This window comes from Megascapheus bottae, chromosome 7 (assembly GCF_031878675.1).
Source record: "Megascapheus bottae isolate mThoBot1 chromosome 7, mThoBot2.hap1, whole genome shotgun sequence".
NCBI classification, from domain to species: domain Eukaryota; kingdom Metazoa; phylum Chordata; class Mammalia; order Rodentia; family Geomyidae; genus Megascapheus; species Megascapheus bottae.
In genome coordinates, this window is record NC_143515.1 from 6,448,475 (window position 1) to 6,592,653 (window position 144,179).

General features: G+C 42.8%; 2 protein-coding genes and 1 pseudogene across 2 annotated transcripts; all 3 read left to right on the forward strand.

Annotated features, from left to right (window-relative positions):
* The first annotated feature begins 7,452 nt into the window (after positions 1–7,452).
* Rfx8 (regulatory factor X8) lies at positions 7,453–90,291 on the forward strand. The gene is made up of 15 exons (XM_090336087.1): positions 7,453–7,613; positions 16,448–16,571; positions 29,600–29,661; positions 32,964–33,050; positions 59,644–59,707; positions 64,858–64,968; positions 66,424–66,501; positions 68,162–68,275; positions 69,502–69,652; positions 71,037–71,095; positions 72,500–72,656; positions 74,954–75,048; positions 82,956–83,070; positions 85,664–85,992; positions 90,003–90,291. Exons 1-15 carry the CDS (start codon positions 7,531–7,533, stop codon positions 90,195–90,197), a joined length of 1,824 nt encoding a protein of 607 aa, XP_090192213.1. The 5' UTR covers positions 7,453–7,530; the 3' UTR covers positions 90,198–90,291.
* Positions 38,114–40,905, forward strand: LOC150060212 (cytochrome c oxidase subunit FA4 pseudogene; annotated as a pseudogene).
* A 13,771-nt stretch (positions 90,292–104,062) lies between the features above and the next one.
* Positions 104,063–131,830, forward strand: Creg2 (cellular repressor of E1A stimulated genes 2). Its single transcript, XM_090336348.1, has 4 exons — positions 104,063–104,470; positions 107,252–107,421; positions 128,050–128,163; positions 130,282–131,830. Exons 1-4 carry the CDS (start codon positions 104,063–104,065, stop codon positions 130,427–130,429), a joined length of 840 nt encoding a protein of 279 aa, XP_090192474.1. The 3' UTR covers positions 130,430–131,830.
* The last annotated feature ends 12,349 nt before the right edge of the window (positions 131,831–144,179 follow it).

Below are 144,179 nucleotides of genomic sequence, written 5' to 3' on the forward strand. Positions count from 1 at the left end.
TTCTGAGGCAGTACAGAAGGGAAAGAGCTGAGGCTAGAGAAGTAGCTATTGAGACCTCAACTGTTCCCATGTGAATACTTGAAATTATAAGCCCACAGCGGAAAGAAATGGTCATGTCGATTTTCATTTCTGGTAAACGAAGCATTTGAGGAGACAGATATGTGGGAAAGCTGGAAATTGAGATGGGTGGTCACATATTTAGTTACAATATAAATTGCAATTACATAATCTTCAGAGAAGTGCTAAAATTCTGTGTGTGTGTGTGTGTGTGTGTGTGTGTGTGTGTGTGTGTGTGTGTGTCTGTAGGGTTTGAATTCTGGGTCTGGGCTAGCATTCTATCACTTGAGACACAGCACCACTTCTAGTTTTCCAGCGGTTAATTGGAGATGAGTCTCATGAACCTTCATGCCCAGCTGGATTTGAACCAGGATCTTCAGATCTCAGTCTCCTGAGTAGTTAGGATTACAGATGTGAGCCACTAGTGCCCAGCCATGCTGAAATTCTCAAGGATTCTGTTTATAAAACAATATATTTCAAGGGCTGGGAGCATGGCCTAGTGGTACAGTGCTTGCCTAGCATGCATGAAGCCCTGGGCTCAATTCCTCGGTACCACATACACAGAAAAGGCTAGAAGTGGTGCTGTAGCTAAAGTGCCAGAGCACTAGCCTTGAGGACACCCAAGGACAATGCTCAGGTTCAGAGTTTTAGCCCCAGGAGTGGCAAAAATATAGATGATATAGATATTTCAAGTGAAGCATGGTAGATCTCAGGTTCCTGAGTAGCTCAGATTATAGGCATGAGCCACCAGAGCCCGGCTCATCCCAAAGTTGAAGAAATTCCTCCCAATCTCTGAATGATGAATAATGGAAAGCGATGGTTAGACAAGCAGAGAAAAATGAAAGTGAGAGAATGGAGGATTCCAGAATCTCAGAGTCCTTGGAGACCACTGGCACAGGAAAGCCAGCCTGAGAAGTGAAGAAGAAGACGCAGGGGGAGGGCCGGGGCTTTTGCTGAGCTTTGCAAGGGTCAAGAGGCAGGGGTGGCAGATTGTGCAATGGTGGGTGAATAAGTAAAAGCCTGAGTCTGGGAGCCAACATTTTATGACTCAGTATATTTCCTGAGTGGTTATACTCATCTTTATTGCAAGGTTGGGCTCATGCTTTTGATTCTTTGTGTGTGTTTTTAAATAAAATTTGCAGAGCAAGGAAATCCTGCAGAGCTAAGCATGTACCAACTTCCCCATGTTTTTCAGTGCCCTGACCATCTAAGGGAAATCATCATGTCAGCAGTCCCAATGTGCAAAACCATGGCTGAATAATGCATTTTAACTGGATATGTGATCCCTCCCTGGAGGCTACCAATCTGTATCTGACAATTGTGGAAAAGGAGGTTGGGTAAGTTACAAACAACATTTGTTTCTTGAAGTTCTGAGGCTGGTAAATCCAACATCAGGTTATTAGTTAGCAGACTTGGTGTCTGGAGAGGGTTTGATCTCTGCTTCTAATATAGCACCTTGAAGGTATCGTGCTAAAAGCTTCTTTGACTTTCTTTTTGCCCTCAGAGCTAGGAACAGAAGTTGGAAGAGCAAAGGGGTCTCTAGTTTCTCCAGTTCTTTATATGACACCAACTTTCATTTAGGTGATTTTCCAACTTCCCCACAGGCCCCACCTCTTAATACCAACACAATGGGGGTACATTTTGGGGAGAATATATTTAAGCCATATCAGACACAACGTGTCCTTTTGATCCTACATGCCCAGGACAGCCCCCTAAATCTGATTTCTCCTGTGATATAGCTCACAACATGGTTTCTAAAACTAGGATCCATGGAAGCCCAGTGCACTTCAGCATTCTAAAAAGTGATCAAGAGTGCTATGCCAAAACACATGGTGGGAAATTTAGAGACAAACTTGGAGACACTAAGCAAAATAAACAGACTTCTGAGAGCTTGTAAGGTAGTTAGGCATTGTGAATCATCCAGCCAGAGATCAAATATTTGGAAGTTTCTGAAAAGGAAAAAAATGAGGGTGTGTAGAAGGCAAACCATATAATTGCCATAGTGCTAAAAGTGTTATGGTAACAAAACACTCGTCCTAATCACAGTGTGTGTTACATGCTGTTTGGGGTAGTCTACGTGTTAAAGAGGGAGATCTCAGGCAGATCCGAGACTACAGTAAGCGAGCCTAGGGAGCACAGAGGTGTACTCCTTTTCTTATTAGCCCTATGACTTCCACAACACCTCTTCAAGTGTCTTCCATTCTCCTGAAGTCTCCTTTTCCTCTCTGTAAATGAGTCTCCTTCAGTGAATTCACACATTCGCGTGAGATATGTAGGAGGTGTTGGTGTGTTGTGTGAGTTCACCTGTGCTGTGTTTTGGGGTGGGGGCAGGTAAAAGGAGTTTAATTTTATTTTGATCTCCTTGTTAGCCCAATGCCATGATTCGCTCAGTCCTCTGGAATATGCTCAGCGAGCATGGTGAGCAGACTTTAGTTGTTCACCCTGGGCTAGATGCCCCCCTGTGTGCATGGGGGAGTACAGTGGCTTCCCATGTGGGAGGGTGATGCCAGGAACCCTGTAGATGCCGCAGACGCCCACAGCCTTTGGCATCAGCCCCCCCCCCCATGTCCCAGACAATCCCCCAACCTTGTACGACTTCCTTCTCAGGTCTTATCCTCTCTTCTTACCAAAGTCTCAGAAGCCACCTCCTTGTTCCTGTGGGTGCTGCCTGCATGAATGGCAAGGTATGATTGGACCCCAGTCCTCCTCAGAACCACTGCAGGACTTATTTCTGCTTATTCCTGTGGCTTCAGGGACCCCTGGGATCTAGCCATAGACTCTCATCTGGTTCTCTGTCATGTGACCTCTTTAACCGCTAGCGATTAATGAATGTGTGTCTGTTCTTCGGGAGCTTTGGAGATAGAACTATTTTCATTCCTGTGTCTTTATGAAAGACAGTGGTTACCATGGATACAAGGAGAGGGACCCAGCAGCATGTCTGTACTGAGGACCCCCTAGCACACAGGCTGCAAACTCCCTAAATTGAGGTGAGGGACTGCTCCCCTCTGCACTGCTTAACTACGGAGCATCAAGTGTCCTTCAAAAGGGTCAGCTGCAAGTAGGCCTAGAAGCAGCTTCCTTCTCCCAGAATCCCCATGGAGAAGAGAAACCACACTTACTGGAACTGTATACATCTGTGATAAGCAAAGTTCAAACTGCCCAGATTTCTTTTGGGGGTGGGCGGAGGAGGAGAAAGAAAGGAAGTAGTTTGTCAGTAGGAGATCCGCCCCCCCTCCAATCCCCTCAGGAAAAACAGCAGAGTCACATTGAGCTCTCAGGAACCCATCCTTCTCCGTGTGTGAATTCATTTATGTATTTGAAACCAAAGTGACTGTTTAGACTTACTCCTAGCCCCAAGATATAATGTCTATTAAAATGTTCCCAAATCTCAAGCATGGTTCTAAGCTTAAGTTAATGGATGTTTAACCTGTGTTTGCATCTCTGACTGGCTTTGTTGGGGCTTCCTGTTAGTGGGGCTTAAAGCAAGCTTTTCTGTAATAATCTTTAGATATTGGGTTGTGTTTATTTAGGTGTTGGATTGCATTTATGCTTAATCTCCAGCAAAATTCACAGGCAGTAGCTCTATGTACAGCTTCCTTTTTGCTTGTCTCCGCTGGGGAATTCCAACCTGCAATTAACAATTGACTCACTTGACTGATGAAACCATAGAAAGGTGGTCTATTGTCCTTTAGACACTGGTGGCTCACCCCTGTAATCCTAGCTACTCAGGAGGCTGAGATCTGAGGATCTCAGTTTGAAGCCAGCCTGGGCAGGAAAGTCCCTGAGATGCTTACCTCCAATTATCCACTAAAACACACACACACACGCACACACACGTACTCTCACACCAGGAGAGTGACTCAAGTGGTAGAGCACTAGCCTTGAGCAAATAAGCTCAGAGAGAGTGCTCAGGTCGTGAGTTCCAGCACCAGTCCTGGTACAAAAAAACTAACAACAACAACAAAAAAAAAAACCCTGTACTTTACTGAAACTCATTGCATGGTGGGTATGCTATCAGGAAGTAATTCCATGCAGAATGGTAGGTAATAGCAGCTGCTTGACAATGATTTTAGCCGAAGAATATTATAAACCGTAGAGAATGAGGAAGATGTGTCATACCCGAACGGCAGCTAATGCTACCATTTCAAAACTGCTTTAAAAATTCCTTCCCGCATGTAAAAACCTTTCAAATAACATTTCACAAATCCAAAGTTGTTGCTTTAGTGTGCCTTTTTCTATTCTTTTGAAAAATCGTTTAATGGAGTTGAGTAAGATGTGTGATTTTGCATGGAATTATGACTTGGAAAAATGCCCAATGGTCTGCCTCCCTAGCACAACTGCTGTACTAAGACAACCCATTAAGTTGCTACTAACCCAGTGTAGAAAAGGACACCATTTCAATTTGATTTTGCTTAGTTTTCTATCTGACTTCCAGAAAAATCTCACTATTAACAATCAGGTCCAAGTGTCTGTCTCCACATCGTAATTTGTAGCCAGGGAAGGCTGTTCTTCCATTCCACATATTCTCCCAGTACCATGTCTCTGTGCTACCCAAATCATAGATGTCAAATCTAGAAGTCTGAGTGGCAGGATCACTTCAGGCCAGAAGTTCAAGACCAGCCTAGGCAACCTGGCAAGCCTCAGAGTCCAAAAAGAAAAGAAGAAGCAGGAAGAGGAGGAGGAGGAGGTGGTGGTGGTAGAAGAGAGGGAAGGAAAAGGGGAGGGGAGGGGAGGGGAGGAGAAGGGGAAGGAGGGGAAGGGAGGGGATGGGAGGGGGGAAGGGAAGAAGAGAGGAAGGAAGGAAGGGAGGGAGGGAAGGAGGGAGGGAAAAAGAAAATAAATGGCAGAGAGATGTTCTATATGCAGTTAGGATTTCCCACCTTCCCATAAATGCAGTGTTCCTATTGCTTTCAACTAGGGCATAACTGAGATACTCTAGGTTGAATGCAAACCAAGGCAAACTACAACAGAGAGCAGTGATTTGCAATCTCTCCACTGAGATTGTTTTGCTCAAAAATAATCTGAAAGTTTCCAGGCTTGCTGGTGTAGAGCTGAAGTCTTCCTGGCTCAGGTGGATGGCACAGTTAATTGCTCTTTGCCCAGCCCTGTCTGGGCACCTGCCAGCTATGCTGTGCATTTCTGACCCAATGCATTGCATATGCTCATTAGCTTTATTTAAAAATACATTGATCGCCTGAAGACACCTGGGTCCATCCTCAGATTGTGAATAACTGCAAGAATTGAGGGAAATCAAGCTGCCCAGCTCATCAGCAGTGGATTTGTGCACTGATAAGGCACAGCTGGAGCCCTCTTAGAAGGTGAATTGAGACTAATTGGATAATCTAGGAACCAATTAGATGGAGGAAGGCAAAAGACAGTCACTGTTTAGCTAAAAGAGAATATTTTTCAGCTGAAAGAGAAAAGGCTTGTGTGCATGCATAAGACATAAAACAGGATGCTGGAATTCTATTAGATAGAAACTTTAAGCTTTATGTATTCTTTTTGCAATGATATTCAATATTAGAGTAAGGATTCCAAATCTGGAATTCAGTGAAACTGGTCTTTTTCAGGTACCCATACACATAGGTCAGACTGTTTAATACTTCAAAGCTTGGTTGTGAGTTGGAATTAAACATATTTTGTAATAAAAATGGATTGTATACTTAATTCCACTTATGATCTGTGTGCCTCTATGCTCACCTCAAATGAAAGCTATAATCATGTAGCCAGTAAAAGAGTCACGTGCAGAGAGAGGTAAATGCCCTTTGTACAGTTAGCAAATTAGGAAGGCAGAAATTGCAAATAAATCTGCTATGAGTGTCATTGTATTAGCACTCAAGAGTCTGAACTGATAATATAGGAGGTTACACTAGGACACCGGTGGCACCTACAGTAGATGGAATTAACAAGCACTTTGGTGAAAGATGTGAAATCCACACATGCCTCATTTTTAGAGCCCTTTAACCAGCAGGCCTCAAAAGCCCAGGGCCAAAATAAAGTGATGTTTGTTTCTCAGTACAAACTAGCAAAGAGATAGCTACTAATCCAAAAGAGGGTCATGTGATTTGTATTTCCCAGTTCTGTCCCAGGACAAATGAGGCTTAGCAAACACCCAGAAGAAGAGCCTGGAACTGAAAATGGTTAGAATGGCAACACATTTTGAGAGATTTCCAGCCTCTGGAGACATGAGTGAGAGTGTTGGGGTATTTTCTGGGGGGAAGGGAACTGAGCAAATTGAAATGGGGAGAAGCCATGCCTGCTGGCTCCCACAGATCACTGAGCAGGGCTCTGCTACCCACTTCAGGAGACCCAGAACTTAGCACTCTGGGCAAAAGCACACCAATTGCTTCTGGCAGATACAACCAGGGAAGAAGAGGGCTTGGTGAGGCCTTCGAGGCACTGGTCTCCTTTTCCTCTTTCTTCCCTGCAGCTGTCGTTCACCAGACTCCAAGCCAGCAAACTCCAGGCTCTGCTTGAGACCAGCTCCTCAGCCTGCTGTTTACCCACACCCTTGGCCTGCTGTCCTACAGGGAGTCAGGAAAGACTCTCCTGAAGGCCCAGCCAGGGCCTCTGTCAGCTCCCGGTCTCTGAGGGGAGGATGCCAAGTCACTTAATTCCCACCCTATGGCTTGTTTAATGCAGACACACCTGAACACTCAGCTGAGAAGATAAGAAAGGGCAGCAGAGCCCCCATTCCTAGCTATGGGTCACCCCCCACCCCCCCAGCTAGCCTTGACCCTGGAAATTCTCCCAACCTCAGGCCTAGGCTCACCCCCAGCACCACTCCCCAAGCAATAGCCACTGCTACTCTGGGTCGGCTCGGCTCCCATGGCCGGGCAAACCCCTGACAATAGCTTCCTCTCTGTTCTGGATCCTGTGAGCTCTGCTCTGGAACTATCTGCGGAGCCCCAACCATGACAGGGTGCCCCCCCACGAGAGCCTGCCTGGGCCCCAACACATGAACACATGGCTTGCCCCCCCTCTCTCTTTCGTTTTGTGTATTAGGACTTGAACCCTCAAAGCCTCTTGAACCACAGCTCCAGTTCCGGATGTGGGGTGATCAACTGAAGAGTCTCGTGGATTTGGTTGTGCAGGGCTGGTTTCGAACCAACGACCCTCAGCTCTCAGCCTCTTGAGTAGCTGGGATGACCGCGTGCGCCATCAGCGCCGGCTTCTGTCAGTCTTTAGTGCAGGGGTACACTCGACCCCGCGCCCGGGGTGCGGGGTGCAGCCCCGCCCCGCCCCGTGGGCCCCTGCCTCCCCTGCCCGGTCCCGTCCCCGCGCCCGTCCCCGCGCCCTTCCCCGCGCCCGTCCCCGCGCCCGTCCCCGCGCCCTTCCCCGCGCCCCGCGCCCGTCCCCGCGCGCCCACTCCGCGAGTCCCGCTCTAAAGTAAACACGGAGGAGCGGCTGCGGGAGGACGGGTGCGGCCCCGCCCGCTGTCCGCTGCCAGGTGCTGCGGGCCGGGTCCCAGCCATGGCCGAGGAGGGGGTGCCCGCCTCCGCCTCCCTGTTGGGCAGCGGTGACGGCCGGGCTGTGCACAGCGACATCATCCAGTGGTGAGCGTCTGGAGGAGGGGCCCGTGGGGCAGGGGCCAGAGGGGAGGGGGCTCCTGCAGCTGCTGCCCCTGGGGGTCGTCAGGGCTTCCAGCCAAGGGCCAGGGACGGCCAACGGGTCTCCACGGAGACAGGTGGAAAAGGAAACAGCTACCCAAGACCAGGGCCTTTCACTGCTGGCCTGACCCGCTGGGATGGAGACACACACACACACACACACACACACACACACACACACACACACACACACACACACACACACACTGTTGGGGGTCACACTTCCCATCAGGGCTTGGAGAGGTGGCTGTGTCTTTCTCCACATCTGAACTAACTCCCTTGGGCAGCCACCAGGCAAATGTTTTCTTTTACTATGAGATACAGAATGAGATGTTTAACTGAAAGCCAAGTGGTTTTCAGCTTCCACAATGCAGCTCCAAATTGTTTGTGAAATTCACGGCTATTTAGAGAGGGCAGGGGGAAGGGGAGAGGGGAGGGAGGGAGGGAGGGAGGAGGAAGGGAGGGAGGGAGGGAGAGAGAGAGAAAGAGAGAGAGGGGGGGAAGAGAGAGAGAGAGAGAGAGAGAGAGAGAGAGAGAGAGAGAGAGAGAGAGAGAGAGAGAGAGAGAGAGAGAGAGAGAGGAAAAGAAAACTATTCCTAGGAGGTGAGCTAGGGAGCTTATACACTTGTAATTCTTCATAAAGAATATAATCTAATCCAATCCTAGGACCTAGATTTTATAAGGAAAATAAGTATGATATACCACATGATATCTGTCTTTCTTTCTTTCCTTCTTTCTTTCTTTCGCTGTTTCTGTCTTTCTTTCTTTTTGGTTGGTTGTGGGACTTGAACTCTGGGCCTGGGCATTGTCCCTGAGTTCTTCAGCTCAAGGCAACTGTCCTACCCCTTAAGCCACAGTGCCACTTCCAGATTTCTGGTGGTTAATTAGAGGTAAGAGTCTTACGAATTTTAATACCTGGGCTGGCTTTGAACTATAATCCTCAGATCTCAGTCTCCTGAGTGAGTAGCTAGGATTACAGGCAAGTGTCGCTGTGCCGGCTCACATGATGTTTTAATTTGTAAGTTTCCAGGCATATTTCTCAGGGAAGAGTTTCTGAAAAACTCACCCAAGGGAATCAAAAGAAAAAAAAGTGGGGTGTGTTTGTGGGTTGTGATTGTGGTCCAGAAAGACCTAATGGCAACCACTTTCTAAAGGGAAACTTTTGCTGTGTTTAATCTCACACAAAAGAAACACAACGGAAGTGGTATGGAAACTGCAGGGTTTTCAGTGTTAAGCAGCATCCAGGGCTTGTTGCACTCACCAAGCCAGACCTTGCTCATGGTCCTTAGGAGAAAGGACAGGACTATGCATTCATCATCTATTTCAAGTCATTAGTTGGTAAATTCAAATTTCTGAGGTTAGAATTATACTCTAGAGATTGGGAGGGAAGATGAGAGAGAGAGAGAGAGAGAGAGAGAGAGAGAGAGAGAGAGAGAGAGAGAGAGAGAGAGAGAGAGAGAGAGAGAGAGAGAGAGAAAGAGAGAACTCAACCAGCTGGGTACCAGTGGCCCATGTCTGTAATCCTAGCTAGTCAGGAGGCTGAGACCTGAAGGAGGTTCAAAGTCAGCCTGAGCAGAAAAGTCTGAGAGATAACTATTCTAATGTAACCAGTAAGAAGTAAGACTGGTGTCGTGGCTCAAGGGGTAGAGTGCCAGCTGAGCAAGGATTGAGATGAGCAGTTTAAATTTTAGTACCAGTAACAGAAAACACGGCTGGGGGCTAAGGGGGAGAGCTGGGGGGAGAACTATGGAAAGGGGAGAATTGAAACAGGACGGAGAGGGGAAAAATAAAATAAAATTGGCCATCCTCCTTAGGTGGCTTGTGAACTATTAAGACAGTTGCCCTAATTTCCTGGGGGTGAGTTTGAATGTGGGTCGTGTTAGCAATGAGCTAACATGGTTTCATGACATGAATTCCTAACCCAACAGGCCTGTGAGCTGCAGCTTCCTGGAGGCTGGTTAGAGGGTGATGGGACTTCCTTCGTGGAGGCTGCTCTGGGCTCTGGCTGTGAGATAGGTATTTCACAGAACACTAGCACTGGTAGTGTTAACACTGGCATTCCAAATACAGTTTCTTTGCTTCGTAACCCAGAGCACTGGAATCCTGAGGGATATTATAGATAAAGACCCTGAGGGAGGAAGAACAATGGGCCAGGGCTGGCGAGAACTCAGGATCGTGAGAGACAGCTTAGGAGTATATGAGGGCCCTCTTCAGTTGCCATGTAGCTGTGGAAAGAACACCTGTTCATTAGTGTTACTTCATTGTTTTGTCTTGTCAGTCATCTGTTAGGTCCCCACCTGTCTAGACACATCAGTGCCATTGTCGTGCATGCACATGATAGATCCTCCCTGGAGAGGATCCTGGGGAGCTGGCCAGGGTAGGGACGGAATTGATAGAAGGCTCTGTCTCACAGGCCGGAAATTCTGCAGAGCTGGGAGGGAAGTAGCCAGATCTCAGGAAACAGTGGTAGAAAACAATAATCTGAGGGAAGTCTCCTCATTGGGGGAGGCCTGGCTTCTGACCTCGGGTGAAATCCTAATGGTATTTTGGTGGTACGATCTAAAAGCCTTAACCATTATCAAACTGCAGTCACTCTCCCAGCACATCCCCCACTCCACCTTTCTAACCCCAGGAAGGGGAGATCAAATGCAAACTCACCTACAGTGCATGCTCAAAGAGGTCACCCTGCCAACATCTACAACGTTCTGGCTTTGGTCATGCATGTTGATGGGAGACATAAAACCTAGAGTAATAGTAAGAGCTTCAATGTGCCAGCTAGGGGATTAGTTGGGCATGTTCCCTACCTGTGTTCTCAAGGGAATCACGGAGGCAGAGTATCAACCTTTGTCAGGACTTATTTTTCCAGGTTATGGACAGACACTAATGGCAGAAGTACTGTTTGGGCTAAAGTCAAAGCAGGACCCCTAGTGGGACCCTGTTACAGGAAAATCTTGGACTCCTGTTTGTTCAGGTGATATATGTTGGCTGTTGACCACAAGCCAGTCTTTCAGATTTGACTGAGAACTTTAGGGGAATTGGCCCAAAGGGGATAGGAAGAATTAGGGATAACTTAAAACAGCCAGGGTCAAAGCAGCAACATAGGATTTGGGAAAACAACAACAACAACAACAACAACAACAACACACACACACACACACACACACACACACTAAAGTCTGTGATTGTCTTTTCCTATGCACTCACATAAAGAACAGTGACTTTTTTTCTTCTCTCATGTAAGAGAGGATCCATTTTTCTTTCTGTGTGTAGAGGGAGGGTGGGGGTTGCATAGAAAAGACAGTGTCTCATTCCGGTAATCCTAGCTACTCAGAAGACTGAGATGGGAGGCCCATGGTGCAAAGACAGCCTGGGTAGCCAAGCCTGTAAGACTCTTAACTCCAGTTAACCACCAGAAAACTAGAAGTGGAGGTATGGCTCAAAGTGATAGAATGCTAGCACTGAGCACAAAAGCTCAGGCCCTGAGTTCAAGCCCCACAACCAACAACAAAAAAAGAAGAAGAGAGAAAAAGAAAAGGCACTTGGCCACAGACCTTTGTTGTTGTTTTCTTTTGAGGTACTGGAAATGAAAGCCAGGGTAGGCCTGTATTCTACCATATAACCCTGGCCTGTTTTAGGTTCTTATAGGTTCCTATAGCCAGATTTCTGTGAGTCAGAAATCCTTAGGACCTGTGGGAAGTGGGGCATGGCTCAAGGGTAGGGTGGTAACCATGAGCTGAAGAGCTCAGGGACAACCCCCAGGCCCAGGGGTAGGGCAGTTGCCTTGAGCTAAAGAGCTCAGGGACGGCACCCAGGCCCAGAGTCCAAGCCCCATGACCGAAAAAACAAAAACAAACAAAACAGAGAAATCCTTAGGATCAGGAATGCTTTACAATTTGGATTATTAAAAAGGTTGTATCAAAAGGCTGAGTATGACAAACCTACAGCCTTAATGGTGAAAATTTAATGGTGAAAAGTTAAAACTACTTCCTCTAAAATCAAGAATAAGACAAGAATGTCCAACCTGTCTACTGCCTTTCAGTATAGTATTGGAATTCCTAGCCAAAACAATAAGGGAAGAGACAAGCATAAAGGGGATTCAAATAGGGAAAGATGAAGTAAAACTCTTCCTCTTTGCAGATGACGTGATCGTGTATTTAAAGAACCCTACAGACTCTCCTCCAAGTTACTTGACCTTGGCAAAATAGCAAGGTATAAAATTAAGCCACAAAAATCAATGGCTTTTCTGTATGCCAACAATGAGAAGAGTGAAACTCAAATTAGGAAAGCAACTTCTTTTCTAATGGGCCCATAAAAAGACAAAATACCTAGGAATTAACCAGCAAAGTGAAGGACCTCTGTGATGAAACTTTGGTTTTGTTGTTGCTAGTCCTGGGGCTTGAACTCAGAGCCTGGGCACTGTCCTTGGGCTTTCTCAAGGCTAGAGCTCTACCACTTGAGCCAAAGCACCATTTCTTTCTGGCTTTATGTATGTGATACTAAGAAATAGAATTCGGGTCTTTGTGCATGCTAGGCAAGCACTCTACCACTAAGCCAAACTCATGACCAAAATTTGGAAAAGGGGAATTAAAGCAGACTAAAGGAAGTAGAAAAACCTCCTATATGGAATGGGAGAATTGACATCATGAAAATAGCAATACCCATCAAAATCTCAACATTCTTTAATGAAATAGAAGAAGCAATCCAAAATTCATATGGAATAATAGAAGACCCCAAATAGTAAAAGCAGTCCTTAGCAGGAAGAACAGTGTTGAAGGAATATCAATACCAAATGTCAAACTCTATTATAAAGCTGTAGCTATAAAAATAGCTTGGGACTGGCACATGAACAGGCCTGACGACCAGTGGAACAGAACTGAGGAACCAGAAATGAACTCACAGACCTATGGCCACCCAGCCTTTGGTAACAGAGCTAAAAGCCCAGGATGGAAGAAAGACAGCCTTTTAAATGGTGCTGGCAGAACTGGCTATACACATGTAGAAAACTGAGGTTAGATCCTTGTATATCATTCCATAACTGAATCAATTCCAAATGGATCGGAGACCTCAGTGTAAGATGAGATACCCTGAAAATGTTACGGGAAGGGATAGGGGAATCACAAGGGCTGCTTGGCACGGGTCGAAAGTTCCCAAAGGTCTAGAAACACAACAAGTCAAAGAAAGGCCGGACAAATGGGATTGTGTTAGGCTGCAGAGTTTCTGCATGGCAAAGAACATACCTAGACCTTATATCTAAAATATACCAAAAATCCTCCCAAATCATCAAAGAAACAGCAACCCCATTAATAAGTGGGCTAATGACTTAGAGACTTCTCTGAAGAAACCACATTGAGATTCCACCTCATCTCAGTTAGAAAGGCCATTATCAAGAAATCTAATAACAGGTGCTGGCAGGGATGTGGTATACTGTTGGTGAGGGTGTGTACTTCTTTAACCCCTTTGGAAAGCAGTATGGAGGTTGCTCAAAAGACTAAACATGGAGCTCCACTATGCCCCAGCAGTCCTTTTCCTGAGCATTTACCCAAATGACCACAAGCAAGGCCATGCTAAAGCTGCCAGCATAACTATGCTCATTGCAACATTATTTACCATAGCTAAGATATGGAATCAAATTCAGACGCCCTTAGTAGATGAATGAATCAAGAAAGTGTGGCATAATGGAATTCTATGTTTCCATTAGAATGAATGCTATTGCCCCATTCATAAGGAAATGGAAAGACTTGGGAAAAAATATATTTAGCAAAGCAGGGTAGACCCAAAGAAACATAGGCTTCATATTTCACTCATTTGTAATAACTAGAATTTGTCTAGGATATTCTTAGCAAAGTATCATAATAGCTCAACAGCTATGTGCATATGACCATATAAAAGGATGCTAATCAAAATGAACTCTTTTTTTTTAAATTTTTTTATTGTAATTAGTAAAAGGGTTACATGATATTTGCCAGATAGAAGGTGCATTAATTCACATACATTGATACCCTTTCACATGTCTTGGTACCCATTTCCCTCCCCCCCCACCCCCCCCCACCCGTCTTGGTTTCCCCCCTTCCCTATCAAATTTCAAATATCCAAATACAAATCAATTCAATATATCAGATAACAAAGTGAGATACTATACCAATATGAGATAAGAACTCTTAAGAAATGGAACTGAGTTTTTTTAGTGTGCTGTTTTCAGTTATTTTTTTTCTTTTTATTTCCCTTTGGTTTGTCCCTGCTGTCACTGTTTTACTTATTTTTGTACCCTTGGTCATGTATAAATTTATCTGATTTGAGGAAGGGAAGGGGAATCACAGAAGTGATGAGACAAAGTATGAACCAACATAACAGGGATAATCACTAGACACTATGTTGCAAATGAACTTCACAACTTGGGGGGAAGGGGAGTCAAGGAGAGGGAAAGTGGGAGAAAATGAGGGAGGAGGTAACACTGTTAAAAAAGAAATGTACTCATTACCTCTTGTAACTGTAACCCCTCTATACATCACCTTTATAATAATTTTTTTAAGAAAATATTAAGCACATAGTAGTCTCTTAGTAAATACCTGTGATCCCTTTGTGCATATGTACTTTTAAATCAGATAAATAAAAGTCCTATACATAAAGTTTTCGTAACCCAGGAGCTGCTGGCGCATGCCTATAATCCTAACTACTGAGAGATCTGAGGATTATGGTTGGAAGCCAGCCCAGGCAACAAAGTCTGTGAGACTCTTATCGCTAATTAACCACCAGGAAAGAAGAAGTGGCATTGTGTGTGGCTCAACATGGTAGAGTGCTGGCCTCAACCAAAAGTGCTCAGGAATAGCACCTAGGCCCTGAGTCCAAGCCCTATGACCAACAACAAAAAACAAGTTTGTATATGTAATGAGATGTCTTGGGGATGAGACCCAAGTCTAAAGCAAAGTTCATGTATGTTAAACTGTGGTTCATGCCTGTAATTCTAGAGGAAGCGGAGATCTTTGGATTGAGGCTTAAAGCCAGTATAAGCAGAAAGGTCTGTGAGACTCTTTTTTCCAATTCAAGATCCAGAAATGGAGCTGTGGCTCAAATGGTAGAACACCAGCCATGAGCTAAAAATTGAAGGGATAAAACCCAGGCCCTGAGTTCCCCAAGCCCCAGTGCTGGCACAAAAAGAAACAAAAAGAAAAATAACAAAACAGAAAAGACGCAAAGACACAGACATACAAGATCAGGGAACATATGGAGAGGGAATGGTGTACCTTCAAACCAGGGAACGTGGTGAAGCCACGCTCTCTCAGAGCCTGAGTAGATGGAAGGAGCCATCTACTGACAGATTTCAGACATCTAGTGTCCAGACTACTGGAGAGGATAAACTGCTCTTGTAAGCCACCCAGCCTGTGGCAATTTGTTACCCTGGGCCAGAGATCCTTCATGTTTTTATGTTTATTTTTCTTGGAAGCCAGTGAGGTGACAAGTGGGACTGTGCCTTTTAGTTCTTTAGGAAAGTAAATGTGCCTTGTCCCAGAAACTAAGCTGTATATCATTAAAGAGAATGCAGATGATGTATTGTCCCTAAGTTCCTTGCTTAGATATTCCTCTTGGCTTAAAGAAGAGAAATACACTGGACTATTTTGTTTAGTGGGATCCCTGAGTGTCCTCGGAGGATTGATTTTCTTCTTTTATCTAATGCTACAAAAATCCACAGTGTCCAAGTCTCTGCTATAAAAGGATATTGCGTTTGCAGATCACTTACACACATCCTGCTGAGGACTTTACGATATCCCCAGATGATTTATACCCACCCACTGAGTGTAGTGTGGGATCAGTTCACTTGGTAATGCGCTTGTCCAATATGTGCAAGGCCTTGGGGTAGATCTCTAATATACAAACACAAATAATTCTCTAAAGTTATATAGATCTTCACTATGCTAGAGTTTACTGAATCCAGTCACTTCCATTTCTATTATATACCCCAACCCCAAATAAGCAAAACCCAAATCCTACCAAACGGATAACTAAAAGCCAAGAATAAATATTCTTAGGAGTAAGAATCATTTTTTGCTCAAAGCTAGCACTACTACTTAAGCCATACTCCACGTCTGTAGTGTGTGTGTGTGTGTGTGTGTGTGTGTGTACACATGTATGTGCCAGTCCTGGGCCTTGAACTCAGGGCCTGGGTAACGTCCCTGAACTTTTTTGCTCCAGGCTACTGCTCTACTGCTAGAATCACAGCTCTACTTCTGTTTTTGTTTGTTTGTAATGTATAGAGGGGTTACAGTTACATTCATCAGGTAGTAGGTGCATTACTTCTCATACATTGATACCCCTTCTCATGTTTTTGTCCCCATTTCCCTCCCCCCACACCTCCCAATCATCTTGTTTTCCCCTTCCCTTTCCTATTGTTTTTTTTTAAATAATTGATTGGAGATAAACGTTTTATGGATTTTCCTGCTTGGTTGGCTTTGACACATGATCCTCAGCTCTCAGCCTCCTGACTTACTAGAATTACAGTCATGAGCCTTCATGACTGGCTACTTCCAGGTTTTTTTTTCCAGTCCTGGGCTTGAGCTCAGGGCCTGAACACTGTCTTTGGGATTTCTCAAGGCTAGAGCTCTACCACTTGAGCCTCAGCACCACTTCTGGCTTTTTTTCTATGTATGTGGTCCCGAGGTACAGAACCCAGGTCTTTGTGCATGCTAGGCAAGCACTCTACCACTAGGCCAACTCCCGGCCCCCAGATGTCCTACTTTAGGAAAATGTATGCCAACTGCCTCTTCTGGTCCTCTCTCTCTCTGAAGGTTGATGGACAATTTCTGTACTTGTGAAGGGTCCAGTGTGCCTCGCTGTCTCATGTATGAGATTTACATGGAGACCTGTGGGCAGAAGGCGCAGGACCAGGTGAATCCAGCAACCTTTGGGAAGGTACGTTAACACTTTTAGCACTATTAAAACTCTTCCATGCATTGAGCAAGGAAAGCTAGTTGCTCTGCTGTGCCAAGTAGTGATGGAGATACAATCTTGTTAGGCAATTTCGTTATCTTTGAACATCTTACAGTACACATACACAGACTAAGGATCTAGTCTTCTAGGACTGAATGTGCAATCCATTGTTGACTGACAGAAGCATTATCACGTGGTGCCTGACTGATCGGGAATTGTTCGAAATGTCCTTGAGTCTAGTGGGATATCAGTGAGTACAGTAACTTCACTATGGGAAGCCAACTGGCTGGTCCGCAGCCTTCATCTCCACTGAAAAGCCACTTTTCCTTTAGCCCTACTTCATGGCAGGGGCCAGGAAGCATGAAGAACTATACCGGAGGAACTGTTTTCATGGCAACAAAAAACAGTCCCTAAAGAGCCAGGTCGGCTGGGCCGCCACCCCTGCATTGAAGCTCCAAACTCAGTGTCAAGCTCTGAGCCACTCTAGTGTACCCAAGAACAGATGCTTCCCATAATTCCACTGAATTTAAAGAATTCACTGGCTCTTAAAGATTTCTTTTGGAGGGAAATCATTGAGATTACCCAAAGAAATTATATGTTTTGGGAGCTAGTTGTGGGACCTACATTGTAGAATTTCACTTAAGACCACAGCAAGCATTAGCACAGGGATAACAAGACACTCTGCATTCAACAGGTGCATCTCAGTGGCAGGCATGGCTTTAGATGCTGAAAAAATGATCAAGAGAGATCCGAATTCCAGGCCTTATTGAACTTACAGTCTAGCTGTTCCCCAGACACAGGGTTCAGACACAGGTTGCTGTTTCCTGGTCAGCAAAACCAACCTAGGCCTTCCCAGCTAGTCATAGCACAGGGATGGCTCATCTGCCACTAGAATCAAGGTCCCAGCCCCACACCAGTAAGTGTTCAATGCATGAAGACAGTGCCGCTCACCAGGTCCCAGAGCATGCCTAACAGAAGGTGCTGCCAACATACATACTGCAAACTTGTTATGAAAATTAGATCCCTGCCTCTCCAGGCTGCAAAGGCCCAAAGTCGAGTGAAGAGCAGCATGTTTATAGAAAGGGGAGGGTGGTTTGTCCTCCTGGCAAATAGTACTTATCAGAATTCCTAGCTTGTCAGGAAGGGCATAGGCTTATGAAATTCTGTTCATCTGTCAGAGGCCTTGGTTACATTTACAACCTGCACATCTGTACCACTTTGGTGGCCATCCAGCACGGGCTAAAATCATTTGGGTTGTAAAGAATTTGTTCACAGGGTCACAAAGCTGCCTATTTGATTTCCTCCCTTCTTCCCTCCCTTTCTTCCTGCATCTTTTATTTTCTCCTTTCTTCCTTCTCTCATTTTTAGGCATCTTCAATGGACAAAGTTGAGTTGGTTCACAGCACATATACTTTAATCAAAGATGCATAGGCTCACAACTATAATACTAGCTACTGGAGAAGCCAAGGTCTGGAGGATTCAGGTTCAAGACAGTTCAATAGACTCTATCTTTCATTACCACAGGGAGCCCCCATGTATACCTGGATTCAGGTATGCATGTGGTGTCTTTCTCTTGGGTGGCTACATCAGTCAGTTAACAGAATCAGAGGGTATGTGGCTGGCTATGCCAAGATCAAACCCTTCCCAAGATGGTTGCTTCAAGTTACCTCCCACCAGCAATCGTGTGGGCTCCAAATTTAATTTCAAAACACTGAAAGTGTAGAGGCATTCTTCCAATCTATATTCTCATTCCACAAATTTCAAATCATGCACAGAAGCTCTGTGCTTGCGATCAACTCACGTCTCCCTGCCTTCCCCATGAGCACTCTTGGCTCTGGAACTTCATCTGCCTGCTGGTCTACTTCCTTAACACTTCAGTTTTCCCCTTGAACTTCAAGGAGCAGCCCAAATGCTTCAGGTATGCTCGGAAGATAGGGGTTACTTTTTTCTTTTCCTTCCTTCCTTCCTTCCTTCCTTCCTTCCTTCCTTCCTTCCTTTCTTCCTTCCTTCCTCCCTTTCTTTCTCCCTCCCTTTCTTTCTCCCTCCCTCCCTCCCTCCTTCTCTCCCTACATCCCTTCCCCCTCTCATCTGCCCTTTGTGTTTCCTTTGTGTTCACCTCTTTGGATCTGACCTGTAGCTGTACTTGGCAGCATCTTTTGAAATCCCAGGTAGGTCACCTGGTCTTGGCCTGATGATCTCACAGCTGTATAAACAGATGTCGTTATCTCTTCATCTTGCAATGTGACTCCCAGTAAGGTTTTCCAGCCAGCAGGTAATTCCCCAGCCTCACTCTTCACTATGCCATCTTGCCCACATGTGGCTATTTCATCATTCTGGAATCTTAGGAAACTTCATCAAAGGTTTCTCTGAGCTCTGAGTAGCAGAGACAACAGTCTGTTCTTATCCACCCACCTGCCAGCCTTATGGGGGAAGTGGATGATTTCAGTGGGACTTGTTTGGACTCCAAGATGATCTTTAACTTCCTTTTCTAAACCTGCAAAAGGATTTCCTTCCATATCTTTTCAAGATCTTATTATAAAGTGATTTAGTTCCTGGAGCCCATATCTGAGGGCTGGGGGATCCAGTTCAATGATAGAATATGTACGAAAGCACATGGAATCCATGTGTTTAATACCTGCACTAAAAGAAAATCCTGTCGTGAAGTTGTTTCAAGCTGTAGAGTATTCCAAAGGGGGGAAAAATCAGGGAGATACTCTGGTGTGAAACACCAACACTTATTTCATAGTTCATCTAAATTCTTCCCTTGGAATGCACTCCCTAAATGTAGAGGTCCTAACTCTAAGCTGTGGCTGGAAGTCTGCCTAGAGAATGGGCCAGTTGGTGGAACTGATCCTGGGAAGGTGTCCTGGGATGCTAGATTTGTGACTGGAGTGGAGAAGGGAAGGGGAAACAGACAGGATCCCAAAGCATGTTTACAAGAGAAACAACAAAATACCCAATTCACACTTCCTCCCTCCTCCCCTGGGAATGGCACTGACTGGCTGGGAATTCCTGTGCAGATGTGGTTGTGCAACCAGAGGAGCTCTTTGTGACAGCACTGGGCATGTGGGAGTGACCCTCAGCCCTTACCACAGATGATAAACTGCAGGGATAGGGAGTTTCCCAAAGAGGATTTCCTCTATTAAAATGACATTTACTAATGTTTTTCCCACTAGAAAAAAGAGTACAACCTTGTGCTGGGAAGAGGAATGTTAAGGAGAGAATAAATACTGGTGACAGCCTCCCTGTAGAAGATAGAGCTGTATGGTTCATTTACACGCACATGTGCACACTCAAACATGCACATGAGCCGGGCACATGCCTGTGATCATGCCTGTGATCCTAGCTACTCGGGAGGCTGAGATCTGAGGATCTAGCCAGCTTGGGCACAAAAGTCCATGAGACTCTTATCTTCAATTAAGCACCAGAAAACAGGAAGTGGCACTGTGGCTCAATAAGTAGGGAAGTAGCCTTGAGCTGAAGAGCTCAGGGAGAGTGTCCAGACCCAGAGTTCAAATCTCGTGATGGACAAAATAATAAAAACAAACAAATAAAAAAATACATACACGTGGGAGCTCGGGGAGCCAAAGAGGAAGCAGAGATTTCACCTTCATTTCCCATGTTGCTTTAGACCTTCTGGTTGTTAGAAGGATTCCCTGTCCCCCATCTCCTTCCCAAAGTCTAATTAGATGATGTCACTCTAATTGATCCAGTCCCAGATAATATCAAAACCTTGACCATGATTTACAGTGGAGTCATTTTCAGGTGAAGCATTTCCCTGAAGGCCCATGCCTGTAATTCTACCTGAGGGAGGCAGAAGTAGGAGGAGCGAGGTTCTATATTGGCTCTGAGCAAATATACAACAGGCTAGCTGGAAAGTAAGTAAGACTAAAAGGACTGAGGGTGGGTTCAAGAGGTAGAAAATCTGGAAGTATGAGGCCTGAGTTCAAACCCCAGTACTGCCAAATACACAAACAACAAAGGTAGAAATCGTTTCCGCATCTCTTCTAGCTTGGTGGCCACAGAGAACTTGTTATGGTTTGAGTATGAAATGTTCCCCACAGGCTCATGTGGGGTTGGATGCCGAGTCTTCATGTAGTGACACTATTAGGGTGAGGTTCTGGAAAGTTCAGGAAATGGAGACTGGTGTGGACGTCATTGAGGGTGTGCCTTTGAAGGTCATAACCAGTTCCTAGTCCCCTCCTTGTTCTCTGCTTCCTGTCCGCCATGCTGCTTTCCTCCATACTCGGCCACCATAACGTAATGTAGGCCATGTGTTGGTTGGATGGTCTCTAGTCCCACGGGGAAGATGAGAGAGGCTGCACAGGTTTTACTCATGTTCCTTTTTGTTTTTTTCCATTATTTTTTTTTTTTTGCCAGGACTAGGATTTGAACTTAGGGCTTGAGCACTGTCTTCTCAGCCACTGAAGTCACTGGCCAGTATCCACAGGAGTCTCAGCCCATCCCTAGACTTTTCTTTCCAGTCTGCCCTTGAACCATGGACTACTGGGTCTCAACCTCCCATGTAACTTTGATTTACAAGCATGAGCCTCCAGCTCCTGTAGAAGGATTTTTTTTAGTAAAAAGCTATCATGTGCCTGCTCTTAAGATGAACTCGAAGAGAAGCTAGGAACCTGAGTTGATGCAGGCAGCCAGGAGCTTCTCCTTTCAGAAGAGCAGATCACTCCCCAGGCTTCACTTGAGCCTGCTGCCTGATTTCTAAACATCTCTGGAGGTTCTCACCATTTGTATGTTGATTTCATTTTGCAAACAGGAACATAGGAATCTGCCTCTTTTGCACCTGGGTTTGTATTGGCCTCCTTAAGGAGGAAGCCAGGACATTTCCTGTTTCATAGTTGTCAAATCCTGCTGTTAGGGGCTTCTAGGAAAATAAGGATGGAACTTGAAATCAAGGCGAAGCAGGGCTGGGTGATAATGCAGAAAATGTAAAATCAACCTGGTGCTAGGGGCTCACACCTATAATCCTACCTGCTCAGGAGGCTCACATCTGAGAATTGTCATTTAGACCCAGCCTGGGGAGACAAATTCAACAGATTCTTGTCTGTAATTAACCAGCAAAACATTGAAAGTGGAGAGGTGGCTTAAAGGGTAGAGAGCTAGCCTTAAGTGAAAAAGTCAAGCAAGAACACAAGCCCCTGGGCTTGATCCCAAGTACCCACACAAAAGGAATGAAAAAGAATAGAGGGAAGGAAGAAAGGAAGGAAGGAAGGAAGGAAGGGAGGGAGGGAGGGAGGGAGGGAGAGAAATGTAAGGTCATTTCTTGACATTGCTAACATGATGGCTTTCCTACTATGTATTTTCTTTTTTCATATTTTAAAGAATTTCTTTAAGCAGATGTACAAAGGAAATACCATATGAAAAAGCAGTTATGAATACAATGCACCTTGATCAGTGTCACCAATCCTATCCACCCTTCTTCAACCCACGCCCCCTTTTGTCTTCTTTTTGTGGTATATATGATGAATTCTTGAGTACATTTCCCCCCTTTCTCCCCTTCACACTTCTACCTCTTCCTCCTTGTCCTCAGCCCCCTCTTGGAAGTATCCATTTTCTGTGGTTGATTTTGTTGGACTTTGACCTAGTCTTCCTAAAAAAATATATTATTTGAGCTCTCTGTAGAGTCTATTATACTTCATCTTAATCCATCTATAACCACTTGCATATCACCCAGTGTGTTTACTTATAGATTTATCAGAACCTTCTATCTACCACAAATGAAGGAAACCATATAATCTTTGTTTCTCTGGGTCTGGCTTGATTTTATTTAATATAATTTTCCCAAGTCTTTCCATTTCCTAATGAATGGTATAATATTCTTTCTAATGGGTGAGTAAAATTCCATTGTGTGTATATATCACATTTTATTGATCCATAATCCATCTGGAGGCATCTAGGCAGACACTATAGTTTGGCCATGGTGAATAGTACGATAGTGAACCTGGATGGGCTGGTTGTTTTACTCTAACCTTGTTTGTGTTCTATTAGATAAATACCCGGGGTTGGGATTGCTAGGTCATAGGAAAACTCTATGTTTAGATTTTTTATATTACAGAATTTATTAACATTGATTTTTACATCATATTTCAAATGACGTATTGAACTAACAAGTATACAAGAAGGGAATCTCTATATACAATCACTGGCACTTAGATTTCTAGAATATAATTAAAATTAGGCTGAGGGTTTGTATGTTATAGATACATATTAATCTATGTAATAAAACATTATGTCTATAGAGTCATAAATTTTTATGCCTATGTAGTTGTGTTTATATTTCCAATACCATGTCCATAGCATTGGGTACACAAATATGAAGTCCTCACTCTTGTACTGTGTGGATCTAATAGCCACATACTAAGGATACCGTGTGCCTTTTGTTCCTTGTCTTGACTTGTTTCACTCAACATGATTCTCTCTAGATTCATCCACTTCCCTGCGAATGCCATTATTTTATCTTGGCTATTGGCTATGTAGAATTCCATTGTATGTATATACCACACTTTTTGTATCCATTCATCTGCAATCGGGCATCTGGGTTGTTTCCATCACCTGGCTATTGTGAATAGTGCAGAGATGGACAAAGCTGAGCAGGTCTCCTTATCACATCCTGGGTCATGATGTTCAGGATAGATGCCCAGAAGTGGTATGGCAGGATCATAGGGAAGGTCTATTTTCAGTTCTTTAAGAAACCTCCACACTGCTTTCCAGAGTGGCTGAACTAGCTTATAATCCCACCAGCAGTGCAGTAGGGTTCCTTTTTCTCCACAACCCTGCCAGCATCTGTCACTGAGTTCAAAATCTTGGCCATTCTTATTGGAGTGAGGTGTATCTTAGGGTTGTTTTTATTTGCATTTCCTTTATGACCATGGATGATGAGCATTTTCTCATATGCTTTTCTGTCATTTTAACCTCTTCTTTTGATAAGACTCTCTTTGGTTCCCTTGCCCATTTAGTGATTGGCTTGTTGGGTTTGGGGGGGGGATTAATTTATTGAGTTTCCTGTAGATACTGGATATTAAGCATTTGTCTGATGTTTTTTGGTAAATATCTTTTCCCAGTTGGTTGGCTGTCATTCTACTTTAGTAGCTATACTTTTATCTGTGCAGAAACTTTTATTTTTAGGTAGCCCCATTTATCGAGTCTCTCTCCAATCTATTGTGACCCTGGGATTCTGTTCAGGAAGCTTTTGCCTGTGCCTATGAGTTCCAGTATCTCTCCAATTCTATCGTATAGCAGTTTCAAGGGTTCCAGTCTTTGATCCATTTTGAGTTAAGGCTTGAGCATGGCGACAGGCTGGGATCAATTTTTAACTTTCTGCATGTGGCTGCCCAGTTTTGCCAGCACCAATAATTGAATAGACTGTGTTTGTTCCACTGTATATCTTTGTCTCCTTTGTCAAATACAAGTTGACTATAGGTATGTGGTTCTGTTTCTGGATTTTCTATTTTGTTCCATTGATCTTCTGGTCTATTTTTGTGCCAATACTATGCTGTTTTTGTTATCATGGCTCTATAGTAGACTTTGAAGTCTGGTATTGTAATACCACCTGCATTGCTCTTTTTGCCTAGAATTGTTTTGGCTATTCTAGGTCTTTTTTTGTTCCATATGAACCTTTGGATTATATCTTTTATTTTAGTAAAGAATGTCTTTGGGATTTTGATGGGGATTGCATTAAATTTGTGTATCAGTTTTGGCAGTAAAGCCATTTTCACTGTATTGGTTCTCCCTACCCATGAGCATGGGATGTCTTTCCATTTTCTGGTATCCTCTTTAATTTCTTTTGTTAGGCTTTTATAGTTTTCATTAAATAATTTCTTTACATCTTTGGTTAAGTTAATTCCAAAATCATTTTCTTGATTTTGCCTTCTGTTTGCATATTGTTGGTATACAAGAAGGCCACTTATTTTTTCAGGTTAATTTTGTGTCCTGCCACTTTGCTAAAGTGGTTTATTAATTCTAGGAGTTTGAGAGTGGAGCTTATTGGGTCACTCAGGTAGAGGATCATGTCATCGGCAAATAGGGATAGTTTAATTTCTTCTCTCCCTATATGGATCCCTTTGTTTTCCTTCTCTTGCCTTATTGCTCTGGCTAAGGGTCCAAACACTATATTGAAGAGAAATGGAGAGAGTGGGCAGCCCTGTCTAGTTCCTGATTTTAAGGTAAATGGTTCCAGTCTTTCACCATTTAGTATATTGCTGGTTGTAGGTTTTTCATATATGGCTTTAATTATTTTAAGGAATGTACCTCTTATTCCTATTTTTTCTAGTGCTTTCAACATGTTGTATTTTGTCAAATGCCTTCTCCATGTCCAGAGAAATTATCATATGATTCTTATCCTTAGCTCTATTGATGTGATGTATTGCATTAATTGATTTGTGAATGTTAAACCAGCCTTGCATCTGTGGGATGAAGCCTACTTGATTGTAGTGTATAATTTTTAAAATTTGTTTCTGGATTCTGTTGGCTAGTGTTTTATTGAGGAGTTTTGCATCTGTGTTCATTAGAGAGATAGGTCTGTAGTTCTCTTTTTTTGTTGGGTCTTGCCCTGGTTTCGGGATGAGTGTAATATTAGCTTCATAAAATGAGTTAAATATTGCTCCTTCTGCTTCTATTTCTCAGAAGAGTTTCAAGCATATAGGTACTACTTCATCTTTAAAAGTCTTGTAGAATTCTGCAGTGAAACTGTCTGGACCTGAACTCTTTTTGGTTGGCATTTCCCTGATTGCTTCTGATATTTCATTGTATGACGTTGGTTTGTTCAATTTGTTTACCTCTTCACGTTTCAATGTGGGTAGTCTAGATTTATTTAAGAAATCATCCATTTCTACTAGATTTTCCTGTTTCTTTGAATATAGGCCCTGGTAGTACTTATTCATAATGGACTGAATTTCTTGGGTATCGGTCATGATTGATCCTATAGGGTCTCTAATCTTGTTTATTTGAGTTTCCCCTCTCCTTTTTTGATTAATCTTGCCATGGGTCTGTCAATTCTGTTGACTCTTTCAAAGAACCAACTTTTTGATTTATTAATTTTATGTATAGTAGATCTTAGTTCAATCTCTAATATTTCCGATTTTATTTTTGTTGTTTCTGTCCTTCTAGTTGTTTTAGAATTAACTTTTTCCTGTTCCTCTAGGTGCTTCAATTTCTTCTTTAGGTTATTTACATGCTCTTCTTCTGTCTTTTTAATTTGGGCTCCTAGTGTGATAAATTTGCCCCTTAGATCTGCCTTTGCTGTGTCCCATAAGTTCCTTTGTGATGTATCTTGATTGTCATTACCTTCAAGAAAGTTTTGAATTTCTTCTTTGATTTGTTCTGTAACCCAGGAGTTATTCAGAAGCGTGTTGTTCAGCTTCCAAGTGTTTGAATGATTTTTACCTTTTATTGTATTGTTCAGAAGTAGTCAGATTCCACTGTGATCAGATAGAATGCATGGGATTATATCAGTCCTCTTCTATCTGCTTAAGTTTTCTGTATGAACTATTATATGATCTATTTTGGAGTATGTTCCATATGCTGCTGAGAAACATGTATGAAGTTTTGCTGTTGGATGGAAGATTCTGTGTATATCTGTTAAGCCCAGTTGGGCTATGGTGTCATTTAAGTCGTGGTGTCTTTGCTTATCTTTTGTTGAGTTGACCTATCATTTGGTGAGAGTGGCGTATTGAAGTCTCTCACTATGACTGTGTTTGAGTCTATCTTGTTCTATAATTCTAAGAGAGTTTGCTTGATGAATTTAGGTGCTCCCGTGTTGGGGGAGTAAATATTTATAACTGTAATATTCTAGTTATGAATTGTACCCTTTACTAATATGTAGTAGCCATCTTTATCTTTATGTACTGATTTTACTGAGAAGTTAATTTTATCAGAGATTAAGATTGCTATTCCAGCTTTTTTGCACGGTACTTTGGAGTGGAAAATTCTTTTCTATTCTTTCACTTGGAGTTTGTTTCTGCCTTTGGTAGTGAGGTGGGTCTCTTGGAGGCTACATATGGATGGGTCTTCTTTCTTAATTCTGTCTGACATTCTGTGTCTTTTGATTGGATTGTTCAGCCCATTCACATTTAGGGAAATTATGGAGAAGTGGTTAGTGCCCATTGTCATTATTTTTACTTCTAAGTTTCTTTCTCTCTCTTTTTTCCCCCTTTGTGTTTAGTGATTTATAGGTGATAGCTTCTTGATGGGAGTTCTTGCTGTTCTTCAATTTGTTCTTGATTATTTAATACTTTTTGTAATGCTGGTACATGTGTTCATATAGCTTCTCTTTGGAATGAAATATTCTTGTTTCTTCCTCAAATGTAAATGGATTGGATATATCAGTCTAGGTTGGCAGTTGTTGGTCTTCAGGGCATGAATGATATTTTTTCAAGCTTTTCTTGCATTTAGGGTTTGCAGTTATTCTAATTTTTTTCCGTATAGCTTTTTCTTTGTTTTTGTGGCATTTAAGATCAGCTCCTTAGTATTCGGGTCTAATGTTTTCACTATGATGTGTCTAGATGAGTTCCTTCTAGGATCTTGCCTGCTTGGAGTTCTGAAGCCTTCAATAATGTGAGTATTTTCCCTTTTGAGGTTGGGGAAGTTCTCTGCTATGATCTTGGTGAATAAGGGTTGCATTCTCTTATTTTGAAATTCCTCCCCTTCTTGGATTCCTATTATATGAATATTAGATTTCCTGGCGGCATCTGCCTGGTCCTGGAGTTCTCTTTGGTGAATTCTGACTGATTTCTCCAGACTGATGATCCTCTGTTCCAGGTTTTTTTGTTTTATCTTCCGTTCCTGATGTCCTATTCTCCATCTCAGTCAATCTGTTGCTTAATGCTTCCATTTTTGTTTGCATTGTGGACACTGAGCTGATCATGTCTGCTCTGAGGGTATTAATCTTTTCTTCTAGGGAAGTATAAATTTTTTCTATTTTTCTTTTGAGATCGAGGAGCTCCTTGGTGATTTCCTGCTATGTTCCTGGAATTGTTTTTAGAAATCTGCTTTGATCTCTTTAGTCATGTCCGCAATCATCTCCTTGAACAGAGTCATGTTTTGTGTGTCTTCAGGTGTCATTTCTTTGGATGGTGACATCTCTCTTATCCCTTCACTCTTGTTTCCTCTTGGGCTTTGTGTGGGACTTTGATTATTTATATATTTCGTGATTTGCTGTTGCGATTTCCTCTGCGTAGGAGTTGGGACTGTTGTTGTAGGTTCGCCTCGTTGGGGTTTGACGTGAGCTGCTCCATGGTGTTGGAGGTAGTTCGCCTCCCCTTTGGTCTCCGCCGCTGTCTGGGCTGCCTGTGCCCAGTCTGTGTGGGATTCCTGAGACTGGATTCCACACTTTGCTGGAGTTCTGGGCTTCTTTTGTGGCTTGGAGCCCACAGGAAGGGATTGGGGAGCGGTCCTTGCATTTCAGATTCTTTGAGAGCGTTAGATATAAGCTTTATCTGTGTTTCTTTTCCAATTTGTATACTTCTCCACTTCTTCTTGAATTTACAGTTGTGGATTTCTTAAGATAGTTGGCTCATGGGATTCCCTGATTCTCTCTTTTTGTGAGAGAGAGCTAGGCTGGCTCCCTATTGTTTCGGCGCCATTTTGCTCCCTATGTTTAGAATTTTGAGGAACCTCCAGAATTCTTTCAAAGTAGCTGAACAAGTTTCCATTCTCACCAACAGTGTATGAATTTCTTTTGGCCACATCTTCACCAACATTTGTTGTTTGTTTTCTTGATGATGGCCAGTCTAACTGGGGTGAGGTGAAATCTCAGGCTATAATGCTTGAGATGAAATATTCTATGTATTTTCAAATTGTAATTTCATTTCAATCCAGGATTTTCACATTCAACAGGTGTGGGGTTGTACCCCATGTCTGCCATTTAATCTCATCTGATAAGTGAACTGGCATAGCATCAGTGCCTCAGGCACTTCAATAAAGTGCCTCAGTTCCCTTCAATAAAAGGCATGTCAAACGAACTGGGAGCTGAGGTGTTAAATCAGAAGGGGTTATGCACTGAAGCACTATAATAGCATTTACTTAGAATTAACTAAATAAATAAATGATGAAAATAACAATGATTATCACTTCAGGGGCAAAAAGAAGAAAACAATAGAACTGCAGCAGCTGATGGGATGGATTTGTGATGCAAATATTAACCTGTTTCTAGGGAGTTCTTAATGACAGAGGGAACCAGCTATGGTATATTGCAGAGCGGCAGGCATGCCAATTATATAGTATGTACTCGTATTGAGATATTAAAAACTACTAGAAGAAATGGCATTGAGGTAATTGTATTGCCATTGGGGCTCATTTGACTTGCTTTCTAGGTTGATGCTCTACCACTTGAGCCATATCTTCCCTCCAGTTATTTTCTGGTTAGTTGAAAATAGAATCTTGAAGATTTCCTGCCAGGATTGACTTCAGAATTTGATCCTCTAGATCTCGACCTCCTGAATAGTGAAGATTATAGGCATGAGCCATGAACACCAGACAATTTTATTTTTGTTGGTCAGGGGGCTTGAACTCTGGGCCTGGTTGTTGTCCCTGAGCTCTTCAACTCAAGGCTACCACCCTCCCCCCTTAAGCCACTGCTTCACTTCCGGTGTTCTAAAGGTTAATTGGAGATAAGAATCTCACAGACTTCAGTGCCCAGGCTGGCTTTGAACCGCGATCCTCAGATATCAGCTTTCTGAGTAGCTAGGATTACAAGTGCGAACTACTGTGCCCAGCTACCAGACATTTTAAAATTTTATTTTTATTCTTAGTGATCACACCCACTTAGCTCGTTCTGATGTTAAGATTTAAATGCAGTTTTCTCTGAGCAGCATCTTTCATTTTGTAAAATGGTCTGATTCTTGTTTTTTGTTTTTTCTTTTCACAAATTTTGCTTATATTTATTTTTCTTTACCATCAGCAAAGAGGAAATGCAATTTACAAATGGTAAGCTAAGAAATTTAACATTTATTTCTTACTTTTCCCATTACATCTTCAAATCTGGCTTCTTCTTTCAGCTGGTACACTTGGTCTTTCCTGATCTTGGCACCCGGAGGCTGGGCACCAGGGGAAGTACCAGGTGAGCTCATTACTTTTAGTTCAGGGGTTGAAAAATGAGAGTCTAGGTCCTGCAGCATGGCCTAGTGGTGGAGTGCTAACCTAGCCCTGGGTTCTGTTCCTCAGCACCACATACACAGAAAAAAATGGAAGTGCTTCTATGGCTCAAGTGGCAGAGTGCCATCCTTGAGAAAAAAGTGTCTGAGGACAGTGCCCAGGCCCTGATCAAGCCCCAGGACTGAATTTAAAAAAAAAAAAAGTGAGGGTCTGTGGTTGCGAGTGTGGCCTAGTGATAGAGTGCTTATAAGAAGACCCAGGTTTGTCATTTGTCATAATTAGTATAAACCTTGGACTCTCCTAGCAGAGGTTTACAATAGGGCAAAACCTAGGTATATAAGGCCATATAGGATGAGGCTAAATGAAAGGACCTCCAGGATATAAAAGCAAGAGCCACACAATGTGTGATTGTTGTTCTTAACATTCTATGTTATTTCTCATCTCTTTTGTTGTTCCTTGGTTATTTCATATTGTTATAGTATCTTATCTTGTTATCTGATGTATATATGTTTATTTGAAATAGGATAGGGAAGGTGGAAAACAAGATGAGGGGAGGGATTAGGGGAGGGAAATGGGGACAAAAACATGAGAAGGGGTAGCAATGTTTGTGAAGTAATGCACCTTCTATCTGGCTAATATAATGTAACCCTTCTATTCATTACAATAAAAATATATTTAAAAAAAAGAAGCCGGGCGTGGTGGCTCAGCCTGTAATCCTAGCTACTCAGGGGGCTGAGATCAGAGGATCAAGGTTCAAAGCCAGCTCTGGCATAAAAGGACCTGAGACTCTTATCTATCTCCAATTAACGTCTAGAAAATGGGAAGTGTGGCTTGGCTCAAGGGTAGGACTCTAGCCTTTAGCTGAAGAGCTCAGGGACACCGCCCAGGCCCAGGGGTAGGGTGGTTCTTGAGCTGAAGAGCTCTGGGACAGCACCCAGGCCAAGTTCAAACCACATGACCCACAAAAAAAAACAAAAAAGAACAGGGAATGGGGGAAAACAAGATGAGGGGCAGGGTGGGGTGAGGGAAATAGGGATCAAGACATGAGAAAGGGTATCAATGTTTGTAAAATAATGCACCTTTTATCTGGTGAATATAATGTAACCCTTCTATTAATTACAATAAAAATATATGAAAATAAAGACAACCCGGGTTCGATTCCTCGGTACCACATACATAAAAAAAAAAAATCCAGAAGTGGTACTGTGGCGCAAGTGGCTCTAGTCCTGAAAAAGCCCAAGGACAGTGCTCAGGCTCTGAGTTCAAGCCCCAGGACAGGAAAAAAAAAGAGGGTCTGGGAAGTCAGAAAATAAATGACAAATTATGCAGCACAAGGCAAGCTACAAATAGCTTTCTAAACATGTCTTTGAATTCAAGTTAAATCTTCATGCTGAAAACTCTTCAGGCAACACTAGATTCAAACATTGGTCACTGATTTCTTACAAATTTATATAATATGTATATACTCCATATATATAATTTATACATGTATCTTTGGGTATTAGCTTTAAATATTTGGACATGTGGCTATATATTATGGATATACTTAAGTAAGTACATAGAATAACAGATTCCTTGAGTGAAAACTTGTAAGGATCCATTTAGCAAATAGAGTTTTCACAAGAATTATCAGGCATTATCAGGCACCTAGTGAGCATAGTTGTTACTCAGTTATTATTATCACTGGTTGGTTGTTTTAAATCAAGATGACAAATCGGGGAAAATCAGAGAAAGGGTCAGCCACCTCAGAAGGTAACTAAGAAGACGTGGTAAACTTTGTGAGTTTACCAATATAACCCCAAGCAGTCATGAGCCTAGATAGGTTCCCGTAGTCTTCTGGTATGTGCAGAGACCGGGCAGCTGGAAAGACTGGTCACAGATTCAAGTGGTAGTAGCACTGCCAAGGTGACTGTGGAGACTGAGAAGGCAGAGGGAGAACCCACAGCTCATTCTGCCAGCGATGCAGGAAGTCCTTTGACTGGGTTATAGCCTGAGAAACTCACATCAAATGGAAAATGTGCTGGACACAAAGCCAATGCTTGTTTCCATCATAGGCTTCCTGGGAGCTCCAGCCCATGTCTGCTCCTCAGCATGGTACAAGTGCTGTACCCCACATTGCTAATTTGGTAATAGACTCCAATTTACAATCCACAGTTAAGACACTTGCACAGCCTCATTCACTGCTGCACCATAGACAAGTTATAGAAACAGCTCAGATGCACTTCAGTGGAAAAATGGATCAAGAAAATGTCGCACACACACACACACACACACACACACTCACATATAATGGTATTTTACTCATTCATTAGGTAGAAAAAAATACATTAAGTGTGTTAAGTCAGGTTCAGAGAAACAAAGGCCACTTGTTTTCTCTGATTCATAAATATATGTGTGCAAACATTTACAGGGCCATATGCATATAGAGACATGTATTAATAAAGTATGATAGACGTATGGAGAATTCCAATAGTGTAACTTCTTTGAACAACTTATTTACAATCTAACAAGATGAAATACCAGGAGGTTGGAACTTGAAGTGGGGGAAGAACAAATGGAGATCAAAGGAAAGAGGGATGAACACATGGAGAGGAGAAGAGAATGGAGCCCTTATATTTAATGTGTATATGTGAAAATTAAAGTAGGAAGATTGAGGGGAGGGTGTGATGGGAGCGAATGAAGGAGAGGGAGACACTGATCAAAACGCATTCTATTCATAAGCACATGTTGGCTTAAACTTTTCTGCATATCTGCTCAAAGATAATAAAGTAACAGGGAGCTGGTGGCTCACACCTGTAATCCTAGCTCCTCGGGAGGCTGAGAGCTGAGGATAATGGCAGGAAATCCATGAGATTCATCTCCAATTAACCACTAGAAAACCAGAAGTGGCTCGATTTGAGCAAAATTACTCGGAGACAATGCCCCAGGCCCTGACTTCACAAATAAATAATAAATAATAAAACCAGATAAATAAATAATTCACAGCATCGTTTGCTCTGAGTACAGATCACTTTTACAGCTTCATGAAGTAGAAACATGGTAACTCAAGCCATTACAAAGAGCAGAAATTCTAAGTTGAGCTATCACTGCAAGCTGTGGGCAGGCTGGACCAGGAAACTCTCTGTTCACCTAACTCAGCATGGTCGGGCTTTCTTAATAAATGGGGTCAATGATAAGAGCTGGGTCTTCATCTATTGGCTTCTCTATACCTTCCACACAGCATGTAAGTAGTTGAACAGAATTTCAAAGTTTACTTTCCATCTTCAGGTATCATTATGATGGACTCTACATCAAGAAAAGTTCTTTCTTCTACACTCAGTACTGTTATCTACTGGGTAAAAAAGGCTGTCACAGGTGAGTGTCTGTTACTTAGGTACAAATGTATTTACTATGAGAGTCATCCGTACTTTATTTTTCTATCAGGCTTCAGGTTTCTTTTATGATTTTAATTAATTAACTATTTTATTTATTTACTTATTTATTGATGCTGGTACTGGGACTGGAACTCAGGGCCTGAGTGCTGTCCCTTATCTTTTTTACTCAAAGCGGATACTCTACCATTTGACTCACACCTTTACTTCTGACCTTTTGGGGGTTAATTGGAGATAAGAGTTTCACAGACTTTTCTGCCTGGGCTTGATTTGAACTGTGATCCTCAGATCTCATCCTCCGGAGTAGCTAGGATTACAGGCATGAGTCCCTGGTGCCCTACTTTAAGCCTTTCTTCCTTTCTTTTTTTTCTACTCCTGGGGCTTGAACCCTGAGCCTGAGCACTATCCTTGGGCTTTTTCCTCAAGGCTAGCTCTCTGTCACTTGAGCCACAGCACCACTTCAGCTTTTCTACGTATGTGGTACCAAGGAATCGAACCCAGGTCTTTGTACATGCTAGGCAAGCACTCTACCACTAGTCCAAATCCTGGCCCCAAGCCTTTCTTAAGGATGAAAAAACATGCATCACATTAACCCATTCTGTCAATCTCTGGCCATGTTATTGGCCAGAAAAGTCAACTTTCAGTCCATTTCTTTGGATACTTTTTTTGTTTTTAATTTTAGATGTTATTTCGGGGTCATGTCATTGCAAGGTAAAATGCACATTACCACTTGAGCCACAACTCCAAACCTGATTTTTTGTTTTCTGCTTATTTTTGACAAGGAATCATGTCTTTCACCCATGAACGTGCCTGACCTATATTTCACCTACTTTTAGGTCATCTTTACTGGGATGCCATTATGCAACATGACATCCCCTCTGGCTTCCCAGCTTCCTTTCTCATTAAGAGCAGACACTTCCCAAAGTCTGCTCTTGGTAATTCCTGTTACTGCCCACCTCTTGGCTTCAACACACCTCCTGCCTTATCACCATTGCCTCCCTCACGCATCCTCTCCCCTCCCACTCCCAACTCTTCACAGGACATTCCATTTAGATGACCCACTGAATCTCACACTAAGTTTGGGGAAATCTCAACTTAGAATTATAACCTCGCCCCAAAATGCCTCTGTCTCTTCACTTACTTTAGCTTAGAATACTGTCAGGCAGACTCTGTATGAAGAGAGCCACTGGCACCAGTGGCTCCTGCCTGGAATCTTAGCATGCCAGGAAGCTGAGATCTTAGGATTCCTGTTTGAAGTCAGACTGAGCGAAAAAGTCCATAAGATTCTTGTCTCCAATTAACCAGCAAAAAGCTGAAGTGGAGCTGTGGCCCAAGAGGTAGAGCTCCAGATTTGAGAGAAAAAAGCAAAATGAGAACATGAGTCCCTGAGTTCAAGCCCCAGTACCAGCACACACACACACACACACACACACACACACACACACGAATCTGTACCAACACACACACACACACACACACACACACACACACACACACACACGAATCTGTATGAAGTATCAAGCTATCCTTGACACAACCTTATTAATTCTTCTTTTGAATTCTCTAAACTTGTACTTTGGGATTCCTGGTATTTTCTTTAAGCCCTCATCATATGACACTGCGATTGTAGTTGGCTCAATGTATTGGAGGGTTTCATGTCCACAGCTTGAACAACCTCAGCTCGTGTACTTGGTAGTTAGACCTACAGTCACTGCATTATACTAACCATGTACAAATGGGTTTTTTTTTTCTGTTACTGTTTCCTAAACAGCATTCTTATTGTTTTGTTGCTGTTGTTATAAAGGGGTTATTGTTATACAAGTAAGGTAATGAGCATATTTCTTTCTAAACAGTGTTACTCCTTCCCTTGTTTTTTTTAACTTCCCCCAATTGCCTTCTCCCCAAGTTGTAAAGTTCATTTCCAACAGAGTGCCTAGTGAGTTTCGACGTTTCAGTGGTTCACCCTTTGTCACCATTTCTGTGGTTCCAGTTCTCTTCCACAAATCAGATAAACTATATACAAGACAAGGGGTCCCAAAATCCAAGACAGTGACCACAGAGAATAAACCAGGGACAAAAGAAAAAATAAATAACTGAAAACAGTACACTAAAAATAAAATAAAATAACCTCTTGTTTCCATATCTTGGAGTTCATTTCAAATAGTATCATTTTACATAGTCATATATTCAAAGTTATTGTGCTATTGTGATTATCTGCTAGGACTATCCTAGACATACACTAATTATAGATGAGGGAAACCATGGACTCCATGCTAAATAGCATAATTATTATTAGATAGTATAAAGTTATCTAGAATTGACTTATAAGGGAAGGCTGGGCACTGGTTGTAATCCTGGCTACTTGGGAGGCTGAGATCCAGAGGTTTCTGCCAGCTCAGGCAGAAAAGTCAAGACTCCATCTCTAATTTATCTGCAAAATGCTGGACTGGAGTCATGGCTCCAATGGTAGAGTACCATCTGTGAGCAAGATAGCTTACATGGCTATGTAAGGCCCCAAATTCACACCCAGTTCTGGGATACAACAATATAAAATAGTATATAGATGAACTTAGTTTCTATACAAATACAATTTTACATGAAACTTGAACCCATTGGTCCTGGAACCATGGAACATGCCTGTTATTCTGGCTACATATGAAACATGACATAGGTGGATTACACACACATGTGTGTTGGGGCGGGAAACTAGACTTTAACTCAACAGTAACCAGCAAAAATCAGTACAGAAGGCATGACACAGCAGTAGGAGCACTTGCCTAGAAAATGTGAAGCACTGACTTCAAATCCTACTGCTGCAAGCAAGCAAGCAAACGAACAAATAAAACAGGCTTCATAGAGCCCTGGAGCCTTCCCATCTGAGGCCCTTCCCATGCGAAGATACAGTATTTGTCCTCTTGCTCTTTTGCTTTATCCCATGGAAAGGCATAGCCAAAAAAGGCATCATCTTTGAGGCAGGCAGGGGTAGCACCAGACATCAAAATCTTCTGCCACCACCATCTTAGACCTCTTAACCTCCAGAACTCTGAAAAATAAAAACGTTTTGTTATATGTGACTCTAAGGAGCCCTGTCATGGTTATAGGAACAGATAAGGATATCTGCCCCATTAAGAGCAGGCAGTAAAATAGTGAGGGAAGAAAAGGCAGTGGATGCAGGGCTCTTGCGGTCATTTAGAAGAATGTGGGATGACCATGAGGGCAGCAGGCCTGGGCCAGCAAGAGCTTCCCTTCCACTGATTCAGCTGAACTTCCAAAACTTCAAACTCAGCCTCAAAGTCCTGGCATTCTGCTTCAGACCTGTTCTTCCTCTTAGACCCTTTATTTATCTCTTAGTCACAAAGATGGAAAAGTTACATTAAAAAAGGTAGGGGGAAGAGAGTAGGAAAGAAGCAGTTAGGAAGATTTATTTCAGTTCCTGTTGTAATTCTCTTACTGACTTCACTCCTGAAGAGCTGAGCTGAGGCCTTGTCTTGGTATTTTCCCAGAATGCCCAGCAGCCAGTGAACCCCAGCATTCTGGAGAGTCCTGCAGTGCCATCAGGGCACAAGGACCCTGAATTTGTTTCAGATGTCATGGAGCTGAGTTAGGGTAGGTCTTTGTGGAGAAACACAAATGGGCTTTATCATCAGTGAGGGAGGCAGGGCCACAGAAGGATAAAGCTAAGGACAGCAGAGACATCTGAGCACTAGCAGGTCCTTTCTCATGGGTTCAACACACAACCAACACTCAAGAATGGACACATTGTAAAGTCTTGGCCAAATAAGAGATGGTTATAAATGCATTAAGAATGAAGGGTTGGGGCCGGGAGTTTGGCCTAGTGGTTAAAGTGCTTGCCTAGCATGCAAGAAGACCCGGGTTCGATTCCTCGGTACCACATACATAGAAAAAAGCCAGAAGTGGTGCTGAGGCTCAAGTGGTAGAGCTCTAGCCTTGAGAAAGTCCAAGGACAGGACTCAGGCCCTGAGCTCAAGCCCATGACTGGCAAAACAAAACAAAACAAAACAAGAATGAAGGGTTGCTCTCCATCAAAGTCATATATTTTAAGAAAGACTAAGATACATTTTAAAAGGTAGAAGTATACTAAATGGTAATCAAAGATGAACCGTATTGATGAACATGTTATCTATTTTATTATATAATCTATTATGTAAGGACCCATGTGACAAATTCCTTTTAAAAATTAGATTGCAGGCCCGGGAGTTTGGCCTAGTGGTAGCGTACTTGCCTAGTATGCACAAAGATCCAGCTTCGATTCCTTGGTACCACATACATAGAAAAAGCCAGAAGTGGTGCTGTGGTTCAAGTAGTAGAGCTCTAGCCTTGAGAAAGCCCAAGGACAGTGCTCAGGACCTGAGTTCCAGCCCCAGGACTGGCAAAAAAAAAATAGATCGCACAGTTATCTCTGTTATCAATGTCAGGTAGGCAGAAGTGTGAATTAAAATGTGAATCAAGTAGGTGAACAAGGCTGGGAATGTGGTTTAGTGGTAGAGTGCTTGCCTAGCCTGCATGAAGCCCTAGGTTCAATTCGTCAGTAACACATAAACAGAAAAATCTAGAACTGGAGTTGTGGATCCAGTAGCAGAGCACTAGCCTTGAGCATAGACAGGCTCAGGAACAGGAGCCAGGCCTTGAGTTCAAACCCCAGGACCAGCAAAAAAAAAAAAAAAAAAAGGTTAATTAGATAGAGATCTGTAGACAAGCATTCCAGACAGCAAAAAGAGAATGTGCAAAGGGATAAGTTTAAACAATAGCAAGAAAGGTAAGGTGGAGGTCGGTGGACAAGCCGGAGAGTGGAAGATAAAGAAGGAAATAGAAACAAGAGAATTTGGGGGATTTGTTGAAGCTCTGGAGGACAGGGCATACTGGAGTTTTTACTGAAATACTTTTAATTCTCCCAGAGAGCTAGCCATACTCCATGTGGATTAGATAAGGAACATCTGTGTGTGTTTCTCGACTGCCTGGTCCTAGCACTAGAAACCTGCACGGTCTTATTAAGCAAGTCACAACTTCTGGCACCAGCTCTGAGGAATGAAAGATGCAAAGACATTCTCAGGTGCAGGCAACGCAAAGACTGAGGACCCTGAAAGATGGTCTCACCGAAGTCCTCCAAAGAAGGAAGCTTGGAGCATTGGAGCATTAGGGAAGGACAATCAACAAAAAGGACAGAAATATGGGAAGGTACAAGAGACTCCTTTTTCCTTATGGATTTTATAAATCGTATTTCATGAGTGAAGCAAAAGTCATAATATCCCATACTTAAGGCAATGATATTTTAAGGTGGGAGAAATAAAGGGATCTAAATTTCTACCTTATATCAATGTATGTGAAGTAATGCACCTTCTATCTGATGAATATAATGTAACTCTCTATTAATTACAATAAAAGTATATGGAAAAAATTAATTTCTACCTTATGGGAAAGGTGAGACTCCAGTAACAACAGACTGTAATAAATCCCACGTGGTGGCTGTAATACTCAACTGCTATAAAACAATAAAGAAATAAACCAAAAACACTGTAATTAAATCAAAATGGAATTCAAGAAGCTGTTCAACTATCAAGAGGCAAAAATAAAAAAAATGAAAAACAGATAAGAATCCAAGGAAATAGCTAAATTACCAGCAATGGCCTTAATTGTGAGCTATGTATATACTCTTATCAAAATGAACTTTTGGCAAAGCAGATTTAAGAAGAAAGAAAAATGACTCAAGTACATACTGTTGACAAGAAATTCACTTTGAAGTTGATGGCATAGGCAGATGAAAAATAAAAGAATGAAAGTATAGGCAATTAGGGATTATTCCAGAAAGGTAGAAATGGGTGCTTCACATTTAATCAAATAGACTTCAGAAGAAAGGAAGGTACCACGTAATATTTCTGGGGATATAACCAGGGATATTACATAGTTGTTAAAAATCACCCAGGAGCTAATGGATCACTCCTGTAATCCTAACTATTTAGGAGGCTGAGAGCTGAGGACTGTGGTTGAAGCCAGCCTAGGAAGGAAAATCTGTGAGACTTTCATCTCTAGTTAACTACCAAAAAAAAAAAAAAAAAAAAAAACTAAAGCTGTAACTCAAGTGGTAGAATGCTAGCTTTGAGCACAAAAGCTCAAAGACAGCATCTAGGACCTGTGTTTAGGACCGAAACACAAATACACACACACAATCAATACCCAACAAAATAAGCCATACACAAAAAGCCACATATTCCAGAGGCCCACATGTTGAAAGCTTGGTTAACTAACTATGGAGCTACTGGGAGGTAACAGAACCTCTAGGGACAGGACCGAGCAGGAGAAAGCGAGGTCCTTGGGGCATGGCCTTAAGGGCTAATGGGAGCCCAGCCCCTTGTTTCTCTCTGTTTCGTGCACACTTGTTTCTCACCCACCTGTGAGGTGAACATGCATCTTCCCTGTGTTTCTGCCATTATGTACTGAGCTTGCATAGACCCAAGACAACCCAAATCAAAAGGGACCAAGTTACCAGGGACTGAAACCATGAGCCAAAAACAAAACTTACCTCCTTTAAAGTTGGAATAATAAAGACTAATATGCATTCTAAATGTGTGCACACCTAGCAGCCTACTCCCATCTCCTTTTCCCTCCCAAACAATGTTCCTGCCTCATTTTGATGAGTTGGGGTCTGCTGTAACAAATCTTACCATCGCCACCACTGGATGGTCTTGGGAATCCCCAAGACCAACTCCAGCTTTGAAGCTCCAGTAGGAAACATACCACTCCCCCCATCCCCTCCCCGCCCCGCAACTTGGTATGTATTCATACTTGTGGCTGAGATGTATGGCAGTGACATAGTGAAGATTGACAGTCACATCATAAGGGGAAAGAAGAGTTGAGGGAGATTCTGGAGGAGCTATGTAAGAGTTCCTTGTGCCCTTTCCCTGACAGGTGGGTCCCCAGGAGAGTGCAGTGGTATGAGGGTAATGACTTTGCTCAGGGAAACCCCTTAAAGATGCCATCCAGAGTTCTTATCAGGAGCTTCTCACCTAACACTTCTGTTTAGCACTTGCTGAATTGATAGACACCAAAGGGAAATTACATGCCAGCACAAACTGATTCCATAGAGTCTAGGCACACTGTACCATTTGGAAAACCTCCAAAAGTGAACCCAAGCCAAGAGATAACCTGGTGAGGCCTTTCTGACCACAGCTCTCTCATGCCTGCTGCCTTATCTCTTTCTTGCAGGGTTGCATAAGCCTGTGAATAGGCTGAAAGCACTGAATCATCTCTTTAAATCAATGAATTGTATGGCATACCCATTCTTTCTTACTGAGGTTGTTCATAAAAATCTCAAAGGGAAGAAAAGCTTATTCTAAAAAACTATACAGGTGTAAGCATGGTGGCTCATACCTATAATTCCAGCTACTCCAGAGGTGGAGATCAGGAGGATGTAGTTCAAGGCTAGCTGGACAAAAATAAGATTTCCATCTCTGAACAAAACAAGCTTGGGGTGACATTGGACGTCCTCATGGGCTGGGGTTCAGAGGCGCCTTAAGTCTCGCCTGGAAGGTTTATCTTCTTTTGAATGTCAGGCTTCTGCTGCAAACTTACTCTGTCAGATCATCGATCAGGCCAAGAAACATCCGAGCTTGATCTCCCTTTTTGTGTTTATTGGAGCAAGAAGTACTGGAGCAGCACTGTATGTGACATGCCTGGCTCTGTTCAATCCAGCTGTTAGTTGGGAAAGGAAGAATAACCCAGAACCCTGAAACAAACTGGGTCCCAATGATCAGAGCAAGTTCTACTCCGTGAATGTGGACTACAGCAAATGGAAGAAAGAAGGTCCAGACTTCCAAATTTGAAAAACCCTCATGATAAAGCTGCTGAAAATGAAGGTCTTCCAGAAGCCATCCGTACAATTTTCTACTTCACCAGGATATATCCTGTGCAAATGCCTGACATACTTATGTTGATTTGTTGGATTTATTACACTGATTAATAACTCTCTTAAACTTGAACAAACAAAAACAAAAAACCAAGCTGAGTGTGATAGTACATGCTTGTGGTCCAGGCTATATGGGAAGCATAAGTAGGAAGATCACAGTTTAGGGTTAGCCCCCCAAAACTGTGAGACATAAGCAGGAGGATCACAGTTTAAGGAGAGCACCCTCCCTCCTCCTACCCCTCCCTAGATATCTGAGAAATAACTATAGCAAAAGAGGGCTGAGACAGTAGCAAACAAGATTAACAAAGAAGAATAAAATGAAAGAAACTGCTCTGGCTGGCATTAAGGTACATTGTGCAGCTATAGCAATCAAGTCAATGGAACAGAGAGGAGAATGTAGAACTGCATCCCATTAAACCCACTCAAGGTACCAAAGTAATTCGATGGTGACCTTTTAACAAAGAATGCTGGGCTGACTAGAGACCCAAGCAAAATGAAAGAAAAAAACATCCACAAAAATGTCACCTTAGCTAGGCATTGGTGGCCCACACCTGTAATCCTAGCTACTCAGGAGGTTGAGATATGAGGATCATGGTTCAAAACCAGACTGGGCATGAAAGTAGACTCTTATCGCCAATTAACCACCAGAAAACCAGAAGTGGCACTGTAGCTCAAAGTGGTAGAGCACTAACCTTTGAGCTGAAGAGCTCAGGGACAGTACCTAGACCCAGAGCTCAAGCTCCACAACTGACCAAAGGAAAAAAAAATCTATAGAGGGAAAAATTAATTCAGTTAGGTTAGGCAAGCAAATAATGGTACATCCATACCACTGAACAATATTCAGCAATAAAAAGGAGCAAATCATTAGCCAGGCCCCGTGGCTCATGTCTGTAATCCTAGCTTACTTGGAGGCTGAGATCTGAGGATCACAGTTCAAAGCCAGCCCGGGCACTAAAGTCCATGAGATTCTTATCTCTAACCACTAGAAAACCAGAAGTGGCATTGTGGCTCAAGGGGTAGAGTGGTAGCCTTGAGCTGAAGAACTCAGAGACAATACTCAGGCCCAGGTGTAGGGCAATAGCCTAGAGTTCAAGCCACAGACTGACCAAAAAAAAAAAAAAAAGAGCAAATCATTGACACAATAGCTTGGATGAATCTCCAGGAAGTTTTATTGAAGAATAAACAATTACAACCCCAAGATTATATACCAAATGATTCCATCTTTGAAACAGTCTTAAGTGACAGAAAAAGGTGAGGTTGGCATTTTGTTTGTTTTATGAGATTAGGGTCTTAGTATGTAGTGCAGGCTGACCTTTGACTCTGTATAGACCAAGTAGGCACTGGACTCACAAAATCCCACTCAGCTTCCCAAATGCTGGAATTACAGACATGAGCCACCATGAACTGCAATAAAATTTTTGAAATGGGTAATAGATTGGTAACTGCCAGAAGCTAGGGCCTTGAGTGTAGGAGAATCTAGAGGTGGGTATTGTGAAAAAAGAACTATACAAAGTTGATTTTTGTGTATAGTTTCATCTATATTCTTCCCACTAGTCCTTTGATGGCTGAGTGATTTGCGTATGATTTCCTTGCACCTGTGGCTGATCTTCCATCCCATCCTGTGAGTTTCTCTGGCACAGAGTTTCATCTGCAGTGTGGAAGCAGAGAATATAAAATTGCATTAAAAAGCCCAGCTCAGTGGCTCAAGCCTGTAATCCTACCTACTCAGTAGCTACTGAGATCTGAGGAATGAAGTTCAAAGCCAGCCCAGGCAGTAAAGAATGTGAGACTTTATCTCCATTTAATCTCTAGAAAATGGGAAATGGAGCTGTGGCTGAAGAGCTCAAGGATAGTGGTCAGTCCCAGAGTTCAAGCCCCATGACTCACCAAAATTTGCATAAAAATAGGCAGATGCTAGTGGCTCACATCTGTATTCCAGCTGCTCAGGAGACCGAGATGTGAGGATCAAGGCTCAAAGTCAAGCAGAAAAGCCCTGGAGGCTTATTTTTTTTCAGTTGTAGGGTTTTAACTTGGGGCCTGAGCACTGTCCCTAAACTCTTGCTCTAGGCTAACACTCTTACCAGTTTGAGCCACAGAACCACTTCCAGTTTTCTGGTGGTAATTAGAGATAAGACTCTCAGCTGGGCTGGTTTTGAACTGGGATCGTCAGATCTCATCCTCTTGAGTAGCTAGGATTACATGCGCTAGTGCCTGGCTTAAGCCTATTATCTCCAATTAACTAACAAAATAATCCAGAAGTAGAGTTCTGGCTCAAGTGGTAGAGTGTTAGCCTTGAGTACAAAAGCTCAAGGACAGTGCCCAGGCCCTGAGTTCAAGCCCCAGGACTGGTACAAAAAAAAAAAAAGAAAAAGAAAAGGACATAAAAATAAACACACAGAGAGACAAATGTAAATGTGAATTTAAGTAAAACTTGGGAATTCAAGTAAGATCATGGATTATATCAACAGCCAACCTTGTGCATCCACAGTTTCCAAACCCTCTGATTCAATCTGCCATGAGTGGGAAAATTGTTGGGAAAGACAAATTCTGTCTGTAGTAAACATATAGGTTATTTTAATCATTATTCCCTAGAAGTTTGGCATAGCAACATTTCACATAACATGACATTGTATCAGGCATTTCAAGTCATCTAGAGATGACAAGTTTGTAAGGGGTACACGTGGTTTCCATGCAAAGGTGATGGCATTTTCTATCAGGAACTTGGAGTTCTGCAGAGTCCTGGATCCAATGTACTGTGGATACCAAGAAACGACTCTACTTCATTTTTACAACCTGTTACTACCAGGGAAAATGGAGTAGAGTACAAAAGGGATTGATTGCTCTCAATTATTTCTTATAACAACATATAAATCTATAATAGCCCCAATAAACTCCTTGAATTAAAAAGAATATGGAGCCTAACTCTATAACCTAGGGGAAATATCCAGTGTAGTCCCCGTGATATAGCCTAGCCCACTTGACTCTTGATGACAGTCCAGAAGTGTTTTTTCTCTGAACAACTACAAGCCCAAGCCTGTTCCCTCTCCACAGCTGGAGTTCCACCTTCCTTTCCCTTGGGGGAGCCTGCACACTTCTGGGTGAGAAGTGAAGGGGCTCTGAAGTCGCTTTCCTCCCCTGGAAGTCACCATTCCAGGACAAATGGTTCTTAAGAGTTTCCCTGTCCCCCCTCCCCCTCCTTTTTTCTCTCCCCCCTCCTTTCCCCCTCCCTTCTTTCCTTTCCCTATCTCTGTCTTTCTCCTCTGTCTCTCAGTCTCCACTCTCCCCATCGCCCTTCCCCCCCCCTCTCCGCCAGCCCACCACAACTCACCAGAATTGGGGAATTGTTCTGGTGAAAACTTAATGCGGTGTACACATTGGAACACTTTGGAGGTTTCCCAAAGTGGTTTGCCTTGCTGAAACAGAGTTTCTCTATGTGTACAGTAATGATCATAGATGTAGATAAACTCTCTTACTAATAGTTACCTAAAGGCAGAGTAGGACTTTGGTTGTGGAAGGATTAAAAACAAAATGTCTTGGATTGGGGTGCATCTCATTGTTAGAATACTTCCTTAGTCCATTCAAGGCCATGGGCTAGGAATCAGGACCAGATGTTGCCATCTGCTTAACCTCTGGAAGTGGCTGTCCCTAGGGACACACACACACACACACACACACACACACACACACACACACACACACACACACACACCCAGTGTCACAGGCAGGGCATGCTGAGTTTTACTGCACACTGCTAAGGCAGCATCTGCTCTAGGCAGAGGAGGAGCTCAGGTTTTATTGTCATACAAACAAAAGTTAAGCCTATAATTTGGGGGGTTTTAGTGAAAATGACTGTAAATGTGTAGGATGCATGGTACAAGAAAGAACCTCACAAAGTCCAGAACACGTTGCCACTACCTCCTGTCAAGTGGAGCATGACTTCACAAGGACCCAGCCTCCTGCATCCCCTCCTCTTTAGCTGGCATTCAGCTGGAGATGGGGACATGGGTGCAACTGCCAGCTGAGAAAGTCACTGAGAACCTGAGGCCAAGTTATAAAGTCCTTAGTTGTTGTGTGTGTGTGTGTGTGTGTGTGTGTGTGTGTGTGTGTGTGTGTGTGTGTATCACATGTATAGGAACAGTTCTACTCATTTGTATTCTCTACTCATTCTAAGCTAAAAATCTCTGGTTAATACATTTAAAGAAAATTTCTTTTAATCAGATTCCAGCTAGATGAATCCCTAGCCTATTTAATATAAATTCTGATGGCATTTGTACAGTCTCAAGTCTCCTTCACGGTATATAGACACTAACTCCCACCATTTTCTTCCCTGCCCCCCCCCCGCACTTTCCCCTCTCACACATACACACACACACGCACACACACAGAGTCTAGCACATTAAAAGCCTTTAGAATGCATCTAACACTGTGTTTCCCCATCCACTCTTTGTTCTTCTATCTCTTTGTTCTTTTGCCAGCCCATGATCTCGGGCTGCATCCGTTTGTATGGGCCTGAGCGTGTGGAATGCAGACGGGTCCACAGCTGGCTGTAGGCACAAAACAGGAAAGGCAGAATCTTCCAACACCACCCTTGAGAAAAGTGGGCTCCTGGAAAGCCAGCTGGCAGTCTGGCAATTTGAGCACCACAACCTGAGGGTGCCAGACTCTCCTTGCCCTAGCATGATCCTTTTTCCTTTTTCCTTCCGTTTGAGCAGCCTAACAGAAGGAGCTGGGAGTGGGCTGAGAACCTGTTTGGGGCCCAGGGCCTCCAGGCCAGGCCTGAAAGGAGCCTCTGAGGCCTAGCTCTTCTGTACTAATGAGGTGTCCAAGTTGCAACCCGCTTTTGGCCTTGTCCACCCAATGGTTTTCATGGCTGGTTACAACTTGTTATAGTTATAAAATATATCTGTATTGCCTGTTTGTTCTCTAGCAGCTTGACAAAACATCCATGTTGCAAATTACATCCCAGCTACACCCTTGTCATTTATTAAAGGCTTTGGAGGCAAGCTTCACTCCCAGGCCTTAGCACGGTCCTGAGCCCAAAAGGCATTTGCTTTGAGCAGGCTCACTTGTCTCCTGCCAGTGTAACGTCTTTTTTGCTGTCTTCCAGGGACATTTCACCACTACCACCATCACCACCCACCCCGGCAGCTGAGTTTCTCCTTAACGTGAATAGAGGTTCCCTGCCCCCCAGGCCATCATTTTGCAATTAAGTTGTTCATAAAACCTAATGGGTCAGGAAACAGTTCAGTGGCAGATGAACAACAATCCCCAATGCAGAAATGACTCAGTCACGAGGCTCAGCATGCCAGATTTTAAAATAGCACTGTCCCCATCGGTTTTGGGTTTTAAGATTAGTTGTATGATAGACTTGTGTCTCAGTCCTCTTTATGACCTGTTTTAGCCAACTTGTTTTTGAATAAAGTAACATGGTTTTCACACTTGGGGCTGTACTGTACAGAGCCAGGCAAGTCATTTACGGGTTCCTAAAGAAGCCAGCTTTCCCTGAGCACTCCAGTGGGGGCCCAGAGCCTGGAAGAGTCTCTAAGACACAGGTGAATTCTGGGAAGGATCTTTGGGTCATTCAATCCCTTTACCGTGTGCTGTGTGTATGTGTTTGTGCACGTGCATGAGCACACACATACGTACAAGTATATGTGTGCTGCTGGGGACAAATCCAGGGCTTCATGTAAGCTACATCGGTACTCTACCATTGAACTACCTCCCCAACCCTGTATGATTTTTGTTTTTCTGCCAGATGAATGAGCATCCTTAAAGAATAAGGGTAGACACTAGTGGACTCTGGAATGCGATCTGGGTCTCCAACTCTGTTCTCTTTGGTTTGTCTCATGTTTAAAATAGGGTAACAGGGGCCGGGAGTTTGGCCTAGTGGTTAAAGTGCTTGCCTAGCATGCACGAAGACCCGGGTTCGATTCCTCGGTACCACATACATAGAAAAAAGCCGGAAGTGGTGCTGAGGCTCAAGTGGTAGAGCTCTAGCCTTGAGAAAGTCCAAGGACAGTGTTCAGGCCCTGAGCTCAAGCCCAGGACTGGCAAAAAAAAAAAAAAATAGGGTAACAGATCTTGTCTGCCTTCCAGACAGATCCATATTATTAGTGTAATCAAGATCATATAAACATTTGCAATCATCATGTCATATGTCCTTGAATGAATTACATATCTATTTACCTATTATTTCCTTCTTTTTGTAGTTGTTGTCAGTCATGGGACTTGTACACTAGGCCTGGGCACTGTCCCTGAGCTGTTCAGCTCAAGGCTACTGCTCTACTCCTTGAGCACAGCAGTTCCTCAGATCTCAGCCTCCTGAGTAGCTAGGATTACAGACCACCGAGCCCGGCTTCTGTTTACCATTTTAACTTTATATATTAAAATATTTATGAAGATGCCAGGCACCAGTGGCTCATATCTATAATCCTAGCTGCTCAGGAGGCTGAGATCTGAGGATCAAGATTAGAAGCTAGTCTGTGCAAGAGAGTTCATAAGACTATTGTATCCAATTAACCAGCAAAAGGCTAGAAGTAAAATAGTGGGTCAAATGGTAGAACACCAGCCTTGAGTGAAAAGGCTAAAGGATAGCACCCAGACCCCTCTGAGTTAAAGCCCCAGCACACACACAGACACACAGACACACACACACACACACACACACACACACACTCTAATCAAAATGCAAGCCATTCTTTCATATGCTCTAAAAAAAAAGCCCTGTGGGTAGAATCTAGTTGATGGGGAGGCGAAACGCCTCTGCTTTGGAAGCCTGCACTGGACATGTATGGTACATGAATTAGAGTTTATTACATTTTTCTCCTCTTACCATTGTAATTGCTTCAAGTTGTTTCTCTGCCTGCCGTTAGAGAGATTTGTGAGAGCAGATTGCCATGCCAGAATGATGTAAATGAAAGTCTGGATTAATGACCAGTGATGTCAAAACCTGAGAATGTGGATCGTACTTAGACCAAAGCAAAAGGCTGAGAAGAGTGTATTTCGCTAACATTACTAAAAAGACTTGGTGGGAATTTTTTTAAGATTAGTTGTATGTGATAGACTTGTGGCTCAGCACACTTTATGACCTGATCTAGCCAAATTGTTTTTGAATAAAGTAACATGGTTTTCACATTGGGCCTACACTATATGGAGCTGGGTGAGTCATTTGCGGGTTCCTAAAGAAGCCAGCTTTCCCTGAGCACTCCAGTGGGGGCCCAGAGCCTGGAAGAGTCTCTAAGCTCTGTGTGAATTCTGGGAAGGATCTTTGGGTCATTCAATCCCATTCCTTCTCTTTACAGAGGGGATAGAAAATGGAGGCTCTTAGCTGGGCATGCTCAGCTCATGCCTGTGATCCTAGCTATCTACTCGGGAGGTTGAGATCTGAGGATTGCAACCCAGGCAGGAAACTTACTTCCAATTAACCACAAATAAATAAGTAAATAAATCTGGAGGTGAAGCAGTGGCTCAAGTGGTAGAGGTCAGCGTTGAGTGAAAAAGCTAAAGGACAGCACCTAAGCTCTGACTTCAAGACCCAGTCCCAGAATAAGAAATGAAATGAAATGAAATAAAATGGACTTCCTTACCCCCAGCTCAAGGAGCTAGACAAGGATGTGGCTTTGTTACTTGGGAGCATTCTCAGCCTTCTGTCACCAGCTGAACTCTCTAACCTCCAGTGGTTTAACCTCCCACACACAACCATGAAAAGCTTGCTGTGCAGCCCGCAGGACCACAGACAACCTCACAGAACAGATCTGCCCGGGGTCACTCGTGTGCCACGGGCTTTGGGTTTGGGGTTTGTTTTTTTTTTAAGTTTAGTGATTGGAAACCAGGAAAATTCTTCGAGGGACCTCAGCAAACAGGCAGAAAAAGACCTCTTCTGGGACTGGAGCTTTTCTTTCCCAGCAGGGCCAGGCCTGGCGTGGTGTGTGGTTTCATGACAATGACTGTGTTTTTGATCAATGTCTAGTAAGAGTCCCACAGGCCTGAATCTGAACGGCTCTGAGTCAGGGAGCCCAGAGACTCAGCTGCCCTGGCTGGCCCAGGGGAAGTTTACTCTTCAGGCCTGTTCTGCCCTCCCCTGTGCTAGGCCTTCCTGAGTAGCTAGAACCACTGGCCCCCAGCTAGAGCCTGTCTCTTGAAGTAGGGGAGAAGGAAGAGATAACAGCCCTTCCTTTGGACAAGTGAGCTGTCTGCAGGTCAGGGCAAGAGGGGTAATTTGTGATTAATGAGTAAATCTCTTCATATCTTTCCCTTTCCCATGGCATTATTTCAATGAATAAAAGACCCCAGTTATTATTAAAAGGTAATGTAGTGTTCCAGTTAGGGTTTCCTTCATCCACGAACCTCAATATAGCAAGCAGTGTCCTCAGTCTTCCTTATAAAGCCGTGGAAGAGCTGGGCGCAGTGGCTCACGCCTGTAATCCTAGCTGCTCAGGAGGCTGAGGGTCAAGGTTCAAAGCCAGCCCGGGCACAAAAGGATCTGAGACTCTTATCTCCAATTAACCTCCAATAAGGGGAAGTCGGGCTACGTTCAAGGGTAAGGTGGTAGCCTCGAGCTGAAGAGCTCAGGGACAGCGCCCGGGCTGAGTTCAAGCCCCATGACCCCCTGCCACACACACACCAAAAAAAAAAAAAAAAAAGCCATGGGAGGTAATGCTCCTTCCTCTCAACACTTGGTGAATTAAACTCATATACATGAGTATTAACCACACTGCAGGAATTTGGGGATTTCATATAAAAACTGGGAATACTTAAGACCATTATTCAGCCATAACCAGCATTGCTCATCATTTCAGAGCTATGAGACTCAGGGTTAGAGGAGGGGTGAGTGAGGAGGCTGAAGGCTCTCCTTGCCATTCTCTTTAGGTTGATCCAGGCTTCTAGCTTCAGGATTCTTGTTCTGAGTATCCAGAGGAATGTCCCAGGAAGATTACTGCTATTATCAAAAGAGTTTCATGCAGGGAGGGCGTGGTGGCTCACACCTTTAATGCTGAGATCTGAGAATCACGGTTCAAAGCCAGCCTGAGCACTAAAGTCCGAGAGACTCTTACCGCCAATTAATCTCCAGAAAACGGGAAATAGCGCTGTGGTTCAAAAGGTAGGGCAGTAGCCTTAAGCTGAAGAGCTCAGGAACAATGCCCAGGCACAGAGTTCAAGTCCCACGACCGACCAAAAAAAAAAGTAAATGGATGCAAGGATGAATGGTTTAGGCAGATGGGTGAACGGAATGGATGGCTGTTTGTATCGATGGATGAATGAATTAACAGATAAAAGGCACTCAGTATATTCCTACTATGATCTTGTATTCATTTTTCATGGAACACATGCTAGGAACAGCATGCTGACACAACGGAGTTGTAGAGAAATGGCACTTTTTCCAACTTCATTGAAGGGTATCTCATCAGTGAGTTTTAAGGCATCTCTAAAGGCTGAGGAGCATTTTTTTTTCTGGTTAAGTTCCTTTGCGGTCTTTTGTTGGATGAATTTTCATTTCTGGTATATTTTATGTCTTATTTTATTATAGGCTTAATTCCTAGTCCATTTATGGTTTGTTGTTTGGGTTGATACAATGTTCCAGAACCTACAGAAGTGGCTCTATATAAAATCTACCTGGGCAAATTCCTTCCTTGCTTAGAGTTAGTCTTCTTTTCTGGGGAGGAGGGAGTCTTAGAGGTTGAATTTAGGGCCTGAGTGCTCTCCCTGAGCTTGTATTCCTTGAGGTTAGTTATTACTTGAGGTTACCACTTGAGCCACAGCTCTGGTTCCAACTTTTGGCGGTTAACTGGAGGTAGCAATCTCACTGAATTTCCTTTCAGGACTAGCTTTGAATCTCAATCCTCAGAGTTCAGCCTTCTAGTAGCTAGGATTACAAGTATGAACCAGCAGCACCTGGCTGGTTGCTTTCTTTTTACTGTGACTTTACATGGCTTTTCCTCTGTGCATGCATTGCAGGTTGATTCTGTTGGGTTTAAGCATTCCCTTCTTCTTTGTGAACAGCAAAGAAAACATCATTTTAGTTAAGAATTACAGAAATAGGCTGGACACTAGGATTAGAAGCTAGTAAGCTAGCCAGGTGCTGCTGAGACCTAAAGGATCAAAGTTTGAAGTTAGCCTAGGCAGAAAAAAGTAACCAGCAAAATCCAGGCTAAGGGCATGGATTAAGTGGTAGAGCACCAGCCATGACCATGAACAAACCAAAGCTCCATGCCCTATGTTCAAGAAAAAAACAACAACAGAGTAAGAGAAGCTGGGGATGGACTCAAATCAACTTGTTGAGTCACTGGGAATTGGGAGGTTATAGATGTGAAGCAGAATAGGGACACTCATGTCTTTTATGTGTGGAGATTTTCCTGGGATTCAGGTGTCACCTTTTTTCTCTTTCCAGTGGTTATCATAATAATTTCTGTTAGGGCCCTGGTAGTTGTATCCTTCCACAAATAGGATCCTAAGGCTGTATGACAGTAGCATCCATCTTAAGTCCAACCAGTCTCAGCAAGGCTCCTACCCCAGGGACTTCTAGCCTATAGGCTAGACACTAGAGCCCTCAATTAATTTTAATTATCTCCTTAGAAATCTGTCTTCAACTGTGTGGCACTGGTGGCTACTGAGGAGGCTAAAATCTGAGGATCAAGGTTCAAAGCCAGCCTGGGCACAAAAAGACCTGAGACTCTTATCTCCAATTAACCTCTAGAAAATGGGAAGTGGGGCTTGGCTCAAGGGTAGGGTGGTAGCCTTGAGCTGAAGAGCTCAGGGACAGTCGCCAGTACAAGTTCCAGCCCCATGAGCCACGAAAAAGAAAAAAGAAATTCTGTCTCCAAACATTCACATTAGAGTGAGGGTTTTAATATATGAACTGGGATAGGAAGGAATGAATGAGTCAGTCTATTACACATGACATCACAAAGTATTTCAAATGTGCTGACCTTCAAGAATTGTCCATCATCCTATGTGCAGGATTTGTGCAGCTGTCCTTTGGGGTTGAATGAATCTTAGGACCCATGAGTCCCTTTACATTGGAATATAAAATTTAGGCAAATGAATGGCAGAGGAAGGGTAGGCTAATACAGTCTTAATACTCAATGTATGTATATAAAAATGGAAACAGGGCTGGGCATGCTGGCTCACACCTGGAATCCTAGCTACTCAGGAGGCTGAGATCTGAGGATCACAGTTCAAAGACAGCCTGGGACTCTTATCTCCAATTAACCACTAGAAAACCAGAGCTGTGGCTCCAGGGGTAGGACAGTAGCCTTGAGCTAAAGAGCTCTGAGACAACATCCAGGCCCAGAGTTCAAGCTCCATGACCACAAAAAACAATAACAACAACAAAAAAACAGAACCAGGTAGTTTGAGGGGATAGGTAGGGTTGGGAGAAATTGGGGAGAATGATGAAAGGGATCATGTTGATAAAGATGGCGTATACTTACAAATTTATAGTTAAATTGTTATATATTAACTTGAAAACCCTTTGTACAACCACTTAAAGATAAAATGAAATTTATTTCTTTATAACAACTCATGAAAAAATGAAAAAAATGGGGCTAGGAGTTTAGCCTAGTGGTAGAGTGCTTGCCTAGCATACATGAATACCCAGGTTTGATTCCTCAGTACCACATACATAGAAAAGAGCTGGAAGTGGTGCTGTGGCTCAAGTGGTAGAGCTCTACCTTTGAGAAAAGTCCAAGGACAGTGCTGAGGCCCTGAGTTCAAGCCCCACGACTGGTAAAAAAAAAAAAAAGAAAAAATGAAAAAGCCACAGGGCACTGGCAGCTCATAACTGTAATTAGTTATTCAAGAGGCTTAGATTTGAAGAATGTGGTTCAAGCCAGCCTGGACAGGAATGTCCATGAGACTATTAACTCTAATTAACCACCACAAGACAGAAATAGAGCTATGGCTCAAGTGGTAGAGTGCTAACTGTGAGTGAAAAAGCTCAGAGGCAGCACCCAGGTTCTGAATTCAAGTCCCAGGACTGGTGTACTTACGTGCACACACACAGACACACATATATCCATATATGCATACATACACAGATAGATAGATAGATAGATAGATAGATAGATAGATAGATAGACAGACAGATAGATAGATAGATGCTGGGTACCAGTAATTCACATCTATAATCTTCTCTATTTAGACCTGAGGATCACTGTTCAGAGCCAGTACAGGCAGGAAAGTCCAGGAGACTCTTATCTCCAATTAGCCAGAAAGTGAAAAAGTGAAACTGTGGCTAAAGTGGTAGAGATCCAGCCTGAAGCAAAAACCCTAAGGGACAGCATCTAGGCTCAGAATTCAAGTCCTAATATGAGCACTCATGTGCACACACACACACACACACACACACACACACACACACACACACACAGCTGTGTATGGTATAGCTAATGCTGACAAACAGTGTACAAGCAGGCAGGGATGCAGGATCGTCTTGTGTGAAATGAAAGCCACTGTCACCAGTGTGTCCTCTTCTTCCTCTCCTGTCATAGGCCGTTTGTCACAGCAATTGATGCCCAGCATCCAGGGCAGAGTACCAATTATTATCTTCTTCTGTCTGTGCTCAGGTAGAGCTTGCATGTCCAGTTGTGAGGACATGTATTGACTTGGGATGAACATAAACATATCTGTCCTTCACTCAACCATAGCCCTGAGCTATTAGGAAACCTGCCCTTCTGTACCCAGAGAAGGTGTGTGACCCCTAGGGTGAGTGGGAGACCTTGGAAAAATGTACAATATCACAAGAATGGGATTGGATCTGTTGTTCTCTTATACATATGTTTCCATTATAACAAGTGACTTTCCATGTCTATTGTTAATTACCAATTTCTTACTCTGTGAAGAAAATCTGCCACACCCAGCAACTCAGAAGATGTTTTCCCTTTTGGGTTGATCATTTGAAAAGTTCTAAAACCAAGAACTAGTAAGATTTCACTTTCATGTCAATTTTTCTTCTCATACTGGGCATATAGAAGCCACGATGACATCATATCCATCAAATGAGTATAGGGTTGTCCCAGTTACAAAAATAGTTTGTTTAAAAAAAATCCTCCAAATTGGGAGATCTTCACTAGCCATATCACAGACAAGGGCCTCATATGTAAAATATACTTAGTTCTTAATAAAGACCCCAAACACAATAAATTAAAGAAAGTTTGGACAAATTGGACTGTATTAAACTGCAGAGCTTCTGTATGGCAAAGGACATAGCTAGCAAGTTACATAGAAAGCCCACAGAATGGGAGAAGGTCTTCACTAGCCATACAACAAAGGCCTCATATCTAAAGTATATCTACAGCTAAAAACATTGAATCTCTCCAAAAGAATTCTTCAAAGAAACAACCATCCCATTAAAAGATGGGCTAAAGACTTAAAGAGACTTCTCTGAAGAAGAAATAAGAATGGCCTTAGACACATGAAGAAATGCTCAACATCTCTGGTCATAAAAGAAATGCAAATCAAAACAACCCTAAGATTCCACCTCACTCCAGTTAGAATGGCCAGGATCAAGAAATCTAATAACAACAGATGCTGTTGGTGGGAGTGTAAACTCATTCAATCCCTATGGAAAGTAGTATGGCGATTCCTCAAAAGACTAAACATAGAGCTCCACTATGACCCAGCAATTTCTCTCCTTGGCATTTACCCAAATGTCCAGAAACAAGTACATACTCAAATATACTTGGAACTCAAAAAATTAAGTCACCCCAAAACAAACCCTCAAAGAAACAATCACTCCATTAAAAGGTGGGCTAAAGACTTAAAGAGAGATGTATCTGAAGAGGAAATATGAATGGCCAATAGACATATAAAGAAATGATCGACATCGCTGGCCATAAAAGAAATTCAAATCAAAACAGCTTTGAGATTCCGCCTCACCCCAGTTAGAATGGCCATGATCAAGAAATCTAATATCATGAGATGCTGGCGGGGATGTGGCTAGAAGGGAATGCTAATGGTATAGCCACTCTGGAAAGCAGTATATCGATTCCTCAAAAAACTAAACATAGAGCTCCCCTATGCCCAGCAATCCCATTTCTGGGCATTTAACCAAATGTCCACAAACAAGACCATACTAAAACTACTAGTATAACCATGTTCATTGCAGCATTATTTACCATAGCTAAGATATGGAGTGAACCCAGATGCCCCTCAGTAGATGAATGGATCAAGAAAATGTGATTACACATACACACACACACGCACACACACACACACACACACACACACACACACACACACACACAATGGAATTCTATGTTCCATCAGAAAGAATGACATCATCAGGGGCCAGGAACGTGGCCTAGTGGTAGAGTGGTTGCCTAGCATGCACAAAGCCCTGGGTTCAATTCCTCAGAACCACGTACACAGAAAAAAAGTCAGAAGTCTGTTATGGCTCAAGGGGTAGAGCATTAGCTTTGAGAAAAAAAATAAAAACCCGGGAACAGTGCTCAGGCCCTGAGTTCAAGCTTCAAGACTGGGGGAGGGAGGGACGGCGGGGAGAATGACAAAATCATATTCAATAAAGTAAGCCAGAACCACAGAAACATAGACTACCATGGTTTCCCTCATTTGTAATAATTAGTATATGCCTAGGATTTTCTTTTTTTTTTTTTTGCCAGTCCTGGGCTTGAGGTCAGGGCCTGAGCACTGTCCTTGGACTTTCTCAAGGCTAGAGCTCTACCACTTGAGCCTCAGCACCACTTCCAGCTTTTTCTATATATGTGGTACCAAGGAATCGAACCCGGGTCTTCATGCATGCTAGGCAAGCACTTTAACCACTAGGCCAAGTTCCTGGCCCGCCTAGGATTTTCTTAACAAAAGATCACAATTGCTCCATTGCTTTGCACATATGACCATATAAGATGATGCTAAGCAAAATGAACTCCAGGATGTGGAAACAAGAGGTTTTTCTTTGTAGTAGTTGTTTTCAATGTACTAAATGAAATTATTTCTCTTTTCTTTTGTTGTCCCCCCTATGGTTTATTCCCTGTTGGCGCTGTATCTGATCTTGGTACCTAGTGTATTGTATATATGTGAATTTGAATTAGGGAAGGGAAGGGGAACAATAAATGGTGAGACAAAAGGGTAAATGAATGTAGCAGTGATACATACAAGACAATATGTTGAAAATGAACTCTACAACTTTGGGGGGGGAGAAAAACATGGGAGGAGGGTAACAATTTTCAACAAGAAATAGACTCATTACCTTACATATGTAACTGTAACCCCTCTGTACATCATTCTGACAATAAAATTAAATTAAAAAAAATCCTCCAAACCCCAATAGGGAAAGAAGTAAAACTCTCCCTCTTTGATATGTTCCTGTATTTAAAGAACCCTACAGGCTCCTCTCCCAAGTTATACGCTGATCCTAAACCTTTGCAAATAGCAGGGATAAAATGAACACACGCAAACCAGTAGCTTTGGCGCAGATTGGTTGGGTGGGTCGTTGGGACAGCGTTGTCCCTTAGCTCGTCAAAGGCACCTCTTCACTGCAGAACAGTGGCAGCGCGGTGGGCCAAGAAATGGCCTGATATTCCGGCTTTGGGTGAGAGAAAAATGGCCCAAACCAAGCCCCATCGCTACAGGCCTGGCTCTTGGAGAGAAATCTTGGAGAGCCTGGCTCTTGGAGAGAAATCCACCGAGCTTCTCATGAGGGAGCTACCTTTCCCAGGATTTTAAAACAGACCTGAGGTTTCAGAGTGCTGCCATGGGGGGGTTCAGGAGGCTAGTGAAGCATAGGGGTCTGTTTGAAGATAGCAGGCTGGGTGCCATCCACGCCAAGAGAGTCACCGTCATACCCAAAGACATTCAGTTGGCTGACGGGATACGGGCAGAGTGAGCTTAAGTGAAGGCAGTGTTTATGGCGTTTTGTAATAAATTCTGTGAAATACTTGGGTTTAGTTTGTGACTTATTTTTGTAAGAATTTGTTTATAATATGTTGCATTTGTACTTAAGTCATTCCTTCTTTCACTCGGGATGAATGGGAAAGTGACTTCACAGACGTCAGTGGTGCCCACTGGGCTCAGGAGTGACAAGTTGCTAATATGCAGAAGGGCTGGGTGATACTTCTTCTCATGATGCATGCTTCTGTATGTTCATGACGAGTTAGGTAGCTATTAAGGTACTAGAATTGATAAATGTGTACAGGGTCTTTTGGCAATAAAACTGGTTAAGACTTGATCCAAGTGTTTAACAATTGGTTAACTGGTTATGACTTGACCAAGTGTTTAACAGCGGTGATAGAATGTGGGCTTTTTCAAGGGTGAAGATACAAGTCTTAACCACAGTGTAACTTACAATATCCTTAAAAAAAAAAAGTAAAACCTGGCAGCTAGAGAATACACTATGTGCATTTATAATAGCTATTTTATATATTGCAGTGTCAAAACTTTTAAATTAAATGTTTTACATCACAAGTGGTGGGGGAGTCTTGTCATTAAGGTGTGTATAATTTAGAGTCCAGTTGGTTTTCTCCTAACTAGACTGCTGTCTGCATATTAATACCTGGCATAAGTCCTCATTCTACCACATGCTAACTAACTCTCTAGCTAGTAATGCAAACACTAACAGAGATTTTTATTTTAAGGGCTCTAGAATAAAAGTTACTCACACCAGCATCATCTGTTATTAATCTAAGCTAGTTAGCGCAGCTTTCCATTGTGTTGTGATTGATTTTATAACTAGGCCTAGGTTTTTTTTCCCCCCTTAGAGGAAATAATACCACGGTTTGTTCTTTTCCTAGTGGAGTTTAGTGTGAACTTGAATGGGGGAGGAGCATTGCAGATGCAGCTAGTTAGCCCCATGCTGACCCAAGATGGTGTTTGGTTAGGTTACTTCTGCTTACTGTCCTAGGAAAACCCCTTTTCTAGAGATGGTCTTCCAGATTCATCCTATTGAACTTCTTAGGTCAATTATATATGTTGACTAAACTTACAAATAAACTTGTTTGTCCAAAAAAAAAATCCCCAAAAAGTAGCTTTTCTGTATGCCAATAATCAGAAAACCAAGACTGAAGTCAAGAAAGCAACTCCATTTACAATAGCCTCAAAAAAATACCTAGTAATTAACCAAATATGTAAAGAACCTCTATGATTAAAAAAAACTTTGAAAATCTGTAAAAGGAAATTAAAGCAGATTTAAGAAAATGAAAATACCTTCCATGCTCCTAGATCGGAAGGATTAAATCACAAAAATGGCAATACTATCAAAAATTATCTACAGATTCAATGCAGTACCCATCAAAATTCCAACAGCATTCTTCAATGATATAGAGAAAATAACCCCAAAATTCATATGGAGTAACAGAAGACCCCAAATAATGAAAACAATCCTTAGCAGGAAGGACAGTGCTGGAAGAATATCAATATAAACTTCTAACTTTATTACAAGGTTATACTACTAGTAATAATAATTTTAACCCCCCCTTTTTTCTTCTTTTTTTTCTCTTTTTCTTTTTTCTTTCCCTATGGTTTATCCTCCGTCGTTGCTTTATCCCACTTTGGTACCTGGTGCATCGTACATACACTGATTTACTTATTGAAATCAGGGAAGAGAAGGGAAAAAACAAGAGGATGAGTCAAATAACAAAGGAAGAACTGATGTAACAGAGACAATATATTGGAGATGAACTCTACAACCCGGATGGGAAAGGGAGGAAAAGTGGGAGAAAACATGAGAAGGAGTAACAATGTTCAAGAAGTAAGATACCCAGTACCATACAAGTGTAACTGTGAACCCACTATACTATGACAATAAAAAATTTATTTAAAAAAAAAACAGCTTGGTACTGGCACAAAAATAGAACTGAGGACCAATGAAATAGAATAGAAGGGGCCTTATTTGTAGAGTGCTTGCCTAGCTTGCATGAAGCCTCAGAGAAACATAGGTTGTATGGTTTCCCTCATTAATAGTCATTAGAATGTGCCTATAAATCTATAAGTAAACACAATGGATGGTAAAAGACTTAAAAAAACTTACACTTGGACATGATAAACAGAACTCACAACATTCACACAGTGAGAACAAAGGAGGCTATTCTTAAGGGAGGATCACAAGGGCTTAATAGCTATGAACATATATGATCATATAAGATGATATTTATCAAAATGAATGCAAGAAATGGAAATGAGGTTTTAGTTATTTTGGTTTTTGTTATTGTTTTAGTTGGTTTTTTTTCCTTCGTCATTGTTTTTTATTTCTGTACCTTTGTCTTGCTTGTAAGTTTATCTGTTTGGGGAACAGTAAAGGGGAGCACAGAAATGGTGGGATAAAGGGTAAACAAATGCAGTAGTGATGCTCACTAGACACTGTGTTGAAAATGAATCATACAACTTGGGGGGGTCAGAGAGTCAGGAGGAAAGATAAAATCTGGAGAAAATAGGGGCAGTGACGCTGCTCAAAAAGATGTGTACTTATTACCTGATATATAAAACTGTTACCCCCTTTACATCATCTTTACAATAAAAATTTTTTAAAAATAGAAAAAAACCCAAGCACATGATAATCACCATTGCTAGATGGAAACTTGGAGGAAGATTTTTAATTAAATGTTACCCCCCAAATAAATAGTCTTGCTGCAAGAAGATTTTCATTCTTGTATTCAGAGACAGGTGTCTTGCTAAAACGACTGCTCTCCTATTAATTTTTTCACAGCAGAGACATGGTTGCCTTTGAAAAATCTCCTTACTATAACAGCATTATCCAACAAGAAGAAACAGTGAGTACTGAGTAAAACAGAACTATTATCATTCCAGCAATATTCCATCATTCCTTAAGTAGGTGCCACTGTTTTTCTGTGTGTGTCCTTGTGTGGGTAAGGTCTTACCAATCACCTGTGACTTTTTGAATTTCCACTATGACCAAGCACTGTGCAGGAACAGATATGGCTCCTGTCCTTGGGAACGTCCTACTTAGCTACAAATTCGATGCTTAACAATATATTTTAAGTTATAATTAAAAGGAAAGCCAGTGCAAGTGGCTACAGCCTATAATCCTAACTACTCAAGAGGCTGTGATATGAGAATCGTAATTCAAAACCAACCAGGCAGGAAAGTCAGAGAGACTCATCTCCAACACCCAAAAGCTGGAAGTAGAGTTATGGCTAAAATAAGTAGAACATTAGACCTAAGCAAAAAAAAAAAGCAAGAAAACACCTCAGGGACAGCACTCAAGTCTCGAGTTCAAGACCTGGGATTGGCACACAGGCTGCTAGCAATAAATCTTCCTGAAAGTATCTCTACATTACCGTATCTTACTCATATACAGTAAGAATAATATAAAAGTAATCTTTTCTATATTATATATAATATCACTCTTAGAATTAGGATACTAGGGTAATTAGTAACTAATCCATTGTGTTGTAAGTTGAATTTTTCTTTATTGGGCAAAACAATATGATAGTACTGAGACATTGTCTTAGTTCAGGGTGCTATGACAAAATATAGTGACAAAATGCTATAAGCTTATACAACAGATTTGTTCCTCATGGCTCTAGGGGCTGGAGTTCGAGGCCAGTGAGTCAGCATGGCCGGGGTCTGGTGAGATCCTCTTTTGTACCCAAAACATGCACCCAAAAGATGGCCACCACCTGGTGTTGTGTTTTAGGTGGCATCCTCTAGCCACTGCTGGCCCCTCCCGACCTTTTCCAGATACCATCATACCAGGACTGATGGATGACCTGCGAAATGTAGAGGCAGCGGGGAGGCTGTGGTGGGCCAGAGTCATGAGTAAGGGCATTACAGGAAAGGCAACCTGTATTTATTTCCTCCTCTCCTATAACAAATTAGCATAAAGTCAGTGGCTTAAAATAACACAAACTGCCAGGCACCAGTGGCTCCTGGCTGGAATTCTAGCTATTCAGGAGGCTGACATCTGAGGACTGAGGTTTGAAGCCAACCTGGGCAGAAAAGTCTGTGAGACTCTTTATCTCCTAATCAGCAAAAAGCCTGAGGTAGAGGTATGACTCCATTAGTAAAGCACCAGCTTTAAGCAAATTAAAAGGCTAAGCAAGAGCACAAAGCTATGAGTTCAGACCCCCATATTGGCTTGCACGCATGTGCCCGCACAAGCGCGCGAGCACACACACACACACACACACACACACACACACACACACACAACAATAATACAAACTGATTATGTGGCAGTTCTTGCCAGGCTAAGCTCCGGGTGTCTTCAGGCAGTGGAGGAGAATCTGTCTCGTTCCCTTCCCAGCTTCTAGGGGCCACCCACACGTCTTGGCTCATGACATCTTATTCCATCTTTAAAGCCAGCAAAGGCAGATGGAGTCCTTTTCATGCTGTCTTCCCTCTGGTTCTCAGCAGCTGAGAAAGATCACATGTTTTTAATGACCTCTGTTTCTCTATCCCAGGGCCCTTAACTGGCTTCCTTCTGCCAACTCCCCAAGGCCATGTAAGATAATACAGTTCAGGCTTGTGCATGCCCTTGGGTGCCATTAATCTGCCACAGGCACTGTCCTTGAGCTGATCCTGGAAGGTATCACTGGGCTTATTTCATCTTGGGGGTGTTACTTCTGTTACAGCAGAGGTGATCCTACAGAGACAGTGAGGAGCTAGGTGTGAGAATGTGGGAAGCTTTGAAGCGAGAGGAGAGGTGGAGGTCCAGATGGTGCAGGGATGATTGACGTCAGACTGAGGAATTTGGATTTCAGCCAAGAGACTATTGAACATCATGGAGGCATCCCATAAAGGAGAATGGCTGGGTATATTTGCTTTGGGGATATATTTCTAGAAAGCCTGTGCTTTAGGATAGGGAAAGGCGATGGGGGGGTGGAGCGGAGAAAAAGAAAACAACAAAAAAAACCCCCAGGATACTCAGGATAATTGATGGAGCAACACAGGAGAGACAGATGGTGGCTAGCGTAGCACAGATTGTAGGAAGCTATCTCCATGCCGTCTTCAGAGGCCGATATATAATGTCTTGTATCAGAATGCTTACAATAAGCCAGATGCTGGTGGCTTATGAATCTAATCCCAACTGCTCAGGAGGCTGAGATCTGAGGATGAGGTTCAAAGCTAGCCTAAACAGGAAAGTCTTTGCATCTCTTATCTCCCATTAACCACCACAAATCTGGAAGTGGTGCTGCAGCTCCAAGTGGTAGAGTGCTAGCCTTGAGCAGAAAAGCTCAGGGACAGAACCCAGGCCCTGAGTTCAAGTCCAAGGACCAACCAAAAAAGAAAGCTCATAAGGAGGAAAGGCTTGCTTGGGCTCACCATTTGGGGGGATTTAGTCCATAATCCACTGATCCCATTGCTTTGGTGCCCGTGATGGAGCATGGTGGGGCAAAGCTAATTCACTTTATAACTGCAACATGAAAAAAGCGAGAGGAAGAAGAAGAGACCAGCGTCCATCCTTGGGTGGTATGCCCTAAAGTGGTCTACAGATCTCCCACGAAGCCCTTCCTCTTAAAATTCACCACCTCCCAATCATGCCACAGATTGGGAATCAAGGCTTTAATAGCTGGGTCTTTGTGAAATAACATGTAACATCCGATCTATAGCACATATGCTCACTAAAGATTGAATAAATGGTCGTTTTTTAAGCGCATTTTGGGGAATCTATTGACTCAAATTATATCCAGTATCCCTGGAGCCTCTACACAGAATTCTTTACCTTTTTCTTTGTTCTTTGCTGACTTGTTTCTCTAGCGCAGGAAACACTCCAATTGCTTCCGGAATACCCTCTCCTGCTGAGCACCTCCTGCGGGGACTCAAACTTCAGTAGCTCAGTGCCATCCGATTATTTGTGTCCTTAAGAAACTATTGAAGCCATGAAGCGATATGGCTTCGGGAATGACAAAGCAGTAGGAGAGAGCACTGATAGCCAAGTGGCATCGCTGTCTATACCTTCCACCTCCCCAGATGGCAGCAGTGGGGTTGATAGTGGGAGGGACTAGCTCAGAATTAACACAGAAAGCCCTGGAGCATCCCACAGGCCCTCTGTAACAGAATTACTTAGGGTCAGGCCTGTGAACTCTAGAGGTTAAGCCCCTCCTCCTTCCTGATCATTAACCCATATCTGGCCTGTACCCTGTGCCAGAGAGAAAAGCCATTGCCAAACAACCCCCAATGAAGCCAGTGTGCCATAGGGTCCTGAAGATGGCATCCTTGGCAAAAGCGCTTAAGCTGTCCAATTTCAGTGTGCTTCTACCTAAGTGTGTATTTAGGGCACCCTGAGTTTATCTCCAGGGGCAGTTTCAGTTTGACATTGCTATGATGTTATGTGTAATGTCATCTTTCCAGGGAGAGGGTCCATTGCTGGCCTCACACCCTCAGTGGGGTTCAGAACCCCCAAAGTGCTCAGAAGTATAGATAGGGTGTGATCCCAGGACCCCTGAGTCTCGGTGTGACAGAGTTTGTCATAAGGGGTCATTGTAAGCCTGAAGTGGGGTACAATGTGGTGGTTACTGGCATAGCTCTTCTCCTTAAGGGTAGTGGACACAGCTGTGGAAGTAGCTGCCCTGCCCTGGAGAGCCCTGCAGACAGGACACCTGGAAACCCACAGAAGCAGAGTGCATCTAGCAGAGTAGCTAAGTTTCACTGCATGCATGAGAACTGGGAAAGCCAGGAATTTGGTTCTGACCATAACAGGTGTGACATCAGGATGGAGAAGACCGTTGGTGTGGAGAGAGAACAACAGTCACATTTCATTACGGTGGGCTTTGCATTTCAATGTTCCATTTGTAGGAATTATTTCATACCACTCTACTGCAAAGGAAACTATTCCCAGTCTAGGAATATCCTGAAGAAATCGTTCATTCGTTTTTATTTTCCTCTGTGGATGTGTGCACACTGATACTAGGGCTTGAACTGGAGGGTCTGAGCACTGTCTCTAAGCTGTTTCCCTCAAGGCTGGCACTCTGCCACTTGAGCCACAGCTCTACTTTAGCTTAATGCTGGTTAATTAGAAATGAGGAAAGGGGGAAAAAATGAGAATCTCCTGTACTTTTCTGTGCAGAGCAACTTCAAATCAAGACTCGCAGAGCTCAGCCTCCTAAGTAGCTAGGATTTAGAGGTGAGAGACACAGGTTCCTGGATAGAAATCAGTTTAAGTATAACCTTTCTTTAAATCAGGAGTTAGCCAGCCTCCTCCTTGCTTCAGAGGATGCTGTGAGGACATGCAGGAAGGAATGTTGCATAATCTTTTTCCTTCCTTCCTATCCTGTAATTTGTTCCTATAAAGGATACCATGCCCCCCTCATTTTCTTTGTTGCCTATGGCCCCGGGGTTTCTGATATAAACAAACATCTTTATATCAACGCATGATGATTCAGATAGAATATAGTTTTATTTTAAAGAGCAGCAATTGGGCTGGAGTATAACCTAGTGACAGAGTGCTTGCCTAGCATGTACAAGGCCCTGGGTTCCATTCCTCAATACCACATCACAGAAAAAGCTGGAAGTGGTACAAGAGGAAGAGTGCTAGCCTTGAGCAGAGAGTGTCTAAGGACAGTGCTTTGGTCCTGAGTTCAAGCCCCAGGACTGGCCAAAAAAAATAGAACAGCAATCATATGGATAATGTACAAATATATCTAGGACATGAAGTTAGCTATAGGTAATATTTTTTTCTTAGACAGTGCTGTACATCACTGAATCCTAATACATGTCCTCCATAGTGATATGTCTGGGTAATATATTAATCCTGTCTCTCATAGCCACAGCTTATAGAATTATAGAAAAGCTTAACATCCTTTAGAATGGAATGAGGGAAAAGTTTCAAGAACACACTCAGAACAGTGGTTAAAAGAGAGTACTCTTTTAACTTATAGTAGTCACGTTGTCATGACTTAATTTAGAAAACACAGTTTATTTTAAAGTAATAATCATCCATGGTGTAAATGATTTCTAGTGTGAAAATCGTACTCCACTAAAGACAAGTCCAGTTGAACCTCCTCAGCTGGAATTCAGAAGATGTCCATTTTGGGAACAAGAACTGGCCAAGAAATACTCCTACACAGTGGTAGGCGAGTCTCTGGGTAACAGGGTGGGGTGGGAACAGCTGTCTGTGCCATGCTGGGTGTGTGGACAGCAGGTGTTGACCCCTTGTTTTGCCCATGGTCATGTCTGAGCTTCCTGGGGTGGGGTGGTAATTTTGGCATCTTCTCAGAGTTGCAAGGGCCATGGTTCCTTCTGGAACTTGGTCAGGAAATTCAGGTCTGCCCTACACCTCTGGGATGGAATTTCTAGAAACTGTGACTGGGAAATGGTGGGGAGGTGAATTAGAGTTTAGGAAAATAGGTGTCAAAAGTTGATGGCTTTTGTAAGTTGACAAGTTAAGATATCAAAATGAGAGTCACATGAGCTATACATCAACATGATGTGCTTTCCCGAGTGGAACTAAAACTCAGTGAGGCCCCAGTGGAGAACTTACCTACCATAATACTGCAATTGCCCAGAGCTAGGGGCCCACACGTATAATCCTAGCTACTCAGGAGCCTGAGCTCTGAGGACTGTGGTCAAAGACAGCCCAGGCAGGAAAATCCATGAGATTTCTATAGCCAGTTAACCAGCATGAAAGCTGGACGTAGAGTGTGGCTCACGTTGAATGAAACAGCCAAGGGAGAATGTGAGGCCCCGAATTTAAGCCCCAGTACCAGCACAAAAATAAAATAGATAGCCAGTGGATCACACCTACAATCCTAGCTACTCAGGAGGCTGGCATCTGGAGATTGTGGTTCAAGGCTAGCCTGGGCAAGAAAGTCCATGAGACTCTTATCTCCAATTAACTACCAAAAAAAGCTGGAAGTAGAACTGTGGCTCTAGTGGTAGCCTTGAATTAAAAAGCTCCAGGACAGATTCCAGATCCTTAGTTCAAGCCCCAAGACTGGGGGCTTGAATAATAAAGAAATAACAAAATAAAATGATTTTAGAAAAATTGCAATACAGGGCTGGGAGTTTGTTCTAGAGGTAAGAGTGCTAGCCTAGCATGCATGAGGACCCAGGTTCGTTTCCTTGGTACCACATATATAGAAAAAGCCATAAGTGCCGGGCACAATGGGTCATGCCTGTAATCCTAGCTACTCAGGAGGCTGAGATCTGAGGATCAAGGTTCAAAGCCAGCCCAGGCACAAAAGGACCTGAGACTCTTGTCTCCAATTAACCTCTAGAAAACAGAAAGTGGGGAAAAAGGAAAAAGGTGGTAGCCTTGAGCTGAAGAGTACAAGAACATCGCCCAGGCCAACTTCAAGCCCCATGACCCCCCAGAAAAGAAAGAAAAAGAAAAAGAAAGAAAGAAGGATGGAAGGAAGGAAGGAAGGAAGGAAGGAAGGAAGGAAGGAAGGAAGGAAAGAAAGAAAAAGGAAAAAAAAAAGAAAAATTGCAATAGATGGTCTGATCGCTTGTAGCAAGGTCTTGGAGAATGAATGCATTCTTGGTTGTTGCTAAAAGCAGACCTAATTTCCATGGCTTTTCCTAGATGCTCTTGCTTGCGGATGAATATTGTAACTACTGTCAAGACATTTTACACAATGTGAGGAATCAAGAACTGGAGAGGGTAGGTTTCTGTCTACAGATCCTAAGCCACTTTCATTTCTCACCACCACACTTGGTGGGACCACGCTCAGGAATGTCGAGTGCTAATCCATTGCGCAGAAGTGCAACTATATAATAGTGATCACGTTCTTGAAAGTGGTGTTGATACTCAAATCACTTGGAAAGACTCCCAATGTATGGTTGATTTTATATTTTAAATACAGATCTGGCCCATTTTGTTTAATACCCTACTTCCAGCTGAGATCTGTGCAGTTTGTGGATAATACTATGCATCTCAGAATTTTCATTGTTGCCAAAGAGTCATTTTATTGATATGCATCGAGTGAGAAAGAATCTGAGGCTTTGAGGCAGCTGGTCTGACCCATGCATGGGAGCTTCTGCCCTACCATGGGTTGGGGGCACTATGGGTAGTGGGGATTCTAGAAGAGCTGAGTCTGTGGTTGCCGTCCCTTTCCATATCCATCGCCCACCTGTGAGCGCACAAATGAATGTGTCCTGTGTTGTAGTTTTGGAGAAGTCTGGCCTGAATGCCCTGGTACAGACACTCAAACCAAGGGCTGTGCCAAGACTCAGGAGCTGATCTAACTTCCTCATGATGCTAAGTGAAGGATTGGCCCTGGTCTAGCACCACGGGTAGGTCTGGTGATGCCTGCAGAGGTCTCCAAAAGGTGAGATTCTATTCACTAGTCTTTCAGATGGGCCACTTGGTTCAAGAACAGAGTCTGGCAGGAAACAGATGAAGGAAAGGCAGGAAGCTGCTACTTGGCCCTCTGCCAGGGAATTCACTGGCATCTCATCTGTACATCACAGTGCAACAGCCCCTTTGGTTCCACAGTCCTGCGTGCTCTCAACCTGATGTCCAGTGGAGGGCTTTTAGCATGAAATATGGTTACGCCTTTTTCTGAGGTGGCAAATGGTCAAGGTGGTCAGTTAGTCATCAATGAATATTTACTCTCAACTCTTGACTAGGCCCCTGTGGGCTAATTTTTATCCTTACTATAATCAACTAGAGCCCCCCTGTGGTCAGAAACAGAAAATGTCCTAAAGAAAATATGTTCTAGGTTCTCTCATGGAACTAACTGGCAGGTGGGCTTTGATGGGTTATTAGAAAGAATTGAGGTTCAAAGCCAGCCCAGGCATGAAATTCCATGAGACTCATATCCAATTAATCAGACAACAGCTCAAGTGGTAGAGTGCTGGCCTTGTATGAAAAAAGCTAAAGAGCAGTGCCTAGACCCTAGGTTCATGCCCCTGTACTGAAAAAAAAAAGGAAGACAGAGCGGGGGGGGGGGGGGGCAGGGAGGAAGGAGAAGAGAGAGAAGAGAAGAAGAAAAAGAGAAGAAAGAGAAAAAGGGAAATAAAGGAAGGAGGGAGGATATTCTAAATACTTACCTTGGAACAACTAAAGCAAAACTTCCCTGTTAGTCTTCAAGATAATAAGAAATGAATCCATTGGACTGGGAACTGGTTTAGTGGTAGAGTATTTGCCTACTATGCACAAAGCCCTAGGTTCTATTCCTTGGTACCACGTAAACAAAAATAAATAAAATTTTAAGAGAAATGAATCTATTATCCTTTTGGACTAATGAACTTGATATGGGGAGTTAGTCTGTAAGACCAAGTACAAAATGAGCCTCAGGTGATGTATTCTTTGGCATTAGGTGGAGAACTTGCTTACATCCTTCTGGAAATCTCTGCGGCCAGACACAATCATGCTTATGACACTGCCTGATGTGCGCCAGCTCTTGAAATGCTATGATGTGCAATTGTACAAGGTAAGAAGACAGCCAGGGCTCTGCCTTGTATCCTTGGTGGTAAGTGATGGGTTTGATGATGTTAGAACTGCAGTGCCCACCTCTGAGGTGCCCCCCAAGGCATCAGTGATAAACTGGCTATGAGCCTTCTCATCTCTGCCTAGATCAGCCTTGCTTTCTGAATTTCGCCCAGAAAAGAAAAAGGCAAGCCTGGCATCCATGGCTCATACCTGTAATCCTAGTTACTCAGGAGGCTGAGAACTGAGAATTATGGTTCAAAAACAACATGGGCAGAAAAGTCTGTGAGACTCTAATCTCCAATTAACCACGCAAAACTAGAAGTGGAGCTATAGCCCAAAGTGCACTAGTCTTGAGAGAAAGAGCTCAGGGATAACACCCAAGCCCTGAGATCAAGACCCATGACTGACAAAAAGAAAAAAGCCAAGTCAAGTATGGTGGCTTATACCTGGAATAGATCGCCTTTGTATTTGGAAGGTTGAAATGAGAAGGATCCAATTTAGAGATCAACCCAATTAAAAGGTTTGTGAGACACTTTCTCAACCAATACCTGCATATAGTGGCACATGCCTGTCAACCCCACATAAACTAAAAGACTTGCCATCCAGGTGCTTGCCTAGGAGAAAGTGAGACCCTCTCCCAAAAATAACCAGTACAAAACAAAGGATAGAAGAGTAGCTCAGCAGTAGAGCCCCTGTCTAAAGAGTATGAGACCCTGAGTTCAAACCTCAGGACCACAAAAGTGACATAACTTCAAAGCACCAGATTCCAGGCTGACCTGAAACTGCGATCCTCTGGTCTCAGGATTACCAGTGTGAGCTGCTGCACCGGGCTAGTGCTTCCTAGTTTTCAACCCAGCAGGAGAAAATGAGGGCAGGGCCTGCACGGAAATGTTTGGTTTGATCCACCTAGTTTTAGTCAACCGGGAGTTGTCATTTTTCCAACTGGACTACAGACTTGGAGATACAGCCAGTGGTAGAGTGCCAAGCCCAGCACTCCACCCCAAAAGAATCAGATATAAATAAGTTCAAACAGAAATAAGTTCTGGCTACAGCAGCCTGACATGGCATCCTGTCCCAGAAGCAATGACCACTCTGCGGGGCAGGGCGGGGTGGTCCCTGAGAATGGTCATGACCTGCCCTGTTTCTGGGGTCCAGGTGAGTTTGGTCCCTGTTGGTAGAAGCCCCTGGACTGGGGGAAGTCACAAGGTTTTGACACTGTCTTTGCAGGGAATTGAAAACATCCTCCTTCATGACTTTCTGGAAGATGTTTCTATTCAGTACCTGAAATCTGTGCGGTTATTTAGTAAGAAACTCAAGCTATGGCTTCTTGATGCTTTGCAAGGCTTTCCATCCCTCTTACAAATCTGCAAACTCAAAGGTAGGCCTCTCTCTCTCTCTCTCTCTCTCTCTCTCTCTCTCTCTCTCTCTCTCTCTCTCTCTCTCTCTCTCTCCCGTCCTCCCTCCTTTTAGCCTCCCTCTTCCTCTTCTTTCTCCCCCTCCTTTTCCCTTCCCTCTTCCTCCTCCTCTTCTTCTCCTTCTCTCCTATTTCCTACTTGAGCATCTTGCCTCTAGCCTCCCAGGCCCCTCAGCCACACACCCGTCCTCTCCCAGTCATTGTCCTAAAACTATCATCCGACATGGCCCCATGCCCAACTGAGCTGATCCACTCTTTCATTTTCAGTCAAACTTCCTCACTGTTTAGCCTCTGCCTCCATCTCCCTTAGCACTGTTCCCCCCACTTCCCAGGAGGGCTCCCCAACACCAGCAATCCCCTCAAAGGTCCTGTTCTGTTACTCTTTGCACTGTTTTGCCTCTCCCTTCTCCCATTTTCTTGAATAACTCCTAAATATCACCACCATAGTGACGCCTTCCCTGATGATGGGTACCTTGGAAAAGCAGGAAAATCTCCTTTTGTGGAACCCTAACCTTCGTCTCCCCATATGCTTATGTTTCAAGGGGAGCCTTTTGGATGGGGAAACCCATCTTCCAAATACTGAAGGGATTGAAGATGGCAGCTAGCCTCGAACCATCAAGTCAGTGAACATGTATTGAGAAAACACCACATGAGAGTCGTCCTCCTAAGTAATTTTCCAAAGGAATAAATGAATAAATCCAAGAGGACTGGCCTTGCCTTTTGATAGCTTCCTTTTTCATCCTTTCCTTCGATCATTTTCTGAAGAGATGGGCACATCCTTAACCTCCTTGGAGCCCCAGTTTTTGTCAGCTCAGGGTGCTGTAACAAAACAACCACATGCTAGGTATCTAAACCACAAGACACTAGCTTTCACAGCTCTGGAGACTGAAACGCAACATCAAGGTCCTGGAGGCTCAGAATCGAGTGAGAGCTGCTTCCAAATTCATCCATGGCTATCTTTATGCTGTGCCTTCACGCAGTGGAGGTGATGAGAGGGGGCTAATCCCCACAAGAGGGCTCCACCTCCATGACCTAATTACCAACAAAGCCTGGCGAAGGCTGTCACTGTGGGATGTGTGGCATGAATGAGGGAGACACAGACCTTGTCAGTGCTGGGCTCGCACTGCTTCTGACACATGGGGATACATTAGTTGCACCTGGAGAAATGTCAGCCCCATGGGAAGGGGCCAATAGAGGGAGGAAATGGGCACGGAGCTTGGGTAGCTGTGATTCCTGACCAACCCTGGGCCCCTCTCCTCCCTTCCTTTCCTCTCTCCTCCCTTTCCCTCTATTCCATGGAGGAACCCAAGCACCTGACATCAATAATGGCCCTCTATATTCTTAACAGAAGTCACTGTGTTTGTGAAAAGACTACGAAGAAAGACCTACCTTTCCAACATGGCCAAGGTAGGTTGACAGAAAGAAGTTTGCTGAAGTGTGGAGTAAAAGCCAGAGGTTTCCTTGAGAGCAGTGGTGGCTGCCTGAAGAGAGGCAGTTCCTACCGTGCATGGTGGAGGGCAGACGGGAAGATGATGCTGGCTACTGGTGCCTAGAAGCCCCATGGTTCCCTGCCAGAAACCCACTCCCTTCCCCTGAGTGGAAAGGCCCCAGCTGCCTTGGCGCTCTATGTGGGAGAAGAAGCTAGTTTCTTCTGCTTTTAAAAGTGCAGGAAGAGTCTCATGGGGCCAGCCAGTGTTAGAGGTAAAAGACTCACAGAAGATATGGAAACAGAGAAATATCCCTTCCCTCTGAATGTGACCCTGTGGTTTTGCTGTATCTGGGCTACCAATTCTCTTATCTCTGACCTTGTCATGCTTCAGTACTAAGGAATAGGTAGCAAAGAGCCAAAGATAGGTTTGAAGGGTCTCGCATCTGTATATTGAGTTTAAACCTATCCATCTCGGGTTTAAAAGATTCAACGGCCTATGATAAACTGGGCACTGGTGGCTCACACATGTAATCTTAACTACTCATGAGGCTGAAACCTGAAAATCAGGGTTCAAAGCCAAGCCAGGTAGAAAAGTCTGAGGGAATTCACCTCCAATTAACTAGCACACAAAAACGATTAGGTTGGCCAGGCATGGTAGCTCACACCTGTAACCCTCGATGCTCAGGAGGCTGAGATCTGAGGATCACAGCTCAAGCCAGCCCAGGCACTACAAAGCCATGAGACTTATCTACAATTAACCACTAGAAAATGAGAAGTGGGGCTGTGGCTCAAGGGTAGGGTGGTAGCCTTGAGCTGAACTGCTCAGGGACAGTGCCCAGGCCCAGCCCCATAACCTACACACACAAAAGCAATTAGGTTAGTGGCATGGCTCCAGTGGTAGATCAGTAGCTATGCAATAGGAAGTAAAGTGAGAACATGAAGCCCTGAGTTCAAGCCCCTTTAGCTGAAACACACACAGGCCTATCAAAGTTCTGTCTCTACTGAGAATGTGCAGACATTTTTCTAATAATATTTTGTAACTATGTACATAGCACTTACATTGTATTAGGTATTATAAGTCATCCAGATATGTTCTAAAGTATATGGAAGAATGTACAGCCTAAATTCAAATACTTGTATGCTCGCTTCAGCAGCACATATACTAAAATTGGAACAAATACTTGTTGAGTGGGGGTGGGGAGAACAGGAAGATTCCATGTAAAGTAGTATGAATGAGTCAATGTTCACAAGAAAATACACAAGTTCCTAATGTTTTTTTTTTTCCTTCCTCAGAAACAAAACCTTAGAAATGTGATGGGAAGCTAGTTTAAAAGTCAAATGACACCATCTAATGAAGATTTTTGCTTCCTTGTTACCTTTAGACCATGAGAATGGTGTTGAAAAACAACAGAAGAGTCAAGATCTTAAAGTCAGATCTGTACATGGTCATCAGTCAAGGTGCTGTGGATATTTCTAAGAAAATCCTGGCAGATGACAAGAATGACGTGGAAGACCTGGAGAGCTATACCGAGATGAAATGTAACCTTCCCGTGGCGTGTGCTTTATGAAAGTGTTGAGTGATTCTTACGGACTAGCGTGGCCATTACTAGGAATTTCTTCTTTGAACTTGACTGTGTTGATGTGCATGCTCTTACTTACATTTTCCTGAAGGGGGCGGTGGACATTCTCTGTGTTTCCATGCTCTCCTCGTGTCAAGAGTGGGCATCAGGGCCAATATACATTTGCTGAGCAAATACACAGGCAGATAGGTGTTCAGTACTGAATGGTATTGCTGTTGGACAATCTTCCTTAGGAAGAACTTTACCTTCTGTAACTGTTTTGTACAAGCATGGTTCAAAGTGTCTCGTCTAGCATGACCAGATTAGAATGTGTCAACTCCACTCCTCTCCAGATTTCATTGTCACCTCTGCTAGCAGCATCCAGTCTCATGGCTTGAACTCAGGGCCTGAGCACTGTCCTTAGCACTGTCAAAGCTAGAGGTCTACCACTTGAGCCACAGCACCACTTCCACCTGGTTCTATATATGTTGTACCGAAGAATTGAACCTGGGTCTTTGTGCATGCTAGGCAAGCACTCTACCACTAGGTCCAACTCCCAGCCCCCCTGATGATATTTATTGTATAAAAATGTCTCCCTTCTATGAAGAGTTTGCATTATTGGATGACACAGTGCTATCAGCCAGTGTGTTGTTGCCTATATATTGGTGGGAGCCAGAGAAGAAACTTTCCAGACTTGGGGGGAGGTCCTGGGACATTACAGGAGCTGTGAAAGATTCTGACTCCTCCCCATATTCTTTATTATGGACCAAGCTCTAGGTTCTCAGAAGACAGTTATAGGAAGCGCTGAGAGTCAGTCTGTCCATTAGTGTCTGCCAAGGATACAATGTAGCTTCTTTCTCCATTGGTGTAATCCTTTTCTAGACCATTCTATGTGTGCAATGCTGCCTGCCCAGTTCTGTGAGCTCCTTTAGAGTGCCATCTTGGGCTGCCAAGCACATTCGACTCTTCACAACCAATGTATACTGTGTGGGTTCAGCATCACATAGAAGTGTCACCCTCACATAACTCCATTCTCTTATATCTTGAAGTAGGGTTGGCCATGGTAACATGGTACCAGTGATTCAAAATACTGAAGCCAGATACCCATGGTCCATTATCATAGATTCTCAGGATACTAAAGTCCAGAAGATCATAGTTTAAAACTAGCCCAAGCAGAAAAGCTCATAAGACTCCATCCCCAACAAAAGGCAGAGCTGGAACCCTGATGCAAGTGATAGTATGCCAATAGAACAGACAACAAGGCCCTGAGTTCAAACCCCACTACTATCAAAAAAACTTTAATGAATCTGTGCTTTTAGTACAGATTCCTTGCCAACTACCTTTCACCTTCTGTATCTTGTTTATGTCCCCTGCCTCAATCTTGGTCCTCCCCTACAGTACTCCTCGTCCCTCCATCTCTGAAACAATAGATAACACTAGTCCAACAGACTTCAGAGCTCCAGGCAGCAGTTTTAAGTCGCAGATGTCCAAAAGATTCTCCTTCCCAGGGAACTGGCTTCCCCCCAAAATCCTAGGATGCCCCAAATTGTCAGGAGGCCTCTCCAGACAGTTCACAGGCTGGCAGCCTATGTCCCTGAACAGAGTCCAGCTGGGAGGGCACACACTGAAAATTGGTCACTGCTGATACCAGGCAGGTACCTGCTAATAAGGTCTAGTGAACCTGGCTGGAACCACAGCTAGGATCACAGCTGCCCACTGCTGTTCGTAACTGTTTGGTTTGCAGTGGCACTAAGGAAGGAGGAATGCCAAAGGCTATTTTGCTTTTTCTCCATGCTACCTGTGCAGGTAGACCCCAGACCTGATGTCACATACAATGAATTGAGCTCCACCTGACTTGAGTGTACAACCCCAGGCAAGAGGCCCTTACTGCTTTGATGTCCCCTTCACTCCAGTGGCATTCCTACACCAGCCCTTTTGTGAAAATTGTCAAGGATAGGTGAAGTCACGTCTGACTTTTGTGATGAGCTCATCTGAAGACAAGATCTGTGTAATTACAAGGTGGACTTAGGTTTCAAAACATTTCTTCCCATTTCAACAAGTGGCAGAGGCATGACCAAATGACTCAAAGCTCCATGATGCAGAGTGACACATGCAGTCTTACAATCATCCCTTGTCTTCCAAAGGAGTGGGAGGCCCTGAGGAACCCTTTCAACTTCTGTGCAGATGTCACCCCGAGGTTATTTAGGACAGGGGGTTTCTCTGCAGAAATTCTGCAAGGGTGCATACAATCTGCTTCTGTTTGTTTTGTGTCTCTAGGTTTGAACTGTTTAATTTCTTTGCTGGGAACTTCGACAGATCTCAGTGTGTTCCTGAATTGTGTGTCTTCAAGTCTCCAGACATTTGTCTTCCAGGTACAAAACTGTGGTGTGTTGAATTTGGCATTTTTTAACAAGAAAAAATAAGTAGACATCTATTATTCCAAATTATAGTCCTGAATAATAGCCTCTGGTGCCTGCGACCTGACTCAGGTGCTCATGATTCTGAACCAGATGACCGTACGGGTGGCAAACCCAGCCTTGGTGCTCACTCTGTGTATGTATGATGAGTGCCAGGTCAGAGGGGCCCCTCCAAGCTATTGCTCCTATTGAGGGCTATGGGAAAGACATTCTCAAGGTTTGTCATCAGCAATGTGTTGAGGCTGGCATGGAGTTGAGGACAGGAAAGTGGCCTCACTTCTTTGACAAGGTAGAGAACAGGAGAGGGGCACATCTTACGTGTGTGTGTGTGTGTGTGTGTGTGTGTGTGTCTGTGTGTGTGTCTGTGTGTGTGTCTGTGTGTGTGTCTGTGTGTGTGTGTATGAGGGTGTGGGTAATCAAGTGGGATGGTGAGGAAGGAGGAGACATTTGTTGTTTGGAAGAATAATGTCCATCTAGATATTTTACAGATATGTCCCAATAAAAGGATTTAAAAAACTCAAAGATGGGTTGGGGCTGTATAAGTCAGTGGTAGAAATAACTTGCCTAACATGGATGAGAATCCTGTGTCTTTCTCTAGAACTAGAAAAATAAAATCATACAGAACCCTCAAAGATGACTTGGCGGTGGATATGAATGTATTTGCATGGCTGGTCACCATCTTGCATGACAGTCAACCTTGAGTTGCTGTGACTGCCATGAGAGAACCTGCTCCAGTGTGCCCCTGGTGGTGGGGGAGCTCAGGACTGTGAAGAAAAGCTTAGGTGCAAGGCAGCTTGCACACACAGGAACACACACACACACACACACACACACACACATACACCACCACCAGCAGCAGCAACAACAACAACACAGGCTCTTGGGCTTCCTGTGACATTATTTTTCCTAAGGCCAAGGTGACTAGGCCTTAAACTAGGATGAGAAGGATTTGTAGGACTAAAATGAGCTGAGAGAGGGAGCAAAGCATTCAGGAGAGACTCATGCACAGGTCAGCACACAAGAAATGGATCAGATGCATGTAAGTATTGGGCCTTTGTGCTCTCCTAAGACTATCCTCCTTTGGTATCATTGTTTGCTATTACCTACAGACCTGTATAATTTATCATGTCCCGTATATACAGATAGATAGATAGATAGATAGATAGATAGATAGATAGATAGATAGATATAAAACCTATGTTTCTCTGGGTCTATCTTAATTTGCTTGATATAATTTTTTTTCATTTCCTTATGAATGGTACAACATCATTCCTTCTCATGGATGAGTGGAAATCTATTGTGTATATTTACCACATTTTCTTGATCCATTCATCTACTGAGTAGCATCTGGGTTAATTCCATATCCTAGCTTTGGTAAATAATGCTGTCGTGAACATGGTTGTGCTAGCAGCTTTAGTGTGGCCTTGTTTGTGGTCATTTGAGTAAATGCCCAGGAGTAGATTGTCTGGGTCATAGGGACTCTTTTGTGGAATCGCCATGCTGTTTTCCAGAGTGGTTGAACAAGTTTACATTCCCACCAACAGTATAGTAGCATTTTCTTTTGCCCATATTCCCACCAGTATCTGTTAGTTATAACTGGGATGAGTATCTATTAGTTATAACTAGCTGTTATAACTGTGATGAGGTGGAATCTCAATATTGTTTTGATTTGCATTTCTTTTATAGCCAGAGATGTTGAGCATTTCTTCATGTGTCTATTGGCCATTCTTGCTTCTTCTGTAAGCCTTTCTGTAAGTTTTTAGTCCACTTATTAATTGGGTTGCTGTTTCTTTGAGGGCTTATTTTGGGGAGGTTTAATTTTATATCTTTTGTGGGTCCTAGGGCTTGAACTTTGGGCCTGGGCACTGTGCCTGAGCTCCTGGGCTCCCTGAGCCCTACCACTGGAGCCACAGCCTCACTTCCCATTCTCTAGTGATTAATTGGAAATAAGAGCCTCTCTGTCTTCTGTGCCTGGGCTGGCTTTGAACTACAACTCTCAGATCCCAGCCTCCTGAGTAGCTAGGATTACAGGCATGAGCCACTGTGCCTGGCTAATTTTTTGAGCTCTAACTATATTTTCAATATGAAGCCCTTGTGTGATGATATGTTGTTGGTAAAAAAAAATCTTTGGGCTTTCTATTTATCTTGCTAGCTATGTTCTTTGCCATGCAGAAACTCTTCAGCTTGATGCAATTCAATTTATCCGGTCTTTCTCTGATTTGTTGTGATTCTAGATCATTGCTTAGGTAGTTTCAACACGTGCCTAGGAGTGTTAGTGTTTCCTCTACTCCTTCCTGTATATTTTCATAGTATCTGGCCTTACATTGAGGTCTTGGATCCATTTTGAATTGATTCAGGTGCAGGGTGATATGTAAGAATCTGGCTTGAGTTTTCTGCATGTAGATAATCAATTTTGCCTACATCAATCATTGAAGAGGTTTTCTTCCAATCTGTTTGATTCCCTTACCAAATATTAGATGGCTATAGGTCTATGGGTGCATTTCTGGGTATTTTATTCTGTTCCATTGGTCCTCAGGCCTATTTTTGTGCCAGTACCAAGCTGTTTTTATCTGGTTTTGTAATTAAGTTTGAAGTTTGGTATTGATATTCTTCCAACATTGTTTCTCTACCACAATCTTATAAAGGGTTGATTTCGCTATACAGTCTTTTATTATGCCATACAAATTTTTGTATTGCTTAGAAAGCCATTTCTAATCCTTGGAAATATCTCCTTCTCTCCTCTGCTTCTTGAAAGATAATCATTCCATATTCTGTATAGTGTTTAATCCTCTTTGATGATCTTAGGCAATGCTTTGTTTTAAAGCAACAGTAGTGATATGTCTAGAGGTGCATTCACTGAGTAGCAGAAGGCATGTCTGGGAAAAGCTTTCAATGGTGTGTTCCTTGTTTTGGTTATTCACTTGTGTTCCTTCATGATTAGCAATTCAGCTCTAGGCAGCCTTACAGGCTCATCCTGTGTTATGAACTATGACTCTGTTTCCCAAGTCTTCATCATATCTGCAGCCTTCACTTAAGACAAGTTAGAAACATGGTGCTTTTCTATATTCATGCCTTCAAAAAAATTTATTTATCAATTTTTTGTGGGTCATGGAGCCTGGGTACTGTCCCTCAGCTCTTCAGCTCAAGGCTATCTACCGCCCTACCCTTGAGCCAAGCCCCACATCCCATTTTCTAGAAGTTAACTGGAGAGAAGAGTCTCAGGTCCTTTTGTGCCTGGGCTGGCTTTGAACCTTGTTCCCCAGATCTCAGTCTCCTAAGTAGCTAGGATTATAGATTATAGGCATGAGCCACTATGCCTGGCTGAAAAGTCTCCCTCCCTCCCCCCCCCCCCCCCGGCTAGTCCCAGGGCTTGAACTCAGGGCCTGAGCATTGTCTTTTGGCTTTCTCAATGCTAGACTCTACCACTTAAGCTGCAGTACCAGTTCTGGCTTTTTCTATGTATATGGTGCTGAGGAATTGAATCCAGGTCTTCATGCATGCTAGGCAAGCACTCTACCACTAGGCCAAACTCCCAGACTTTGAAAAATCTTGTTTTGTAAAAATAGCTTTTTCTTATAAAACCACACACACACACACACACACACACACACACACACACACACACACACACACACACACACAATCTATCGTCAACAAAACATTCAGACTGTTAAAATGCAATAACTCACAGCTTCAGTTCTTAGCACCTGGTGGTTTGCTAACAGAAGGAAATGTCTAAATTGGTTGTATGTCTCACTGTTCTGATCTCATATCGTTTGCATCCAAGAATAATTCCTCAGAGAATGAACAAGTGCCACACAATTGTAGAATCGTGTTAGGAGAATTTGGAATGATATTTATGATTGATGTTCTCATTGCCCAAAGTTCCTTCCCTGAGTGCTTTTAGAAAGTATCCCTGTGGCTTTTGTAGGCTTGTGGTCTCTCAACCCAACCTCTACCTCAGTCCATTGGTCATCAAAAGGGCTAGTTTCTCCCAAGCACCCTGTTTCTGATAGTAGGAAATGTGGTGGAACTGGAGGAGTTCCCATTCTTCTAAGTTCAGGGCAGCCCTTTGGTATGTCAGGAGCATTCAGTTGAGTCAAAGAGAAGAAAAACAATAACTAGAAAAAATATGTCTTCATTTCTAGCCAATCTTTCCATCGCTTCCTGAAAGACATGAGGTAGCCAGCTAGTGAGTGGTTTATATAGCATGTGATTGGGACTGAAAGAGCCGCTGGGGAATTTATGGACATGTGCATCTATAACTTACATGGCTCCATTTAGATTACTTCAACTGTGTCTCTCCAGCAGAGTCTTATTCTACATACAGCAACATCTCACTGGCACTCTGACAGGACCCCTTAGGCCATCAGATGGCTCTGCTAGACGCAGTGGCGGTCTTTCCTGAGATGGCTTCCTGAGATGGGTTACAGAAAGTAGTGTTAGCAAGGGGCGTGGTGGCTCACACCTCTAATCCTAGCTTCTCGGAAGGCTGAGATCTGAGGATCAAGGTTCAAAGCCAGCCCCGGCACTCAAGAACCTGAGACTCTTACCTTCAGTTAACCACTAGAAAACAGGAAGTGGAAGTGGGGCTGTGTCTCCAGGGGTAGGGTGGTAGCCTTGAGCTGAAGATCTCAGGGACAATGCCTAGGACCAGAGTTCAAGCCCCATGACCCATTCAAAAAAGTGGGAGAAGGGCAGGAGTCTGGCCTACTGGTAAAGTACTTGCCTAGCATGCACGAAGAACCAGGTTTGATTCCTCAGTAGTGGTAGAGCTCTAGCTTGAGAAAGTCCAAGGACAGTGCTCAGGCCCTGAGCTCAACCCCAGGACTGGTAAAAAAAAAAAAAAATTAAAAAAAAGTAGTGGCAGCTTACGACTTCTTGTCTTTTCAGTGTTATACATTTTATTTCCATTGTTATGGATCCTTTTTTTTTTTGCCAGTCTTGGGGCTTGAACTCAGGGCCTGAGCACTGTCCTTGGGCTTTCTTAAGGCTAGAGCTCTAACACTTGAGCCACACACAGCACCACTTCTGGCTTTTTCTATGTATGTGGTACCAAGGAATCAAACCTGGGTTTTCATGCATGCTAGGTAAGCATTCTACCACTAGGCCAAACTCCCAGCCCCATTGTTATGGATTCTATTTCCCTTTCTACCTTTGTGTAAAATACCTCCAGCCCACAGGCCAATTCTCAGTGGAGCTGCCTCACAGTGTCTCTGTGGCACTTGATAAACTTTTAGGAAAAATAATTTTAACAGTGTTTGAGTAATGAACACTTAATGAACTGGTCCACCTTCAGAATCAACTGTCTATGCTGGTAGGAGGGGAATACTGCAGCTTGAACTCAGGTCCCTTAGTTTATTCGCTCAAGAATGGTACTCTACCACTTGTGCCATATCTCCACTTCTGCCTTTTGTTGGTTAGAGATAAGAATCTCAGATTTTCCTGTAGGGGCTAACTTTGATTTAGAATTCTCAGCCTCCTGAGTAGCTAGGATTACAGGATTATGGACTACCCATATCCCTCACTGAACCAATGTGCATAGACAAACTGAAGAAAGCAGACATAGGAAACATTGGTCATTTCAAATCATTTCATGCATTTGTCAGCCTTTGTCTTTATTGTAATAAATATCTGGGAAACACACACACACACACACACACACACACCCTTAGTGCAAGAGCTAGGCACTATAATCCTAGCTGTTTAGGAGGCTGAGATCTAAGAACCTGTCTGAGCAGACAAGTTCCAGGAAAAAACCCTGAAACTGGATGCATGGCTCAATGGGTCAAATGCTACCCTAGCAAACATGAGGCCCTAACTTCAGTTCCAGGACCAATACCAACAAAAACACAAATTTCTTTGACACTAGGGCCCACCTTGTCCACAACTTTAAACGTGTTTCTTTTCTGATCAAACAGCAATTTTTCAGATCTTTCTGCTCTGCTTTTTATTGTTGGTTCTTTATATAATCTTGGTGAAAGAAGATAATCATCAAGGTGCCTCAGCCTGAATGCTGGACTGCCTTACTCGGGAACAAAAGCCAGTAGAGGGAGGAAGACTTGTGTTGGGTTATGGTGCTTCATGTTTCAGAGGTTTCAGTCCACAGTCCTTGGTTCTGCTGACTGAATCCAGAGTGAGATGGAGCCGCCTGATAGCAAGAGCATGTGGCAGAGACTACTTCCCACAGGGCAGACATGAAACAAGGAAAATGGATAGAAAGTAGCATGGGATGGACAAGATACAAGCCCCAAGGACTAGTTTCCAGAACCTTCCAAAATAGTACCATAGTACCATATGCTGGGACCAAGCCTTCAATACCTAAGCCTTTAGGGGTGGGGTGGGATGCTTAGTAACTATTTATAAAGATTGATACAGAGAGGACTTCCTTATCATCCTACCATAAGCTGGTTAGCCTGGGGATCACACTGTTCATTTTTCTCTTTATCTCCGTCTCCCTTTCTCTTTGTCTTGACTCTGTTTTTATGCCTCTGTTTTGTTTGTTTTTCTTTGTGTCTTTTCTTAACTCTCTGTCTCTGTCTCTCTATCTGCCCAGCCCCCTCATTTCTGTACTGGAACCATGTCCACAGGAGATAGAGCATGTTGCTTGAATCACAAGAGTCTAGTGCACCCAAAAAATCCTGGGTGACCAGTTGCTCCAGAAGCTAAATGGAGAAGGTAATGGAGCTGGATCAGTACAGCCACACTGGAAAGGCAAGGGGAGTAGCCTCCTCAGCAGTGTGTTTTGAGTAATGCTATAAGTTCCCAGATTATAATAGGGAAGAAACATAGGGGCTGGGAGTAGGAGAACATATAGAATTCTTCAGTCTTGGTCAAATCATGGTCTGGGCCATCACTGTATCAGGACTGGTCAGGCAAGACCTTGTCAGTGATAAGAAAGTTGTTCCTGGGAACAGTGTCTAGAAGAGCTGTAATTTCTAGAACCAAAGGTCATTGCAAAAAAAAACTGGCTCAGATGAAAAAGAGATGAATGCAAAATGAAATTAGAGATGCGGATACATAATTTGCTGCTGTTTCTCTCCATGGGCTGAGACCACACCATCCTTTTGGCTCAGTCAGAGCAAAGATCACAAGGGTTACTTCCCTCTAGCTGGAAATGCCTGCAACTGGCAGAAAATGCTTACAACTGGTAGAGAACACGGGCCAGTGTTGGAGCACCACAGCCAGCACTGCTGTAGACTGCTCAGGTGTGTGTCTCTCTGGAAATCATAAAAGAAGTGAAAGACAATAGAAGAAAAGTATAAAACACTTTTATTTAGAATTACCTAGCTCAAAGTCATTGCTCTGCCAGTCATCCATCCTCTCTTCTTCAAGTGGCATTATCTATATCTCTCCATCTCTGAGTCCAAGGGTTCTTATATCCTGTGCTGTGCTCTGATTGGTTGCCCCTATTCAAATTAGGTGTTTTGGAAGGTAATGTTTTATTGGTCAGGTCAAGTCCCTCCTGTAAACCATTTCCCCAAGATCAAGAGATAATTATCAGAACTAGAAGGAGCTAGAGAGGGATAGAGGCAAGATCTCTCAAGCCTGGTTTTGATCTGCTAGGCCAAGGTGCTGTCTAAAGGCCCTGAATCCTATCTGATTTACCTTTTCAATACCAAGCTTTTATTCTACTTTTAGCAACCTAACAGACCACAATAGCAGGGACCTCCAAGGGTTTATGACAAGACTAGAAATTGGTCCCTCTTTTCTCTGACTCAGTTCTTACTCTTAGCCTCTCTCCCCTGGCCTTTAAAAAAAATGTCTATGGGTGACAAATGCTTGCATCTGAAACACATTATTCCTCTTGGTTTTATAATAAATGCTGGTGGTTTTTTTCCCCCTCACAAAAAATATAATAGCCAAGCAGAAGCAAAGAGGAGTTTATCAAACTGGCAGCAGGCTTCCAACTAAGATGGAACTTCATTCTCACTGCTGTGAGCAAAGCCATGACCCTCTGTCACAGGGATAGTTTTGGTAAGTCAAAGAATACCAAGCTTTTGTTTTATGTTTAGTGTTTTAAATCTGTTCTTACAGGGCAGGGGAGTGGGATGTCAAGTAGGAGTGGTAACATTCTAGGGCACGCTTGCCTAGAATGTTCAAGGCCTTGAATTCCACCCCTAACATCCTTAACTTAACTAACTAACTAGCTAAACTGTTGTTATAGCACAAGTATTTGATATATTGCTTTAAAGATCTCCTTTTAGTCTTTGTGTTATTTTTTAAACTGGTTCTGTGATTTGAACTCAGGGAGCTAGGCACTGTGCCTTAGCTTTTTCACTCAAGACTAGTGCTCTACCACTTAAGCCACAGCTTGATTTCTGCCTTTTTTGGGTGTGATTAATTGGAATGAGTCTTACAGGCTTTCCATCCCAGGCTGGCTTTGAACCACAATCCTCATATCAGAGCCTCCTGAATAGGTAAAGATGTGAGCCATCCATATCCAGCCTCTTTTCATCTTGTGGGGGTAAGGTGCAGCTTAGATACAGAATACTGTATCTTTATATTAATGGCAAGGAGATGGTCCCCAATAAATGGAGTGTGTGGTACTTTCTCATCCCAGTGGAGTGGAAGCCAACCCTTGTGAATTTATAAGCATGGTGTCCCTTTGAGAAAAAGCACCAAGAAAGACAGAAGAGGTGAAGGAAAAAATGATGTATTCTTTGGAGGATGCATATTTAACTTTCCAAAATGACCTAATGGCCATTGCTTGTTGCCGCTGGAAGGAATGAAGCACCACCACATTTTGCATTTCACAAATTTTGTGATCAACAATGGATCCTCTTGTATGGAAGAAAGCCATATCTTTGCCAAAGGTGTAGCATAAAAAGGTTGCAAGAAGGGAAACATTTGCAATTTCCTGAGGTGCACCTTGCATTCAGAAGATAGTTCTCTTGTTCCCTCTTATTTCCCAGCACCTTTCTGGGCTCTGGACAGATAGACACAAAAGACAGTCTGCCCTCCTATATTTAAAAACCAGTCAGAACCAGTCAGCCTTGCCCCAGAGGGCTGCCAGATGCCTTCACTGCTATTAGACAGAACAACAAGAAGAAAAGACTTGTTGGAGCTCTTTTGAGGTTTGCCAGTGTAAGCAACCACATAAGTAATCCCTATTTGTAATGAGGCCATCCCCTTTCATAATGTCCCCCATCTTAGTCCAAACTGAGTCTGCATAGAGCCAAGTAATCCCAGAAGAAAACCCAGCCCTATGGCTCTCTATGCCTTTCCCATTTTCCCTTCTCTAGTCAAAGGATTCACAATGATATAACTCTTCCTCAAGACTGTGGTTCTCACAAAGTTAAATGGGCTAAGCAGACCAGGCCATCCATCACAAAATAATAAACATTGGCTAGGAGAAAACCATGAAAGATTTCAAATGGACAGAAAGATTATTTGAAGTAGATAGAAGTCAGTTGACACTGCACTAGTAGCTCATGCCTGTAATAAAATATCTGGGGAACACACACACACACACACACACACACACACACACACACACACACACACAGACACACACACATTGCAGTAGGCTACATCTATTCCTGTTTCTCAGACAAACATTAAGGATGAGCCTGTTTCTCCGAGGGCTCTCTGTAGTATTTCTCCACCCCCCCCCCATTCTTTCACTGGATGGAATTAAAATTCTCTGTGATGCTGCAGGCCATTTAGCTGTCATTTCTGTTCACAAGCTGTTCACCCAGCCAGGGGTTCTGTGCACGTGGACATCTACAAGAGCAATGGTCACCCATCCCTCACCCATTCTACCCCCTTTAGTCAGCGGAAAGGAATGACGCTTTACTGCAGAGGAGTTGAAAGCTAGTTTTACAGTGACTTGCCTATTGATGCAACTGGAGTTTTAGGTCTCAAGTTCACACTCTGGGATTTCACATGTGAAGTCTGGCCACTTGTTCAACAACACAAGTAAAGAGCTGGATAACAGCACAGGGCAGAGGAAGGAGATTTCTTACATGGTGCAGCCATGCCAGAGGAAGAGGCAAAGAAGCACTTAATCTAATCTTCAGCCATCTTGGTGACACAAATGTGAGCTTTAAATAGACACAGCATTTGGACAAAGAGCATAAAGTATGCATAATGATTAAACAGACTTGGTCAAAATATGGCCTGGTTGATCAGTATTTTCATCCTTTTTTTAAAGATCCATATTAGTTGTTAATCTGTGTCTTCACTGGTCAGGATAAACAAATCTCCGTTACCTGACTGGTGGGTGCTCTGACCTGAGAATGTTTGATGTCCCTTTCCTTAGGAGCAGGTCCCTCCACCTCTCCTCATAAATATGTTGTAGATAGATAAGTCCTGACCTCCCAGGATTCTAAGATGACTGAAAAAAAAAGGTGACTGTAGAGAGAAAGGTATAGAGAAAAAAAAGTACAAATTGGAGTCTGAGATGCAAAATCTTCATCCTACTTTTTAGTAATATGTGGGCCAAAGTATGGAATCAGTGCTTTTTCAGGAAAATCAAATCAAAACAAAACAAACAAAAACAGTACCTGTTATATTATCTTCCTGTCTGCAACCCATGTACTCACCTCTGGTTGTTGTTGAAACACAGGATCCTGGCATCTGTTTCACTTGCTGTTTTTGGAATATGTGATTCACATCATTCAGTCCTGCATGGAGGAGGAGGAAGAGGAAGAGGAGGAAGAGGAGGAGCTGGGGAGTCTCAAGGACTTTCTGTCAGATGACCCATCTCTTGTCCAGCCAGACCAATCCTTTTTTCACCTTCTAAATCCTCCCCCACCTCAGGAGTGTGTAAGCCTGAATGTGGAGTCACCCAGGGTGACACTGAAACACATGAGCCCTAGCCACAGTCCTGTGGGGATGAGCAGCATGGTTCTCCAGGTGCTGGGCTTCTTGATGGACACTGCCACAGGAAATAAGGTAGAGACACCAGGCCCCCCCACGCCTTCCTGTCCCCCACAGCACACACGCAAAGCTGTTTCAAGGGGAATAAGAAAGCGACAGCAAGGTTTGGAAAGCCATGGTCCAAACGGCTTTAATGGATTCTAGAATCCTCTTTACATAAGACCATTCTGCTAGAGGTGGTTACAGGAGCTAATCTGTCCATGGTGAGTCAACCCAGTGTGCACTACAATGATCCATAGACATATCTCCTCGTGTTCACCAGCTGAGCGGGGTTCTGAGAACCTGTTCTAGCCAAAGACAAATTTAACAGCTAACATCTGCACCATTTAGGTGGGTCTTTTTTTCTTTTTTAATTTAGACTGCCAGGGCACAAAAAGTAGATGGAATCAGAGTGAGGAGTGATAAAAACTCTTGTGGAAGGGGAAAAGGTAGTAATACTGCCAAGGAAATGCCCCTTCTGCAGATGTATATAACACACATGCAAAATCAACTACTGAAATACTAATGAAAGTCAAGGACCAGATGTACAGGAAGGACTTAGGCCTCCAGTGAGGAAAAGCTGGGGTCATTCAGGGAACCAGTGTTCAGAGCTGTGGGAAGAAAAATGCTCGATCTTATCTGAAGAAGAGACCTCTTGGCCAGGCCGAGCTGGGAGAAAAACTGTCACTCTGGAAATGACTCAGGCCTGGGTACAGAGCCCTTCAAGAGCTTGCCAGAGACAGCTCACCCAAGTCTTCAAGTAGAAGACTAAGAGTACTTGCTTTAATGGTTAGCCATTGTACTCAGCTTCCAGTGAAGAGTTTCCTGGGTTCACTGGCTAAAGCAGGAGTATAGACTACTGTATGACTACAGTATGTTAAAGAAAAGGAACCTTTCAATGACACCTGAAGCTGAGGCTGGTGACTCACACCTGTGCTTCTACCGACTCAGAAGGCTGAGATCTGAGAATCATGGTTCAAAGCCAATCCAAGCAGAAAAGTCTGTGAGACTCTTATCTTCCAAAAACAAAGCAACAGATTAAAAAAAAAGCAGGAGTGGGAAAGTGAGGGAGGAAGGGAGAGAAGCCAGAAGTAGAGTTGTGGTTCAAGTCATAGGGCATCAGTTGTGGTACTCTTAACAACAACAAAAAAAATTAAATAAGACTTTATATAACAATGGATACAGGGACCATGGTCCAGGGCTTTACAGTAGAGGGAGGACAGAGATTGGGATCAACTCTCAACAGTGCATGGAAAAGTGAGCCCAGAGAGGGGTCAAAGGAAATGTCAGATATCAGAAGAATTCTGGTTAAACCAGATTCTCACCACAGATAAGCCAAGGTGAACAGACATCTCCTGGGAATGATGGGCCACAGTAGAGCCTTGAGAACTGAAGAATGATGACAACTAGACCTCCAATATAGGGGGTTCTTACTGAACTCACTTTGTATGGCTAATACTGGATTTTAGAAGAAAGTGCACAGATGGACCTAGAGGGTTCCAAAACCTGACTAAAAGTTTGGTTAAGTAGGGAATCTTTGTCAATGTTTCTGCACTCCTTGGTCAGCAAAGCAGCCAGGGGTCAACCTTGATCATTTCAGACATAGTTAGAAGAGGTGTAGACAGCAGGTATTGACAGTCAACTTAAATGTATTATTTACTTCGGAGAGAGAAAGGTGCTGTCATCCCGTTTCAAGGTGGCAGAACTGAGGCTCACGGTGGGATTATGAAGATTTTCCAAGGTCTCTCTCATAACTAGGGGATGATTAATTCTTGGCCCATACATCTCCTTTAAGGCTGTCTTTCCTGGCATCTTCTCTCCTTCCAGAGAATATTCTATGATATGCTTTAATTCCAAAGCCAGTGATTTAAGAGTCAAATAAAACTATCCTCAAATTTGGTAAATTGCTGGATTCCAATTCCAATTCCTCCATCTATTAGCTTAGAACTCTGGGCAAATTATTTAAATCATGGTAATGGTGGTATCTAATGCTATAGGACTGTTTGGAGGTTAAAGTCAGTTAATGGAGCTGGGCTCATAATCTTAACTACCCTGGAGGCTAAGATCTAAAGAAGATTGAGATTTTAAGCCAGCCAAGGCAGGAAAGTCCACTAAACTCTTATCTCCAATGAACTTTCAAAACGTTAGAAATGAAGCTGTGGCTCAAATGGTATAGTGCCAGCCTACAGCAAAATAGCTAAGCTACAGCTTCTTGAGTTCAAACCCCAGAACCAATACACACACACACACACACACACACACACACACACACACACACACTGTTGTAAAATGCACAAAATTTCTTACTATGTAAGTCTCCAATAACTATTAGTCATGGTTATTTTTCTCCAACAAAAGCTCCCAATCAACAGGCACAGTGGCTCATACCTGTAATCCTAGCTACTTAGGAGACTGAGATCTGAGGATCAAGGTTCAAAGCCAGCCTGGGAACAAAAGGATCTGAGACTCTTATCTCAAATTAGCCTCTAGAAAATGGGAAGTGGGGCTTGGCTCAAGGGTAGGATGCTAGCCTTGAGCTGAAGAGCTCAGGGACAGCGTCCAGGCCAAGTTCAAGCCCCATGATCCACAAAAAGAAAGAAAGAAAGAAAGAAAGAAAGAAAGAAAGAAAGAAAGAAAGAAAGAAAGAAAGAAAGAGCTCCCAGTCTCAGCATTTTCCCTTACCACTTTCCACCCAGTTCCTTAGCATCTCCAAAGTCCATTACAATGAGGAGCGCCCTATATTTAATTGGTGGAAACAATAGAGGAAATATTAAATGCTTAATTGAATACATAATAAACCAATACAGGCAGAGGAGTGACACATTATCCAAGGTAATATACATTAGAGATTAATTAAACCCACTTCTGTTCCTTCATGCCTGCTGAATTAGCTATAATGACTTAAATGAGCTAACACCAAAAAGTTCCGCTTGTCTAATTTTCATTGCCTTCATTATTGAGCATGTGTGCTCAGCAACAGCAGCAACAAAACCACACCCCCTGGGTCCCATCTGCATTCCTCTACCATGAGTCAATGCCCCACAGACTGCACATCTGTACCAGCCTCACTCTGGAAGCCATTTAACACTGCCCTGCACCTAGAATAACAACCAGTCAATCTCCAGGCTGTCACTTCCATCTGTCATTAGAGCAACGTTCAAAATAGAAAGCTGCCAAGGCACATTTAAGACTGAAATTTTATTAAAAAATGGTGCCATTCCTAGAGCTTGAACTCAAGGCCTGGGCGCTCTATCGCTCTATCACTTGAACCACAGCTCTACTTCGAGCTTTTTGATAGGTTATTGGAGATATGAGCCTCCAGACTTTGCTGCCTGGGCTGGATTTGAACTGTGATCCTCAGAGCTTTGCCTCCCAAGTAGCTAGGATTACAGGCCTGAGCCACCACTGCCCAATTGACTAAAATAACTTTTAATATTAAATAATGAGTATTCCTTTAAAAGGATAACATGTTTTTTACTTTAGGCTATGTGTTCAGGGTTAAGGCAAAAAAAAAGGAGGTTAGAGGAAAGGTTAAAACCAAGAAAGGTGGTAGGGAAAAAAGAGGGAAAAACGAAGGGAGAAACAGACAATGAAAGAGACAGAGAGAAAGAGTGAGACACATTCCATCTCTTAGGTAAAAGTAAAGACCATGAGGTTTTTAATTTTGTATTATCATCTGTAAGTAGTTGTACAGAGGGCTTCAATTCCACACATCAGTTTATGTGTGCAGTGTCACCTCATCTATCATTCTCCTCCAGAAACAATGAAAACAGCTTTTCACTGTATGGGTGTTGTTATTGTTGAATTTGGAGAAAGAGAAACATACGTTGTAAATGAATTTTGCATCCAACATTATCATTCACATCATGGTCAAAACACGGTAGCTGAAAATTCATTTCTGTCAGCTCTAAAGTCATTATGTACAAAACTTTGCACGTCTTCCAGGCTCCCCAGTGCTCAGGGAAGCATGGCACAGAATTCTATGTAATGTGTGGGTTGGTTTTGTCTTCATTTCTTGTTTCCTTTTAAACCCTTTCTCCTGGCAGCTCATCCAAGTATTGCTGAGAGACAGTACCACTGACACTATGGCCAAGCTCAGCCTTCCAGTGGGGCAAGAAGCCCTCGTCACCCTAAGAGATGGACAAAGATTTGTGATTCATATATCTGATGTTACTCCAAGCTCTGAAAATTCCTGTTTGCTGGGAAGCAATGCCAATACACAAGATGGTTTGTTTGAATAGACACAAAGAAGCAGGCTTATGTTCTTAAAAACATATGAAGTACTAACTTTTGTATGAAGATGAAAGATTTTGTGTATATAATAGATATAATGAAGTGGGGTTTTTTGTTTAAGAGTTTGTTTTGAACAAACTATAAACTAATTTAAAAACTATTTTTTTTTGCCTCTGTGGCTCTTCTGAATCTTTCTGGGTATTTCTGTTTGGGGATGTAATTGAAGAGAACTTGAGAAATCTCACTGGGAGGAAGAAATGATTCTCTTCAGATAAAATGTTTGAAGAATATAAGGTAATTTTTCTTCATCTTGGCAATGACTGAAAAACGATCACAAGATAACATTTGCAGAAAGATCTTAGCCAGACACAAGTGGTTCACACCTGTAATCCTTGCTACTCAGGAGGCTGAGATCTGAGGATCACAGTTCAAAGCCAGCCCAGTCTGGGAGACTCTACTCTCTAGTTAACCATCAGAAAACCAGGAGTGGCATGTGGCTCAAAGTGATAGAGTACTAGCCTTGAACAAAAGAGCTCAGGAACAGTGCCCGGGCCCTAAGTTCAAACCCCATGACTGACAAAAAAATAATCTTCTGAAGCAGTGAGCAGAGAAATGCTCGATATCCCTGTAACCATTACTTGCAAGCACATTATATAGCTATTATTCATCATCTTGGTCTTACAGTAAAGTAGAAGTTTAAATGACAAAAGACATCCACAAATGTTGATGTCCGGCTTTGAATTTCTTCTTATTTCTATCTTTTAAAGCAAAATGCTAAAAATGTGAAAACTAAAGATAGAACATCACTACACCAGTTCTATTTTTAATGTAACTGATTATGGTATTTAAAAGAAATTTAAAAATTTATGTTGAAGATCATTTCTTCTATAAATGGAAAGAATAGAGAATATTTATTGCCCTAACATTACATATGAAATGAACTAAATTTTATTTAGTGTCATATATAAAATGAGTTATTGTCACCTACAACATGAATTTAATTTCCTTAGATGTTTAGAAATTTTAAAGAAACTGAAGGGCCACATGCATCCACATTCATGATTTAAGAATTATTCATTTTACTTAAGCTGGATATAGTAGTGCGTATCTGTAATCCCAGTACTCAGAAACTGATGCAGGAAGTTCATGAGTTCCAGACACACAGAGGACTACATAGACCCTATCTCAAGCACAGTGGCTCATGCCTGCAATCCTAGCTACTCAGGAGGCTGAGATCTGAGAATTGTAGTTCAAAGCCAACCCAGGCACTAAAAAGTCCACGAGACTCTTATCTCCAATTAACCCCCAGAAAACCAGAAATAGTGCTATGGCTCAAAAGGTAGGGCGGTAGCCTTGAAATGAAGAACTCAGGAACAATGCTGTGGCCCAGAGTTCAAGTTCCATGACTGACCCCCCCCCAAAATGACCCTATCTCAAAATAAGAAAAATAAAAATGGAAGAGTAGAGGAGGAGGAAAAGAGGGTCAGAAGGAGGAGGCAGGAGGGGAGGGGAAAAGGAAGAAGGGAAAAAGGAAAGAGGAAGGACGAAAGGGAGGGAAGGAGGGAGAGAGGGAGGGAGGGATGATGGAAGGAAGGGAGGAAGGAAGGGAGGAAGGAAGGAAGGAAGGAAGGAAGGAAGGAAGGAAGGAAGGAAGGAAGGAAGCAAGCTCGCTCCAGTGAGAGATATAAAAGGAGCCTGTGGGGCCGGGAGTTTGGCCTAGTGGTAGAGTGCTTGCCTAGCATGCCCGAAGACCCGGGTTCAAGTCCTCGGTACCACATACATAGAAAAAAGCCGGAAGTGGTGCTGATGCTCAAGTGGTACAGTTCTAGCCTTGAGAAAGTCCCTGAGCTCAAGCCCAGGACTGGCAAAAAAAAAAAAAAAAGGAGCCTGTGGGACTGAGCTGCCCTTGGGGCCTGTCGATGGCAGTCCAGTCCATGCACTGCCCCACTGGGTTAAGGGCTGGCTAATTTCAGGAAAACATAAGTCATTCACATGACTCTGTGAGGTTGTGTTATGGTGGGTTGGGTTTGGAGTCACTGAGATGGGGGATAAGCAAGCTATATTGTAAACACCCATAAGGGGAAATGATGTTTTAACCAAGCCAAAGACAGTGGGATAAAATTTAATCAAGAGGCTTGGGCTTCACTCGGTGGTAGAATGCCTGGTTAGTGTATACCAGGGGCAGTTTGATCCTCAGCATCACAAAAATGAACACCCAAGCAACTCCATTAATTTTTTTAATATTGTACTTTTTATTGTGATTAATAGAAGGGTTCCATTATATTCACCAGATAGAAGGTGCATAACTTCACAAACATTGATACCCTTTCTCATGTCTTGGTCCATTTCCCTCTGACCCTTCCCCCCCCCCAGATTATCTTGATTTCCCCCCTTCCCTATCCAATTTCAAATAACCAATTAAGCACATATAAAATATATCAGATAACAAGGTGAAATACTGTAACAATAGGAGATAACCAAGGAATGGCAAAAGAGATAAGAGATAACATAGTACATTAAGAACAACAGTCATTCATTATATGGCTTTTGTTTCCTTATCCTGGAGGTCCTTACATTTAGTGTCATACTATTTGGCCTAATGTCTCTAGGTTTTGTTCTATTGTAAATCTCTGCTAGGAGAGCCCAGGGTTTCTACTGATTATGACAAATGAGGGAGACTATTGGGCTTATGTTCCTTTGAGTCTGGCTTACTTCACTTAATATGATTTTTTCTAAGTCTTTCCATTTCCTAACAAATGGGGCGATGTCATTCTTTCTGACAGCAGCATAGAATTCCATTGTGTACAAATACCACATCTTGCTGATCCACTCATCAACTGAGGGACATCTGGGTTGGTTCCATATCTTTGCTATGGTGAATAGTGCTGCAATGAACATCGTTGTGCTAGTGGATTTAGTATGTCCTTGTTTGTGGATGGTTGGGTAAATGCCAAGTAGTGGAATTGCTGGGTCATAGGGGAGCTCTATGTTTAGTCTTTTGAGGAACTGCCATACTGCTTTCCATAGTGGTTGAACGAGTTCCCACTCCCACCAACAATATAGTAGTGATCGCTCCTGGCCACATCCCCTCCAGAATCTATTGTTATTAGTTTTCGGGATCCTGGCCATTCTAACTGGAGTGAGGTGGAATCTTAGAGTTGTTTTCATTTGCATTTCTTTTATGACCAGAGATGTGGAGCATTTCTTCATGTTAGGCCAATCTTATTTCTTCTTCAGAGAAGACTCTCTTTAAGTCTTTGGCCCATTTTTTAATGGGATGGTTGTTTCTTTGGAGATTAGTTTTGGAGTGATTCAATTTTTTGAGCTGTTGATATATTTTAGATATGAGGCCTTTGTCTGTTGTTTGGTTGGTGAAGATCTTCTCCCACTCTGTAGGTTTCCTAATTAATTGACTAGCTATGTCCTTTGCCTTACAGAAGGTCTTCAGTTTAATGCAGTCCCACTTATCCAGCCTTTCTCTGATTTGTTATGATTCTTGGTCCTTATTAAGAAAGTTTCGACCTGTGCCAAGGAGGCCTTGTGTGTCTCCTATTCCTTCTTGTAAAGTTTTCAGTGTGTTGGGTTTTACCTCAAGGTCTTTGATCCATTTGGAGTTAATTCTAGTGCAGGATGACAAAGAAGGATTCAACTTTAGTTTTCTGCAGGTGCTTAACCAGTTCTGCCAGCACCACTTGTTGAAGAGGCTGTCTTTCTTCCATTCTATTTTTTTGGTTCCCTTATCAAAGATTAGGTGGCCATAAGTCTGTGGTTTAATATCTGGGTCCTCAGTTCTATTCCATTGGTCTTCAGGCCTGTTCTTGTGCCTGTACCAAGCTGTTTTGATTATTATAGCTCTGTAATAGAGTCTAAAGTTTGGTATTGAAATTCCTCCTGCTAAGAAGTGTTTTTGCCATACAGGGTCTTTTATTATTCCATATGAAATTTTGGATTGCCTCTTCTATTTCTTTAAAGAATGACATTGGGATATTGATGGGTATTGCATTGAATTTGTAGATATCCCTAGCAAGATTGTCATTTTCACAATGCTGATTCTTCCAATCCAGGAGCATGGGAGGTTTTTGCATTTCCTCAGTTCTGCTTTAATTTCCTTTCTCAGGGTTTTAAAATTTTCATCAAAAAGGTCCTTTACATTCTTAGTTAATTCCTAGGTACTGTATTTTCTTTGAGGCTATTGCAAAAGGAGTTGCTTTCCTGATTATTGCCTCGTTCCTCTCACTGTTGGCATATAGGAAGGCAGTTGATTTTTGAGGGTTAATTTTATACCCTGCTACCTTTCCAAGGTTTTGAATCAGCTCAAGGAGCTTAGGAGTGGAGTCTCTAGGGTTCTTTAAATACAGAATCATGTCATCTGCAAAGAGGGAGAGTTTCACTTCCTCTTTCCCTATTTGGATCTCCTTTATGCTTGCTTCTTGCCTTATTGCTCTGGCTAGGAATTCTAGTACTATGTTAGAGAGGAGTGGAGAGAGTGGGCATCCTTGTCTTGTTCCTGATTTTAAAGGGAATGGCTTTAGCTTTTCGCCACTAAGTATAATACTAGCAGTAGGTTTCTCATACACAGCCTTTATTACATTGAGGAATGTTCCATGGATTCCTAGTTTCTCCAGAGCTTTTAACATAAAGGGGTGTTGGATCTTGTCAAATGCCTTTTCCACGTCTATTGAGACAATCATGTGATTTTTGTCCTTGCTCCTGTTGATGTGTTGAATTATATTAATTGATTTGTGTATGTTGAACCAGCTTTGGCTCCCTGTGATGAATCCAGTTTGATCATAGTGTATAATTTTTTTGATGAGTTGTTGTAGATGGTTGGCCAGTATTTTGTTGAGAAGTTTTGCATCGATGTTCATCAAAGAAATGGGTCTATAGTTCTCTTTCTTTGATGAGTCTCTGTCTGGTTTGGGGATGAGGGTTATACTGGCTTCATAGAATGAGTTTGGCAAACAGCCTTCATTTTCAATTTCGTTGAAGAGCTTGAGGAGTATTGGTGTGAGCTCTGCTTTGAAGACCTTATAGAATTCAGCTGTGAATCCATCTGGCCCTGGGCTTTTCTTAGGTGGAAGGTCTCTAATTGCCATTTCTTTTTCAGTGCTTGAAATAGGCCTGTTTAGTTCTTCTAGGTCTTCTTGGTTCAGTGTGGGTATGTTAATATTGGCTAAAAATTCATCCATTTCTTCTGGATTCTCAAACTTGTTGGCGTAAAGATTTGAAAAGTATTCCTTCATGATGCTCTGAATCTTGGTAATTTCTGTCGTGATATTACCATTCTCATCTGTGATTTTGTTTATATGGGTGTGCTCCCTTCTCTTTTTTTTGGTAAGATTTGCTAAGGGTCTGTCAGTTTTGTTAATTTTCTCAAAGAACCAACTCCTTGTTTTGTTGATTTTTTCTATAGTTTTTTTGGACTTCAATTCATTTAATTCTGCTTTGATTTTAATAATTTGCTTCCTTCTACAGGGATTAGGGTTGGTTTGTTGCTCTTCTTCCAGGAGCTTAAGGTGACACGTTAAATTGTTGGTTTGTGATTTTTCCAATTTGTTATTGTAGGCACTCAGAGCTATAAAGATTCCTCTGAGTACTGCCTTTGCCGTGCGCCAAAGTAACCAGTATTTTTTGTGCTCCTTTTTGTTAAATTTCATAAACTATTGGATTTCTGTTCTGATCTCCTCGATGACCCACTGGTGATTCAACAATGTGTTGTTCAATCTCCATGAGTTATAGGGTTTTTCGTTGGTGGAGATGGGTGTTCAGTTCCAATTTGATGCCCTTGTGGTCTGAGAGTGTGCAGGGAATAATTTCAATGTTTCTGAATCTGCCCAGGTTTATTTTATGCCCTAAAATGTCGTCTATTTTGGAAAATGTTCCATGTGCTGCTGAAAAAAAATATATATTGTGTTGTTGCTGGGTGGAATATTCTGCAGATGTCTGGTAGATCTAGTTGGTCTATACAGTTGTTCAATTCTAAGGTTTCTCTGTTGAGTTTTTGCCTGGTTGATCTGTCCATAGGTGAGAGTGGTGTGTTAAAGTCACCAACAAATCAATGTGTTTCGATCTATGTATGGTTTCAGTGAAAGTAAAGTTTGCTTGATGAAGTTCGGTGCTCCGGGATCAGGTGTGTAGATATTTAGGATGGTTATGTCCTCCTGGAGGAAAGATCCCTTTAGTAAGTATGTAGCAACTCTATTAATTTGTAACAAGGATTCTCGTGGGGTCCTAGTTCCTGGTCTGGGGGTAGACAGTGGAGCATGTTCATCTTCACTGATTTTACTATTTCTGCATATGCTACATAGAAAAATATCACTGGATATAGGGTGAGGGGTTTTCTCAGCTTCCCATTTTGCCATGTAAAATCCCAGGAATTTGGACCCACATGGTGGGGGGGAGGAGACAGACAGACAGAGAAAGAGAGAAACAAAGGAAGAGAGAGAAGGCACAGGTTCAAAGATTGTTTTTTGCTTGTGTTGTCGATTGGTTTGCTATCACCATATCATAAACCAATAATCAAGGACTGTTGGGGGCCAAGTAATGCCCTGTCTGATAACTTTCTGCTGAGGCTTGTAGTAGAGATAAAACACGTGGACCTCTTTGTCCTGTCCATCTTGTATACTGATAGATTCCCTCACCCAATATAAGGAGGAGGGATTTAGAGAATATATATAGAGAGATCTTCCTGCCTTGATGAAGCTGCGTGGTGTCTCTGTTCATGCTCCGGGGTAAGAAGGCTGGGTGCGGGAGGACATTGGGCCCCTTCCGCTGGTGGCTTGGCCTGGTGGGGGTGTGTTTTTCCCCACGCCCCTACTAGTAGAGAGGGACCGGGGACAAAGGACCCCGACGAAAGACCTAAAAGCAGCCCTTAGTCCTCATTAGTCCACCGGTGCCTAATCTCAGGGAGGCTTTCTTAGTCATAGAACTGCTAGGTTGCCTAAGGGCTGGCTTGTACAGGATGGTTTTGAGTGGAATAACTAAATTTTACCTTCATGTGGCTTCCATGCCCCTCCAGCAGGCACATCTGTGCATGTTCTCATGCTAGAGAGGGGTTTCAAGAGAGAGTAAATCGTAGGTCCAAATAAGACATTCTGCTGGGAAGCTCACAGTTGCAAGCACAGGAGGTGGGCTGGAGTTGAGGACCACTGGGGTTGCTCATCAAGCCACACCACCACATGCCTCTTAAGGTCAGTTCATGAAAGATAACACTTAGTAGAAATGACCTGCTCAAGGTCATCTGGCAGCAAGGAGATCTTCGCTACCTGGATAACTTCCACACTCAGCGTCACCAGTGCAGCATTCTGACAGCATTGCTGACCTCAGCATAAAGCATATACTTTGGCTTTTCAAGCATGCATACCAACAAGAGCAGTTTTTTTAAACAATCATTTGAAATAGGAATTATAATGAGATCCTGTACAGACAAAAATCTCCTCAGGGTCTATCACTGCTCATCAACATGATGCTTACACCAAGGGAGTCCTGTGACATTTCGCCTTAGGGTAATAATAGCTACACACACATGGATTTTAGAACATGAATCTTCACTCAAATTGATGAGTTGGGGGCCCACCAACATTCTGGAAGCAGACAGATTTTACAAAACACACACACAGACATTTGATCTAAAATCTACAAAGATGTGTTTCAAAATTAAGTAGTTGTCATACAACTACTCAGACTCTCAATACCAGGGATTATTAATCTAGGAGCAAAATGGCAAATCCACACTTTATGGAATTCATGTTCCCAATAGGAAAAGGCCAACAACAGCAAAAGAAAGCAAAATATCTTGCAGGGTGATGTGTCAGGGTGAAAATAGCATCTCACTTCCTGCAAGATGTGTAAGCGAGGGCTCTATTAGGGGTAAATGTGAAGTGACATGTGAAGAAGGGAAAAGAATGAAAAGGCATCAGAGATGTGGGGTGTAGGTGAATAAATCAGAGAAGTGAGATGGCTCTGCTGGGTATGCCAGGGCCCCCTTCAAAGTCAATGGACATGAATTTAAAGTGATTATAGGACTTTTAGAAAATTATTATTTGTTTCTAGATACAAGACAAGCTAATTCAAACCAATTCATCAGCTGCAAACAACTCAATACACTGTACCAGAACAAATACACACACACCGCCACACACACATGCACACATACACACTATTCACATGTCTTCTTTTTTAATTATATCTTTATTATCTTTAAGTAGTTGCACAAAGGAGTTAAAAATTCAACATTTCAGTTTATGAATATAGTACATCTTGATCACTATTAACCCTTTGCTTACTCTCCCCACCCATTCAAGTTTCCTCGTTTCACAGGATATTCATTGAATATTCTCCTCCCATTCATTTCTTCATCTCTGCTTCTTTTGATCGTTTTGCCACACACTTCAAATACTGCTTTCCTTCATTTTGTTAGATTGGGAATTCATTGTTCTAAGGAGTTACACCATTTGATTTCACATCTGTATATTTCAGTTGCTATATTTGTGCACAGGTGCATATGGCTCTGCATATGTCTGTGTATTTATAAATGAGACTTTATTCCCACATAATGAGAGAAAGCATGGGTCCTTTGTTTCTCGAGGTCTAACATCACCATAACTTTTTTCAGGTCCATCTATTTCTTTGCAAATGATGTAACGTCATTCTTTCTAATGGATTAGTAAACACAGAACTATCCCATGATCCGATGATAACGTGCTTGGGCACTTATCCAAAAGATGACAAGTTAGGATTACAGGAAAAGCCACTTGCACAAGCATGTTCATTGCTGCCTAATCACCATAGATGCTGTATGGAAACAGCCCAGATGCCCCTCGACGGATGAATGGAACAAGAAATGTGCTCTACATACAATATTTTCTTAAAGGCATCAAGAAATGGACATGATAAAAAAATAATGCAAGTATCAATTTAAGATAAAAGGGCTTTAACAGGAACAGCTGAACACTGCTTTATTCAGTCCACACAAACTTGACCTTTAAGTGTTGATGGCCTCAGCATGAAGAGGGCAGTCTTGATATGACACCTGTAGGGGGGAGGGGAATCAGATGACAGGTCCTTCCCATCATCAGTGGGAACAACCAGAGTTCCACATACTAGGAGAGAGCCAGAGGCTCTCAACATATATATATATATATATATATATATATATATGATATTTAGGTGCAACTATCACTAACTTTTGAACATTTTTATTTCTATGAAAAGAAACCCCAAATGACCACTCCTCCTTCCCTTCTAGTGAACACATTATATTGGCAAATAAATTTGTGCTATAGATGTACCACATTTTAGGTATTCATTCATCATTTAGGATACTTGTATGGTTTCTACTTTTTGGCTATTAGGAACAATGGTATACAAGTTTTGCACGGACTTATGTTTGTTTCTTTCTATCTAGGAATGCTTAACTTCTACAAGAATTGCTAAACTGTTTTCCAGAGTGATTGTACCGTTTTATATCACCTGCTTTTTTTTTATTGTAGCCATCCCAATGAATGCAAAACAGTTTCTCACTATGATTCTGACTTGCGTTTCTCTAATGACAATGTTGAGTACCTTTCTTGTGGCTTATTGGTCATTTGTGTACCTCTTTGGAGTAGTGGCTATTCAAACTCTTTGCCTATTTAACATTAGGTTCTTTTCTTCTTACTGAATTGCAAGCAGTCTTTATATATTCTGGGATATCAATCCTTGATCAGATACAGGACTTACCATAATTACAGAAGCAAATACTTCAGTATGTGACTGTAACAAAAATTTTATCTAACTCACTTTTGTACACCTAACAGAAGAACAATATTGTGTAATACCTAGCCAATTTCAGCAAAGAAATAGAAAGTATTACAAAAAAAGACAGACATTTGAAGCTGAAAAACATAATTAAGTTGACATTTTCACAAGAGCAATTCAACAGAAGATTGGACCAAGCACAAGACAGAATCATCAAACTTGAAGAAAGATCATTTGAAATCAACTAGTCAATGGAGAAAAAGAAAACTCCAGGAGAAATGCTAAGGGTCTATGGAACACCATCAAAGGCTCCAAGAAATGCAGCATGTGTGCTGCATTGTAGAAAGAAGCTCGAGGAAAGGCATAAAGTTTATTTGGAGAAATAATCTCTGGAAGCTTCTCAAATCTGGAGAAGAAAATGGACAACCCCTTGATACAAGACCTCAAATGACCTCCAACCATTATAACCTAAGGAAATCAACTCCATGACCCATTACAATCAAACTGCCAAAAGTCAAAGAGAATTTTGAGAGCAGTAAAATGAACTAATTAGCTAACTAATTAAATAAAAAGTGACTCATAATTTCCAAGAGGGAGTTCTACAGCAGAAGCTTTTCAAGCCAGAAGGGAGAGGGTTTATATATTCAAAATACTGAGAGGAAAAGCTGCCAAAAGAAGACTATATCTGACAAAACTGTTCTTGAAATATGAAGGGGACAAACATTTCCTCAGCTAAACAAAAGCGAAATTAAAAGGAGTTCTTTTACCATTATGTTCACCTTATAAGCAAATGCCAAAGACGTCTCAGGCCAAACCAAAAGACATCAGAGAGCTACAAGATGTCACAGGAAGGCATGAGGTTTGCTAGCAAAAGTGAACCTACAGATACATGCAGATTACTGTGATACTGATAGAATGCACAAATCACCTTCTATTCTGGTATCTAAGCTGAAAGACAGAGCTATAATAAATCACCATAATGATAAAACAGATTAATGGCTATTCAGCACAAAAAGACACCATTCATGATAGCAATAACTTAGTGGGAGCTCGGAGTAGGATTTGTGTATGAATGCAAGGCCAAGTTGTCCCTTGTTTCAAACAGATTTTTACAACTATTAAGGGTTTTATATGTTTCAAGATAGCCACAAAGAAAATATCTATTGAAGATAACAAGAGAAAATGCGGATGAAACCAAAGTAGGGCAGGAGTTTAGCCTAGTGGTAGAGTGCTTGCCTAGCATGCACCAAGACCTGGGTTCGATTCATTGGTACCACACATATAGAAAAAGCTAGAAGTGGTGCTGTAGCTCAAGTGGTAGATTGCTAGCCTTGAGAAAGCCCAAGAACAGTGCTCAGACACTGAGTTGAAGCCCTGCGACTGGCAAGAAAGAAAAGAATTGGTCTGTGCCCTTATCTTGGAGCATGAATAAATGAGACAAGCCCAAGATTTAAAAAAAAAAAAAGCAAACAAAGTATATCGACACACACACACACACACACACACACACACACACACACACTCACACCCCACCCCCACAATCAAAGGAACATAAAAGAGTGTTGGGGGCCGAGTAACGCCATTCTAATAACTTTCTGCTGAGACCTGTAGTAGGGGTAAACAAGTGGACCTCTTTATACTGCCCACCTGTTGTGCTGATAGGCTCCCGCACCCAATATAAGGAGGGGAGTTTTAGAGAGAGATTCCTGCCTTGAGGAAGCTGCGTGGCGTTTCTGTTCGTGCTCCGGAGAAGCAAGGCTGAGTGCGGGAGGACAGTGGGCCCTCTCCTCTCGCGGCTTGGACTGGCTGGGATCTGTTTTTCCCATCCCTCCTCAAGAGGGACTGGGGACGAAGGACCCCAACAAAAGAGGACAACAGGAGAGGGAAATGTGGGGCAAAAAGTTGTAAGACACACACACACACACATACACGCAAATAATGGCAAAAGTAAGTCATTCACCATTAGTAATTACTTTAAATGTAAAATGACTTAAACTCAGCAACAAGACATGTTGATAAATGTGTGGATTTAATGAAGGAAATATAACTATACTGCCCAAAAATAATACACGTTAGGCTGGGAATTTGGCCTAGTGGTAAAGTGTTTGCCTAGCATGCACAAAGACTTGGGTTCAATTCTTCTGTACCACATATTTAGAAAAGCTGGAAGTGGTGCTATGGCTCAAGTGGGAGAGCACTAACCTTGAGGAAAACGCATGCACAGTGCTCAGGCCCTGAGTTCAGTCCCCAGGACTGGCAAGAAAAATAATAATACATTAGACTTAAGAACACAAATAGACTAAATGTGTGAAAATATGAAGAAAGATAACCCATCCAAAAAGTAATCCAGAACAGACCATACTGTAGGAGAAAAAATAAGATTTGGGGTCAAAAACGTTAGAGGCAAAGAAGATTATGTTGAAAGAATTAACCAGGAATATAAAATACACTCAATATCAGGGAATCTGAACATAAGGAATAAACATTGACGAAATCAAAAGGAGGCTCTAGTAGAGTGGCTTAGTCATCGAGAGCACACTGAGCATGTGCAAGGGCCTGGGTGGTGGAGGGAACCTCAAGAGAGGGAGAGCACAGCACAATAGTAAGAGTCTACAATACCGCACTTGGAATAATGGCCATAGCAGTCATTTAGAATAAGTCAAGAGAGGACTTGCTTGAACAACACTGTATACCAGTTGGACTTAACAGACATATAGAAGATTCTATGCAAAAGTGGTCTATACAAACTTCTCAAGCTAACACAGAATGTTTTCTAGAACATGACAGATGTTAAATCAAGCTTGAACTAATTAAGAAAGCTGAAAAAATATTGCATGCCTTTCTGACCATACTGTGATAAAACCAGAAATAAGTAGAAGGAAAACTAAAACATTCTAAAGTACATGGAAATTATAGATTCTTGGACAACGAGTGGGTCGAAGAAAAGTCAAAAGAGAAATCAGAAAATCTGTTATTCAGTTAGCAGTTTGCTATCATTGGTCAAAACACTTTTTAAAAAGTACTATTTCAAAATATTTTCATCAATTTGAAGCAGGGCTAATTAGGGATGAACTGTCAGAGTAGAAATGTTCCTGAGGGGCCTAAATTGAGGGGTATCCTAAGCAGAAGAAATGCTGATTAATTTGAAAAGGTTTTGACATCTATGAAACTTCTTATTGGAAATGACCCAAGTGCCCATGAAAAACAGCATAGTTTTTTAAGTTGTGAAATGTATCAGTTTGTTTTCTATGGCCAATAACACAATACCAGAGGCCTGAGATGTTAAGAAGAAAAGGGGTTTACCCTGGCTCAGTGCAGGGGATGTAAGACACAGTGAGGGTACATGATGGTGGCTTCTTGCTGGCAGAGTCATCATTGGAGAGGGACAGGGGGCGTGTGTGTGTGTGTGTGACATCTTCCTCCTCTTGCACTGACACCAGGATTCAGTCATGGGGTCCCCCAGACACCTCTCAAAGGCCCCAATCATCACACCACGGCGGTTCTTGAAGCCTTGAGCGCTCAAACCATTGGGACCCCTCTTTGCCCATTCTGCCTTTCACCACTTTCCAGCCTGCTGACTCCTCCGCCCCTGCTTTAGCCTGGATGCAAGTAACTCCATCCTGATTGCATCGGGGCAATGGTATCGTTGCCCTATGGGCCTCAAACCATCACCTCCACAGGTAAACATTAACTTCCTTCTTCCTTACTCTCTATCTTGTGCCAATACTGGGGCTTGAACTCAGGACCTGTGTGCGCTGTTTCTTGGCTTCCCCACCCAAAGCCGACGCTCTACTACTTGAGCCCCAGCTCCACTTCGTGATTTTTTTTGGCCTAATTAGAGATGCACAGAGCGCGATTCTACTGCAGAGCAACCCACCCCTGGACCTGGCCTGGAACGAGGCCTGCGCACCGCGCGGCTGCAGGTCCTCCCGGGCCCGGGGTTCTCCGGGCAGGACAGGCTGGGCGGGCACGGGTCCGGGGGGGGGGGGTCCCCGATCCAGGAACTCCACCCCGGCGTCCCGCGATGCTCGCACGCGCCTCCCGTTCCGCGCTCCGCCGCCAGGAGGCGCTGCCGCCCCTTCCGCCGCCGGCTCCTGGCTGGCGGTCCCCGCAGCCGGGCGCCCCTCCTGCAAAGATGTCCGCGTGCGGCGCCGAGCGGCCGCAGCGGCCCGGACCCCGCCTGTCCTGGCTGCTGTGTTGCAGCCTCCTGCTGTCCCCGGCCGCCGGGTACGTGATCGTGAGCTCGGTGTCCTGGGCCGTCCCCGACGAGGTGGACGAGGAGCTGGACAGCGCCTCCACGGAGGAAGCGCTACCCGCGCTGCTGGAGGACTCGGGCAGCATCTGGCAGCGGAGCTTCCCGGCCTCGGCGCACAAGGAGGACGCCCGGCCGCCGCCCGCGCCCCGCGGGATGTTCTCCTACCGCCGGGAGGGCGGCCCCGCGGCCCGCGCAGCCCCCGAGCCCGGCCCGCGCGCCGCCACCGCCCGCGCGCTGGCCCACGCCAGCGCCTGGGGCTGCCTGGCCACCGCGTCCGCGCTGGAGGAGGTGAGCACCCGGCGCGCCGGGGCCGGCGGGGCGGGGCGGGGCGGGGGCGGCGGGGCCGGGGGGCGGGGCGCGCGCCTCCCGGTGACCCGCCCCGCAGGTGCCGCGCCGGGGGTCCGGCGATGCTGGCACCGCGCAGGGCCGCAGCCCTGTCCCGAGGGCTCCACTGAACCGCGGACGCCTGGCACACGTGGGAGCCTGGCTGTGCCCAGGTGGCATAGACGGCCAAGCGCCTGGCCGTGGGAGAGCCGGGGGCGGGCGGGCGTGCGCCCTGCCGGGTGCTGCTGGTCTGGACGTGGACGAATGGATGCACAGCTAACCCGCGGGAGACGAGGGGCCCCGCGGGGCAGAAGGAAGCGGCGGGCGCCTTTGGAGTCACCGATTCGCCCCGCACAGCTCAGGCCCGCTCCAGGCACGGCCCGGATTTCCTGACCCGGAATCCAAGCCCAGACGGTGGGCCAAAGACAGGGCCTCCCCGCCCCCGACCCGAGCTTCGAGCGGGTAGCGTTGATTCCTTAAAAATGGAGCCCAGGGGCTTCTGCCTGGAAAGAAGGCTAAGGCTGTAAAGTGTGTCCATGTCGAGGGAGCGGTTGCAGGCTGCGTGCAGTTTCTAATCAGCCCACAGGTGCTGATTCACCTGTTAGAATGCCACCTAGTCCCCCAGGGTGAAAGGGCGGAGGGAACTCAGGATGTTGCACCCCGCGAGGCCGAGAGGCCTCTGGAGCTGCGGGGACAGACGTGGGGGGTTCACTGCCAGGCCCGTGGCTAGAGCTCCGTTACTTTCTGCAAAGTGAATTCACAGCTTGTCTACGACATTGATCGGGGGCCTGGTTTTTGCTCAAGCTCCAGACTGTGGCCCAGTTGCAGGCTCCTCTCTCCATCTAGAAAATGAAGTGTTAGCTTGGCAGGTGTGTGTGTTGTGTGTGTGTGTACACGCATGTGCCAGTACTGGGGTCCAAACTCAGGGCCTGAGTGCTGTCCTTAGCTATTTTGCTCTATCACTTGAGCCACAGCTCCAGTTCCAGCTTTTTCCTCCCCCCTTTTTTCCTCCTGAGCTCAGAGGAATTGAGTCTTATGGGAATTTTCTGACCAAGCTGGCTTTGATCTCATGAACCTCTCGCTCTCCTGAGTAGCTAAGATTACAGGCAAGAGTCACCAGGACCTGGCTAGCTTGGTGGTTTGGGAGGCCCTTTTTCTTTTTTACAAAATTATGGAAATGACTATTCCAATGGTCTTAGTCTCTTTGTGTTAGATCCTAAACCAGTTGGATATTCACAGCAGCCACGTGTTTTTTTCAATTGTCTTATACATTTAAGACACACTTTAAGGGGCCGGGAGTTTGGCCTAGTGGTAGAGTGCTTGCCTAGCATGCACGAAGACCCAGGTTCGATTCCTTGGTACCACATACTTAGAAAAAGCCAGAAGTGGTGCTGAGGCTCAAGTGGTAGAGTTTTAACTTTGAGAAAAATCCAAGGACAGTGCTCAGGCCCTGAGCTTAAGCCCAAGACCGGCAAAAAAAAAAAAAAAAGACACACTTTAAGGAAATATGAAGCATAAATATAAAGCTAATCTTAGTTTAAAACAAATCTTTTCAGACAATGATCTGTTGTCTTATACTCACATATTAAAGATAATTTCACTCTTGCCAGGCACTAGTGGCTCACACCTGTACTTAGAAGGCTGAGATTTGAGCACCAAAGTCAGAAGCCAACTTAGACAGAAATAGGTGCAAAATGCCTTGTGAAGTCCCTGGCTCATGTGCAAAAATGGTAGAGCATCAGTCTTAAGCAAAAAGCCAAGCAAGCATGCAAGGATCTGAGTTCAAGTCCCAGTACTGGCATATGTGCATGTACACACACACATATTTTCACTCTCAACAAACTTTTCCCGATCTTTACAAGGAGCTATCCTTTCCAGTATGGACATTTAATCCAAATTCAATAAACTCAACAACTGTTTACATATGTGCAAAGCATGAATTTATGAATGAATGATGTTATTACACCATTGGAGGGCTCTTTTTCCTGTTATCTTATTAACAGATTGAAGTCCTTCCAGTGGCATACACTAAAGCCATTCTGAGCTAAGAAGCACTGGGGTACACTTTGTAAGAAGGACACTCGTGGAAGATTGGGAAGTTGTACGAGTAGTGTTTGGGAAAATCATATCGATTGCAATTAAAATATAATGAATAAATGAGGAAGTATAGCCTTAAAAGAAATGAAATGAATTTAAACATCCGTGGCTCATTCCAGTAATCATAGCTTCACAGGAGGCTAAGATCTAAGGATCGTGGTTCAATGCCAGCCAGGGAAAGAAAGTTTATGAGACTCTTTTCTCCAGTTACATAGCCCCCAAAAAGCCAGAAATGAAGCTGTGACTCAAGTAGTAGAGTGACAGCCTTGAGCAAAAAGGCTCAGGGACAATGCCTAGGTCCTGAAATCAAGTATCTGCAACAACACACACACACACACACACACACACACACACACACACACACACACACACACACACACACAAGATGTTGCTAGACTCAAAACATTACAGAGGAAGCTTGTGGGAAGCCCCAATCCTCATAAATGTCATTGACCTCCCTAACATTAAGTTCAATACCATAAGTGTCTTTGGCTACTTCCGGAACAATCTCATGATTTCCACACAGAATGTCACTGCTGTGTATTCTCCCTCTGAGATACAATCTCCCCACAACTACTATGATGGGGTACCTTGCCCTCCAGACACAGGCTATGCTGTCACAGCTCTTGTCATTGGGGTGTTTCCTAGATCCAAGGACTGCCATTTGGGAGCTGCCTGGCCATCAGCGATGGCCCTCTCAGCAACAGCACTGGAATTCCTTTCTTCTACGTGACATCCAAGGACCCTGTGGTAGCTGATCTGATGAAGAATCCCCTGGCATCACTGGCGCTACCAGAGTTAGAAGGAGAGTTTTGCAGGTAAGCAAGGGTTTAGCCCCACAGGTGCAGGCCCAGGGAGTTTAGCACAGAGAAGATAGAACAGGGGATGACAGAACCTGTGATGTAAAACTGATGTCCTTTATTCCTGGGATCTGATAAACCAGAACTTCTCCATGGAACCAATGAGTGTGATTGAGGACAAGTTATTTGCCTTTAAAGGTCTACAAAATGGAAATATAGTCTTGACTTACACTGGTGTTGTGGTCCAATAAACCCATTGTAAGTTGAAAATAATAGTAAATCAAAAATTAATTTAAGGGCTGGGAATTTGGTCTAATGGTAGAATGATTGCCTAGAATCATGAAGACCTGGGTTCGATTTTTCAGTACCACATACATAGAAAAAGCTGGAAATGGTGCTGTGGTTCAAGTGGTAGAACTCTAGCCTTGAGAAAGCCCAAGGACAGTGCTTACACTGAGTTCAAGTCCAGGGACTGGCAAAAATGAAATTAATAGCTGAGCACCGGGGGCTCTTGCTTGTAACTCTAGCTACTCAGGAAGCTGAGATCTGAGGATCAAGTTTCAAAGCCAGCCCAAGCCAAAAAAAAAATGGGGGAGAAAATAAATAGCAAAAGGCTGGAAGTGGAGCTGTGGCTAGAATGGTAGAGCACTAGTGTTGAGCAAAAAAGTTCAGGGACAGCATCTAGGCCCTGAGTTCAAGCCCCATGAGTGGCACAAACACAACACACGTACTCACACACACGGAAACTGCATGGACCACCACTGATTATTTCTATCACTCTTACCCATAAGCTTTTGGAATATATTTTAATTTGATAAAACTAAATATATCTAAGATAGTAATTCAATCAGCACAGGTCAGACACGGCCATCTATTCTGGGAAGGGAAGATGCCTGGCCATAAAACGCTCTGTTAAGAATTCTGTTAATGGCTAGGAATGTGGCTTACTTATAGAGTGCTTGCCTAGCATGCACGAAGCTCTGGGTTCAATTCCTCATTACCACATACATAGAAAAAAGCTGGAAATGGTGCTGTGGCTCAAGTGGTAGAGCCCTAACCTTGAGAAAGCTCAAGGACAGTGCCAGGCCCTGAGTTCAAGCCCCAAGACTAGCAAAAAGAAAAGAGAGAATTCTGTTAATTTTCCTCATTAAAAGGTTTTACCAGAGGACTGTTCAACTCTCATTTGAGTTTGGAAAGGTTATCCTGATGTATGGTTCAAGATTAGTTCAAGATGATAAGGAGTGGGCCACAGCCAGGAATGATGGCACACACCTGTAATCTCAGCCATCAGTGGGGCTGAGATTGGGAGAATTATTCAAGGCCAGCTGAGGCAAAATATTTTCAAGGGTCCATCTCAATCAATTTTTTTAAAAAGTCCAAGTACTGTGGTATGTTTGTGTCATCACAGCTATATTGGAAATAAATATAGGAGGAGGATAGAGGCCCAGGTTGGCCCTGGGAAAAAGCAAGACCGTATTCAAAATGTAGCATATCCAAAATAAGCTGGGGGCATGATTTGAGAGGCAAAGCACCTGTTTAACAAGCACAGAATCCTAAATTCAAATTGAGGGAGGGAGGGAGGGTGGAAGGGAGAGAGAGGGAGAGAGAGAGAAAGAGAGGGAGAGAGAGAGAGAAAGAGAGAGAGAATATATATATTCTGCAAAGAGTGTTATATAAAATACAAATTCCCCAAAACTGAGAGTAGAGTAGAAGAGTTTCAGCAGCCTGGAGGCAGAGATGAAGGGACATGGTAATTCCACAAGCAGCCTTGTCCCCGCTTAGCCCCCAATCCAAGCCCTAGAACCTCTTAGGAGATGAGGGTTTGTAGAATGAGGTGTCTCCAAGACTGACAGCGAAGACCGTAACTGGGTCTTAGGTGCATTTCACTGCTGCCTGCCAAGAACTGGAATTTAGCTTCCAGGACAGCTCAAGTTCTTTGTAAAATGAAGTCAGCATTCGTGGGACAGAAAGACGCATGCTATGTGCTGTCACTAGTTATTTGAAATCTAAAAGAAGTGAAGCCCATGGAAGCCAAGAAGAAAGCGCATTGCAGAGACTGGAAGAGATGGGAGGACACACTTGCTGTTCAGTGTGTGCAAACCAGGTATAAGACAAACAGGAGCCGGGCGTGGTGGCTCACGCCTGCCACCCTAACTACTCAGGAGGCTGAGATCTGAGGATCACGGTTCATTTGATTGCAATGACAGTCACACAGTTTACATGTTGTTGGGAGATTGGGGGAAGTACAGCACTGAGATTTGAACTCAGGGCCTCATACTCTCACTCTGCTGGCTTGCTTAAAGCTGGCACTCCACTACTTGAACCATGCTTCCAGCCTTGTATTTTGCTAGTTAATTTTAGATGAAGTCTCCCAGATTTTTCTTCCAAGGCTAGCTTTGAGTCACAATCCTCAGATCTCAACCTTCTGAGTAGCTAGGATTACCTTGAATGTTCTAAACCTGAAACAGTTAAATACTTTCTTAAAAGATTACAGTCGGAAAGTGGTAAGAAAGGTAGCTTTTCTACTTGTAAAACATCATATAAAAAAAACATGGGAAAGGGCTGGGAGTTTGGCCTAGTGGTAGAGTGCTTGCTTAGCATGCACAAAGACCGGGATTCGATTCCTCAGTACCACATACATAGAAAAAAGCTGGAAATGGTGCTGAGGCTCGAGTGATAGAGCTCTAGCCTTGAGAAAGTCCAAGGACAGTGCTCAGGCCCTGAGCTCAAGCCCAGGACTGGCAAAAAACATAAAAAATAAAAAAATAAATAAACATGGGAAGGAATAACAATATTCAAGAAGTAATGGACCTATGTGAAAGGGTATCAATGTATGTGAATTAATGCGCCTTCTATCTGGCAAATATCATGTAACCCTTTTACTAATTACAATAAAAAATTGTAAAAAAAAAAGAATATAACAGGAAAAAAAAACATATGCAACGAGTACATTTCTTGTAAACATGGTTACCCCTTCCTTCCTTTTCTCACTTTGCCTTCTCCCCAAAACCCCTCCCACAAGTCATAACGTTTATTTATAACAAATATATTTGTATTTTCATTATTGAAAACAATAGTGTGAAACGTGTTGAAATAAATGATATAGGCTGAAAAAAAAAGAAGTAATGTACCAACTACCGATGAATGTAACTGTAACCCCTCTGTACACCACCCCAACAAAAAAAGCCATTGCATCCATTCAAATCAGACCTACAAACATGTCCTGACTAATCACTGTTAGTTTATTTAAGATCTAGCTTACTTAATTACTATGTTTACTTCTGGGTACTGTGATATCTTCATTTAATTAATTAGATAGATTGAGGGAGGGCAGCAATTTCCTCACTCAGGCAATAAAGGGGAAGATTGTCCTAAGAGTCTGGCAACCTCATCCTCTCCTCTCTTCATTTCCCTCTCCCTTCAAAACTCAGGTGCCCCTGCCACTAAGTGAATTTATGCTCAGACCAGAGACCATGTATAAAAGCTCAAAAACCGCGATTTGCAATGAAAAGACCCAAAGTGTTCAGCCCCCAGCACTGAGACAGAGAGGAGGGGAAGGCAAGGAGAACGGCTTATGGAAGGCGACTTCTCAGGCAGCATCTTCCCTTACATTCAGACTTGAATTACTGAGCTTTAACTTGATCTTCTCAGTGAGGCCAGGCAGCAAGCCCTCCGGACCAGGGGGAGATTGTATGTTGAATTATATCCTCTTTAATGATATCCATTTTATTTTATTTTGATAAATGAAATCAAGAGACTTTATAAGCTATATCTGAAATGAAAACATCTCAAAGGATAATCAACAGATGCTAGGATCCTAGGTAGGCCTGATGACTAAGAAAGAAGAATCTGGAAGTATCTTTTCTCTCTTCCCAGAAAGGTTTTCCATGAAGGTCTGCTGACACTGTCACAGCTCCTAGCCCCTTCCAGTCTCTCAGGCTGAAGGTATCCCTGCCCTTCAGGTAGCAGGCTGCTTTTCAGAGAGTGTGTGTCCCAGTCCCAGTCTTGGGGCTTGAACTGAGAGCTTATGTATTGTCCCTTTAGCTTTTATCCTCAAGGCCAGTGTTCTACCACTTGAGCCATACCTCCATTTCAGCTTTTTGGTAGTTAATTAGAGACAAAAATCTCACCTACTTTCCTGCTTCAAACCATAGTCCTCAGCTCTCAGCCTCCTGAGTAGCTAGGAGTACAGGCCTAAGCCACTGACACTCGGCTTCAGAGCTTTTGTAATGGAGGCCTTAGCAACAGAGGAGAGCTAAATTCCAGGTTTTGCCAAAAGATCTCATTTCTAAGGATGAGATACCAATGAATGGGCTGAAGTCAGGGCTGCATAAGACACAAACCGGAAGCCTCACATGCCTTGCTAGGAGGGGTGCAAAATTAAGCATTGTTAGAGTAACCCTACATGAGGGCTCTCACAAGAAAGCACTGGGACAGGCTTCTGTGAGGTTGTACTCAGTCCTAGAAGCAGCTCCACATGTTGTGGGCATACCAGTAGAAGCATTCAGTGAGACAGAAGTGGGGGTCATTGCCTTCATGCTATAGGTTCAGAATAAATCTTTAGCCAGTCTTTCTATATAGGACAATAACCTCATCAATCTTCCCTATATTTTAATGGTTTCTTATAAGAATAAAATATAAAATATTAGATGAAAACCTCTCCCCACCTGCCAGCAAATATAGTTTCCCCTAGAAAGGTGTTTACAAAGCAATCCATCCACTCATCATTGTCTAGCAGAGCTTCACGCAAACGCCAGGTAAGCATGCACTTGCCACAGCTTGCCTGCTTGCTGGCAGCCAAGGTGAATCTGTGTCTGGAATCTGCGTTTACTTGAGACGTGATATGTATGTCAAAGCCCAGGGCCTGGACCTAATCAGACACAGGAGCGAAATCCAATTTCTCTTCACTGATTATTGTTCATTCCCCTTGTAAAGCAATATATGTCTTCTAAATAATTTACCCTCTGTGCAAATTCGGCTTCCTCTTCTCCTTAGCTGGAATGTTTCTATCTATATTCCTGGTGGATTTCCCCAGTATTCCCAGTAGATTTTAATAAGAGCTGCCAAAAGCTAGTAGTTTGTGTCTATAATGCTACTAGATACATGGGACGCTGAGACCATTCAGGGCCAGGCAGAAAAGAAGAGCAGTGAGGCTGGCATTTGAACTAGGAAGCTAACGTTGGGAGATGCGAACATAGGCAGGAAGCAGAAAACACAGGGGGGCCAGGTGCCAGGCAGTTCATACCTATAATTCTAGCTATTCAGCAGACTGAGAATGGAGAATCAAGATTTAGGGCCAGCCTAGGCAGGAAAGTCTGTGAGCTCTTTTGTTTGGGGGCTGTTGTTGTTGTTGTTGTTGTTGTTTTTAATCTTCAGTTAACCACCTAAAAGCCAGAAGTACAACTGAGGCTCACTGATAGAGTGCCAGCCTTGAGCAAAAAAGCTCTGGGACAGCACCCAATCCCTAAGTTCAAGCCCCAGGATACACACACACACACACACACACACACACACACACACACGAGCAAAAAATCAGTGGAAGTGTTGCTCAGCAGTAAGAGTGTCTGCTTCCCAAGCACAGGGCCCTGAGTTTTTTCAAAAGACTGCAGTACCATGAAACAAAACAAAAGAACTCTTAGAGAGGCCTGCAAAGGGAAGCAGGTGCCAGGTCTTTTCGCCTCTCTTCTGCCCATTTCTGTGGTGGTATCTCATTGCAATTTACAGTCTGTGCAATTTACAGTCTGATCTCTCTCTCTCTCTCCCTCTCTTTCTCTCCCCCTCTCCCTGTCTCCCTCTCATAGTATTTCATGCCCATGAATGCTGATCCTCATAATTCCTCTCTAGTTCGTGATTGCAGTCCCTTGGTTCTTAGACTACCCTTTCCCACTGTCTTCTGAGCACTCATCCAAGCTTTAGACTTGACACCATCTTTAGTAGAAATAATGGCAATATATGTTGAGGATGTAATGCCCACAGTTATGTTACCCTCCACAAAGCTTTTAGCACTATTAAGATTGTTGTGTTGTCTTGTTTGTGTGATTTTGGTTTTGTTAGTTGTTGTTGTTGTTGTTGTGGTGGTGGTGGTGGTGGTAATAAGGTCTAGGCGCTGTCTTGGAGCTCTTTTGTTAGTTCTAGTACTCCGCCACTTTGAGCCACAGGTCCACTTCGAGTTTCCTGGTGTTTAATTGAAGATGAGTGTCACGGAGACTTTTTGCCCAGGTTGGCTTAGATCTCAGCCTACTGAGTAGCTGGGATGACAGGTGTGAGCCACTGGTTTGGTTTTTACAGGTCCACCAGCTCCTGGCAATTGTTAATCTACTCTCTCTCCCCGTGGAATTGAAATGTGACATTTTGTAGCTAACATCTGTCACTTAGTATCACATTTTCAAGGTTCATTGTGTTGCAGAATATATCAACAAACTCTTTTTGGTAGCCCAATAATATTCCATTTTATGACTATATCACATTTTACTTATCCATTTCTGTCAGCCCTTGGTTTATTGATGAACATTATTTCCATGTGTGGCTATCATGAATGATGCCACTGTGAACATTATGTGAAAGTTTTATTCAGACAAATAAACTGAAATTCTGGAATTTCACCTAGAATTGATTGGTCAAACAGTGAAATATTTCTAATTCTGAGGGCTCTTTATTCCAGATAGGACCTTTTTCAGATAGACAATTTATAAATAGCATCCTCGTGTTTATTGAAATTTCTCATGTTTGGTCATTGGAAGAAACAATAACATTAAGTATTCAGTACTGACACTTAATTGTACATGTTCTTGGTCCCCAAAAATCTCATATCACCCATTTAACTACCCTATCTGCTAAGTCCATCCATAGGAACAGGAGTGAGGCTGTCATCACTTAGGTGGCTGGGTTCACTTTGCTCTACCTAGATAAAAAACATGAATGTATGAGAAGCTCTGCCACTGCTGGCATTTCCAGGCCTTGTGTGCTCAAGACCAAGAGTTGAACTGACAGAATCAGAGGCTTACAGCTTCAAACCCTGGAGTCTAGAGGCCTTCTAAAGCTGCCAGGCTTTAGCAGCCAGAGATTCATTGCTTTAGGCCTTCAGGTTGGAGAATTATTGCTCTGGGCTTTAACGACCAGTGGCTCAGCTCTTGGCAGCTATTGGAACTCTCAGCTTTCAGCCACCATGAGTGGCAGCAGCAGACAGCAGCAGGCGGTGCCGGCTGGTATTATGGTTCCTGAATAGGCCTCAAGTGTTAAGACCCCTCCACAACACTGTTAAAGCCTGTGGGGCTAAGGTGTCAGGGTCCTGTGCCCTCCACAGAGACCGGTGCCATAGCTCTCAAACCTGGGATGTCTGGAACTCTTGGTCCATAAGACTTGGCAATTCTCTCAAACTCTTCCAATGGCTGAGGCTGGCAGTTTCTTGTCTGAGGCAGTTCAAAGCCTCCATTTTCTCCATAGTCTTTGCTCACCACTCCTTTTTGTTTGCTGGTAGTCCTCTGGAGTACCTTGGCCACCATCTTGCCAGTATCACTGCTGTTGCCTTCATCACTGCCACCATCATGTGACCACTTCTACAAATCTCTGTTTTTGTTATTAGCTCAGCCCACTCTCCTAATCATAAGACAGAAGATTACAAAAGAAAGTAGGCAAGATGAGATGGCTCAATTGTTTCCTAACTTGAAAAAATAAGCTGACCAGCCTGCTTGTAAACCAGAAGGGGAGTAGCTAGCGTCTGCACCAATCACAGCAGTCCTTCCTTCACGCCACTCAAGGGTCATGTTTGCACCAATCACAGGCCTTCTGCTACACTGCCTGGGGAAGTGGCTCAGCCCCTACTGATGAAAATGGCTGCCATTTAAAAGCCATACAGACTTGTCTCCCTTAGAATAGTGTCCCTTAGAAGTAAGGCTGGTGCTAGCTCTGTGCAGTCATCACAGAGCTAGTAGTGGTGCTCCACAGTTGCTGGATCATCCTCAGATTTGGGAAGTGTCCAAACTCAGCGAGGCTTCCCTGAGGACAGTCTAGCCAGCTATCAGTAAAGGGTCTGCTCCCCTACTCATAAAGGGTCTGCTCCCCTACTCAAGGCTACCATCCATGGGGCAGGGCCTGCTCTTGACAGTTTTCGTCATTTACAGAAAGTATTAAAAGGGTAATAATAAAGACGCAGAATAACATTTCATAGCATTTAATAGTACTTACTAGTACTTAGTGCTTAACAGTGCCTAACTGCTGCTTCACTCCACTGGGAAGACGTAGGCCCCTCTGATCTGTCTCAAGACCAGCCTGGCCCCCACAGGTGTGCTTCTAGAGCTACCTGGAAGCAGCACCATAAACTGAGGTATGCAATCTGACACCAGTAGAGCTAGCTACTCCTCCAATGCTTTTTCTGGCTTCAGTTTCTGAAGATAGGACTTACCCTGGCTAAACTTAAATTCACACTTAAATTTGTGAATGACTGGGCCAGGAGCTTGGCCTAGTGGAAGAGTGCTTGCCTAGCATGCATGAAGACCTGGGGTCGATTCTGTGGTACCACATACATAGAAAAAGCTGGAAGTGATGCTGTGGCTCAAGTGGTAGAGTTCTAGCCTTGAGAAAGCCCAAGGACAGTGCTCAGGCTCTGAGTTCAAGCCCCAGGATTGAACAAACAAACAAACAACAACAACAAAAACCTTGAGAATGGCTGCAATAGGTCAAAGGTCTTCTCATTTATAATTCATTGATCTGAATGCTCAAGTCTCCAATTAATAATGCTTACTTCCCTTTGAGTAACTCATTTAACTTGTCTGATTCTCAGTTTCCTTGCTCCTAACACGTGAAGAAGAGTACCCATAGTTTTGCTTTCAAGATGAACGCTCTTGGTGTATGCTCTCTGCTTAGCACAGGTGCAGTACTAACAAATGTTAGGATTGAGAATGGCAGAAACAGGAAAAGGAGATGAGCATCAACAGTGCCCTACTTACTCTGCATGCCTTCTCAGTACGATGGGAGTTGTATTTAGATATGATACACACTACTCTTCTGTGACAGCTAAGCAACTGACATAAATAAGTCCTTGTATCATCCTCATGAGAGTCTCACGAGAAAGCTGCCATCATTAGATCCATCTTAACAGATAAGGAAGCGGAGGCACCAATGTCTGAAGGAACTCATGAATCAGATTCTGATGGGGCTATGATTCCATCCCAGATAACTGACTCCCAGCTTGCTTGTCATTCTCACACCCCTCTCCTCTCCATATAGTTACATGTTGGAAACAGTGGCACTCCTCAACCACATTTGAGGAAGAGCTGACTCCGATGCTGTAGAATCTATGAAAACACAGAAGGATTTCATTTATTTGCATGTAATTTCCATAAGATCGCGCTTCAGATACGGTCATACAGATGTATGCAGACAGCCTATCCCCAAATTATTCACTTCATCAAATACCCACTGAGCATGTACTATGTTATGAACTATGCTAAGCACTGTTGAGATAAAGGTAAAGAAAGTGTCTTCCTCTGAAGGACGAGGAAAGTATACAGCACACATAGAGATACTGCGCATTCATGAAGCCCTTTAAAAGACATTATTCTGGAGATGGTTAGTGGGGAGAGAGAAAGTGAAGTTTCTTTTTTTTTTATTTTTTATTGTAATTAATAAAAGGGTTACATGATATTTGCCAGATAGAAGGTGCATTAATTCACATACATTGATACCCTTTCACATGTCTTGGTACCCATTACCCTCCCCCCCACCCCCCATCTTGGTTTTCCCCCCTTCCCTATCAAATTTCAAATAACCGAATACAAATAAATTCAATATATCAGATAATGAAGTGAGATACTGTAACAATATGAGATACCCAAGGGACAGCAAAGGAGATGAGAGATAACATAGTACATTAAGGACAACAATCATTTGTTATATGGCTTTTGTTTCAATATCCTGGAGGTCCTTCCAATTAGCTTCATACTATATGGCCTTATGTATCAAGGTTTTGCTCTATTGCAGATCTCTGCTAGTAGAGCCCAAGGTTTCTACTGATTATGACAAATGAGGGGAACCATTGAGCCTAAGTTCCTTTGAGTCTGGCTTACAGAAAGTGAAGTTTCTATGAAACAGCCTCGTTGCCTCACTCTACACGTCCGTCCGCTCTATCACCAAATACCACCCATAGGTGGCTGGAGCTCCTGAACTTAACAACCCCATGATTCCTATGAATGACCTCTCACTTGAGATCTATACCTCAAATCCCACTTTTTCCTCAGTCTTCTCCTTGTCCCCCCAGAAGGATCTTCTGCTCAGGCTCCCAGTCCCCTCAGAGCGCACAATAGTCAGCAAAGGTTACCTATCCCCCCCCACTCAGCTCTCCACTTCTCTCCACCCCGCCCCAAGTTTCTACTGTCAGTTAATCAATAGAAAACGGGAACTGGGGCTATGGCTCAAGTGGTAGGGTGGTAGCCTTGAGCTGAAGAGCTCAGGGACAGTGCCCAGGCCCAGAGTTCAAGCCTTGTGACCCACAAAAAAATTATTTTTTCAAATGTCTTAGAATATGCTCTTTGAGGCACATGTGCAACACCAACAACTGCTTGTACTGTCAACAACTAGCTATAGAGGGTTGGATGGAAATCGGTAGAACCTTCAAGGCCTCTGCAAGGGCTAGCCTCTCCTTCCTGTCTTTCACCTGGTCTAAATGACTGTCTTGGCCCATTCCAGCTGCAATAACAAAATGGCTGAGCCTGAGTACCTTAGCAGCAACGGATATATATTTCTCACAGTTTCATGAGAGATCAAAACACAATCAGAATCTGGTTGTGAATCTTGCTGTGTCTTTGAGTAGAAGAAGGGAAGAGGGTCTCTGGAAGGACTCTCATAAGGGCACAGATCCTATTCGTGTCGCTAGGCAGCACTTGTCAGTGCCTTTCCCGTCCCCACATGGTCTAATTCCCACTCATTTTTTCAGACTTTAGCCTTCATGAGCCCTCGGAACACAGCCCGATCCATTTCATAACTGCAAGTGAATAAATAAACCCAAATTTATATAGCAAGCTTCCAGTGTCTGCCCCTTCTGCTGTAGTACAAATTCTGTGAGGACCAAGATTCTGTCTTTCTAGCTTCTCACAGCCCCCAGCAACCAGTGCAGAGCCTTGAGCATGGCATAAAGGTGAATATTTATTGACTGAAATATGGCATATTTGAGATGGACCTTGAGGGTTGGTACATTCTTTTTCTGTTGCTACTGTAACAAACTCATAGACAGTCTAACTTAGAACAACATTGGTTTATTCTTACACAGTTCTAGTGGCCAGAAGCCCCAGTGAGTTTTACCAAGCTTAAATAAAACCAATGTGAGCCAGGCACCAGTGGCTTATGCCTATAATCCTGGCTGCTCTGAGAGCTGAAGCTCAAGATTGGAAGTCAGCCTAGTCAGAAAAGTCCATGAGACGTCAATTAACTGGAAGTGTGTCCCAAGTGGTGGAGCACCAGCCATGTGCAAACAATAATCTGGGTAAGAGTACAAGGCCTTGGGTTCAAGCTCCAGTTGCTGGCAATATTTATATGTGTGTGTGTGTGTGTGTGTGTGTGTGTGTGTGTGTGTGTGTGTGTGTGTGTGTATACAATGTTTGGTTGGCCTGCTTTGCTCTGAAAGTGCTAAAGGAAACTTTCCTCTTTCTGCATCTGAAGGCCAGTTGCATTACCTTGACTCAGGGTCCCATGATTTCATTGGTCCAACCTCTTGTTTCTCTTGCCCTAAATCCTTTAATCTTTTGTTTCCCCATGAGAATCCTTCCAATTACAGTTGACCTTTGGAATAATACAGAATGTTTCTCCCTTCTCAAAACCCTTTCCTGCAACACACCTGCCATGTAAAGTGTGACATGGACTCAGTGATTAGGATATGGGCCTCTTTGGAGAAGCCCAAATGAATGTGCCAGTTTATATGTACTTGTAAATGAAGATCTCAACGTGATACTAATGTATGCTATAGCATTTTAGGGGAGTCACGATTGCATTTATTTATAATATAAATGTTTTAAAATACAGAAGTTAAAATGGCAGTATAATATTCAGCTGGCCAGGGTAAATTTTAATACATTTCAAATATATCAAAGTGAAAGAAATGATTCACTCAAGAGGAAAAGTTTATACATGGAAGCATATAGACGTGTCATCATGTTAGTACCTGGCATAGCTTAAGTGGTAGAGAGCCTACCTGTCTAGCAAGTGATAGGCACTGAGATCAACCCTAAAGCTGCCAAGAAGAAGGGGGGAAATGCCTCATTTTAGATAGTGTATGTAAGTACCACATCTTTAAAAACCTACCCGTCCATTCTAGGGCCTTTGGGGAGCTCATTTTCTTGACCTGCCCAGCTTCCAGAGGCTGCCTACATTTCTTGGCTCATGCCACTTCCCTATTCTCACATCATACCCCTTCCACACTGTCTTGCCTCCTCACATGCGCGCCTGCTTGCACTCAGGATATGAGTGCTGTCCCTGAGCTTCTTTTGCTCAGTCTAGCATTCTATCACTTGAGCTACAGCTCCACTTCTAGCATTATAGTGGGTTATTGGAAATAAGAGTATCACAGACTTCCCTGTCCGAGATGGCTTTGAACTGCAATCCTCAGATCTCAGCCTCCTGAGAATCCTGAAAAAGTAGGATTACAGAATTGAGCTGCTAGAGCCTGACTTTACTCTTCTACTTTTAAAGACCCTCTAATTCCACTGGGTCTGGCCTGATAATTCAGAGTAATCTCCCTCTTCAAATTCAAATGATTGCAAGTCTTAATTTCCTCTTTCATAAAAGGTAACACATTTACATATTCCAGGGATTAGAGCATGGACATTTTTAAGGAGTTTTTAGCTATCCTGTAACAGGTAGTGACACTGTGTTTAGCTGGATTTCCTACTGTATAAATGGAAAGTGCAGTTTTTGCTTTTCTTTCTTTTTCTGTTCTTTTTTTTAATTTTGTTGGTCATGGAACTTGAACTTGGCTTGGGCACTGTCCCTGAGCTTTTTCACTCAAGGCTAATACTTTACCATGTTGAGCCATAGCATTACTTCTGGTTAATTGGAAATAAGAGTATCATGGCCTTGCCCGCCCAAGTTGGCTTTGAACCATGATCCTCAGATCTCAGTTTCCTGAGTAGCTAGGATTACAGGTGTGAGCCTTGTTAAATACACAATGTCCTTTCTATTCTAGTATCGAGCAGGAGTGGAAGCAAAAGCATCCTCTACTGAAATGTATGGTTATTTTATTGTGACCGACTCGAGTGCCAGTTTCATTGCATAGTAACTTTGTTGGCGTGCTTATCTACAATCATGAATAAAACCACGACTATCTTGACAGTCTATTAAAATGTTTGTAAACTTAGTTCCCGTTTACTGATTTCACTTATTTTCTCTTTGTGTCTGTTTCTTTTTTCCAATGTCCAGTGGGGCTTCCAGGTTTGTACTGTTGTGATGACATCCCATCATTCTTTCATCATGCTCACAGCTCAGCAACTATATCTTTGCAAACACAGCCTATAAAACTTTCAAAGGTAACATAGTGTTCCTACATGAAGCACTTACCAGAATACGTGGGCATGGCCCCTGTTACCCTCTCTTGCTAGGACTCACTAGGGTGTGTAATAAAGGAAAATGTCTAGGCAGGTGAAAACAGGTTCCTTAATTAAAAGGCAAACATGTGCCCTGCTTGACAAATGTAACTTGCTCAAGGCTTCAGTGTGAAGTAATAGACATGCAGAGTTTTTGTCAGGTGTTGGAAATGTCTCGGGATATTGGGGTGTCCCGTAGAGATAAGGATACAAACTCAAAAGAAACTCAGCAAGGCAAGATGTTACTTCTGCAGAAAGGTGTACTACTGACATGAAGCCACGTAAGCAAGTGAGTCCTTGTTTGTCCCCCCGCCACCCCGCTTTTTTTTTTTTGCCATTCCTGGCCTTGAGCTCAGGGCCTAAGCACTGTTCTTGGGTTTTCTGAAGGCTAGAACCCTACCACTTGAACCACAGCACGACTTCTGGCGTTTTCTATGTATATGGTACCAAGAAATTGAACTTGGGTATTCATGTGTGCTGAGTAAGCACTCTGCCACTAGGCCAAGCTCCCTGTCCAGTGTATCTTTGTTTTATTTCTAATTGTCCTTCATTCCAATTGGTAAGAACTTAGGTTCACAACCTTGCACAGTTTGCCAGTTTGAAAGGGGTTAAAAGTTTAAGCAATCAACCCAAACCAGATTACCTGGTCAAAGCAGGAACTTATTAAAGCACCCACTGTGACAAAAGATTCTAACTCCTAATTCAGTAACATCTCAAGACATCTGAAGCATCTCACTTTCTCCAGCCAGCTGAGACAACTCTTCTACAAGGTCTTACAAACATGGGCTTGCCTTCTAGCACTTTGACTAGATGGGAGAACCAATTCAAAGAGGATTCTATAGGTGTACCAAGGCTAGGACAAAAGGAGCCAGCTTCAAATCATGTGCCACACAGACTGGTGAAAATAATAAACTATGGCTGAAATTAGAAAACAAGAAACTCAAGCAAAAATTCTATCAATACCAAAAGAATACACAGCCAGTATGGTCATTACAGGAAAATTTACAGTCCTAAATGCTTACACTTGAAGAAGAAAAAAATACTAAAATTAACCAAGTATCCAAATAAAAAACCCACTCACCCAGCCATCAGATCAGGAAACAAAACGTAGGAAATTAGCTGGGCACTGGTGACTCATATTTGTAAACCTAGCTATTCAAGAGGCTGAGATCTGGGAACCATGGTTTGACGCCAGCACAGGCAGGAAAGCCCATGAAATTCTTATCTCCAAGTAACCTCAAAAAGCTAGAAGTAGAGCTGTGGTTCAAATGGTAAAGGGCTAGCTTTGAGCACAGAAGCTCAGGCCCAGGGTTCCAGCCTTAGGATTGTCAAGAAAGAAAGAAGAAAGAGAAAGAAAAGAAAAAAGAAAAGAAAGAAAGGAAAAGAAATTACTGTAACATTTTAAACTGTGTGTGTGTGTGTGTGTGTGTGTGTGTGTGTGTGTGTGTGTGTGTGTGTGTACTGTGGCTAGAATTCAAGGCTTCACGCTCTTTATTTTTTTTAGCTAGTCCTGGGGCTTGAACTCAGGGCTTGGGCACAGTACCTGAGTTTCTTTTGCTCAAGGCTAGCACTCTACCACTTGAGCCACAACACCACTTCTGGCTTTTTCTGTTCATGTGGCACTGAGGAATCAAACCCAGGGCATCATGCATGCTAGGCAAGTACTCTACCACTAAGCCACCTTCCCAGCTCCGTAGCCCAGCCAGGGCTTTGGGTATGCTAAGCCTATGCTCTACCACTGAGCAAGTTTTAGCTTAAAACTATATCCTGCCTAGTGCCAATGGCACATGCCTATAATACTAGCTACTAAGGAGGCTGAGAACTGAGAATGAGGTTCAAAGCTAGCCCAGGCTGCAAAGTCCATGAAACTTTTATCTCTAATTAACCACCAAAAAGTAGAATTGTGGTTGAAATTGGTAGAGCACTTGAGAAAAAACAAACACAGAAACAAAAACAAAGGGTCAGTGTCCAGGCCCTGAGTTCAAATCTCAGGACTGGCACACACACATGCGCATTTGCGCGCGCGCGCGCACACACACACACATGCACACAACTGTATCTTTTGCTGTACAGAAACCTTTTAGCCTGATACAATCCCAATTGGTAATGTGATAGTAACACTCACTGAGTGTATATGAAAATGGAAGGAGGAAAATTTAGGAGACAGATGGATTTGGGATCAATGGAGGAGAATGATAAAAGGATGACACTGACCAATATGCATTCTACCTATAAATGGACAAATTGAAACCTTTTTTGGAGATATTTGAAGACAATAAAATAATTGTCAGGTTTTTTTAAAGTACCACAAAATTACTATCAGGCTCAGATGACTTATATATTCATTTTCCACACCTTAAATGGATAACATCTAATCTTATAACCAAGGCTGTAGAGGTTAGAAGTAGGAAGCACTCACATTGTTTTTCAGAACCAGTAGAAACTTAATGGCAATTACCAAGAAAGTAGAAGGGAAATTGTCCATCAAAATAGTTCATAAACACACATACAGAAGTCCTACATAAATTGCTAGCAAGCTGAACTTATAATTGTCTGTGAATGAAGAGGGAAACTCATTCATATAGCTACTACATCAGTAAAAGAATTTATTGTAGGAAATTATACAAATCATATTATTAGAGCAGTTGAAACATGGCCACTGTATAATCTTTTTTTTTTTTTTTTGCCAGTCCTGGGCTTGAGCTCAGGGCCTGAGCACTGTCCTTGGACTTTCTCAAGGCTAGAGCTCTACCACTTGGGCCTCAGCACCACTTCCGACTTTTTTCTATGTATGTGGTACCAAGGACTCGAACCTGGGTCTTCATGCATGCTAGGCAAGCACTTTAACCACTAGGCTAAACTCCTGGCTCCATTGTGTATTCTTATTTATTAAATCTGGTAACCCATACCCAAATGATATCTTTTTAAATATATTTTGGTTGGAAAACAAAAAAGTTTTGTACTTTAATTAGTCAAACCATCTATCTTTATGGTTTATTCATTTTGTGTCTTGTTTGAGAAATCCCTTCCTACCCAAATCATTAGCATATTTTATTACATTTTTATCTGAAATGTGTTAGAGTTTGCTCTATATTTGTAGATAATTGATTTCATTTTAAATTAGCTTGCGGTGGGATATAGGTATCTATTTTAAAATATTTTCCATATAGTCACTTTTAAGCACTATTTATTGAGTAACCTGAACTTTACTTGCTAAATTCGACTTCCATCCTGATGAAATAGCAAGAGTCTTTTATGCCTGGGTCTTGTTCATATGACTTCTCTCTTGGTTCACCCTTGCTCAGTACCTTATTGAATATGGTTTTTTGTTAAGGAAATCCTTCTCGTCCTGATGCCCTCCTTACAGTGATTTTGACTAGTGAGTTTTATTATTCCATCTGAAGTTTAGATTCTGCATCCAGTGCTGACTGGTGAATGGGTATGTAAGGAATTAAAATTAGATTGATGTGATAGTTACATAAGTCTATCGATTTTTGTAAAAAAAAATCTGATGTATAGGATTTTATATTTTAATGAATTTTAGCCAGGCACCAGTGGCTCACACCTGTAATCCTCTACTCAGATAGCTGAGAATCATGTTCAAGGCCAGTCCAAACAGGAAAGTCCATGAAACTCCAGCATTGTGGTTCAAGTAATAGAGTGCTAGCTTTGAGCACAAAAGCTCAAAGGCCTACGTTAGCCAAGGCCCTAAGTTCAAACCACAGGACTGGCCAAAAAAAAAGTATGGATTTTATGTTTGAATATGAAGTGTCTTGACAGACTATAGCTGGTTCCCAGCTAGTGACATTATTACGGGAAGTGACAGACACCTTCGGAGGTCGAGCCTCATTGAAGGAAGTGGATTCCTAGAGAAGTGCCATGGAAAGATACATCTTGTCACTTACCTTCCTCCTTCCTTGAAATGAACAGCTCTGTTCCACCACAAGCTCCCACCATGAAGTCTTGTTTGGCTTCAGGCCCACAGGAATAGGACTGACTAACCATGGACTGAAGCTTGTAAACCTGGAGGCCAAAATAAATCCTTCCCTCTTAAGTTGGTTTGCTCAGAACAGCAACAGCCACAACTAAAAATACTACTTCGCTAATACAATATTTATTTGAGTTTCAGGTAAACAGCGAATGTTTTCATCGAATGAGGGCCATGTTTTGTCCAGCAGCCCTAATTAGTTTATTATATAGTAGACAGATTTAGACTTTGATTTAGATATAAATCTGTAAATATCTGGGGAAGAGGTGATATCTAAAGTACCAAGAATACGATTACAGATTAATAAGACAAAAGCAAATAACCAGGCGCTGGTAGCCCCCATCTATCATCCTAGCTACTTATGAAGTTGAGGTTTCAGGGATCTCAGTTTGAGGCCTGACCAAGCACACACACAATACTCCTTACCCAATAGCTTGAGCTCCTTGGATACTTTGGATATTAGGCCCTTGTCAGTTGTATTGCTGATGAAGCTCTTCTCCTGGGCAATTGGCTGTCTTTCTAGTTTAGAAACTGTGTCCTTTGCTGTGCAGAAACTTTTTATTTTGATGTAATCTCATTTGTCAAGTCTCTCTCCTGTCTACTATGTCCCTGAGACTGTCTTCAAAAAGTTCCTATCTGAGCTGGAAGTGTAGCCTAGTGATAAGAGTATTTGCCTAGTATGCATGAAGCTCTGGGTTCAATTCCTCAGTACCACATACATAGAAGAAGCTGGAAGTGGTGCTGTGGCTCAAATGGTAGAGCTCTAGCTTTGAGAAAGCTCAAGGACAGTGCTCAGGCCCTGAATTCAAACCCCAGAACTGGCAAAAAAAAAAGTTCCTGCCTATGCCAATAAGCTCTAGTGTTTCTCTTACTCTATCTTGTAGTAGTTTCAATGTTTCAGGTCTGACATTGAGGTCTTTGATCCATTTTGAGTTGATAGTAGTGTAAGATGATGAACAGGACTCAGGACTCCACTCTTAGTTTTCTACATATGGACATCTAGTTTTCCCAGTATTGAAGAAGCCATCTTTTTATCCCCCCAACATATATATATATATATATATATATATATATATATATATATATATTTGCTTCCTTGTCAAATATCTGATGGCTGTGTGTATATGGGTTTATTTCTGGGCCTTTTAGTCTATTCTATTGGTCTTCAGGCCTACTTTTATGTCAGTACCAAGCTGTTTGTTGTTATAGTTATTTATTTAGTTATTTATTTTTGCTGGTGGTGGGTCTTGAATTCTGGCTTGGGTGCCATCCCTGAGCTCTTCAGCTTAAGGTTACTGCCCTACCCCTTGAGCTATAGCGCCACTTCAGATTTTCTAGTGGTTAATTGGCCATTAGAGTCTCCGGGACTTTAGTACTGGTGCTGGCTTTGAACTGCAATCCTCAAATCTCAGCCTTCTGAGTAGCTAGGATTACAGGCATGAGCCACCGTGCCCTGCTTGTAGTAACATTTACGATCTGGAATTATGCCTTTGCCTGGTGTTCACTCTTCCCTCCCCACCCCAATCCTAGGGCTTGCACTCAGAGCCTAAGCACTATCCTTGAGCTTATTTGCTCAAGGCTAGCACTCTACCACTTGAGCCACAGGGCCACTTCCAGCTTTTTCTGTTTATATGGTACTAAGGAATCATGCTAGGCAAACACTCTATCACTAAGCCACATTTCCAGCCCTGCCATGCACTCTTGAGCTGGATTGTTCAACTACAGCCCTGTATTTCTGATGAGCACACAGAGCTCTGATATTGCTATGTCTCTAACCTGCCATCTTCTTCCTTCTTGGGTGCTTTTTTCATATATTTTTATTGTAATTAATAGAAGGGTCACATTATATTCACCAGATAAAAGGTGCATTACTTCACATACATTGATACCCTTTCTCATGTCTTGGTCCCCATTTCCCTCCCCCACCCCCACCTCTCATCTTGTTTTCCCCCCTTCCCTATCCAATTTCAAATAACCAAATACAAATATATCCAATATATCAGATAACAAAGTGAGATACTGTAACAATATGAGATAACCAAGGGACAGCAAAAGAGATGAGAGATAACATAGTACATTAAGGACAACAATCACTCATTATATGTCTTTTGTTTCTATATCCTAGAGGTCCTTTCATTTAGCATCATACTATATGGCCTTATGTATCTAGGTTTTGCTCTATTGCAAATCTCTGCTAGTAGAGCCCAAGGTTTCTACTGATTATGACAAATGAGGGAAGCCATTAAGCCTATGTTCCTTTGAGTCTGGCTTACTTCACTTAATATGATTTTTTCTAAGTCTTTCCATTTCCTAACAAATGGGGTGATGTCATTCTTTCTGACAGCAGCATAGAATTCCATTGTGTACAAATACCACATCTTGTTGATCCACTCATCAACGAGGGACATCTGGGTTGGTTCCATATCTTTGCTATGGTAAATAGTGCTGCAATGAACATCATTGTGCAAGTAGATTTAGTATGCCCTTGTTACCATTGAGTAAATGCCAAGTAGTGGAATTGCTGGGTCATAGGGGAGTTCTATGTTTAGTCTTTTGAGGAACTGCCATACTGCTTTCCATAGTGGTTGAACAAGTTTGCACACCCACCAACAGTGTAGTAGTGATCCCTCTTGGCCACATCCCCTCCAGCATCTCTTGTTATTAGTTTTCTTGATCCTGGCCATTCTAATTGGAGTGAGGTGGAATCTTAGAGTTGTTTTGATTTGCATTTCTTTTATGACCAGAAAAATTTTTTTTGTCAGTCTTGGGGCTTGAACTCAGGGCCTGGGCATTGTTCTTGGGCTTTCCTCAAGGCTAGTGCTCTACCACTTGAGCCACAGCACCACTTCTGACTTTTTCTATGTGGAACCAAGGAATCGAATCAGGGCTTCATGCACGCTAGGCAAGCACTCTACCAGGAGGCCACACTCCTGGCCCCTTGGATGCTTTTATAGTACTTCCAGACAGTGCCAAAATCTGAATAACATAAGCAGTCATTTGCTTCCTTGTTTTAATTGTTACTAGATCCTCAGTATTTCAGGCTGATGCCCTACCATGGTTTCACCACATGGGCAATGTCTTCTCACACAGGAAAAATATCGTGGACCCAGAAGATCCCCGGTGTGCCCGCTTAACACTCACAGGACAGATGACAGCCGTGTCTCCAGCGGAAGTAGAATTTGCCAAGCATGCCATGTTTTCAAGGTGTGAAGATGTTTTCAAATTGAGTTGCCAATACAATAATAATAAAAAGTGTGAAGTAATGTTCCTTCTGTCTGGTGAATATAACTGTAACCCTTCTATTAATTACAATAAAAATAAGTCCAGGTCAACTCTGTGCTACTGGTGAATGGATGACAGCAGTTGGCTTGAGCAGCCCTTTCGTAGCAATATGTGGGCTTCAGATGAGAGCTGTGGCAGCAGGAGCCAGGCAGGTGGCAGCAGTGAGCTGACACCACCTTTGGGGAAACACCTCCACCATGAGATGCTGCAGGTGTAATGCCTTTGGCACCATTTCTATGTATTCCAACCTTAGAAATGCCCTGCCTTGCACTGCCTTGCCCAGTCAGTGCCACAAACATTCTCAGATTTCCTCTCTAAGGATTTATTATTGCATTTGTTACAAATACTATATTTGTTACAAATATTGTTTTTCCCTTTTGGACTTGGTGTTTGAATGATGCTTATACAAGTTTTAGATATTAAGACAGTTTTTAAAAATCTGGTATCAGGGGATGGGAGTTTAGTCTAGTGGTAGAGTGCTTGCCTAGCATGTACAAAGACCCAGGTTCAACTCCTGGGTACCACATACATAGAAAAAAAAACTAGAAGTGGTGCTGAGGCTCAAGTGGTAGAGCTCTAGCCTTGAGAAATCCCAAGGACAGTGCTCAGGCCCTGAGCTCAAGTCCAGGACTGGCAAACAAAATCTGGTATTAAATAGGATTTGATACTTAGAGCTTCTCAACTATTTAGCTGTTTTGCTAATGGCTGATACACTACCACTTGAACCATCCCTCTAGTCTACTTTTTGCCAGCTAATTGGAGATGGAATCTCAGCAGGCTTTTCTTCCTGGGCTGGCTCCAAACTGCTATCTTCTGAATTTCAGTTTCTTAAGTAGCTAAGAGGGCAGGTGTGTGCCACCAGCATCCAGCAGGCAATTTTGATTTTTTTTGTCTTAAGATAACAATTTTATTAATCTATCAGATACAATTTTGATTTTTATACAGTTTAAAAGGCTGAGTACTGCTGGCTCATGCCTCTAATCCTAGCTACTCAGACAGCTGAGATCTGAAAATCACAGTTTGAAACCAGGCCAGTCAGGAAAAAAAAATTATCACTAACAGCAAAAAGTCTGAAGTAGAAGTATAACATGGGTGAGTTAAAAAAAAAAAAGTTAAGGGAGAGCACCCAGACCCTGAGTCTAAGCTTCAGTACTTGTACACACAAAGCAAAATCAAGTAAATAAATAAATGAAGTATTAAAAATAGGTATACCAGGGGGCCAGGAGCTTGGCCTAGTGGTAGAGTGCTTGCTTAGCATGCATGAAGACCTGGGTTTAATTCTTCATTGCCAGAAGTAGTGCTGTGGCTCAAGTAGTAGAGGGCTAGCCTTGAGAAAAAGAGACCAAGGATAGTGCTCAGGCCCTGAGTTCAAGCCCCAGGACTGGTAAAAAAAAAAAAGCTAGACCACAGCCCCTGCCCTCAGAGATACTACAGTCTACATCACAGGCACCTGGGGAGGAGATAAATCTAGCAGTTGCAGAAGATGGGTGTGACACTGTTCATCCTGGCTGACTCTCCAGCTGGAGCAGCAGTGGATGTTGCTGCCACAATGGATGCTAAGCAGAAGTGCCCCATGCATTCACTATTTTGTTACCCTTTCCTATGGAGATCATATGGCCCTTTCCTGATGCCTCCAAGCATCCAGCAACTCACTGTGCCCTTACTGAATGCAGGTATTTTATGTATACTTATTTGTTGACTCCCCACACTTGCCCATGACAAAAGCAACATCAACAAGGCCCCCAGGCTTCTGAGCCTCACCACACCCAGAAGGCTTCATGGCTCCTCAGCCATTGAACTGGGATTCAAACCAAAGGAGTGTGGCTGGAGCCACTCTGTGTAGGGACTCCAGCTTTGTGCCTTTTTATGGCTGGCCGACCTACAACCTGACTCATAATTCCTTGGCTTGCCATCCCTCTTTCTGGGTTGAGCAGCTATGAGCTCAAATTAAACCAGGAGTCCAGAGGTGTCATGGCTAGCCAGCCAGACATGTGTCTTTGAGAAGAGCGGCTTCACTATGGACTTTCTCTATCCCTGCAGGCACCCAGGCATGCGCAAGTGGCCTCGCCAGTACGAGTGGTTCTTCATGAAGATGAGGATAGAACATGTCTGGCTTCAGAAATGGTATGGAGGTGTATCTGACATTTCAAGGGAGGAATATTTCAAAGCAACTCCTAGGAAGGCCTGACATTGTGAGAAGAAAGTTCTTGGTGTTTATATTAAAAATGCGAAGTCTTTTTTTTTAAGGGCTGCAGCCAGAGACAGCTCTTGAATGCTGTCTGTTCCTTGAAGGGCTCCTAGCTGTAGGGCCATCCTCCTGCAGAATGAGCAATGCAAACAGGATCCCTTGTATTAGGGCACTTCACATTCACGATCTTTATTTCAGATTCACTTATTGGAAGTCATTGTTGGTTGTCAAAATGGCCCTGTGAGATCACTGATTATTCTTCTATTCTTTAAGAAAAAAACAAAGGCTGAATGTACAATGTGATCGCTTTGTATTGTGAGTATTTCTGTTGCCTGCTGTGCCAAAAGCAGTATCCTGGATCTAAGCTCACTGTGGCCATAAAGGAGCTGACACAACACACCTTATGCTCCAGATACAGATAGGGGACTTATGGTGGTTAATCATCCCGCTACCACATTGCAAATGCATTGTTGAGTCACAATTGCTAGAATGTATGGACCACTCATGGAGCATCTGTCTCCCTCTGGAACAAGACAGTATTAGTACCAGGCAGAGTTTTATACACAAGCTGAGTCTACGCAAGTAGGCTGTGGTGGAATATTAAAGAGAATGGGTCTGGGTAGCTTATTTTTACATATGAAGCCTCATATCTTTAATCTTAGCTACTTAGGAGGCTGAGACCTAAGGATCATGGTTCGAAGCCAGCTTAGGCAGGAAAGTTTTTGAGATTCTTATCTCTGACTAACCAGCAAAAAGGTGGAAGAAGAGCTGTGGCTCAATAGGTAGATATCCAGCCTTAAGTGAAAAAGCTAAGAGACAGTGACCAGGCCCTGAGTTCAAGCCCTAGTGTGGCACACACACAAAAAAAGAAAGAGAGTGGGCTAGCTTTTGCACCAAGCTTCCCAGATCCTAGATGCTCCATTTCTGATAGCCTGTTTTTCATACATTACTTGTGATACCCAAAATAAGAAGCATCCCCTTCCATTATTTGTAGAGAAGAGAGGGGAAAACAAAGACAATACACAGGACAAGGAAGGGAAGCATAAGCAACTCAGCTCCTCCTTCCTGCCCAGACCTGGACTAGCCCTTCCTGATACAATCAGTAACACACATGCATTATCATTCCTTACAGGCAAGATAACTGAGGCTTAGAAAGAGCAAGCCACCACTGCACTGTCAGACTCTTGAACTTGCTACACATTGTAGTTGCACCTCCAAGCTCTCCAGTTCTCAGAACAAGAGTTCCTGAAATGTGCAGGTGTCACTGTACCAACCAGTTGAGTGTAGGGATGGTAAACATGGAAAGGTAACTATCTCAGAGAGGATGTGTCACTGCCTTGGAGGAAAAGTCATCTCTAAAATTTGATTCTTAACTACAGAGTTAAAAAATTTTCTAAAAATTATACGATCTTCCCATAGGGATATGAAGCCTGCTGGGTTAGATATGATGTATTACATAAAAAAACACATCACCATATATAGAAAATACATATTCTTCAAATACATGTAGATAGTTCTATTTTGTTTAACAAAGTAAAACAATGAGCTTGACTTGTCAGCACATATGTTAAGTGCCTATTATTAAAAAGCAGAGTGAGATGTGCAACTTTCTTTCATTTTTCCTTAGCCAGTACACAAAAGAGCTCCTGATAATGACAATTTCTAATATGTAAGAATATGTAAGATACCTTTTGAAGATACTTCATCTTCTCAGAATTTAATGATAAAGCTGGGCATGGTAGCTTATGTCTATCACCCTAACTACTCAGGAGGCTGAGATTTGAGGATTGCAGTTCAAAGCCAGCCTGGGCACTAAATTCTATGAGACACTTATCTCCAATTAACCACCAGAAAAGCAGAAGTGGCACTGTGGCTCAAGGGGTAGGATGGTAGCCTTGAGCTGAAAAGCTCAAGGCCAGCACCCAGGCCCAGAGTTCAAGCCCCAATCAAAAACATTTTTTAAATGATAGCCATCCCCCAAACTTAGAGGAAAGAGAGGAAACTGGAAGAACAACCACATGTCAGAAGTACCCAGTATCCCATAGGTCAGTCTCAAACCTTATTCCTTTTCTATTAAGTAACCCAAAACAATATACAATTATCCCTACTATGCTGCAGTGGGTTAGTAATCCAAGTGTTATATAGCTGGGTCTTCTGCTTTCTGAAATTACAAACTTTACTTTTTGAAAGCATCTCTGCCTCCTACTCCTGTCTTACAGATAAAATGTCTATATGCCAAGATGATTTAGTGTTAGGTTCCATTTAGCTTATTTTAGGTCCCTGGTGCACAAAGGTCTTGGAAGACTGGGTTCCATTAATTATTGATGAGTATTGTCAGCTATTAATCAAAATCACAAGGAATGGAATCTGAATAGGTCAGACAATAAGAATAATGTTAAAAACTCAAGAGGTCAAGCATGACAGGCCTTACTCAGGCAAGTCTCTAGAAATGTATACTAATGAAAAGTGTTAACAGTTCTAAGCCATTGTAATAAAGCAAGAAAAAGACAAAGTGCATGTAAAGTGGAAAGGATAGCCTTGTTTACATATGACGTGATTGCTTTTTGTTTGTTTGTTTGTAACTGTATTTTTTTGTCTTTTCTTTTTTGATACTGGGGATCAAACCCAGAACACTGTACTTGCTAGGCAAGCACTTTGCCACTGAGCTACATTCCAGCCCCCAAATAATACGTTTTCAAACATAAAAGGAATCCCTAGTACTACTGCATTCAACAAGGTCTCAGGATGCAAGGTTAGTACAAAAATCGAATCATTACACTAACAAAGAATATGAGGAAGCCATGATTATTGTGTTTTTAGTCAAAATGACGGGAACAGTAGTCTACTCATGGATTGTTCATTATGCTTAGTAAACATGCACAAACTTATTCTTGCGGTTATAGCTCAGGATAGGGGTGTGGCTAACTAGCATGGCATTTGTCTACTATACACAAGGCCTTAGCTAGCACTGCAAAAGAAAAAATTATATCTCAAAGTCTAAAGGGTTTAAAATGGCTAAATCAGTCTTGTAAAAGAAAAAATAAGTTGGGTAAATCATTTCTTTTTACTTCTTGGATTACTGGCAGTCATAGACATAAATCAATGGAACAAAACAGATTCTAGACTAGAAATCTAGAATCTAGTCACATGCTAAGCTTTACTGATTTATCTTTAGACACAAAAGGAATGCAACACAAAAAAGTAATGTTTTTAATAAATTTGCCAGGGCAAATTTAGAAAAATAAATTTAGAGAAATAAAATAATTCTTGGAGTAAGCTTCGTACTTTACCCAAAATATTTAACTCAGAAGAGGTCCTCTGTAAACATATACTGTAACTATAAAAGAAAATCTTTAGGACCCAGGGCTGAGCCATATTTTCTTAGACTCAATTCCAGTAGCACACTCTGAGAGAATAAAATGTGATAACTTAAACCTCATCAAAATTTTAAAAGGACCAGATTGAAAGGAGGATTAAAAGACAGACTGCATAGAAACAGAGGGATCTGCAACCCACACACACCTGATTTAAGAAAAGCTGCCATCCAGATACATATAAAGAATTGTTAGAGCTGAACAGTAATTAAAATCCCACCTAGCTGGGCGCAGTGGCTCACACCTGTAATCCTAGCTACTCTAGAGGCTGAGATCTGAGGATCGTGATTCAAAGCCAACCCGGCCACTAAAGGACATGAGACTTTTTTGTTGTTGTTGTTGTTTGCCAGTCCTGGGCTTGAGCTCAGGGCTTGAGCACTGTCCTTGGACTTTCTCAAAGCTAGTGCTCTACCACTTGAGCCTCAGCACCACTTCCGGCTTTTTTCTATGTATGTGGTACCAAGGAATCGAACCCGGGTCTTCGTGCATGCTAGGCAAGCACTTTAACCACTAGGCAAAACTCCCAGCCCCAGGACATGAGACTTTTATCTGCAATTAGTCACTAGAAAGCGGAAAGTAGAGCTGTGGCTCAGGGGTAGGGTAGCAGTGTTGAGCTGAATAGCTTAGGGACAGCGCCCAGGCCCAGAGTTCAAGCCCCATGATCCACAAAAATAAATAAATAAAATCCTACCTAGGGAAACAGAAGACTCAAGAAGCTATTTCATGTCAGGAAACGTGTGAACAGCAAGTACAGACAAGAACTATCCGATATTATTGTCCATTAGGGAACTTACCTCCCAAAACTGCTAAAGTAAAACAATGGTGACATCATCAAAGATTGGCAAGGATGCAAAAGACATGGATGGGTCATATATTCCCAGTGGGAATGTAAACAGAATAATCATACAATAGGTTTCCCCAAAATCAAAACATGCAACTCCCATACTAAGCAGAAATTACGTATGTGAGTGTTGACCTCAGAAAAATGAAAACTTACATTTACCAAAATAAAAAAAACCTTGTACATAATTTATATATGATACTCAAAAAATTTCAAGAATCCAAAAACCTTCAATCTGATAGCTGGCAAAACCAATTGTGGTCTATCCATGTCCTAAAATATTATTCACAAGAAAACAAAGAATGAATGACTGAAATAGGCACTAAGTAGAATGACACCCAGTAGAATTCAGATGAGGAAGGAAAGCTGACTCAAGCTCTACCCATTACCAGGTGCGGTGGCTCACACCTACAATCCTAGCTACTCAGGAGGCTGAGATCTGAGAATCAAGGTTCAAAGCCAGCCCAGACACAAAAGAACCTGAGACTCTTATCACAACTTAACCTCTAGAAAAAAATGGGAAGTGGGGCTTGGCTCAAGGGTAGGGTGGTAGCCTTGAGCTGAAGAGGTCAGGGACAATGCCCAGGCCTAGGAGTAGGGCAGTAGCCTTGAGCTGAAGAGCTCAGGGACAGCACTCAGGCCGAGTTCAAGCTCCATGACCCACCAAAAAAAAAACATTCTACCCACTGTGTGACTGTGACTCCATGTAGATCAGATTTTGAAATGCAAAATTACAAAAACAAATGATAGAACAGGGATTACCAGAAAGGCAGATGGAAAATAAAAGATATGACTATGAAGATTAACATCAAAGTCTTTGGTGGTGATGGAAATGTTCTGAATGAATATGGGAAAACCTAGTCATTACATTATACTAGGGTTTAGTAAGATGTTACTGATAGAAGTTACGCAGGCATTATTCATATGATTTGTTAAAACTGCATGCGAATCTATAATTACATACAGCTATTCAGAATTTGCAATTATCTCTGAAGGCAAAGCTTAATATGAACAATACTCAAGTCTTCATCAAAGTAAGGGACTTACGCTATCTTCCTTGATGACCTCTAGCAAAATAAAAAATTGTGCCAAAACCTAGCAGAAAGGAGACTGCATTCATTTTTTAACCATTAATACAGGTAATTCTAAATGAGATGGAACACTTCTTTACAAAGTTTCTAAATGTATTCAGTGTAATATTGAATACAAATTCTATGAGTTGATCTGGTATAGCTTGGTGGAAGTCATTTGACCATCATGCACAAGTTAGATTGAGTCCAGCAGAAAGAATGAGCTGTATCTGCTTTACAGATTTTAGGAAGGGCACTTAGGAGGGGAAGATGTCATCAAGTTTCTGTCATAAACATGCTGAGCCAGGTTACAGGTATATGATTTAGGCATTCAATGCTTATACAATACTTCTGCACTGATATTTATGCAAAGAACTCCATTTCAAGTCACTTCCTCTAAAGATCCTGAGAAGTCATTCTGTTTCTGTGAATAAGCTATCCCAGCCAAGAACTAGTGGCTCCGCCTGAAATCCAAGCTACTCAGGAGGCTTAGACCATGGTTTGAAGCCAGCCAAGACAGGAAAGTCTATACGATTCTTATCTCCAATTAACCACTTACAGGCTGGAAATGGGGGTGTTGTTCAGGTGGTAAAATGCCAGCCTAGAGGAAAAAAAAAAGACCAAGTAAGGATAGAGGCTCTGAGTTCAAGCCCCAAACTAAAACTAAGCAAAGTATATCCAAACCCCATGGTTTATGTGACAGTGGCTACATCAATCTTAGAGGCTGGTAATTAACATAGTCTTACTTGTCTCACTGTACCTTGTATATGTTGGCTCTTTGTAACAGTTGTTTTGAGATTCAAATGTATTTCACCAAAATTTCCAAAAGGGCTGTGTTTCAGTTTTAGGCATTTACTGTCAAATACTGGTTTAAGTATAAAAGCTTGGCCAGGCATGATGGATTACACCTGTAATCCCAGCACTCAGGAGGCTGTGGCCCAAGAATCACAGTTCAAAGCCTTTCTAGAGTATACAGGCAGACTCTGTCTTTAAAAAAAACCAAAGGAAGGAAGGAAGGACAGAAGGAAGAGAGGGAGGGAAGGGAAGAAAAAGAGAGGGGGGAAAAAACCTTGGAATAATTTGCTGATGCATGTTTGATAACAGCTAATAAGTTATGAACTTTTTGAATTATAATAAACTTATGACTTGTATGTACCACGTAATGCATGTAGACTATAAAATCTGTACTCAAAACTGGATATGTCTTTCACCAGACTGTTTCATTCCTGACATTGTCTCTGTGCTTAATTAAATGAAGTTATGGTATTTATATATTGTCCTTTTTTATATAAGATTACAAATTAGTGTTATTAGATTTTGAATCTGCGGATTAGTTTTTAGCAGAGCCAGGCACTGATGGCTCATGCCTATGTTAGCTACTCAGGAGGCTGGGATTTGAAGATCAAAGTTTCAAAGGAAGGTCTGTGAGTCCCTTATCTCCAATTAACTACCCAAAAAGCCACCAGTAGAAATATGTGTGGTTCAAGCAGTAGAGTACCAGCTATAAGTGAAAAAGCTAAGGAACAGGAGTGGGAGTTTGGCCTAGTGGTAGAGTGTTTGCCTAGCATGCAGGAAGACCTAGGTTTGATTTCTTGGTTACACACACATAGAAAAAACTGGAAGTGATGCTGTGGCTCAAGTGGTAGAGCTCTAGCCTTGAGAAAATCCAAGGACAGTGCTCAGACCCTGAGTTCAAGCCCCAGGACTGGCAAAAAAAAAGGCTAAGGAACAGTGCCTAGGCCCTGAGTTCAAGACACACACACACACACACATACACACACACACACACACACACACACACCAATAGAAAAGTTGCAGCATCATATATACACACACCAGTAGAAAAGTGGCAACATTTCCATGGCTTTTAGATTGTGGTATCTTGGGCCCATTGCTTTTCATTCTTACAAATTTGGGGAATTAGTGATTTCTCTGTATCTCATTTTCTTCCTGTGTAAAATTGGATCATGATTGTTTAGTGCTTGGCACACCACAGAGTTAAATTACTGCTGTTAGCCAAGTGCCAGTAGCTCATGCTTTTAATTCTAGCTCCGCAAGAATCTGAGATTGTGAGGATCCTGGTTTGAAGACAATCCAGATAGAAAACCTGGCAAGACCCCCTCCTTAATCCACACCTGGGCCCACTGGTACACGCCTATCATCCTGAGACCCAGAGGCTGAGAGGGAGGATCACAGCTCCGATACAAAACCCACAAGATTGCATCTCCACAGAAAAGAGCTAGATGTAATGGCACATGCCTGTGATCCCAGCAAGTATGGAAGTCTAAAGCTGGCAGGCCTGCAGTATGGCTGGGTACCTGAGCAAGAAGCTAGACCCTGCCAGCAAAATCCAAAAAATGGGTTGGAGGCATGGCTAGATAATAGAGCAGCAGCTTGGCAAGGTGAGATCAGGCCCTGGATCAAAACCCCCAATATGAGACAGAAAAGAAAGAAAGGGAAAAAGAGGAGGGAAAAAAAGAGGAAGGGGGAAGAGGGAGGGTCTGTGTAACATGGATTCTTGTTTTTACACTATATTGAAGTCGTCTGTCCTGAAGTCACTCTCCTTGGCAAGAATGGGAGCTATTTGCTGTGACTCTATTCCCTTGTCCCTTTTCTGTATGCTTTTCTTTCTTTCTTTCTTTTTTCTCTTTCTTATTTTCTTCCTTCCTTCCTTTCTTTCTTTCTTTCTTTCTTTCTTTCTTTCTTTCTTTCTTTCTTTCTTTCTTTCTTTCTTTCTTTCTTTCTTCTTTCTGACAGGCTTTCAGTGACCTCCAATTGAAGATCCCCCCACCTCTGTCTCCCATGTGCCAGGATTATGGGCATGCACCAACACAGCTATGGGTTATTGCCTTCTTAACCTTTCACCAAGGTGCTCCTAATCATTCCATACAAACTACTAAACCTCATGAGAGTTTATGAGGAACTTTGGAGTTTCCAAACCCTGAGATCTTGCCTCGTCACAAAGGCAAGGAATCATTGCACCACCTGGTGGCTGCCCCTGGAAACATCATGTTCTCAAGAACCCAGACTCCAGCCCATCTTCAGTGAAGTATGGTATGGTAGTGAGTACACACACAAGTTCTCTTTGAAAACACATGGAAATAATATCTTCCTGCCTGTGACACAGGAAACTCACAATCGTATTCAGATAGTGGAATTTTTCAATTACTTATAGCAGTTACTGTGAGTAAATTTCTCCTGTTCTGGGAGTTTACATACACTACTCAGTTTTTACATGCCATGTAAGGGCAGAAACACTTTAATGTGGGAACCCGAGGTTCAACAAGCTCACAGACTGGGCTTCTGGCGTCGTAAGTAGGAGACCCAGTAGACATTAAGTTCGGGTATGACTTGAACATCATTCCCTCCCTTTAGAGCTGTGGAGGTTTCAAAAGAGCCCTTGCCCCCTTGTTCGGGTTTCCTTCACTTCTGCTCTTCTCTGAAGACTCCTCAGACCTCACCAGGACCCTGGCTGTCGCAGGATCTGGTTTCTGCCAGCACCCAGTTTTGACTTTGTAGGCTGTACTTAGCTGGGTCCCTCTGGAGAGACCGATCTCTATCTTATTCCGTTAAGTGAGAAGTCCTACCTCAAGTCACAACAGCAGTGAATAACACCAATTCCCAGGTGAAACCAGATTACCACCTCTCCTCTCTAAATTCATACTCAACATGACATCCAGGCTTGTGGTTGGATTCTTCCATGTCCCATTAGGATTTCAACTTTACTTTTTGTTCAACCACAATTATTAGAACCATAGCTCAAGTGTAGACTCATGTAACCTCCAGCTCCACAACCCACCCTCTTCCCTCCTCTCCAGTCCTTCCAACTGCCTCTTAGCCAAGTCCTAGCATTAAACCCTTCATTAACCTAGCATTAAACCTAGCATTAAACATGGGTGTATATATGTGTACCATTACTAGGACTTCAGGGCCTCTCTGGCTTAGCTTTTTCACTCAAGGTAAGAGCTCTACCACTTGAGTCACTGTTCACATCTGGCTTTTTGCTGGTTGTTGGAAATAAGATTCTATTCGATTTATCTGCCGGGTTTGGTTTCAAACTGGGATTCTCAGATCTCCGTCTCCTGCATTGCTAGGATTAGCTGTTAACACCTTATGTAACTCCATTTTAGTCAGGCATTTACATCTAACTAAATAGAAATTTCATGGCATTGGTTTCTTCGGAGTTGGGAGGGGAAAGGCAGGGCATTTATTTGATGAGAGAAGATCTGGAAGCCCATACACACTTGATTAGGGCTTTATCACTAAGCCACACCCCAGCCTGACATTGATTTCTTAGCTTCTCATTGAATGAAGATGTTCGTTCTCATTCTATCACCATGGTGTCTCATTCTTCCTAGGTCATCACACAATACTTTCTGTTGCTCAACAAAAGTTGAGCTATAGGACACCATTGCTCTTGATTCACCCCCTTTCTAATATCCCTAGCCGACTGGACTAAAAACCAAGGTGGAGTAAAATTTCACATCATCCAATTAAAACTAATTTGTTACCTGACCCTCCAGAAGACCAAGAGAGAGCCAAATTTTCCACACACACACACAGACACACACACACAAGGTAACTAGACGTCATCTGATACTATTCAGTCATTCTTTCTCCTATCGTTGTTCTCTTTGTCCATAACTTGCTAGAGAAATAGATGTGTGTATGTGTGTGTGTATTGTGTATATGGATTCTAATTTTGTCTTTTGCCAACTTCTAAAGCTGGCTGAGATCTGAGAATCATGTATTGAAGATAGACCTATCAGGAAAGTCCTTCAAACTATTTTAAACTAGAAAAGCAATAAGATTGCTGGTCTGCTTTTTTTTTTTTTTTACTGTAAAGAGGGGTTGAACTTACATAAGTAAGGCAATGAGTACATTGCTTTTTGAACAGTGTCACCCCTTCCCGGTCCCCTCCCCCATGACTTCTATATTTCATTCCCAAGGTAGTGTCCAGGGAGTGGCACTGTTGCATTTGTTTGCTCATTGTTCCACAGTTTCTGTGATTCCCCTTCCCCTCCCCAATCAGATAAACTTATATACAAGATAAAAGGTACAGAAAAAAAATGGTGACAATAAGGAATAAACCACCGAGTAGGGAGAAGAAAAAACTGCAAATAGTACTCTTCTCTTCACATAACCTCCAAATAACTAGAAGGGAAGATCTGGCTCAAGCACTAGCCTTGAACAAACTGAAAGCTCAGGAATAGAGCCTAGGCCCTGAGTTCAAGCCCCAGGATGAGCATGCATGCACACGTACACACACACACACACACACACACACACACACACACAGATTCTCTTTCCAAACACGTTACAGAATGAATAAAAACCTCAGAATGAGGAAGGAAACCCCTATGCTGCCATGCGTCAGATGCGCAGAGGCCAGAGAGCAGCAGCTTACACAAGTAACCAGAAATGATCTCACTGCCCCGGTCAAGGCACATTTGGACAACCTCACAGCAATCCTGCATTGAGTGACTTCCGCTTTCTCAACCATGGGGGACTTCCTTCTAAACTCTTAGAGTGTGGAAAACTTTGCTGTTGGAGAGCACATCAGTAAGAATGAAATACTGTACCCTTGCCTGGAGAGTCTAAGTCTTTGAAGTTGGAGACACAGCCCTGATTTTCAAGCAGGTGTATATGGGTTTCAGATGAGAATTCCTCAATGCTCAGCTTCCTTTTCAAGCCCACAGCTGGACTTAGTGTGCAATCCAAGCTCTAGCAGACAATGTATGCCCCTGGAGGACAGAAAGCATGACTTTGATCTAAATGCCTCCCTCCCCCAGATCATACAGCAAGAAGCCTTTGCTCCTTGTTTCTGGGATTTTCTTTTTACTAAAATGGCTGAGCCCTCATTTGCAACCATCAGTAATCCTGACTTCCTCCGGCTTCATGTTTGTCCTCCTGACCTTTGATTAGGCTGGGACCTGTTCCTAGTAAGAACTGTTCATTTTGATTGTAGCTGAAGTCAAATGAGTTGAGATCCAAGGAAAATTATATTCATATTCATAGCAGAGGAAAAGAAATGTAGAAAATATCAGAATCAAATCAGAAATCACAGCTGAGTGCCAGAGACTCCTGATTGTTATCCTAGCTACTCAAGAGGCTGAGATCTGAGGACTGTGGTTGGAAACCACCCAAGGCATGAAAATCTGCGAGACTCTTACCTCCAATTAACCACCAAAAAACTAGAAGTGGAGCAGTGGCTCCAGTGGTAGAGTTAAAACTGCTGGTCTAGAGCAAATACTGCAATGGGACAGCATCAGGCCCTGAGTTCCTATACACACACACACACACACACACACACACACACACACACACACACACACGCGCGCGCACACTAAAGCCACAAGCTTATGAAGGAAGGATCTCAACTACGGTTGTCCAGTAGTAAGAATCACAAATGACTTTGCCAGAACCACAGGCCTGCATACAAGCTACCAAAACCTTAAGAAAAAGACACTTCTGCAAGACATCTGCCCACCGACTGTTGGTTCAATTTCAAACTGACTCCATTCTTACACATCATCACAGCCAGGATTATTGCTTCAAAATATCTGATGCAATTCTGTACATTTTTGTCAGTTAAAAACTTCCCTTTGGCTGGGTGTGCTGGTGGTTCACACCTGTAATCCTAGCTACTCAGGAGGCTGAGATCTGAGGATCCCACTTCAAAGCCAGCCTGGGTATTAAAATCTGTAAGACTTTTATCTCCAGTTAACCACTAGAAAACCAGAAGTGGCACTGTGGCTCAAAGGGTAAGGACAGCTCATAGACAGCGCCCAGGCCCAGAGTTCAAGCTCCCCCCCCCTGACTAAAAAGAAAATTAAATTAAAAAAATGCTTCTCTTTGCTTCCAATCCCTTTGTCTGTACCCATGGTTTATTATGACACATATATTCTTCGACAAGACTCTGCTGTCCACAAGTAAATAATATTATGTTTTAGTCAATCCCTGCCTGATTGGTTTACCTAGCAACAGGATCAATTCATTCATTCAGGACTCTGAAATAACCTATATGGAAATGATCAGTAAATATAAACTACTCCTTTTTTTCCCCACAAGATTTTCTCAAGCACAAATACAAAACACAGGCTAAGTATGCTATGACCTGACTAATTCATTCTAGCTAGTCGGAAGCAGAGATAGGATTATAGTTTAAGACCAACAAAGAGGAAATAGTTTCCAAAACCCTGTCTCAACAAAAGAGCTGAGCAGGGTAGTTCATGTATAATGCAAGCTACAAGGGAGGTAGCAGGATTGAGTTCTCAGGTTAGCCTGAAAAAATAAAAGTAAAAAAGGACTAGAGAAATGACTCAAGTGGTAGTGCCCCTGCATAGCAAGCATGAGGCCTAAATTCAGTCATTGGGTCTTTCAAAGAAAATAGAATACAAAATACAGTGTAGCGTTGTACTTGGTATATATGAGGACTTGAAGCTCAGCACTGCAGAGACAGAGATATAGACAGACTCACACACACACACACACACACACACACGCACACACACACACACACACACACACACACACACACATATACACAGTGAAAATACAGGGTCCTGACTGAGTTCAGGGGAGTAGCCTGGAGTTTGTGTACTAACCACCATTTACTAGCATGTGACCATGAGCAACTCAGTCTCTGACTCTTCCTTTTCCTCTTAGCAAACTGGGAACAATTGCACACTTGTAGCCATGGAGTGGCTACAACTCCTAAGTTAAGTTTATACATTTAACTAACTATAAATAACTAACTGTGAATACATCCCCTTATCACAATGCCTGGTAAATCAAAACCACTGTCTAGATAGCTGTTCTAAGTATTGTATCAATGGGCACATAAAAATAATTATGTGTGGTCTAGTGGTAGAGTGTTTGCCTAGCATGCATAAAGGCCTGGGTTCAATTCCTTGGTACCTCATACACAGAAAAAGCCAGAAGTGGTGCTGTGGTTCAAGTGGTAGAGCTCTAGCCTTGAGAAAGCTCAAGGACAGTGCTCAGGCCCTGACTTCAAGTCTCAGGATGGGCAAAAGAAAAAAAAAAAAAAAGGATGTAGCCTCAGCCTCAAACATATAGAAAGGTGGCCAGTTTACTGGCCAATTTGGAAAATAAAACATCTACTGTTTTATTGATTTTATTGATTGTTGTTGTTTTCCCATGTTAGGGACTAGACATAGGCCTTGTTCACCTAAAGCAAACTCTCTGCTATTAAGCCCAAAACATTTGTGAACAACCTCAAATGAATAAATGTAAGGAAAAGGCTCGGACTTGATCATTTTCTGTGTTTCTTTTCCTTTTAGGTTTCTATTAGGTTAATAAGCTCTTGCCATCTTCTATTTGGTTGTCTTTCTGAATTTTCTTTTATGTAGTCCAATCTTGTTTTTTAGCTCAAAATGAAAAGTCTATTACTTTAAGTAGATGAGATAATTTTGTATCTCCATTACTTACATGAGTGATATGTT

Excerpts from the sequence above, each read along its gene's own strand:
- Rfx8 (XM_090336087.1), top strand. The coding sequence starts at position 7,531 with ATGGCCGAGGAGGGGGTGCCCGCCTCCGCCTCCCTGTTGGGCAGCGGT. Across the intron at positions 59,708-64,857 it reads TTATCCAACAAGAAGAAACA|TGTGAAAATCGTACTCCACT; the intron begins GTGAGTACTGAG and ends AATGATTTCTAG. Across the intron at positions 68,276-69,501 it reads ATGATGTGCAATTGTACAAG|GGAATTGAAAACATCCTCCT; the intron begins GTAAGAAGACAG and ends CTGTCTTTGCAG.
- Creg2 (XM_090336348.1), top strand. The coding sequence starts at position 104,063 with ATGTCCGCGTGCGGCGCCGAGCGGCCGCAGCGGCCCGGACCCCGCCTG. Across the intron at positions 104,471-107,251 it reads CCGCGTCCGCGCTGGAGGAG|ATCCAAGGACTGCCATTTGG; the intron begins GTGAGCACCCGG and ends GGTGTTTCCTAG. Across the intron at positions 107,422-128,049 it reads TTAGAAGGAGAGTTTTGCAG|GAAAAATATCGTGGACCCAG; the intron begins GTAAGCAAGGGT and ends CTTCTCACACAG.